This window comes from Watersipora subatra, chromosome 8 (assembly GCF_963576615.1).
Source record: "Watersipora subatra chromosome 8, tzWatSuba1.1, whole genome shotgun sequence".
NCBI classification, from domain to species: domain Eukaryota; kingdom Metazoa; phylum Bryozoa; class Gymnolaemata; order Cheilostomatida; family Watersiporidae; genus Watersipora; species Watersipora subatra.
Window position 1 is genome coordinate 55,239,034 of NC_088715.1, and position 144,179 is coordinate 55,383,212.

Here is a 144,179-nt window from a genome sequence, read left to right on the forward strand (position 1 = left end):
ATGAAACTGACAGTAACTGCAAAGAATAGAACAACTATTTTTATAACTAGAGCCCACATATACACATCATGCCTACCACGCTTTTTAAAGTAAGGAGTTATTCTACACTTGCCTAAAAAAAGATGTCTGCCAGAAAAATAACTTGAGAAGTTGGATGCAGTGAGAAAGGTGTAAGATCGATCGTGAAGCGCAGGAATGAGACCAAAAGCCTTGAAGTGCGTTCCAGATCCGGAAGACCTCGAAAATCATTTGATCGCTATGACAGAGCATTTGTCAGGCTGTCTCTTGCTGATTGTCATAAAACTAGTCAGAAATTGGTTAAGAACTGGAAAGATAGTACAGGTGTTGACCCTAGAACAGTCAGACTTTTGGTCAGTGTACTTAGGGGATGTAAAGCAAAGAGAAAACCTCCGCTGAATCGAAACCATCAAAAAAGAGGTTGGAGTGTGCTAAGTTGCATTAGTTCTGACTACATGCTCAGTGGGAGACAGTTTTGTTTTCTGATGATTCAACTTCCACCACACAGTACCATGCTGGTAACAACTTTGTGCGCCGAAGACCAGGAGAAAAGTATCGACCAGAAGGTATCCTTTTAACAGTCAAGCACCCAACTTCAGTGGGGGGATGCATGAGTGCATCAGGAATAGGACGGTTGAAAATCTGTGATGGTATGTTGAATGGAGCAGTATAAATTTCAGAGTTGAAAGATAGCATACTAAAAGGTGCTCGAGAAATCTTTACCGAGGGGAAACTGTGGTGGTTCTAAGGTGACAATGCACCCATTTATTGAGCAAAAAAGTCAAATATTGGTCAGAAAAGAACAGAGGTCTCTTATCAACTGGCCTGCACAGAGTCCAGATTTAAACATAAAAAATCGATGGCAGAGGATTGGGACAGTAAAAAAAAACCCTCAAGTAAAAGAGCTGATAGAAAAAACAGTGAGAACCTGGAACCATGTCATCACTGTAGAGGAATTGAACAAACTTGTTAGATGCATGCCAAAACTATTTCAAATGTTTATCAAAACCAAGGGCGGTGCTACTAAATACTAATTTTTTTCAAAACAACCCCAATGGCTTTTTTCAGGCCACCAATCTAAAGATGAGTTCGTGTTTAACCTTATTTTTGTCACATACAAAGTTTTTGATCAAAATTAGTGTTGCAAAAACAAAAGTCAAAATAGACATTTTTTTATTGGCGACATCATGATTGCGGAAATCCCTCCTATTCACCTTTTATATGTTCAAAATGAACATTAAATTTATTTTATTGTGTAGCCAGCATGGTTTCGAACAGTTTGACATATAATTCGCCATGGTTTGATGAAAATCGAAGCCAATAATCTCTAATACATTTGCAAAATAGTCAATAATGCATGACAAGTCCAAACTTTGGTCCAGCACCATGTACTAAAGCATATAAGTGAATTCTATTAAACTCGAGCAAAAAATATAACTTTTGCTTTTTTGAAAAGTTTATGATCATCTGCAAGCCAGACCAATGCATATCAAATAAAATACATGGATTTGCATCATCATGCAGGCATGCTAGGAATTTGCTGCTCAACCATTTTTAGTAGGAAACCACTTAGGTGGTTCTAATCGGTTGATGGTGGTAACCCATCAACCAATTAGATGTGTTTGGTGAGTTATTTTCACATTCGCTAGTAGCCATCTTGTAATCCATATTTTCAAAAAAATCACCTGATGAGAACAGACCTATGTCTGCTCCTATCAGATTTGTTGTGATTAACCAACAGCTAGGCACTTTTCGTCATATATATTTTACTAAAAAGATTAAGCCTGGGTATTAAAAATCAGCTTATAAACAATGAGAAGTGATGAGATCTGCTTACCACTTGCTGGTAGGCAACTATCCAGAAAGTGGCAGGCCATTGCCAAATGGCCTGGCATATTGCCAATGGAAAATTCCACTAACCTATTTAGTAAGTTCCAAATGCCGGTAGGCAATGACATTGCGTCAGTATAGTTGCCCAGCTGGGCTACTCTAATAATAGCTATAGCCGGAATGCAGACAAACATACAGGCTTAAAACATACTTTGAGAATATATATATATATATATATATATATATATATATATATATATATATATATATATATATATATATATATATATATATATATTTACTCTGTGCAAAGTCTATTGAGTGCTTTTTCTTTATTATTTTTAACAAAACTAGTCTTTCGAGTAATAATAAATAATAACACTTTAGCTTTTTTACTTGCTAATAATAGGTAATAGTTATTTACACTTCTAGTTATTTGGTTAGTTGTCAAGTGTTTGAAAGAATGAAAAGATGTTTTAGTCACTTAACTTCAGACATTCCACCAAAATATTTTTTATCTTCAAGTCTGTAAATTTTATCAAGAACAACAAAGAATTGATTGAGCACTTAATCAGGCTGATGAGGTGGCATACTTCTACGTAAACTCCACTGTGAGAACAGAAATAGAAAACTTGGATTTAGGAACAAAAAACCTAGCCGACATGTAAAAAAGATAAAGCATTTTTTTAAAATATATGCTCGCAATGACGCAACCTAGAATTCACTATCGTTTTCAAACCAAACTACGCACTGACAAGAAATAATGAAACTAAGAAATGAAAACATGCTATCAGTAAAAGCTAAAAAACTAATAACTTTTACAAACTGAAAAATGACTACTAAATTGACTTGCTGCACAAAAACATAACTAAAAATGACACTGAAGCACTAAAAGAAGTACCAAGAAAATTACTGCTACTGGCCAAACAGTTGTTAGGATCCTAGACCTGGAAAACTGAATTCAACAAATTGTTAAGAAATAATCATTCATTACCGTAAAAGAATCCAAGTAGCCTTTTCTGTATGTTACTCACTCACAAATTTTTTTGTTCTTAGTTGATTAAAAAATTGTTGTATTTATGTCTAAGGCGCCACAAGAGTTGCTTCGGCATGTTATGTGTTCGACCTACTGTGCTGGTAGTTTGGCAGCAGAGTGAGGCTGTCTTTGGTGGCTGATCCAAGCAGTAGTTAATTGGTTCAAAAATATGCTCAACAAAACTCAAAGCTCCAGCATATTAATTAATGTGGTCAACTTTTTTCTCTAACTCAAGACCAACCGACTAAAGAACTATACTATGCAGGAAAAAATATGCACATCTTAAATGCAAACAGAAATAATTGCATGCACTAAGAAATCATTGTCATTTCATGACCACAAACCAAGCAACATTTTATTAACAATAGGCGGTTATGACAGAGCTAAGACTAGCACTTAGTAGGCACATACCTACTGCAATTACTATCCTAAAACATCAAACAAAATATGAAACTTTACAGAGACGGTAGATTAGCAGCACGAAAAGCAATGCCAAAAATAACTGAAACTGAAAAAGAAATCTGCTCCGTATTCCAGAAGCAGATCTTGAAGATTACAATTGAAGCAAACAAAAGACCATTAACTTCTTAGATGTAACCTTTGACCTCAGATCTAGTGACTACTCGCCATACTACATGTCCATAACAAAAACAATCATCTACCCAACATGCTAAAACGTTCCTGAAAATATAAACAAAAGACTGACTAGCATATCCTCGAATAAAGCAAAAATTGAAAGACAATTTAAAGACACAAGCCCCCATCAAAGAGCACTAAGAGATAGTAGCTACAAATATCAAATTGACTACAAACCTGAAAAACCAAACAGAGAAAACTGACATCGACACAGACAGGCTGTCTTGTGCAATCTTTCATACAACGCAAGTGTGAAAACTAATGTTGGCAAAAGCTTTATAAATATCACTAAATATTGCTTCCTCAATAACCACAAACTCCATCAAATATTTAATACACACACTTCAAGACTTGACCATTTTTTAATGTCAAACATGCGTAGTGAACGCCGCCTTATTTCATACATAATCTCATAATATCCGCATATAATCACTCATATATTTTTAATTACTGCTTGCATATCATTTTTGTCGCTATAATCTGTTTATATTGCTAACACTTTTCAACGCTTACAGTTTGGCCATAACTAAACCTCAATGTTATCAACCTAGCATTTCAATTATCTTTTTAATACGGTTTTCCATTAGTTCCATTATACGGTATGAGGAAAATACATGCATATATATATATATATATACATATATATTGGAGTTGAAGTTTGCAGTCTGAAGAACGCACTAGCAGGAAACTGACAGTAGCTGAAAGATAAGTGAACCATTTAAATTTCCAATTTATACTGCTCCATCCTATGTTGAGCAATCTGATTTTAGTTCTTAATAGGATACATTTTTAATATATATACATATATATATATATATACATATACATATATATATATATATATATACATATACATATATATATATATATACATATACATATATATATATATACATCAAGTGCAGAGTGCAGCGTATGAAGAACTGGGCACCACCTGGCCATGACATGATTCAAGCCTTCTGGTTGAAGAAATTTACATCACTTCACACCAGAATGGCTAAGCAGATGGAATGCCTAATAGAAGAAGGCGACCATCCGGAATGGCTGATCAAAGGACGAACTGTACTTCTGATAAAAGATCCAAAGCAGGGGCCGATTTCCAAGAACTATCGGCCAATAACGTACTTGCCCACCACCTGGAAACTGCTTTCAGGAATAGTTGCAGACAAACTGGAAGAGCACATGAGTCACTATAAGACCGGTGCTCAGAAAGGACTTGGGCGCAACATTTGAGGAGTCAAACATCAGTTACTGGTGGATCGGACAGTCTGTCAAGACAGCAAGAGAAAGCATACTAATCTTGCCATGGCTTGGATCAACTACAAAAAGGCCTATGACTCAACTCCCCATAGTTGGATACATGAGTGCCTCAATATGTACAAGTTCACGCTGCTGTTGTGGCATTCATCAAGATGTCAATGACCAAATGGAAAACGGAACTGGAGGCTAATGGCAAAAAGCTGGCGAGTGTAAAAATTAAGCGAGGCATCTATCAAGGTGACTCCTTATCACCGCTGCTCTTCTGCATATGCCTAAACCCTCCAAGCAATATGCTGGAGAAGACTCAAAATGGGTACCAGTTTAGGAGTGGCACCAAGATAAACCACCTCTTCTACATGGATGACATCAAGCAAAAATGACTTCTACATCCAGAGTGACAAGCATGTCCTGGCAAACGAACCAGATATAGTGGTGGTGGACAAGGAAACAAGAGAGCTACTATAATAGATACAGCAGTACCCAATGACTACAATATAGCCAGCAAAGAAAAAGAAAAGGTAGAGACATATCTCTCTCTTGGAGAAGAGATTGAAAAATGCTGAGATGTAAGAACAACTGTAATCCCAGTAGTCATTGGGGCCCTGGGCGCAATAACACCAGCGCATAAAATGTGGCTTGCCCAAATACCGACAGCATTCAACTCAGGTGAGTTGCAGAAAAGTGCGCTATTGGGAACAGCTAAGATCTTGAGACGAGTGCTCGAACTCCCAGGTCTCCGGTAGGAGACCCGAGTTAGAGCAGAAACTACTACCCATGCGGGTTAACTGGGGTGAGGAAACAATTTTTTTTCATATATGACACTTTTGTTATGAGGGCAGGGTAGTCTTGGCTACGCTACTAATGGGAATTACTTCAAATAAAAGAAACGAAACCATTCACACTTCTTACATTCTATTCAGCATTTTTTTGCATTCTAGATTGTGTCCGAGTAAAGGCCAGCAAAACCCTTTACCCTTTAAAGCTAAGGTCGATACACACAACAAAAACATTCTCAGAGTTGAAAAACGAAACAACTACAACAGAGAATACTTGCAAATGTAGACAAAAAAGATATTCACTTAGTAGCAATTGCAGGACAAAAAGCATAGTTTACTAAGCCACCTTGACTATAGCAGACAGCAAAACCAATAAAATATATATACAAAATTTGTGAAACTAACTTTAAAGCTAGGTACAAAAACCACAAAGTGTCATTTGACCATGCAGGTAAAAGAAACCAGACTGAACTTGGCAAATAAATTTGAGGAGTAAAAGACCAAATGGTAGCGTACACTGTTAAATGGAAAAAGCTAGGCAACCAATGTAAAGCCTACTCAAGTACAAGCAAAAGGCAATCTTTGACTATTTGAAACTTTTATGATTATATGCAAGCCAGAAAAAGGCACATTAAACAAAACGAATAAACTTTCATCATGCACGCATGCTAGGAGTTATCTGCTCAGCCAATTCAAATGGTTCTCAGGTTCTCATGGTAAACTTTTTAAGTTTTTAGACATAAATCTCTAATGCAACTATAGCATTCTACAAAATTTAACACAAACCCAATGCAAATCCACAGTATGTACCCGCTAAGCTTAACCATCTACTGACAGTAATAAACAACTTATCACTAGGTACTAATAGTAGACTTGGCAGCTTATCATTAGACCACTCCACATTTGACGCTGAAACTGACATATGCCAACAGGCACTCTACTGAAGTAGACAACTATAAAATTGTTTCAACCAGACCAGAAGATTAATGCATGAAATAACGGCAAAAAAAATTTGACGAAGAGAAATCCTATGACATTCCTCCTTTTCACAAGACTTTAGCAATCAACAGCAGTAAGGTATTCCTTTATATTCTTGATATAGAGTTTCCAAAATTATAAAACCCCACCTCTACAAATCCCTATATTACTAGTTTTAGCGTAGTTTACATGAACTATTAGTTTTGACTTGTATTATTATCATCACCCAAACCTTAACACAGAGTTAGATATCTCCTAATCATTAATCCGTCTTTAAACACCTGTTCCCCACCAAGAGAAGATGAACATGAGTGGAAAAGGATACTATCCATGTCAAGATTGGTTGCATTTTTACAATGAATCAAATTACTGTTTGATATTTGTAAAATTGCAGATGTATAAGAAATAATGGTCAATGAGCTTTTAGGCTATTGTAAATCTTGGTTAGATATTAATATTGTTACTTGCTTAGTTGTAAAATATTCGCTTTATGTAGGGTGGTTATAAAATTCTTCATCTTTGTTTTACAGAGCCACTTGTTCCACACAAGGCATACTCAAGGAGGGACCATTAATTTTTTCATCACAAATATTAAGAGAGCTATGGTGCTGATGAAGAAAAAGAGCAGGCGTGGATACTCTGCCACCCAGAAACGCAAAACTGTCAACTGGTATCTTCCATGAATTCAAATTTTTTGTGGAATATGCAAGTTGTTTGCTTCACTCAATTAGCCTATCATACATAGGCATGTATTCATTATTTCTTCCGGATTGCACATTTGCATGTAGCTCATTGAAACACGCATTGATATTGGATTAATACCAACACAGAAAATCACAATAACTTGAGAAATATAGATTTCAGCAGCAACAAACATGAAAGATCTGGATTCACTTAATGAAGAAAGCAAGAAGCTACTGGGGGAAACATTTACCAAGAGAAGAACTCTACTTCTAAAAGAGAACATGCACATAACCAAATTCGTTGAGGCATGGCCGCACCTGACAAGAGGCTTTGCAATAGTTGTACTGTAGGTTTTTGTCATATGTCAGAGTCTGTTTGAATGAACTAAAGATTGCCTTCCTCGGACTGCCCATTGTTTCTAATGTGTACTGCTGGATGGTACAATGAGGAGGCAATTCCCACTCTTTTCAAAAGGACTCAATCTGATGCACCAACTTTCTGATTGTTTTATGGGTGCAATTGTAGTATCCATACTATGATAGATACAATCAATTCAAAGACAGATTCACCATGGTGCAGCCACAGCAGCATAGTTGCACCATACAAACCAACCCAACTATTTGCCAGTACCTTCGAATTAATAATTGTCATTTGATTACACAGATCGAGTATGAATTCAGACTAATAATTGGTTTGGAGACTGATGTTGCCAATGCAGATGGCTCTACTGATATGGTTATGATCATGACAGAGAAGAAATCTATGTTGAGAATCATGGCATCCATGGTTACAACTCTATACTCACTCCTACAGGTGATATTTCAAATTAGTTTTAATCAGTTACATCAATTATAATCATCACCTAATCCTCCCTATCCACATCACTATATTATTAGTTATAGCATAGTTCAGTTATGACTTGTATTATTATCTCCCACACCTTAAAACAGAGTTAGATAACTCCTAACCATTAACACAGAGTCAGATAACTCCTAATCATTAACCCTACCCACATAACTATAATACTAGTTGTAGTTTAGTTCACATAAGCTAGAGGTTTACATCATCTCCCATCATCATGTTTGATGACTTCAACAGCACATATCAAAACTAGCTTTTTTATTAATAAAACTAGAAATTTACCTTTGGGATTTCTTAAGTGACAAGCTTGATGATATAAAGAAATGTGTTTCTAGGGGCAAGTTGGCAGCCACCAGTTTGTTTATGGAGAGATTTCCGCAAAGTATTTTGGATGATACCAGCATAGGAGCAATTGTACTGACAAAGGCACAGGGATGCATCTACCTTGTTCTGCCAACAGGAGCAGTGTTACCGATGGCAACTGAGGTAGTGCATTTCTGGCCTATATTAAGTGTTTTTTGTGTTTAACCAGAGGTACCACACCCAAGCCCATTCATCAGTTGGGGTTCTGGTGGAACGTCTGTCCTCCTCATCATTGATAACAACAACCTTTGCATTGCAGAGGAGACTTCTTCAAATGATGCGGGATAGTCAGTAACAGCTTTTCTAGAACTCCAACTGATGGTGTCTTGATTGGTATTGCTAGTACTCGATTAATAGAGTTTTTATTTTTGATTCATAAAAATTCACACGTACATACATCATCGCAAACAGTTCATTTTTAAACCTTTTTTATTCATATTATATAGATTTAATGCTACCATACTGCATTATGCTTATGTTTATTTAACATCAGTATTTCATGGAAATAAAAATAGAAATTCACAGTAACTAACTCACCCAAGTGTGTAATGGTCATGTGTAATTGTCACATACCTGTACAACAACTCAACTATCAATCATATGATTTAATAGCCACAGTATGCGTTGGAATTGGTAAATCATTATTAAATCAATTTTGAGTACATTTTTGTCACCCTGAATTTAGATTTACTAATGATTTAAAATCCAATCAAAATTTCTGTGTAAAAATGATATTTATCGACTGATAGATTATCTTTTAATAATATTCTTATGACAATATCTGGTTTTTTCCAATGTATTAAACTTAAACATAACCGTCACAGCAAAATTGCTAAAAAACTTATCGGCTGTTTTATTTTGCATCTAGGCAGCCGCCTAAAGCAAATTCAGTCTGCACAGGTTTGCATGCAATCAGCTAGACAATCAATAATAATCTATAAACAGACAATGACCAGGAATCAATGAATCAATAAAGTAATAAATGATGAAATCATCGAACAAATTTTAATAGCCACTTTCATAAGACGATGTGCCGTCAGCCATTTAACATGGTCAGAAAGTACACTTCAAGAAAATTAAAAACAGAGATTTGGCAAGAACCTGTGATAAAGAGAAGTCAATTGTACCATGTAAACTGCCATTTTGAATGCTCAGGTAAACATTCTTTTAAGAATGAAACTTGGCTAAGCTTTGTATGAGAGAGCAGTGATTTTGCTTTAGAGTTGGTCACTGAAGTGCGCAGAAAACAGCTTGTTAGGCAAAAATGAATGCACTAAACTTGACTTCAGCTTTTAGGTTGAGTAGAAGACTAAAACTGTACAGGAAATAATAGGAAGTGAACATAAGTGTTTTTACAATCTGCTTGTAAGACCTAGTAGTATTTGCTGTAGTATAATCTCTAGCAATGATAAGAACATGCCCTCAAATTCCAGCTTCTGCCAATCAAAAGAAAGTAAAAGAATATTCGAACGTCTGTAAGGTTATCCAATCACTGATTTTGCAATTATCGATCTAACCTATTTCAATTTCCGCACATATTATATCATGTCCCATTTGCAAAATTGCTCATTGAAAAATCCTGCCAATTTCCAAAACTAAATAAAGAGCCAAAATATAGCAAATAAAAACTCAACTTTCAGAATGCTGCACAACGAAAAATAGTATTGTAAAAAATGCGAACCTATAATAGACTGTGAAGTTTGGACCAATATAAGCCGAGCTTTGTGAGAAACAGTAATGAGCTAAGCAAATCTTCATAAGACAAAATACAAGAAATGGAATCAATAGCGCTGTAAAAATGCAACAACATACCCACAAGAACAGTAACAAAAGCCTGTAACATTTAGGAACAACGTCAATTCAGTTTAGCATTGTACTTGTTGACTATCTCAATTATGCGTAACTGCTTTCAAATATGGGGAAATTAGACAGTAACAGACAGAATAATTGAGGATATGAAAGTTACTAAAAAGATTTACATTGCGCAGAAAATGCGACATGAAAATATCTCTTTTTAAGAGAGTAATATAAGAAGGGCATCACACATAAAACAATAGTTAGCATGCAAAAACATACAGAAATATTGCGCAGATGGATAATTGGTTTTTAGCTGCAACTATACTTTGAGAGCAGGTTTTGCTGCTTGTAAATATGCAAAAACCTAAAACCAAATTTAAAACTGCAATTTTATGTGTATGATTAATACCATTGCAAGCACACCAAAAATTGCAAATATCTGTCAGTGTGTCTTACCTGCTAAACATGGTTTTGGCCTACCAGCTTCAAGGAAGTTTTTTCTCCGTAGAACCCAGCTGATTCAATTTTCTAGTGGTTCATCAGCAACGTGGTTCAGCTGTTTGTAGAATGATTCCAGATCTGCATGCCTGCTTTCTGGAGGCCAGTAATCAGCGGCTTGAATAAAGTTTCCTGACTGAGCTAGGGGTCAAGCTTGGTTCCTGTAATATTTGTAATTGTCAACAGACCCAAATATATGGTGGCTGATTGCGGCCATTTCAAAACTTCGTAATCTCGACTCGAGATGTTCTTAATCTCCTGTCGTTAATTTACCGAGGAGGGGTGTGGCTTAATCTGGAAGTGCAAAGGTTTAGTTTGTGAAAAATTGAGCCAGTAATATTTTTGCTTTGTTTAACTAAATAAAACATGTGCATTTTTAAAACAAATCTTTAATTAAAAATATGAAATTTTTTCTGTTGCCTCTCTTTTCACAATCAATGCCTCACGAAACGGTAACATAAATAGTTACAATGAATGAAACTCTCAGGATGGTAACAAAGTGGACAACCGTTTATTGTGCATTTTATGTGTTCAGATCATAATCATAATGAGTCAATATTTCATGTAATACCACGTTACAAAAGTGCAATCACATTACAACGTATGTAGGATATTTATCATATATAAATGAATACAGAAGAATTAATGGTGTATTTTTGAGAAGATTTTTTCTGTTTCGTGAACATGTTACCATTTCTGCTTAACGCAAAAAAACTATGATAAACAGATATGTAAATACATTGTTATTTTGATGAAAGATCTCATAGTTCTAATTAAAGATTTTCCTTGAAAAATGCTAATGTTTTGTTTTGTTAAACAAAGCAAAAAGATTACTGACTCAATTTCTCACTAACTAAACCTTGCACTTTTGGATTAAGCCCCACCCTTTCTGCCTCCTCGGTAAATTCTCGACCCAAGATTATGAACATCTCGGGTCAAGAGTACAATATTTCTAAATGGCCGCGATCAGTCACCATACAAATCTGTGCAGCAAAAGATTTTTTCTCAAATATCAGGTTACATACCAGGTTTAATCCACAGCTTCTCCAGTAAGTGGTAGTCACACATGTGGTGGTCTCTCATCTCTCATGTGGAGGGAGTAGCTGGTGCCATCATGCTTCACGATCATCTGGCACATGGTTGGTCAATCGAATATCATAAATGGTTTGTGATGGCCTTCATGGCTTCTTATTGCCCAGTTCAGCCAAAAGTTGAAAGGCAGCAGGCTTTGCCTAATTGTAAAGCTTTTTTAGCCCTGCAGCAGTTGAGGCTTTATTTTATTTTGCAGTGCATAGTTGCTGTGTTTTTATTATGATTAAGTAGTTTTTATGTTCTAATATTAATCATTATTACCTTTCATGATGTTCCATGCATCATAATAGTGACAAACAGCAACCTACTCCTTTCCTATGTCTTTTCCCACACTCAGGTGCGGGCCAGTTGTAATTGACCTCACTCGCAGGTCGTGGAAAATCAGATCTGACTGGCATCGCTTGAAGCCTTCCAGTTCTATGGGATTAGAGCTGGTGGTCTCCATTGACTGCAAAGTAGAGCAAGTTATAACCAACAATAATAATCAATTTCACGTCTTTTGCATTAATTATTTAGCTAAATCAGTAACTTCATGTCTAAGTATTGAAAACCACTAAAAGATTTTAGACTTCGGTCAGGCTTTGAAGCAAAAACTGTCAAAGTTTCACCTTGACAAGATGGCTGCTGTTTATTAAACTGCAGCTGTGATCCATCAGAGTGTAGGCTCCAAATAGCATACAATGCCTGGAACTGTCGCATCTGCAGTCATCCGCCAAATCGAGATTCCAATCTAATGCTGCCATCAATTGCTCGTTATGCAGGATGTACTGCTTAGTAATACAGTGTAAAAGTTTGTAAAACTTCACTCTACAAGATTCATTTGTATCATTATCATTAGTCCAAGAATGTATAACCCTTTTCCATCTTTTTGTGCTATACTACGAGAATGAATCAAGATTTTAAATTATCATATTTTTTGCTGGTGAAGGATGAAATTTTTATTTTAAGGATAAACCTATTTTCTAGGTTCATGGTTAAATATTAATACTCACACCATGTAGGTACTCTCTTTGCAAGAAAAAGCAAGCGCTGTGGCTTGGTATACCGCAATGTTCAGCAGTGACAGAAAATGATGGTTCTGTATGAGGGATCCACCAGCAAAGAGTGACGCAGCTGTCAGCAGGGGGTTGATGAGGTTAGCGCTGTTTACACAGGCAATTGATTCCCAAATGTAGGATTGGTGACAGGAGGCACAGGTAACCCGAAGAAGCTCTACCCATCCACTTTTTTCGCATCGTCGTGAATGATCGGGGAGGGCACAGCGTAACGTCGGAATAGTTGCTGGAGAGCCGAAACATTAACGATTAGTTTTTACTCTTTAAAGGAGGATTCAGGTCTGAAATCACAAAACAAAATTTGACTTGCAATAAGATTTGTACAACAAAATTTAATTTTATGTTATGCTATATCATGTTTGCTCTATCACTAGAAGAATGAAAATATCGCCGCGAAATTTTGCCAGATTTTATTGTAAACATAAAAATCTGAGTAATAACTTTATGGATATTCCTTATATTTTGTCAAGTTTGGTTCAGCTCAGTTCTATCTTACAAGTAATTGGAGAGCGTTTGACGCTGGTCAAGATAGCACTCAAACTTTTCCCAGTCCTCAGTAGTTGACACAAAATTGTAGATTAGTGTTTGTTACAGACCAATACTAACATTTTTGAAAGGAGACTTGTGGACAAAAATATTTAAACACCATTTTTTCAGAGCTAAATGTTAATAATCTATTCTTTAACTTCATTTCTTTGACAGATTTGCTAGATCTGAAGGCTCTATTATTTAAAATCAACTATTATCTAAGGGACATAGCATATGACAAGATCATCATTTTTGGAGATTGAAGAAATAAAGATTTTACCTTTTCCAGGAATTCTTCCACCAACGCTTCATCGTCCTTGTCAGCAGACTCGGTAGATGGCAAACTCATACACCACTGTTTTGTGCATTCTTAGCTATTGTTAAAAAATAAATGCAACAATTAAGTAATACTTACTGTAGAATCATACACGCGAGTTAACTACAATAAAACTTTAAAAGTCAAACAGACGTTTAAAATTCATCAGAGATCACTAAAATTTCGTACACCACTTTTCTAATCACAAAACAAGCCTGGGGTACAATAGTTTATATCACCCTTAAAGCTAAGGGCCAGGATAGTCTGCTTGCACACCGTTACTTCAATAGTGAAGGAAATCCTCCTGATGTGTGTCAGTACCAGAGTCTAAGATCTAAGAATTGGAAACTCCATTGCTGATACAATAAATAACACCATGAGCCAATCAAATTATCATTGTCAAATAGCACAATAGAACAAACACCAATTACTCCTCGATAGCCATCAAACAACCAGCAGAATAAAAACTGCAACAAAACAATTGGTGTGTCACAGCAACAATGAGGCTCATGAATGACACAGCTGTGAATTTTAAATGTCTAAACAAAAAACCAACAGCAAAAGCAGCCAACAATACCAATGTAATCAACAACCAACTCGGTCTATCACCCATTAAACTCACTTTGGGGCACTGTGATCAACCACAATCTGCAACTGCAAAGGGGTCTCTCTGGCTGGTAGAAGAAATGACTGGTATGGTTGGTCAGCATTGGCAGCAGGTCTGCAAACACACAAATAACATTAGCGAGAGAGCTCTGAACATGTCTCGTGTATTGTATTGTATGAAAGGATGAAAATTAAATGGAGAGGTTCAAGAAATTTAACAAAGCACGACGAACAGATCAGATTCCCTGCTAACTGACAACTGAGGAATATCATGGCAAAAACTGGTGTCAGGAATATGAATATTTGAATAAGTCAATAGTGAACTTTCAGTGTTAATAACATATGGATATAAGTAATATCATACTTTCTGTACTCAAACAGTAGCTGGCACAGCACAGGGCGGCGTTCTCTCTTAGTTGTTGCACCATCCTCTAACTATCTCTTCAGAGGTGTCAGGATGACACGGAAGCTATCATCGCTTCAGAAACGAATGAATACTACTGCTTTAGTTTGATTGCGCTTCAAGCTAAATAAATTTAGGTGACAACCAATGTGACATTTGTAAATGATAATAATGTTAATATGCTATGAATGATCATATTAGAAAAATACAATACCATTTTCACATAATATATCAATAGGTGGGTAGGAGATTAAAAAAATTGGCAAAATAAATGGTGAAACTGATAACATTAATTTATCTATTATCAACTAAAATATGATGGTATACAGATATATACTCAGGGTAAGAAAGTCTTCATTATAATCAAAATAATATATATATATATATAAAACCAAATATAAAATATTAATAATAACATATTACAATCAAAGTACATTAATAATATAATATAAAAGATAGATTAGCGCAGTATTATTAGAAAAATACTAGAAAATGACCAGAGTTACTACTAATACATGTAGTTTATATAATAGATTACTTACATGCTTTAGGGATATCTGGAGTATGCAAACAGGTTATAAAGCATGTCATCCTTGGAATGAAGAAAACCAAAGCAAGAGTTACGGGGCAAATAACTAAGTTTTTCAAGCACAGCTTCATCCAGTTGTTCCATGCCTGGTGAAGGTTTGGCCTCTTCTTTGCACTTGGTCAAGAAAAAGTTGCTTCTAGGCATTGCGGCTAGCAGCTGCACTAGCAAAAGATTGTGTTGGGCATTATAATGAATTAAAATTAACAAAATTACTAAGAGAGAGCGTGTCTGCTATTAGCAATAGATAAAACCTAAACTGAAACTAACATAATCTGATCATGTGACCCATATTTCCTACAAATAGCGCAAACGAATTCTGTAGTATTTTTTGACCATCACAGATGACTACCAGGCTCATCATGTTCATCAGATGATATGCAGAGCTAAGGTTAAAAAATTAAACTGATTTTTAGTCTATGTTTTGAGATCGGAGTGCTCATGCTCAAAGTGACAGCATTACAATGATAATAAAACAGTAAAGACAGTAGACATGGTTTTGTTGAATGTGTGAAGTTTATTTGTGAATATACTTCGACTAATGATATCGCATGAAAGCGTGAACAGAAGGACATTGTGCTCAACTACATCACATTTGAGCCGTTTTGGGAGGGGTCCCAACCTACAGCCATTTTCGTGATGGTTGTGACTGTTTGTTTTTGAGCTGTCAAGAGCTTGTAATCACATTTCCACATATTTTAAACCTACAGCACAGTAAGACATGGTGAACTTTTTGATACCAGATACCTAACGTAAATTTTGTTTCAAGTCAACGTTGAAGTCTCATAGAATAGTATGATGTAGAATTATCAGCACACAATCTAAAGACATGCAGCTGCATGGCCAGTGATTTCAACAACCAAAAATCTAAAAAGCATTTGAATTTTAGGTTATGTTAGCACTTCACTTGATATCAGTTTTCTACAGTCTAGAAGTAGTCATATCAAAATGATACATTAAATATAGCTCAATTACAATGTAAAAAAAAATTCTTGAAAAACGCTAATTACATACATCATTATGGCTTCCCTGGTTTAGTGAAGTTTAGGAAATAAAGCAAGTTACATTTTATATTTGTCACAAACCACAGCAGAAAACCAGTATGTAATCTTTGTAATATAAATATTCCTAATGACGGGAGAGCTCTAATGCTATCAACAACTGCCTAATATTAGAAGTATGCTGAAATATGTTACCAGTCTGTTGAATAAACCCGAGTTGCTAGGAGTTGTTAACATTAGCTCTGCCAGTTTCCGTGTCTAGTAATTGGTATGTGATCAGCAGCAACAGTCTAATATTAGAAGTATGCTGAAATATGTTACCAGTCTGCTGAATAAACCCGAGTTGCTAGTTTTTAACATTAGCTCTGCCAGTTTCCGTGTCCAGTAATTGGTATGTGATCAGCAGCAACAGCCTAATATTAGAAGTATGCTGAAATATGTTACCAGTCTGTTGAATAAACCCGAGTTGCTAGGAGTTGTTAACATTAGCTCTGCCAGTTTCCGTGTCCAGTAATTGGTATGTGATCAGCAGCAACAGTCTAATATTAGAAGTATGCTGAAATATGTTACCAGTCTGTTGAATAAACCCAAGTTGCTAGGAGTTGTTAACATTAGCTCTGCCAGTTTTCGTGCCCAGTAATTGATATGTGATCAGCAGCAACAGTCTAATATTAGAAGTATGCTGAAATATGTTACCAGTCTGTTGAATAAACCCGAGTTGCTAGGAGTTGTTAACATTAGCTCTGCCAGTTTCCGTGTCCAGTAATTGGTATGTGATCAGCAGCAACAGCCTAATATTAGAGGTATGCTGAAATATGTTACCAGTCTGTTGAATAAACCCGAGTTGCTAGTTGTTAACATTAGCTCTACCAGTTTGTGTGTTCAGTAAATGGTATATGTGAGTAGCAGCAACAGACGTGACTTGGTGAGAAGAGAGAGAGAGAGAGTGACCTTGTGATTAGCTATTTTAGTATGAGCTACAGAGTTGGAGCATGTTTTTTATTATTGCTCTACACTAACTTGAATATCAGGTCATAGAGTAAATAGTTAACTATTTTCCACATACTCCACATAATGCTACTATATTTTATAATAAGCTATGCTTATAATATGCTTTTTGTCTTACCTTCACAAGCGCATGAGCTCCACTAGTTTCACTACTGCATCTACCTTTCTCCTGAAGCTCCTAGCGTGTACTACCATATGCTGTATTCTTAATAGCTCCACGAATTACAAAGCTGCTTTAATAGCAGTGGTGACCAAGCTATACAATAAAGATTAGCTTTATGTTTGACTGACAATACATTTCTTTCAGCTATTGCATAACAGCCACAACTTATGACAATCCTATTACAACTAACCTTTAGTTGTTCAGAGTCTAGTTCAAATCACAGGCTGATATTATTGCACTGAAGTTAAGGTCTAAATGCACTAGGCAATTTTATCACTTGTGTCATGAGGAGTGAGGAGATATTGCTGACGTGTGCCTAAACACACTTGAGCGAAACCCCAGCAAATCATAACTTGGGCACGCTCACAAACTGCCAATAAAATTCCGTATCATTAGTCTTTTCATTGTTGTTAATAAATTTAAGTCAATATGGCGTCTTCTAGGCAAAATGTTTTTGTTGAAATGTTTTTTTTGAAATATTTTGTTCTTATGCCTATACCACTTTTATGGATTGTTCACTATAAGAAAAAATCAACAAAAATGATTATTGTATTTTTAACAGTATATTCTACAATTTTTATATTTAGTTAACTTTATAATAGATTGTTATTTGTTATAATAAATATTTCCTATTCTTAAGATGGTCAACCTGCGCAACAATTGACTCCCAAATGTCGGTTTTCAATTAGGTTTCATTATAATTTTGTGTGTGGCGTCATACAGGACTGGGTGTGCTTTTATTAAATCTATGAACAATTCAGTGTTTGTTTTGATAATGTTTCAATCATAAAACAATAGCAAAATTTTGTTGCTGAACGTTGATGAACATCGATACGAAAAAATTTTCAGCCATGGAATTGCATTCTGGGAAAAACCAGCCAATCGAAATGCATCTCGCACGCAATAAAGTTGTGATAGAGAATGTCTAGCATTATCACTTTGCATGAGCATGTGGAGCATGTGGAGCAAGTTCTAGCGCAGATTAGCGCCACGCAGTGTGATATCGCACTAAATATCGGCTAGTGTGTTTGAACCTTTATAGTAGTTTATTATCCAAAAATTATGTTACCGTACAAGCATGTACAAAATTTTTTTTCCTGAATGCTTTCTTTGCAGGCTCTTCCATTAGGTTTATTATAATTAAACAATTCTCACGATAACTTTTATTTCAACTTTCATCCATGTTTTATGGATTAATAAGAGTTAGTTTTCTGAAAAAAACTTGTTTCACATACATGGCATATTCATAAAATTGAATTGTAAGGTTTCTTTGCATTTTGAATACTATGCTGCATTCCAACTGCTCACTTAATTATTTCTCAAATTGCAAAAGTTAGAGAAAGACAAAAAGCTTACTTCTTGGCTCTCCAACTCGTTTTGAAACATAACCAATTTTTAAAAACATTCTATTTAACACTAACCAAACACGCAGACTAATGTACACTCAAACCCAACAAGCTCAAGGTCAAGCTCAACAATAAATCTACCTGAAGGTACTCTGGCATATTATAAATATCTATAGGAAAGTAAGATGTCAGATCATATATATTTTCATTGTCAGTTTAATTAGACTTTTTAACAGGATTTCTAGTATTTTAAAGTCATGAGATAACACTTATAAAACATTCTTATTATTAGAACAACTGAAATACACCATTTAAACAATATGTATAGTTGTTTACTTTCTCATCAAAGTTTGTACATAAAAACTGTATATCAGCTTTTGAAGAGCCCTTTTGAAAACAATTAAAATTTTTGTTGAACACAAGCTAGAGTTGTTAGTGATTGAATTTATATTTCTGCATGTTCTAATAATTTTAAATTTAAAAGTAATGAGCTTGCTTCATTAGTTGATAATTTGTGTGATGAACTTAGGTAAAATTTTTAGAAAATTTCATCATAAGATATTGGTATTTTTCTATCATTTTTTATTGTTTTTGATGTTTGAAGTGGTTTGATTGCAGGAATGTTTTAAGGTGAAAAATGACAAAATGGGATCTCCTTTAAATTGCACAGATCATTCAGTCTAACGTTTACTGTGTTAGTCTAACGTTAACTGTGTTAGTCTAACGTTAACTGTGTTAGTCTAACGTCAACTGTGTTAGTCTAACGTTAACTGTGTTAGTCTAACGTCAACTGTGTTAGTCTAACGTTAACTGTGTTAGTCTAACGTTAACTGTGTTAGTCTAACGTTAACTGTGTTAGTCTAACGTTAACTGTGTTAGTCTAACGTCAACTGTGTTAGTCTAACGTTAACTGTGTTAGTCTAACGTTAACTGTGTTAGTCTATCGCTAACTGTGTTAGTCTATCGCTAACTGTGTTAGTCTAACGTTAACTGTGTTAGTCTAACGCTAACTGTGTTAGTCTAACGCTAACTGTGTTAGGCTAATGCTAACTGTGTTAGTCTAACGTTAACTGATCATATTCTGCTTTTAATTATTATACTTTATAGGTTATCACTAATTAAAAGACAACTCTTGAAACATAATCTTTGCCTAAACTTTCTCTAGCAGTTTCGGACACCATTCTTTGTAATTTTTTGCAAAACTTACTCTATTCATGCAGTTTTTTGGATTAGGCGCTGATTTTTTTCTTGTCTTTGATTAGTCAGATTGCCTGTTTGGAATCGTGATGACTCCAAAATACTCTATGAAACCTATGGTGGGCCTCATGCTAGATGGCTACTAGCCGCATGCAAGTGGGTGACTGGATTATTAAATTCATCATATCTGATTAATGATATCCTACTGCCAATTGGAGCTTTACCATTTTTATTTTCTATACGGGCTACATTTCTAACTTGCAAGAGTTGTGATTTTATATGTAGTTGGTTGTGAGATTAGCTACTGAATGAAACCAAAACTGCTGTTCATCTAAGCTCAGTAATAAAACATTTTTAGATGTCATATCTACATGTATTTTCAATTACAAATTACTTTTATTAAACTCAGAGCTACTGGATTGCCTTGAAAATTCTCATCTGTGAATTTGTGAATATTATTATTTTTATGATTATTAAATTAACAGACTGAGTAGGCTAGGCAGGCCAAAGTAACTGTTTTCTTATTAATTGGGGCAGGGAAGAAAATGCCAGGAAGGTTACACAATGCTTTGGCTACCTTTATTATTTCATTAGACTCAAGGTATAAGCTATCTATTTGTAAGACTACTGTTTTTGATACATTTAATAAACGTTTCAATCTCAAAAATATTTTGATATGTTTTTTCTTTCTTTTTTGTGCAAAAAGTTTTTGTGTAGGTCTACATCTTTTTAACATCTGGAATGGTTTCACTTTGCCTTTATAGCTGGAATGGTTTCACTTTGCCTTTACATCTGGAATGGTTTCACTTTGCCTTTATTAGCTTGAACATAAAATGGAAACAACCTCTGATCATAGTGGTTAGTTTCTTTGTAACTTTCACAAAAATCTCTAGAAGTTATTCATCTAGCTTGATTTTAAATCACCCAATTTGTGATATAAATTACTATCTAGTGCAAACATTCGCTTTTGAGGTTAAACTTCTAATTTTGGAGTGAGTAGGGTGAAGCGAGTATGTAATAGCAATATGTAATATTGTTCCATTATTGATAAAATGACGCCATTGCACTGCTATAAAATGTTTAAAATAAGTTGTATATAAATGCAACTATGAAGTTAGCTTAAAATATAGTATTAATTTACTAAAATATTTTATAAAAAAATTAGTAAAATATCATGCACAATATTTTACTATTATAATATATTTTAATTTTTTTAAATATTTTTGCACAGCTTTTTAAATATTTATTAATACATCATGCACATCTTGTTCAAAAACAGTTGTACAGTATATAATAATAGTAAATTTGTGTGATGTGGTGTGGCGTTCAGAACGGAATCGTTTATGCAGAATAGTTGTGATAGGTGAATTACTTAAGTTTGTAATTATTTGAGCATAAGTTCGGAACTAACATTTTATTAAACTTTATAGAAGCCACTTTTAATCAATCAAAAAATCTGGTTGTTCTTTCTTGGTTATTTTTTTCTATCATTAATTTACATGCTACAAAATCAAATTAAAAATGTGAAAACTTGACAGTCTGCATAGTAATGATAACAACAAATATTGTGAATTTGGTCAAAATAATGTGTCTGGGCTTTGTTCAGCATCAGATACAAAAAACTTTCAGTCATGATCAAAACTAAAGTAGACATGTGTTTTGCAGTTCCCCCTTTCAGGCTCTTGAGTGTTCAATGTTGTGAAATATACGAAATGGTTGTCATGGAAATCCAATTAATTGACTCATAATCTTAAAAGCATAACTCAAAGTTGTTTTCACAACCTAGCTTAATTTGATTCTGTTAAAGCATGTCATTTCACGCATCAATTATGTTTTTAATCTGCAAAAAAAATTTGGAAATTCAAAAGATTTGTAATGAAAAATGGACTCATGAAGCCAATAAATCTAGAATATCTGTCAATACAAAAGTCAAAGAAAACTAGACATTCTAGTTAATTCGAATTGACTGGAAAGCTACAGCGGACTGGAGAATCATCAAGCTATTTGCGGCAGTTCACATGGCGACTGACACTAGCATACTTTCGTGTCACCTAGCATACATACACATACTAGCATCCTCACCGTCTGCTTTGTTATGATTAGCTTGCCAATTTTCATAAATTACATAAGTTTTACAAAAAATGTTGTTTGATCTTACGAAAAATGTTTTTAGATACGAATAGCTTTTTGTATTTTGGCCCATCTGTACATTTCCATTGTTTTGCCCATTTGCTTCTCATGGGTACAACATACAATGTATTTCACTGAGTTTTATTTGATAGCAAAAAATAGCAAATAGCTTGTGTTTTGCTGTTGTTTGTTTTATAATTTTGAGTTATCATATATTACACACAGAGAAAACAGCCTCCGTTTCTTGTAATTCAAGGTCTGTGTTTCCTGTATAATGATGTGGCTTTACAGTTTGTGCTGGTCTAAATAATCTTTTCTAATTAAAATATTTAAAACATTAATTTTTAGCAAAAAAAACTTAAAACCACAATGCAACACAAACCTTCTCTGTTCTCCCCATCTTGGTGGTCTTTGATTTGCAATGTCTACCCAGCCAATGAAAAAGTTAGACAACAAACATACCATTCGTAGTATTCATTGGTAATTTCTGCATTTTTTCTTTTCATGAATGCATATTATATTTGTTATATTATTTATTTAGTAACATAATTCGGTTACTACATAAATAATTGTAGTAACCTACAAACCAATCCAAACCCCACCCACAGTTTGGTGGGGGTTGGATTGGATTAGGGCATATCTGTTAAAATTGGTTTCAACTTAATACAGTTTCTATATTCAAAACAGCTTCACAATGAATGTATTTCCTAAGTAGAGGTTGCATTGTGTTTCTATAAAACATACTTGAGTAAACTGTAGGTTTGTTAGGATGTTCATCGTATGCTTGCAGCTTGTGGTTCATCTTCACTCAGTCCATCAGCATTAGCAAACCGTAAATAAATATTTATTCTAATTTTAGTCAATGTGTTTGTGGTAAGAGTCTGATAAGAATATTGCGAGCTTTAGGTTACCTTCCCTTCCACCTCATAAATTTTGCATTATTTGTAAAGCCAGTGTATCATTGGTTTAAATAGCATTGATCTCATTGCAGGTTGCTCATGTATTTAATTTCACCAAAATTAAATGCCGATTATTTTGTTTTATTTAAATTTTGTCATACCATTGATCGTTTTTGGTAAATTCAACTCTTTCGCTTAAACACAGCCTATTTTTTGGAAATAAAGCTTCTTAGAATTTGTGTTGTTGCTTTTTGATTTTGGTGCAATTAGATACACAGCTCAAAACAATTTAATTTACTGGCAAACTCTATTAATGGGAACCAAAATAATGGCATTCAATGCTTACGCAGCAGAGAGTGGCTCTGCGATTTACTGGACCATTTTTCCTAATCGACCTGTAGCTCGAGGCTGGCATATTTGACACAACTGCTCTAGAACATTTCTCTGGTTCTTTGACAGTTAGCTTTTTGAAGTTATCCCATCACAAATGTATCCAATGCTCTACATCTATCCAATTACCCAGCTTACACATGTCTAATGCTGTAGAAAACATAAATGAGTCATGATTTTTCCCTTGGTAAGTTATTTTAAGAAGTTGAAGCGTGGTAATGTTTTATTATTGAACAATTATATGATGAGCGAATAGAATTTAACAACAATTGCTCAATATAAAACTTTTCTAGCCATCGTAATGTCCAAAATGCATATACGCATGTATGTCACTTATAGTGTTTATAACAGAGTAGCTTGTTTATCCTTATATCCATTGTTACATTTACTGAAAGTAAGTGTATATTGCTGCATTTAAAAAAGGGTAACTCATTTCCCCAACAATAATCTCATTAGTGTGGTTGTCATAAGAAAACTGCCAAGTAATATCGATAAAGCTGTAGCCTGAACCCGATACTGTTGGGAAAGCATAGGCAGAGCTAAAATTTCCTGAGAGCACAAAATAATTGAAAGTCGTCGTACCATTGCTTATAGGAAAGTCAAGGCAAGAGCTTTTAGATTCATTCTTGCAGGTTTGTAGTAAACATACTTCCAAGTATGGTGAACTAGAATAGGATTGGTGGGCAGCTAGTACAATGTAGTCTTCAGTTAAATTCATTCTGTATGACACACTGCAGCAGAGAGTGCCATGACAGACTTTAATATCATCTGCTAAGTTTTTGAGTTGCGCTACCTGATAAGTTACCCCACCCTCATGTTCCAACTCTGACCATTCTACTGCTCTGGCTGGCTCAGGAGATGATAAGTCATTACTCACAACTTGATGTCTACTGGATTTGTTTAGATTGGCCACCAAGAGTTGGCCAGATGTCAAGTGTGGCTGATAATAAACATCAACAATATCTTCAGGAGAAGATATAACACTACCAAAACTGTGTTGTTTCAAGTCTCGAATGTTTGCTGCCAAAAAATTAACATTCATTCTCCTCGACCAACCTGAAGCATACTCGACAATATTCTCGTACAATGCGGTACTTCGATAGACTAAGGTCCAATATGTCGACAGAATCAATGTATCGACCTGATATGTGTTAATAAGGCTCAAAGCAGGCTCTTCAAATGTTAGGTCATAACAGATTAAAGTTCCCATTCTACCGAAAGGTGTGTCGGTATATGAATATTCAACATGATCTGGTTGGTCGAGTAACTTAGACTCATCTCCATATAGATGGTACTTGTGGTACTTGCTGACAATGCATCCAGAACTGTTGATTATAATGTTTGTGTTGTATAACTTCAGGTTGCTTCCGTTGACTGTTAGTTGCTTCTCGATCAAGTTTGCCACCAGGTACATCTGATTAGTTTGCGCTAAACAACACAAATGGTTGACTGTCCAGTCATCAGAGTTAGATGGGTAAGGACCGCAAGCCATGCAGGCTTCTGAAGAACTCGGCTCTGGTGCCTTCTCTGCATACAAATAGGCAGAAGACCTTAGAACTGGGTTATACTTTGTTATACTGCCAGTTAGACCATATTCTGGAAAGGCAAGAATATCCACACCCTACAACAAGTGCAGTAAAACGCTAACCATTTTGAAAATTTATTAAATATACTACCATTTTGCTAGGCTTTTATTGTTAAAAGTTGGAATATGACGTAATGTAAAAAAATAATAACAAGTTGCTTAAAAGCTTTGAAGCAAATCATTTTAAATTAGTCTAAGTGTGTTCAGAAATTAATTCTTATTAGCATAACAATTCATTCATGCTAAAGTTCATATTTTTCATAAGTTCTTTAATTCAGAGAGTCCTATAAACTTTAAAACAACAACCGTGATTGGGTTTCGATGGTGTAATATTACATAATTGAAAACTTTAGCTGTTGTATGTGGCTGGCAAGCAGCAAAAATCAGTATAAAAAAATTAGCTACCTTTGAGTTAAAAAATTATCATATTAATTTGTGTAAAAAATAAGTTGATTGAAACATTATCAGCTTTTGTGATTTGGGTAGCTTTGAATAAAATCAAATGGAGGAAAAGAAGCGATGGCGTTGAGGATGAGAAAATGGTGCTTTGAAGATGACAAACACCAGAGGTAGGAGCAAAATGACCAACTTAAAATTTTTCCTATAATTCACAGGCCACAACTTCAGCATTGAAGAGGCTCCAAATACAGTAGCCTTGTTGTTTCTTCGATGTTTTATTTTTTTAACAAACTGAAATTGTTCAATATAACTTGTGATACATTGCGCTACATTGGCAAATACAAAAGTTCCAGTGCTTATCGATAGCAAACCATTTTAAACGATTTTCTTTGGTCATAATAACAGCTCTACAGCTTGATTGAATTGACTGTATTTTCCTTTGTGTAATTCTGTATCACTGACAAGTATCGGCACAATGACTCAAGAACAAATGAATAACATAATACAAAATAACCATTGCGAGCCAGAAGCTCACCTCCTGCAAAAGCCTAGCTATTACACCTATCTTTATAGATTACATAATTAAAAAAGCACTAATACAAAAGTTACCTTTGATTTAAAGCCTATTACTCCTTGATTTACAAATCAACATATAAACATAACAATACGCAAAGTCAAATTAATAATAATGCATAATGATACACAGCAAAAAATGAGTAAATAAGTAAATATTATTAAAAACTAATAAATTTATCACCGCAAAAAATTAAAAAATGACACTTATAGTGATCATATGACTCTCCATAACACTGAGGTAGGCACCTATCTCTCACAGGCCTGGAACCTCTGGTAGCACTATTAACTGATTGCTCTGCATTACGGTTCAAAACATTATTTTAATTTTTACTTTCATTCTCAACAATATCATATCTCAAGAAGCGGATTAAAACAAAATCAAGTTTAAAACATTGTCACCTGATACTTGATCACTACTGGTAGCCCCATCATCATAACTTGATAACTGTATGTCACCAATGTGCCTGGTCATGTCATCAACTTTAACCACAGTATTAGATACTATGACAGTGACTAACATTTTGGTTCATATGATTGTACATTGAGCATGCACTGGCTTCACATAAACTACATGCACATTGCCTACTGTATAATATTATGGGTTTCTATCAATGCTGTTAGGATGCACTCCTACACCAGGCCATGGCTGTTCTGGATATTGTTGTACCAGAAAACAATAACTTCGATACCATTACCAGAGTATGTGACCTTTCATGTTTTAGTTCTGTGATTGCTCTTTTTGAGTCCTTTTTCAAATGGTCTATATGCAAAACTTACCGCGTGGTGTACATTCCACGCTGTTAGAAAATCAAAAAACCATACGTTTTTAAAACATTGTCCATTGTTGAATATTAGCTTTACTGGAGGTCTGTGTTTACTAAACACACTTGATAAGTGGGCTATCACATAGTCTGTCGCTTCATCTTTCATATCTGGTCATCTAGCAAACTTGCTGGGGCCACAATCCATAATGGTCAAGTAAGGTACATGACCAGCATGCGTTATGTCTATGGCCAGCCTATCTCACACCTTGTCTACTTTCAAAATGCCTTTTTCCAGGTTGTCAGTGAGGAACCGATTTGCTTGAAAACCAGACATCTCTTTACAACTGTAACTGCTTCCTTTGATGCCTTATTTCCAAATCTGCACTTTATAAAATATGACATTTTGTCAAGTCCAACATGATGAACTGAGCGCAATTCATTTATTTCTCGGTTCCCGTACCCGCTACATTTACATGTGTCTCAAGTGGTTTAAACAAGTTCTGGTTCACCCTAATTAAAGTACCAGCTCGATTGCAAATGTAGCGGATTAGAGATATATGCAGGGTGACAATATATTCATTCGATAACTATGACATCACCCCTAGCCAGTGTGTCACTTTCATTTTGGAAAATCCATTGTTTTTGGTCTGTGACTTTTAGTAATAATGGAGTTCACCCAGTTATATATGTTAATGAGTCCGTCATAATAGTTGCTCTGCTTATTTTTACTCTATGGCTGAGGCTTCGAGCTCAGCAACGGTGATGTGTACGCTGGTGTCAATCTTCTGCAGCCATGATGCAGTTTGCCACGCACGCATAGAAAATAAATCTATCTTTGTTCCTCTATACATTGAGACAAACGTGATAGTAATGAGAAAGGCAAACAGATTGGAACTTCCCAGAGTGCAAGGCAAGCCATCACCAACATGAGCTACTGCTGTAACAAGTCTACCACAATGTTACCATCAATCTCTATACTGGTGCCATAGGCTATACTGCTAGCATCACCACAAACTTTGCAATTCATTGAGTTACCTACAGACCACTTCCCTGCACCGGGTCATCATCTAATACACTATTTAATGCTTCATTTAACATTATTGTTACATTGGGTATGACATCATCCCATGTTCCATATGATGCCAGCCTTATCATGTAGCTGCATGCCACACGTAACCACCCAGATACAGGATAATGACCAAACAGTTTGCCACACACAGAGAAGATAAGTCTCAGTTTGTGGCTGCAGTTTTTTGGTAGGAAGACTGGCATTCTGATTCAAAAGCTGGCTTTGACATAGGCCTATAGCACAATTTTTTTTCGGTTTGCTGTTACAAAATCATCAAATGAATGACGGCTTTTTATCACCCTATCATATTTGGTTCTGGTTCTATACACTGGTTCTTATAATTATTCAGTTTTTGGAAAACTACATGAAAATGTATACTCTCTGGTGATCAATCATACAGCTTGCTCAGATAATGTTTCATAAACCGCAAGCTTATTAGCGGAGTTGAAATGTGAAAAATTATATGAAGTGGTGAACTTTAATAACAATGTTTTGTTATTACTGGCTAGTTATGTCACCTAGATCAAAGCAGAAGCTCAGTTTAATTTTGCTTAAGCCTATCAGCTGTTTTGGAAAAAGCTTCGAATTATTTGTTCAACACCAGATAAAAAACTACTTTTTACCAAAGTACTTGAGCAGCACCCCATTTTTGTCAGTGTCCCGGCAATCAGATGCAATGTTCTCAATCTCCAAACTTATAAAACATGTTTATATGCGATTGACTCTTACCTGCATTTTTGCTGCAGCAACCTGCTGAGTAAAAACCATTAGGTTCTTATTAATGATCCGTAAAGCATCAGACCTCGATTCTACTTTACCACTTCGAATGGCATGCTCATAGACAGCAGCGGTGAATGTATTGGTAGCAAGGCAGAAAGACACGATGGAACACACTAGCCCTATCTGTAGCACTAAATCATACATGCTAGCAACCAGCTCTTTGGTCTTACTAATTACAGTATAACCCCTCCTACTCCACAACTACTAGCTACTTCTCTGCAACTATCTTATCTAGGCTCGTATCATAATCATTGAGATGAACAAAATCAACCAAGCAGAAAATTGTAAAGTACGTCAGGAGAATAAAACTTCTAAAGCGTATCCTTGAAGATCCACAATATTTCTAGTTTATTGAAAAACCACCTACAGGTAGAAAGTGAGCCATGCTTTTTGGAATAGTTCTTGCTTGAACAAGCAATTGAATTTTAAAGAATTCCACTGTAAATATTAACTCTTACAAATTTTCAATATTTTATTAACCTGCAGATCAAGCTTATCATTAAAACAAGTCATAAAAGTTGACCAGTGGCTCATGTTGTAAAAATATACTTTCAAAGGTATACAAAGTCAGTTTGTTGGCATACCGTATTATTTAACAATTTCGGCATATTGCACTTTCACCCTCTCAGCAGGCAAATCTTTGAGTTGTTGGACAACAGTTGAATATGAGAGAGCTGGCAGAGGTGCAAAGATGACAATGATAGAGTATGATAACAACAGCTTTGAAGAGTGAGCTAAATGTAGAAAGACTTGTACGTCTGCAGCTGAAAAGCCTGTGAACCGATGTGAAAAGAACTAGCTTATTTTAGCTCATCAATTGCACCAAACACCTTTCATTTAATACTATTTTAAATACAGTGGTGCACAAAATAAGCTGGACCCATTTGTTGTTAAACCACAATTCCCATTTATAACATTGTTGCTCATTAAGTTATTAGACCTAAATTATATATTATATTAATCCTCATTTTGTCCTGATTTTGAACCAAACCAAACAACTGTAAAGCTGTTTTGAACTGATTATTTAGGCTAAAGTAGGAATACTTCGTTTTTTTTATAGTGGATGATAACAAATAAACTAATAAAACCGTATGTGGTGTAATTATAACTGTACAAATTGGTATATTCAACCATTATATAAATGAAAGATGAATCTTGATGAAATTTGTAGAGTGATCATGGCACTAAAAGTGATCTTTGATTGGTTGATAATCTAACTTGTAATAGTCAGCAGTCTGACCTCGTATTACTCAGTGCACCCGCAGCAGCATAAAATAAGAGCAGTTCAATAATATTAATTTGGTTAACACTAATTGACATATAAGGTTGGTTGTCATTCTAAAATAATTATATCTAAACATTCCTTAAAAGTAACATTCTGAATTATTTAGAATTAATGGATGAAGGCAATATTTCACATTATGACTGGACTTTTACGCTTGAAAAAGTTTTTTTATAATAAATGCTGAGAGAAAGTTTTGTACACAGTGCGATTTTTACAAAATTGAACTTTAAGCAACTTTTTGACTTTAACTTTGACTTTTGATTTTTGACAGCTATGCAAAAGATTAAAACTTCCATACAAGCTGAACTGCAATCATAATTATTATAAAGCAGTATGCTTTTTATTTCAACAAGGAATAGCACAAAGGTACAAATGTAAGAAGACAGGAGACACTAATTTCGTGTCTGCAACAAGCATCGAGCAACGTAACGTAATATGGGGTCCAGCATCATATCAAGCAAGTAAAAGTACAGGGTAAACAGAAGATTCTCCCCTCCCCAATGGAGAGGCCCTCTCACTCATTGCCCACAGTTAATCCTTTGCCTTTGAAGAACTTTTTAGCTTCCTGTATCTGGGCTTGAAGCTCCAGAGATGCTTCATTGCAATTGTTGAATGTAAAAGTTCTATAGAGAACAATGGCGGCTGAGATTAAACCAAAACCGGCAATCGAGTATACAGGTAGTAGCTCTATGTGTACCATCGGGACATCGTCAAAGAGAGGAACCATTCGTGTAAGCAGAGCATACCTAAAAAGAATAAAGGGTGTAAAGAGATAGTAATGCCCCAATTGTCACCTGCAGTATCCGTTCAGCTGCAGTTACCATCACACTAACCAAAATCGGTTGCAAGACGACCAACGATTAAAACATCAACAGATTTAAGACCCAACACAAAAAATTCTAGCACAATGGGACATCCCAGGCCAAGACTCGTACTAGTAATAAATAATCAAAGCAAAATTCATAAACTTTAAAGGTTGACTTGCAACAAAATTCACATTACAGTTATTTGGTATAAAAAGATTCACCATGTCTCACTCAGTTGTGTTGTGGGTGCCAAATATGTGGAAATGTGATTACAAGCTCTTAAAAGCTCAAAAACAAAAAGCCACCGTAGATTGGAATCTGTTTATTTCTCTGACGTAGTCATTACATTTAGTTATTTTCTTGTCACGTGATGTTCTCACGTGCATTGAAAGGCCATTAAAAAGCTCAATATACATGTAAAACTTATCGTAGCACTAGTTTATGACAAACACTCAGGGTTTTACCGAAGACCCTGTATCAAATATAGATGCTCGCTACTTTACAATTTTGTTTCGGCATTATTCAATCGTCAAGTCGTAATCTGATCACGTGACCCAATACTTCGCAAATAATTTCTGCAGCACTTTTCGATTATCACAGGTGACCAACAGGCTCGTCATGATTATCAGACAATGATATGTTCTCCTTCGAGCTAAGGTTAAAAAACTAAACGAATTTTTACCGTAAGTTATAAGATATCAGTGCTAAAAGTGACAGCATTACAATGACAATAAAACAGATGGGTAAGAACAATAGACACAGTTTTATTGAATGCGTGAAGTATATTTGTGAAAATATTTCGACGAATGAGGTTGCATGAAAGTGTAAACAGAAGCCATTTCCTACAACTACGTCCCATTTGAGCTGTTTTGGAAAGAGAATCCCAACTACGGCGGCCTCGTGAGGCTGCGACTAACTGTTTGTTTTTGAGCTTTTAAGAGCTTGTAATCACATTTCCACATATTTTGCACCTACAACACAACAGAGAAAGACATCGTGAATCTTTTGATACCAAATAACTGTAAATGTGAATTTTGTTGCAAGTCAACCTTTAAACCATAACTGTCACGAACAACTTTTATCGTATTTACTAGGTAAATCAGACACGCTGATTCCGATTTTGTACTCAAAATAAAGATTAGTCCACTAACCTTCAAAGTCATTTAGGCTTTTTTAAAGCGTTTCAATATCCGTTTCGAAAACAACACAATCGGCATTACAAGCTCCGCCCATAAATATGTGACGAAACCTAGCTTTTTCAGAAACGGAAGTTAGGAATGTTTAGTCCGATTTAGAATAATAGAGATGGGTGTCTTAAAACCCATTATTATCTAAATCCAGCCTGTAAAATAGTTTCAGTTTTTTTATGAAAGGGATATAAACTATTTAAAATTGCTCGCAGCTTGTTACATGATGTTTAAATGGGCTGGACGCCGAGAAAAATGAGCTCAAAAAGCGCGGTTTTATCACGAACTAGCGTTGTTATCGCGCTTTTTAAATATGCAATGCTAAATAGCTTATCTACCTTTCAGAAAATACTGATATTATTTTTAAGGCTGAATTTAGATATTAATGGATTTTAAAACACCCATCTCTATTATTCTAAATCGGTCTAAACATCCCTACGTAACTTCTGTTCCTAAAAAGCTAGGTTACGTCAAGTATTTATGGGCGGAGCTTGTTATGCCGATCGTGTTGTTTTCGAGACCGATATTACAACGCTATAAAAAATCCTTCATTACTCTGAAAGTTAGTGGCCTAATCTTTATTTTGATTACAAAATCGGAATCAGCGTGTCTGATTTACCTAGTAAATACGATAAAAGTTGTTCGTGGCAGTTATGGTTTAACCTTTGTATTATAGTAATCCCTCACTACTTCGTGGTTCAATGTTTGTAGCTTCAGTATGTCGAAGGGTAAAAATATTCATTAAAGGTAAAAAAATAAATGAAACCAAATTGAAATATATAAAAAAATTTCATTATGTGGATGAGTTCGACTGATTTGCAAGCATCATGGCGATGACAGTCTCCATGGTAACTTGTACATAAATAAAGAACTTAACAAATTTTCTTTTTTCTAACATTTATAACACTTCCTTTCGCTATAGCCATGCAAATCTGCAATCACACCTCCACTACAATCGGTGCAGTGGCAATCTCATCGTTTAAGCATGCGCGTTTTGTTTGTCCTGAGCATACGCATGTCGCACAGAGTCAGATTATAAAATGTAGTTTTAATATCAAACAGCTTGAAAAAGTCAACCAAAAATCTTTCTGCAGAGTGTACCCTCAGGATATGATTTTGATCCATTCTAGGGTTGGAATCGTACAGTGAAAAAACCGTATGGAGGGACGTAGAAACCATAGTAATTATGGGTAAAGTCACAGTATTTCCGTTATCATACAAGGGACATCCTGAAGCACTTAAACTAGAATTGTGCTTTGAGTTTTTGGATTTTGGTAAACAATTTTCTCATGCTGAAGCAGTTTAGTAGGATGAACAGTTTAAGACAAAAAACTTTAAAATTGCTCAAGTCAATCCATAATTATAAGGTAATTAAGGCCCATCATACAAGGGACGCAGAAAAATCGCTAAAAACGAAACTTCAATTTTAGGCTGAAAACTCTGTGAAGTATATGATCACATTTTAAATTCCTTTTAGCTGATGTTTGCTATGTATGTTTCAATGTTCAGTGTGAAAGAACTAACAGATTCCATTAATGGTTCTCATTAAACCACAGATTATTTACCACTAAGTTTGATCATACAAGGGACATCATACAAGGGACATTTCGGATCACTTGATTTTTCCACATATTTTATTGATAGACAGTAAAGTATCTAGCTAAAAGAAACTACAACCATTTTAATGGAATACTACATCTAAAACTAGCATGCACTGAAACCAAAACTAAACTATGGAGCTAAAAAATGTTGAGTTTACAGGAAGTGACCAGACATGTCAAAAAACGATAAATAATTAATATCTTAGATAAATATTGGAAATTAGATAAAGAAATGACAAATAAGATCACAAGGACATGCACCTTGCAAATTTACATGTATTTACGTTTATATTGACTGTAAGCAGCTTTGACTGCCTCAGCATTCAGCAGCCAATAGGCTCGACAATTGTCGCATGGAATGAGCTCTGGGTTAATATCGAGGATAAAGTTGGGTGGGTGACTTCGATATTTCTTGGGGTGGGCCACATCCATTTCTCTCCATTTCTATTTCTACAGAACTATTGCTCGCTTAGTAGGGGATTTTGGCAATGTCTTCTGTACCTTCCGTGATGCTTTTCCTGTAAAAAATTAGAGCACTTGGTTATTAACCTTTGATACTTGTACTTGCTACAAAGTGATCGAAGTCAAAATTTTATAACACAATTCTTATTAATTAAAACCAATGCAATTGAACTGATTGATTTTGTTATAACTTACCAAATGCTTGAGTAGTTGTGTATACTGGTGTTGACTGATTACTGGTGCTTGCTTTCAGCTCACGAGCCTTCTGACGCTGAGCAGCCTTCTTGAGCCGTTCCTTCTCTCTTCGAGTAGCCCTTTGCTCCTCTGTAAGGCTGGCTGTTACTTTTGCCCATGCCTCGCGTACTTGTTGCGAATTCTTAGCCTTGTACAGCTCTGGATTTTCCGATTTCTTTTTAGCTATATATTTCCTTTGCGCGGCACAATGAGCTGCAGGCCTGTCTTTGACAACCTTTACCGTCGACATTCTGGTTGAGACTGGCAGCTTGTGAAAAGTAATTGTTCTATTGCATTGACCAGCAGCAGTGTCTTGACGGGATTATTTATTAAGGTAGCCAGTCAGGCAATCACAAGCCGACAATGCTTTGAGAAAATATTTAGAGACAGGTACATTAATTGTATTGGAACTAATTAACTCAACTAGTTATGTTTAGTTGCCTACAATGCCAACTCATGAAGCCATCACTATTCAGATCGCGAGAAACTAAATTTTGACATAATGGGATTAAGTGCAATTAGGCTGGGAATATGTTGGGTACAGAAAAGATTATGGCCTTCCTCCACCAACAATGGTTAAGAAACCACTAACCATTTAAAATTAAGTTACGGACTGCCGAGTATAATAACTTTCGTATGTATGTTAACTATACCTCATGAAAATTGTCTAAAATAACATGGCCATCTTTTCAACGCTACTATTGTGTCATGAATATTCATGACATAATAGTAGCGTTGAAAAGATGGCCATGTTATTTTAGACAATTTTCATGAGGTATAGTAAGGGAATGAAAGAGTAGATGTCCCTTGTATGATAAAATTGTCCCTTGTTTGATAATTTATTTTCTTAATTTTTCTCAAGTAATTAAATTATTTAAAAAAACTAAACATGCCATCATGAACCTCTCATGGTACTATCGGAAAATCCTAACTAGAAATTTTTTCACATTATTTGTTTTCAAAAAAACCAAAAAATGGTGCCCAAATTATCATACAAGGGACACGCATGTATTTGGAACGCCTCTTAAGCAAGATTTATTAAGGTTAGAACTTTGGAAACTTTTCCAGTCATAGAAACTTAATTGGATTAAGAGGTTCCTGGTGACACAATTTGCAATTTAAAATATGCATCTAAAAAATCCAAAAAAATCAATGTCCCCTGTATGATCACATAATCGTCTCTTGCTGCTTAATTTTCTCAATTTCATGGAAATCGTTCATTATTTTTAAAAATCATTATTAATTATGGAAAGTTTGGACTTTTAGCTTTCCAATGATGTGTAAAACTTGGTTCTATAATAAAATTTAAAAATCACATCTTTGGTTTCACAATACTGTGATTTGACCCTTATATAATGCTAACATCCCTGGAAGAAATTATCAAAACTTTATACAAGTACTGTACATATTAAAAACTAAAAACAAAACAGTATGTTAACCTTAGTAACTGTTATAGTTACCCGCAGTAACGTTAGCATATTTATTGTATTTATTGGTTATGATCTGCATTAAAATGTAACGTTCCAATGTGCTATGTGCAGTGCATATCGTAGAGAATTCTTACCTTCAGTATAGACCTGCGTATGACGTGAACTTTGATTTGACTTTAAATATTTAGCTTACTAAACACACACCTAAAGCTAAGTTCTGGTATGTATTTTCAACTATTTCAATTTCAAATTTTATTACTTATTAGCTTCTGGCTTCGTTTTCAATATAATGTTAGCCGATTTCATTAAAACCTTTTTCAACCTAATTCGGTAAGAAAGCTCGAATGATGCTGTAATTGTAATGAAGCAGATGTTTGTTAACAGGTTATAAAAAGTTGTCTGACCACTGAATTTCTGTTGGAAGGGATCGCGAATTGAACTTTACTAGTGGTTTTAAAGGGAAAATATTACCATTTTACACACAATAATTGCTGAACTGAGAGAAATCGGTCATCGTGTCTCTGTCAACCGTTGTGAAAACGTTTTCGGCAAACAGCATTTCGGCGTCTTTGTTAGTTTTAAGTCGGTGATAATTAAGCACAGCGACTGCCAAATTTGGACTCAATTGAAAATTTTGTTGAATTCATATGGTGAAATAAGATTCACATGGTGAGTTGGAAAAATCATCATGTTCCAATTCGTAAGATGAAAGAATCATATACCAGGGTAATCGTATCCTGAGGGTGCATCGTAGTTTAATTGAGGATTTAATTTCATTCTAACTTCAGACACACGACTTAGATATACTCTAAACCTTCAATGTTATAGTTAATAAAGTAATTCTTTGTTGCAAGTTGGTCCATACTTCTTTTTCGTTCACTTTAGCGTTAAAAAATTTCAGTGTTATGCAAAGCTGTACTTATAATAAATTTATAGACAAATAATACTATTTATAGTCATGGCAGGAGGTGTCGAGATGTGGTTTTTTTCTTACTAGAAGAGCGTGAAATAAAATACTTGAGAGCAGCTCTGCTCTAAAGGTAACTATAAAGACCTCTTTTTAGTGATTAGTATAATTTAATTTTCAAGACATAATTGAAGGTTTTACATAAAACTTTTTCCATTTTGGTACCTAATGGATTCATGTCAATATTAGATACAAATAAATATAACTAGTCATTCGCGTAATTTAGCGGCTAAAAAAATGAAACAGAATACTATGCACGTATTCTTACAAGTTTTGCTCAAAGATAAGATTTTCAAATAATAAAATAAATATCAGAATTAATCAATCAATTTTGTCTGTCAAGTTGTAACTGTATACTATTAGTATAACATAGACAAATGATTAACGAGTCAATGGTCACCAAGGGACCATTGATTTTGATGACTTTACAAGACTTGAAAATACTAAAGCTAGGCGGTATGTCGGTATTACCGTTTTTTTTGCGGTACTTGCTTTTAAAACCGAGCGGTATAAATGTCACAATGGAACCGCGCGGTGCGGTTCGGTCGTTCACGAACCGAGAATACCGAACAATTATGTGAACATTCATGCGGTATCGGTACGCACTCAGGTAGACTGAGCAACCGTTGTCACATGGTAAAAGTGGCGCCAAAATAGAGCAGATTGATTAGTGGATGGAGATGATGTTTCGTCGCAGGGGGCCATCCTTTGCAGGAAGAAGAGTCGTCATGCTAGAATTTACGGCGAGAGTATCGCAGAAGGTAAATGCTTTCATTGTTTCTTATTATACTTGATGTTAGGCCATGAGTGGTCACACTTAAGGTTTGTGTCGGGACTTGGTGCATTAGTTGGTATGGCTGGGAGGCATTTGATTTTTTATTCTAATCTCTAAGTCTAAATCTATCGTATGCATGGATGCGGATCATCATTTTTTTTATTTTCGATTCAATAAAGATCGGTGCTAATCAGATGGACAGCCGTGAACATTGAATTGCCAGTTATTGCAGTTTTAGTGTCCGTACTATTTTTTTATAAATCTAAATGGAGAGGAAATACTAGCTAGGCAGCAGAATTAATGAGAATATTATTTATTCAAGACTCGAACTCAAAATTTTCGTGTTTGTTATGACTGTCAATGATAATTTCCAAACCATACACTTTGTCAGTTGCATTATCTTTTCAATTGTAATAATTAATTCCTTATCATTAGGAGTTTTGTTTCCAGTCTGCACTTAACTAACCGCCTGAACCTAAATAAAATCTATTATTTCAATAATGTGCGTTATTTCTTTGAAGCTCTCAAGAACAGAATTTTATAATATAGAAATTGTTCAAAGCTTTTAGAATGACAATTACTGATATAGACATTGTTGCTTGCAAAATTTTACTCTTCGCTGTTCACTCTCCTCACGTTCGCGGACTGCTCTATATTTTGTTTTTGTTTACTTTGTAGTTCGTACTCTAATTGATTTTTGTCATCATTGGTAGGTGAAGACACCGAAGATGCTGATTTGGGGTTTTTACCACCGACATAATCATCATTGAAATCTACGGAAAATGCAGATTTGGAAGCTTTAACACCGACATCATCGAAATCCGATGTTTGACAATGCTTTGATACACTACATTAGATGTAGAAACCACGCTGCTTACTTCTTCCATGTTAGTTATTAATAAGCACACAATTTATTTGTAGATGTATGTAGGATTGCAGTAAACGCTGTCAAGTTGAATGTTGTTTTATATACGGTATTTGTAATTACACATATAAATAAAATAAATTGTCGTTCATTGCTGAAGAGCTGGGTTTGTTCTCAACAAACATGGTACATGATTTTATGTGTGTCTGTGATTCTGTATTCTATGCTCGCTTTCTACACGCTCGCCTAAAATAAGGAATACACAATATCCAACTTTAAAGTTAAGAGTGGTGGAATGAACCAACAGGTGGATTGTGCAATCCAAATGCCATCCCTTGTACAAAGGGACCCTGTACTCAAGTAGAGCTGGCTAGTGCTGCGTAGCAATGGTAGGTAGAACACAACTCCCAAAAATTCACGTGGTTTTGTCTCATTTTGCGGTATTTGTCGGTGTGTAAACCGAACCATATGATTTTGGGAGTTGTTCTCTCAATGTCGGTATGCGGTACGGTATCGGTGTAAACAGGTGCGGTCTCGGTATACAGTTGGTGCCCAAAACCGCCCAGCCTTAGAAAATACAGTCTCCTTAAATCTTCAGATGAACTTGATCCGCCATTAGAAAAAGATTTGCGCTCGAGCATTTCAACGATCTACTGTAGTATAGACTGGAACAGCGTTAGAATTTCCTCTATACTATGAGCCAATTGTGATACTAATGAGAATGGAAAAACAGATTGAAACTTACCAGAATGCAAGAAAAGCCATCGCCAACATAAGCCACTGCTGAAGTTTGGTCATTGTGATAACCTTTAAAATAGCAAACAAAAGTGAAAACCAAATAATATTGGCAAAAGCAAGCTTGTCCTGAGCTTTGGATGCCTGTTATCGAAAAAATGTCCACTAATTATTTTATGGATGTTTCAAGTTAAACATCTACAAAATTTAATAAAAAAATGTATTGGCTTGCGTAGGGGTTTGTAAAAAATATTGCATTTATCATATCTTTTGAACTTCATGAGATCATCAAGAATGTGGCTGCCAGAGTCAGCACAGTCTCTAATCGCTTTTGATTGAAATAATGCTAGGGTGAATGTAGCAATAAAAAAAGAAAGAACAATACTACATAGAAAAAACATTGTTAAAGGCTGCTAGTCTGAAAAAAAAATATTATTAGGAAAACCTTAACAATATAAACAATCAACAAAACGATTGTACCAGTTGTGCCAATTGACACAGCATTATGAATCTACAGCTCGGGTAACTAAAATGACGTCTGGTTTCTTAAAAGCAAATGTAGATAAGCATTAGCTGTAGCTTAGAAGCTAAATAAAAATGTCTATTGGTACCATCTAACAAAACAGTTAACGTCCTTTTATCTTCGTCTAGAATTAACCTAAATTATATCGTTTTTTAAAGAGATACTCATGTTTAAAGCACATAAATTATATCAGTACTGTTTCTTATATCAGTTCTTCAATATCTTGGCTTTCAAATGAGCCATTGTTTGACATGGTGAGACAGACACTGGTTGGTGTTTATAGGATTTCCCCAGAGCTCTATCACATAAATGTTCAATAGTATAGGCTCGCAAATTATGACGTCACAATTTTCATATTCGGTGTTGTGTGCTCTTACCGTTTATTTTTATTGCTAACCGCTTATATGTATCAACTACGATAATGACAGGTGAAAGTCAAACAACTCCTGAGAACCAATGAAGATGACAAAGGAATCAGTGTCATTAGCTCTCCATGTACAGATTATTTGTATGATAAATAGCTCAGATTCCAAGCCCCATACTATTTTCCCGATGATATTATGCATTAGCCCTTTCTTTTTATTGTGATGTGGAGGGGCACGACTGAGGCTAATTAATTTAAAGCATTGCGTGATCTCGCTAGTGTGCAATTTACATATAGTCCTAGGGCCATGCCACTGCAGGTCACAATTTAACCGATGTGAATTCATTACCTTTATCAACGAAAGTAAATTTATTGAAGCATAATCATATTTAGAAAGCAACATGAAAAGCGATATAAAAAGAAGGGATAATAATTATTATAAATGTTTAAAATGAATGAAAGGATGAAAAACCAAACTCTAACAATCCCCCGAAATCTGTTAATCCAGAACATGTGTTTGCATTGGTCGGGCGTTAGCACGATCCCCGAGCATTGTTGATTATCTAGAATCCTAGTTTATTATTAGCGCTCTCTGGGTTTAAGAGCACCGATTGTCACAGAGCCTCAATGGCAGCAAAAGGGATCGATGATCTAAGGCTAAATGATAATTATGGCATCACATTGTGGGAACCACAACCAAGTGTTTTTTTATTGCAGGACATACTTTTGACACCCTGTTTTTCATAGTTTTATTATTCTTTGTGTATTATATATAAACTCATTCGAAAGCCAAGACTCTGAAGTACTGAAATATATGATAGAAATACTGATATAATTGATGTGCTTTAAAGAAGAATGCACAATTACATCGTCTTTAAAGAAAACACTAATATTCAATAAAAGAAAGTAATATATTCAAAGTGAGATGATAGAATAATATTGACAACCGCTCGCACATAGCAATTGCAAATATTGATACTAACTTTTTCAGGTGCACCTGCCGCTTCATGTCATTTTATATGCTAGCAAAACTGCAATAGTATTTTATTATTTTAGAATTATTAGCTTCCTGATATCACCTTTTAACCGTCATTGCTTGTTAAAAACTCCACAACAATTTATGGGTCATTTATTGTACAATGTCTAAAAAAAAACAGTGTAGAATTGCTGAGGCACGTAGTTAGCCAAAATCAAATTACTATCGAATAACTTAAACTATCAGGGTAGTGAAAATAAAGTTATGTTCATTTTATTTGTCATATGGAGGGAAACCACCCGCTTAAGCATATCCTATATTAACGAAAAAATATTTTGGCAGTAGTCTAAAGTTTGTCATGAAGTGACCCAGTAGGGCTATTAAAAGGCCTGTTCTTTCAATAAATCATACGAACATAGGCAAGTGGAGAAGTGAACCATAAGAGACAGCCAAAATGTGTTAAGCATAAATTTAGAGGTAGCGCATCTAGCATTTAAATAGTAATGCATGGCTAAGTGTATTGTTAGAATTGCGTTAGATGACGCAAAAGAACAATTTGCATACCTTTTCCAAAATATATAATTTATAGTACCCTTTATGAAGCTCTTTCTATCTGTTTCCCTCTAATTACAATTCAGTGACAAACTGTTGCCTTTTTTTCTTTTTTGTTTCAAGATTCTTGTATGGCATAATCTGGAAGACTTTGGTTTGAAATGAAATTATTGCTAATACAGTAATATATAGCTTATAAATTTAGGTGATAGTATTACATGTATATTCTGTTTCTGATAAACTACAATTAATATAATTTTGCTGCCTTTTTTTATAGTCTTCAATAAATTATTAGGTTACTACTCCATCAATTTGTTTTGGCATTTGGATTTGGCGCCCTGTTTGCCTGCAACTTGCATGTCCTCTACCAAACTTTGAAAGTCATAACATATACAACTTGTTTCCTCACAAAGTTTTTTTGCAAAAGGACTATGACACATGAAAATGTAGATATGCATTTTAAAGCTGAAGCATTGCAAATAAGCTTTCAAAATGGTGGCACTATTACACTATGATAGTATTCAGCTTTGAAGTGATAATATTATATGGGTGTTAGGTGCTTTAGTAGAAAATTGTTTCATTATTAATGAACACCACGAAAGTTACTGTTACATTCAGACATTGGTACTCGATAGATTCCGTTGCTGTTATCTTACATGGAATATGTTAAATAAAAAGAAACTCTTAACGGAACAAATGCTATGAAATTAGTGGTGGCCAACAAAACTTCTCTCTGCTTTGTTTAATATAGAATGTTTTATTACTGTGTCAAATTTAGTGCCCTGCGCTAATTTTATTAGAACTGAGAGCCAGGCCTAGTCTTAGCAAGTTGTAACATGAGTGGTGTTGGGTTCAGAGTAGTCTAAAGCTGTTAGCAAAAACTAATAGTTCAGTTTCAGGTAGGCCCACCACAATAATTAAGAAGTCCTTCAAATTGAGATATGGAGTTTGGAAACGCAAAAAACTGAGTACACATTTTCCTTTGCTACATAAAAAATTTGGTTCTCATAGATTAATTGTTGCTGCAGTACATAGGCCTATCACTTTTCATATAGTGATGACAATTGCAATAGATATCATGGACCAATTTAAATAAGAATGAGATCGTTTATTGAATAACAAAACCATAGACCTATGACCTATACTATAATTATACCCAATAACTACACTATACCTATTAAATATAGTTAATACAGTAGGTCTATGATCAAAACAAATAATGTTTCACAACGCATTGTCTCTTCTGACAAACTAGAACAAGGTAAGATAGGCAAACGCCAAGCTGGTATAAAAATAATCGCGCAATTATTTAAATGCAGCGTATAAATAGCTAGTCGAAACAAAATATCGGATGCTGCTACAACTTTCGGTAGATTTACATTCAATTATGGCATCGATTTCTTTTCTGAGATTCGATACCTATTCCCATTGTACTGTACATCGCTTTCGTCAAAATACACATTGTACCCAGATTCTAGCGGAAGCATACACAGCACGTTTGTCATAATGGAATACTAGTTGAAACTAATGCTACCGACGCGTGTAATATTTGCGCTAATAAAGACTGTGGTTTTAGTATAAGTCACAACCGAATAGACTGTTTTCTTTACAAACTCAATTTTATAACCCGTTAAGTCGTTCTATGCTGAACCGTTGTCGATATTAATTACCAGTATGTATTCGCATGCCTGAGTGTTTTTACCATTGAACTTAAAACCTTGGAGTTTCGAGTTCAATGGTTTTTACAGGGCTGCGCTCTTTAAATCCTTCAGAAATGTCGTGACAAAATTGGTTCACAGCGATGGCACTAAACGTCTGTGTAAGAAAACTTCTGAAAGTTCCATTTCTAATGTTTTATTCCAGTCGCGGTTAATGCTTTGAGTAGTGAATTTCCTCTGGCCTACTCGAGAACCTGCCAGCGTTCGCTGCGATATGACGCAGAATTACTCCTTCAGCAACATATTCAGCTCAAATGTTTTTGTTTATGTTCAGAGCTGTGAGTATTTTAGTGGCTGATGGTTTGTAGATGGCAATGAGACTACGTTTGATGTTGTTGTAAAGTGACGTATTAATAAAGTTTGCCTTTGAAACAGTTCGGTATAATTAACATTCAAAGGTTTGCATCGAAATAGTGAAATATCTTTTACTCAAACGATCTCGTATTAATTCTATTGAAAATTAGGTAGCTGGCTTACAATTGTTTGAGAATAATCAGACTGGGTCGTAAGCATCTAGGGTACATAGCATTATTCAATATTTGGAGCAACAGAGTAGGTTTAAGGGTCAGGAAGAATCTATAACGTAAATTTATGCACCACTTTTTTGTTCCTCGTTTGATATACTCACTAATAATTCTTTCTTATCAACAGTAGCAGTTTGTAGTCTCCAAATTATAACAAAGTTCATCCAGATCTTCAAGCATTGGTTAAAGAACCAGCTCGTGCTCAATCAGAAAGCGTTATTAGCGTTGTTTCACATATGAATTAGTGGCTTTTAACACAAGTTAAATGAATCATTTAAATATATTTCAAATTCTAGTTAGTGCTTTATTTCAACTTACAATGATCCTTCTTGATTATGGATAATAACTGAGCTCATCTATTTCAGTCTGGATACATAAATTGGTTTACTTCATTGTTTTACAAACTAATTCACCTGTGCCTGAAGTATGCTTCCAGTAACTGGATGACTATAATCAAGCTGAAATTGCTAACTACTGATGGAGGCTTAGTGACAAGATCCATTCTTTTCCTTGTGATACATCAGTAGCGCCTAGTAGCTTGTTTCAATTTACTTATTAGAATACCCATTTAATTTTTTCTTTGCAGATTTTCTGACAATTGGCTTTCTTTTGGGGACTGGAGTTCTTGGTATGCCTTTATCATTGTACCTTTTTAATGTTTGTTCACAAGGTTACAACATCTGCAGTTTATAATCTCAAACACATCGAGGCTCTATCGAATATTAATTTATAAATTGATTTAGTACTATTTTTGTTACAGCAATAATAGTTTTTGTTATATTAGACACAAAGATTTAGAGATTTGTGTCTTCAGATAGGTTCGACTGAACATGTTTATAATAACTTAAATATGCTAGTCTTCTAAATGAAGTATAAAAAATGGGTTTTTATATGGAAGTTTTATGAGTTTAACAATTGACTATATTTTAGAGTTTGATTTGCGTGTAGAAATTGTCACCTTTTAATGTTAGCCTGTTGTTTGTATAAAATTAAGCATATTTGTTATTTATAAATCCAAGTATACTGTCAAATTCCGTCTCGGATGTTTATGCGCAAAAAGAGACTCGTTAGACTACATTCAATGTATGCGATGAGATGTAGATTTGAGGTTGTATCAGGGGTCGCCCAGTTTGAAGAGAATATCACACGAGAATTTTTCAAATTGTACGTAATGCCAACTATATATATATTTTTTAATTAATGTTTAGCCCAATTTTATAATTGTCCCATCATCTCGATCTGCCATTTATGAGCAACGTATTCTAAAGCTGCTGGCTACACTTTTCAATATATAAAAATTATCAACAATTTAGCTATGACTATGTTCCTAAAAAAGAACCTGTGATACCTCTCCACTCAAAGTTTTTTGTGGTCGAACTCGTTTTAGCGATGAATATCACCTTTTTTCCTACAGAAAGCCTTTATATCAGCTTGTGTATATTAATCATTCTGCCAGAAAGCCTTTATAATGGCTACAAGAAAATTGATCACAGAGTTGACACATCCCAAGTTTTGCCACAATAAATTTATGGTATCAACTTGTTTTGCAAAAAAACCTTTTTCTTTTTACTCAAGAGTTCACAGCATAATAAAACAGTTTTTAAGTTTTTTTTTTTCAGGCAAGGATAAATGAAAAGAAAAGTTGTAAGCATTAACCTGATCATTTTTAGGAAAATACTTTAGGCCTCAGATTGTTTATTGATAGTATATTTACATTTTTATATTAGAGAATGAAGTCTGTGTTTTGGTCAAACTGCGGAAACCATAGCATTTTTCCTTTTGTAGCTTGTTTCACTAAACAAAAAATATTACACATGTATAGCTTTGGTTTGTCAAATACAACTTTTCTTGTGGATACTTTTTGTCGGTTTCAAAGAGTTTGAATTGAAGCTTTATGGTCCAAACTCCAATGTTTGCCGCGAAAATGCGGGGTGTATATCAGCAATAACCTTTTGGTATTTAATTTTGGTAGTTAATAGTAGTGATACCTTTTGGTAGTTAATTTCATCAACACAAATAAAAGATTCTATCGTATAAGAGTTAAGCCATCTTTAATGGAGGTCCACAAAATCCGTGAACAGAAAGTTATGTTGCAGTCATATCGTTTTGCTCAAGTTTCTTTAATTAGCTATTGGCTAATTGGTTGCATAACTATATTGATGGGTGATGGATGGTTCAAAATTGCTCCATAAGAAGGTTAACCCAGGTTAAAAAGTTTTCTGCCCTGTACTGAAAATTTTGTTAATTTCACATCGACTCATAGTTGCAAGAATTCCTGCCAAAACTTTCTGCCATTTATTGTGGCTAACGCGAGCGCAGAGTATGATAACTTATTTAGTGGTTGTTGGTGCTGTTACTCACTATTGTTTGATTTTATTTATATTAAATTGGTCTCATTCTGTTGTTATTTTCCCGTTTCCAGTATACCAATTTTCTATGCGGTTGTCTAACCATCACTGATATTTAAATTTTTTAGGTCTTCCTGTTACCTTAGCCAAGTCTGGTCTTACTCCCTTCTTATTGTCATTTACAGTTGTGTTTGCAGTTCAGGTAAGTTGTTCACAAATATACATACTGGTACAACTAACTAGTAAATACAGAACACCCTCTTACAGCGTAAATTATCTTAAATTATGGATTTTATGTTATACAAATTGTAAAATATATGTAAATTGCATAATCTGTTTCAATATTGTCACAATTTCACCTTTTTGACTTAAAAAATAAGCCTAATCTCTTCATTGAATGATGTTACATATTGGTGGTGTAAACAGAGTAAAACTAAAATTTATATCTGCTAAGTAAGAGCGATGTTTGTTCATTTGTTCAAAGTCAGGTTAGAAGTTAGGATAAAATATCGTTTTCAATGACACATTAATTAGTGACATTTGGCTTCGTAGATCAACACTGTAACACCTGCACCAATCGACCATCTTAATCGACCACCTTTGGGTGTACATTTTGAATAATAGTTCAGCTATATATTTCCTTAGCTTTATCAGCTCACTTGATGATCTCTCTAGACACACTAGATTTTTAGGGTCTTACTATTATATACATAATAAATATACCCTAGGATATACATAACAGAGATACCCTATGCATCATCTTCTCTCCCAAGTGTGACAAGAGGGAAAAGGATATTTTTAAGGCCAACTATGGGCCTCTCGTTTCAAATCAATTATGATAATTTGCTCTCACCTGAGACTTGTAATTGTTTACATAGTATAAAGCAAAAACTACATAAATCTCATAAACAAGTTGAATTTACATAAAATGTGCTTTTTGTTATAGTAGCGTCTGCTGTAGTTACCTAAAGCCCGGTTCCTATATACGCCGTAAGCACCGGCGACAGCACCGCAGGCCATTAGCGGTGTAATGTGAACCTACTCGCCGAGTATCGCCGGTAGTTTCTGGCGGTCAACGCAATAGTTTAACGCTGTTCAAAGTTCGCAAAGAGCCGCATGCAAAACCTTCCGAAATGCACTGTACAAGTGAAGGTCAGCATTATCGAAATGGCATTGCGAGTGAACATTTTTATGCGATTATTAGCGATGCAGTTTCATGTGAACAGAATCTGGCTCGCGTCGCAAGTGTTTTGTTGCGCAAGATTGCTGCCATGGTCTCGCAACCGATATGGCAAACAGGCTTTATTTTGAGAAAAACAACCTTGTCTGGTTACCTTTTGGATGCTCATATGTTATAATCGAGCTAACCAAATAAAATACTACCGCTACAATACTAGTTCAATAGTTAGCTGAATCCGCAACACGGTTCGTTAGGAATTTACATGTATATGCCTAAAATGCTTACCTTTCAGTGTCACCATATTAACTTTCTTCTTATTTGCATTATTTTTTCTACTGTTTTATATCTAGTCTCTCTCTTTGTATTCCCATATCCACTCTCTGCTCTCTTCAGTCATGCGATTTGCTGGGTTTCAATGTTTAACTGAGACATAACAGTGCGCTTTGTTATTTTGTCAAAAGAGACTGCTTTATGTTTTACCTTATGCCACAACGTAATGCCATCATTCAGCTAACTATAACGCCGATATACCCACAATACAGTGTAGTTATAGTATATCTATTCCAACCAGAGTGCAGAAGAAAATTCGAATTAAGTACAGTATAAATTTTTGAGAGTTAACTTTAACTGGCTGTTTGATTCTTTCTAGGTATGAAGGAGGCTTCTTAAACCAACCGTAATACTTATTGATGAACTAAAAATCGAATTGCATTGGTTAGTTTTTAACACATGAGTTTTGTCACATCTGCAACGAAATACAAACACTCCAAAAAGCTGTATGCCTGTATTGAGATCCTTGAATTTATCAGTTTCTTACATTGCTGAGGACCTTGCCTATAATATCGAGTTCTGTTGCAAGAGGTCTCGAGTCATAATAACTTCCAGATATCATCTTATTAAGTTGATATCTGGAAATTAAATAAGGGGTATCTGGAAGTTATTATGACTCAAGACCTTGTTAAGGTGATAAAGAGATTTTGTTAAGATGTCACCTTGTTGAGGTGATAAGATGTTGGAGAATTTTAATGAGAATATGAAACCTTTTTCATTTTAAAGGATGGTAAATACGATCAATGGTAAACACTTGATTAAAAAGAAATAATACAGGGTTAATATGTATTTCCAGCGTCATTAGCATTCTGCTCAAGTCACATAGATCTGTAACTACACTTTGGTAAAAGTAAAACTTTTGTACTTAATCATCATATCTGATGGAGTGAAATTCAAGAAGTGTCACTTAGCTAGAAAGGTTTTCCCTATTAATACAGTATCAATTTGTCAATAATGGAATTGGAATCTTGTTAATGTCTGTCACAGAATATGTGGATTTACCCAAATGTATATCATACAGATATATTTTGACACTGCCACATGGTTGTTATATATATGGACCAGCCTTTTTACACGGGTATTAAAAAGGCTTACAAACAGTGGCAGGTAATGTAGTTGCCTGCCATTTGCCTGGCACATTGCCAATGGCTAATTTGAGTGAGCTAGTATCCTTATTGCTAAACTTACTAATAAAGGGCTGTGAGAGCAAGCTTTAATACTATTGTGTAACACAGAGCGCTATGAGTATTTTCACCCAGATTTCTACTCATATCACCCAATGAATCCATCAATCTCGCCGTAGCTCAATGAATTAGCATATCACCTGTTGGAATGGGAGGTTCCGCGATCAAATCTTCTGTTTTAAGGGTTCTTCATTCCAACATTTTAATAGCTATAGCTTGACAGACTAAAAACACACAAACTTTGAGATTGATATATATAATGTGTGTATATATATATATATATATATATATATATATATATATATATATATATATATATATATATAGATGTACTACACCTGTGTGACCTACTGAAGGTATACCCTGCATTTCTAAGCTTGTTTACACCAATGTAGGTGTATAAGCTGAAGCTTTGTACATACAAGTGTTTATATTATACAGATGTATAAACTCAATATGTACTCATCCTAGATATCAGCAGGTCTTTTTCTTACCGCTTGATATGTTTTTATTACGGCAGCTGTTCTTCAGTCACTATTATTACTATCATCAGCGTGTCTTCATTCAGTTCTTATCATTCTCACTATTAATTCAGCTACTTTCTAATAGTTTACTTTGTGGAGACATCTATTTCTATTTCTTTATTTATTTCTATGTGTCTGTTTAACAAGTTACCCTCGATTGTGGAAGTATTTTCTGTTGAAGTTTCCGGCTGTATATCTTGCTGTGGATGTCCTACAAAAATGTTCAGCCATTCAAGTGCAGGGAGATGGAAAACTCAAGGTAGGTCCATCTGTGCTTCTTAGTTGAAAAATACATTTACTATTTTTATGAAACTCAATGCATTGCAATTTTGAGGAATTGTTGACACAACATCTATTGCTTACCTATAGCATCAACCTGAGTTGTCATGACTTCAAGGGATGGCTACACACACAAACGTACACACAAACGCACACAAACACACACACACACACACACTAGATTTTTCCTAAATCTGCTCAAATATTTAGGAAACAACAAAAATTCATGTTGAAATAGTTGGTATGTATGTTTATTTAAAATGAAAGTGAAGGGAGATAACTTCATATTAATCAGGAGACAAAGCATGTTTCGGAAAGTTTTGTAAAGCACTTTTCGACACATTCAACTCCTTCCTTTCTGCTGCTAGACACTCTTGTTACGATGTTTTTGACTGGTTGACTAAATATGACAGTGGCTTCCAGATATCATTACCATACTTTTCGGACTATTAGCCGCTACTTTTTTCTGATGATTTGAGCCATGCGGCTTATATAAGGGTGCGGCTATTCTGTGGCTTTTTCTTTCACCGCTAGGGCGCATTAACCAGAATCTCCGGTTAGTGTGCCTCTAGCGGTGAAAGAAAAAAACGAAACAATGCCTAACGGTACTGTTCCATTAGGCACTAGGTTAAAAAGCATCGGTTAGTACGAAACAGTGCCGTTAGGCACTGTTCCGTTTTAAACAGCAAAGTTGCTGCCGCGTTACAAAGCACCGTCCTGAGTTATGTGGCCTATACAAAGGTGCGGCTTATGTATTGTTTTATTATCGTTTTTTGGAAAATAAAGCAGATGCGGCTTATATCGGGTTGCGTGCGGTTTATGGTCCGAAAAGTATGGTAGTTTTAAACATATAAGTCCATTAGTTTATAAGCTGTGTATGATCAGTGAGTGGTGTGATGAACGTATGGCCTTCATCCAGTTTAAGAATAGTGGTATCTCCCTTTGCTCTACATTCATAATCCTAATTAGCTAATCTGTACGGTTGACCTGGTTTAGCCAGTTGGTGTACCTGAGGATCTCACCACCTACAAGAGACGCTTAATAGAATGATTCACAGGATTAAAGCCGATCAACTGTTTATGCTCAGGGTTCATTTTTGGTTACTAGCTAGTCATTATAAAACATATCAACTAGCACTGTCTTCTGCCTCACCCTTTATACTGACCCAGACACTAACAATTAACTTGAGCAATTTCATGGTGCTGGCATTTCAGATATATTAAAAGTTGAGAATCTGTCATAAACACATATTCGCTAAGTGCTCTCTTGAAGGAATAATTTTATTTCACAGTCTTGTTGTGACGATGCTTTTTGAGGTTCTCATCCTTAATAATACTGACTACTAGAGCTGGATTATGATTGTAAGAAAAAAAACAATAAAATAGTGACAATTTTTTATTGCAATGGAAAACACTGGGCCGTGTCGCAGGTTTGCTTAAACTGGTTTGCATCCAGAGATCTTGTCAGGTAAATCACCTTTTGTAGGATGCTTCTTCACACATCACAGCCTTCTAGATGATACTGGGGTTTTTAGTAGGATATATTCTTCCTAGTTCCGAGCAGTAGGTGATATTTAGGACCTTGCTTTCAAAGGTCTGGCTTGAACATTTCAACAACATCATTTAGTAACTTCTTTATGCTTGAGTTCACATTGCAACTGATTCAACATTTTTCCCATGATCTGCCTTTTTGTACATGGTGCTGTTTAATTATTACCTCCTGCATAATTCAGTGTCTGAGCGAGCAGTATTTAATATGAGCCTTTATATCAAACTATTAAAAAGTTGGACAACTTTGTTAATTTTAGCGCAGATAAAATTGGAGGTTTATATTTGCTGTTTTTAATGCTTGCAGAAGTTTGATAAAAGCGAAACAAAAATTGAACTAAAAGGAAACTGCTCTGACTATCAAGTTAACTGCAGTAGAGCTCTGATATTGTTCATGTTACTAGATTGCAGAGCTCTTGCTTATGAAGCATTCTGGAAATCGCCGCATTTCATGTGACTACTGTATACAACTCATTATCTCACTAGGAATGCTTCATTAAAATCTTCTCTGCTACTAATATACATTTTACACTACTGATCGCTTTGATTAGACATGCCTTGTTCCTTGAGCTACTCTAGAAAATATAAATGATTAAAATAAAAATTAATAGGCCTAAGACTTGTTTCAAAAGCAAAGTTTTACTATAGTTGGGTACGTCGATATGTCAGTTGCAAGATTAAACTGGTTAATTTACTTAAAAGTTTGCTAGGTCTTTGAACACATCCTAAAGACAAACAATGGAGTGTTTTTCTTGTGAATATTGATTTCTCTAGAGTTTGTAGCTGCAAAAATCTGTCAGTTTCGACTTTGAAATAAAAAACACAAAAGTTTTGTTTTCATAGAAGATTAATCTTAATCAGAAAATACTAATTTTCCTGACAATAATTATAATGATCCCACGCTCAAGGCAGTTTCAGCTTTCATAAGCAGCCTACGAGTATTTACTGGTTTTTAACCTTTGTGGGTAATTTTTCAAGGAGGTTGACTGGGTAGTGCTGGAATTCAGATGATGCAAGTAGTGAATAGCTCCATTTTTTCTAGCTAGACAATGAATGCTGTGAACGCTTAGTTTCACATCTTATGATGCTGATATCATCCAAATTACAGAGTTGTCAGATGTTTTACTACTCTACCTTGAACAGATCTATGTTTTACTACTCTACCTTGAACAGATCTATGTTTTACTACTCTACCTTGAACAGATCTATGTTTTACTACTCTACCTTGAACAGATCTAAACAGTAAAAGTCACGAAGAATAATTGTGTGGCTCATTTATAATTTATGAGTGGTTTAAACTGGGCAAAATTTTTGCAATTTGTCTTTTCTGACTCGCCCGCTATAATTCTCCGCGACCACAGTATGTGACTAAAAGGGTAGGATTCTTTCAAAATATTTGTCACTCATTTGAAAGAAACGGACTCATGTAAAACAATCCTTTCTCATGCCATAATCAATGGCTCCCTCGACAATGAGTGAAACGATTATCGCTATTATTGAGGTCATAGCCTTTGTCCATCTGTTGCCAACTCTTGTGTAAGGTGATTGCCCACACTCCGCATACTGTATTGGTATTTAATTCATTTAAAAAAAGATAACTTCTTCAAATTTACTCTTTTATGTACTTCAAATCTTTCTATGGTTATGCCAGTTTTAAGTTTCCATGGCAATACAGATATAGCACATTCATTCTACTAATTCAATTAAATACAAAGATTTTGACTTCAGTCCTGCAATTCGATAAAATATAGATGTAGTAGCTTCATTCCTACATAGTTCCATATTCTGTACAAACCACATTTATTTGACAATGCTCTTAAACACTAGCGATGTTTAAATAAGTAAATTTAATTATATGCATAAAATTTATTATTATTTTTTTTTAGGATTCAAAGCTTTGTACGGAACGTGGTTACAATTTTTTTAATCAAAAATTTAAAACATCTCAGTTTTAGTTGATAGTAACTGTCATAAGCTGTAGCATACTGTTTTAAGGGAGAGGATTTGTTTTCTCATTTTGACATCGAAGTAAAAGTTATACCCTAGGACACTTATGTATTCGCCTCATTTAACTTTCGCGTTTTCGTGGAGTCATCCTCTCGCGAAAATTTCATGAGCGAAACTAAACTATCATAACCAATGAGCGAAAACGCGGAGTAAAATAGCTTTGTTCATTGATAGTCCAAGAAATAAATGGCAGCAAGCGATCAAATTGCATTATCGATCTTGACTACACAATTCTACCTGCGATTCACAATTACAAACTACATGTAGTCCCAAATTGAAAATTTTTTTTTTAACAATGAACCGAACCTGAGGAATCTAATTATGTTTGTTCCACAGCATTTATTTTCTCATCACTATATTTTCGCACTCATCATAGCTGCGAAATTAAGTTGCAGCGAAATTTTACTCTGTATGCTACTCACGAAACTAAATACTAGCGAAATATAAGTGTCCTAGGGTAGCATGAAGAATTGATCAAGCACAGGGCAACATGAGGCCCATAGGACAGCGTGGAAAGTGTAATTCAACTAGAAATAATATCAGCTTGACTTCTATATTTGCATCGGTAAATGCGTTTTACTGTATTGCAACGATATAAGCTACGACTAAAACACTCAGGCTAATAAATGCTCGGTTGTCAAAAAGATTGACCAATAAGCATTAGCATTAGTTAGGTGAAGTTCCTGACATTCTTGCTGGACGTCTCATTGTCATTCCCTGCCTTGTCAGCGTATCAATGAAATTTTGTGGATCATCAACCACTTCTGATGGCAGCTTTTGGTGCTGCTGTATTTGTGCTCAAGAAAAAGATGGCGTATGTTAACTCTGAAAACTGGACAATTACGAAACAGAATATTTGTCAAATAAATCGTCAAATAAATTAAAGTGAAGATTTGAATCGAAGTGAAAATGTGCTATTGATCTAATTAGTTAAATGTTGACTTGCAATAAAATTTACATTACAGTTATTTGGTATCAAAAGATTCACCATGTCTTACTCTGTTGTGTTGTAGGTGCCAAATATGTGGAAATGTGATTACAAGCTCTTAAAAGCTCAAAAACGAAAAGCCACCGTAGATTGGAATCTCTTTATTTCTCTGACATAGTCATTACATTTGGTTAATGTTTTGTCACGGGATGTTCTCACGTGAATTGAAAGGCCAATAAAAAGCTCAATATAAAACTTATCATTGCACTAGTTTATGACAAACAATTCGGGTTTTACTAAAGACCCCATATCAAATATAGATGCTCGCTACTTTACAGTTTTGTTTCGGCTTGTTCTAATCGTCAAGTCGTAATCTGATCATGTGACCCAATACTTCGCAAATAATTTCTGCAGCACTTTTCGATTATCACAGGTGACCAACAGGCTCGTCATGATTATTAGACAATGATATGTACTCCTTCGAGCTAAAGTTAAAAAATTAAACGAATTTTTACGGTAACATATAAGATATCAGTGCTAAAATTGTCAGCATTTTAATGACGATAAAATAGATGCGTAAGAACAATAAACATGGTTTTATTGAATTCGTGAAGTATATTTGTGAAAATATTTCAACGAATGAGGTTGCATGAAAGTGTAAACAGAAACCAACTTGTAACAACTACGTCCCATTTAAGCACTTTTGGAAAGAGAATCCAAACTACGGCTGTCTCGTGTGGCTGCGATTAACTGTTCGTTTTTTAGCTTTTAAGAGCTTGCAATCACATTCCCACATATTTTGCACCTACAACACAACAGAGTAAGACATGGTGAATCTTTTGATACCAAATAGCTTTAATGTGAATTTTGTTGCAAGTCAACCTTTAAACGAATGTCCTAAAATGTTTTGGAAATGGTTTTATTGCTAGAGATGGCTTTTGCATATTTCCCACAGGTGTAAGTAACCACCAAAGTAACTACCTTTGTAAGAATAGATTTTCTTCTGTTAAGCCCAACAGTCATCGTTCAAAATCGAATCTCAAATAAACTCGACTCTTTCAGCTAATTACCAAGAACCAACATTTGGCCCGATTCTGTGGATCCACTCAGCATTGAACACTGGTGCTAGGTTGCTAGGTATTATCTTGGGCTGTACCCAATGAGGTGTGTGTAATAAAAACTTAAAGACAAGTTAGCGCATGCTAGAAAACATCTGGGCCATGCTAGTCGCTCAAACCAAACTAAAAATATGCATTCTATCTGTTTTTTTTTGAAGAAATGGGAGTAAATTTGTTGCTCTGTTAAGCAATTTAATATAAGTCTTGATTCATAGCATGATGCAATAAAAGTAACCAAACTTTCTTTTCCCTCTGCTTTTAACTTCACTTAAGTTCTGTCTTTGCTGTTACAGAGGAGGAGCAAGCCAAACGTGGTGGATGAAGACAGGATACCCCTAAACTCAACTCCAACTGATGATGGCACTAGCAGCGATGAAGACATACCCCATATAATTCCAGGTGAGACAGAAAGTCTGACCGCTACTATCACTTGATAGAAACTCTTGTGAAAATCATATTTGGGTGCTTGCTATGTTAACCGTATATTTTTAATGGTTTGGCTCCTAAAACAGTTTTATGCCAAACGTTGTTTTATTGTAAAGCGACTGAGAGTATATTAATATAAGTCGACGAGCTGTCTCTTGGTGTACTTCGGGTTTTGTTATAAGGCAGCGTCTCCAGTGTTAGGCTGAACCAGATGGAAGTATAAATCATTACATATGCATGCAAATACTCAAGGATTTACTGTCAGTGTCAACTGCGGCATAGGCTCTTGTGAACTCGGCCACAGATTCACCCGGTTTTCAGTTCTTCTATTTCTTTGATAAAAAGTGAAATGAGTTACCAAATTAGTTTTAGTGACTTTGATATTTTACACGACAAAACTTGGGCTCAGTATATCTGAACCCAGGATAAGGCGATATCTCAATTATTAACTTGTTTGGCTTTGGCTTTCTAGCCTTTGGTACTATTGTTACAATGGCCACCCCATTACACACATCATCAATTGCTAGCCGATGTCTACTATTATAATTTTTAGAACAGCCTAAACCAAGAGCTCCTGACTTTCATTTGATCGGAGAGCAGTTTCTGCCTAATCGTTTTGTGAGCTTCCTGTTTGACGCCATACTTGTGGGAATGCTGTTGGTGTTGGATATTAGCTATGCCTTAGCTGGTAGTCAAGCGTATGCAGAGCTTTTCGGCACTAGGTTTGTACATACATGTCTCTTTCGACCTCCAAATGTAATTGTATACGTATTATATTATTATTATATTGTATGCGTATTATCAATCATGGAATCATAAATGGTTGGCTACTTTGGTGTCTTGAAGCTTTTCACTAAATACGCATAGCTGCCAATGTAGACTCTCGTTTGTCCCACCATGCCTGTCGCTTGATACATACTGCGTGTGACATATACAGTAGGGGCTATAACGTAAATGATCTGTTCCGGGAGCGTTTACGTTATAGGCATTTTACGTTATGAGAACAGCAAAATATATGTAAATTGCTTAATCCGATCCAAGATCTTTCCAAACTCACTCATTTGGCCATGCAAAAAAAACTTGACTCAACTCTTTTAATTTGTGGGCTGTACAGTAACTGCAGTATTATTGGTTTGCATCAACAACTTTTCTCCTTTTTATGATCAATCTCACTGGTTTTATAGACCATGATTGCGATAATTTTACAATAATTTGATGGGGGGCACACATTTTCGACGTTCATTTACAACTATTTACTTTTTTTCTAAGCGACAAACTCTATTCTACAAAGTAAAACTAATAACATATATTTAATACGTCTACAATAAAGCAAAACAAAAATGTATTTATACTATATATATAAAGATCAGTGTCTACTTTATCATTGTCTATCTGCATTCAGATTGGTAGACCTACGCTGTAACACCTGCACCAATTGAGCACCTTTAACTACATATTTATCAACGATTGCGCAGCTACCCTATTTTCTGTTTTGTCGGCACATCTGATGATGTCACGAAGGTTGTACATATTTCATGTACATATATAATGCTATAAGCGCATCGTTTTTTTTTTTGCAAATGCCATGAGATAGACTTACATTCAAATAGAATCTTAAAACTTGCCTGACTTCACACTTTACACTGTATGGAATCTTTTACGTAATACGAAGCAAAAAATTCACATAAATTCTTTACGTTATTTTGAATTTACAGTACGTTATAGAAGCATCTGCTTTATTTAGTACTGCGTATTGGTTGGCATAATTGTACAGGTGGATGGTCTATGGCGTTTGACGTACATTGCATGAGGTACATTGTATGGTATACATTTGATGGTATATTTAGCAGTGTACATTTCATGGTGTATATTCCATTAGAGATGCCCCGATTCTAAATTCATCAGCCGATTCAGATTTCCATCTGATATACCGGTTCTTATTGAAAAATAATCCGATACAAATACCGATTCAGATCTTTTGTGTTGTATAGATAGTTGTTCATTTTATTATGCAAATATATACATAATGCAAAGAAATATAAATATTAATGTATTTATTTGTATTTATGGTAAAACAATATATATACATATTCACATAATGGCATACCGCGCATGTAGTAACAAAACAGTCATGTTTCTTGTAATTTGTAAATAAAGGTAATTACTGTTAGTGGTACAGTTCTCTCTGTGATAACGAAGTCTCTCTTCTATTGCTGGATGAACTGCTGCGCCTGTACAAGTTAAGAGCAAATCAATGTTTCTTTTAATTACCGTTAGTGATTCAATTTTCTCATTAAGAAGTCTCTTTCTTCTATTACTATCTATGTAGCCAGTCGTACTGAAAGGGGGACTCACTTGCCACAGATGACGGAGGACAGGCTAAATACCGATAAGCCGCTGGGGTTACCCTATTTTGTACGATACAAATGATACATAGTATTGTCAGAATCAAGAGAGTGATAGATAACTTTATGCGTCGACTGTTTAAATTTCTTATTAAACCATCATTATTAAAACTTATTAAATTACTATTAAAACACTCAGAAATAAATTACATGTGAAATGGCATCACTAGTTTTTATCATTGCTATAGTTGATATCCTCTATTGTGTTCAAGTTGCAACGTTTCGCATTACTATCCTGTCGATCTCTTTGCAACTATAGACATCATAATCGCACTCTCGCTTGATCTGAGCATTTTAACAGGGATCCAGTTTTGTCAATTTTAATCCAGAACCATCCTGGCAAACATCATCTCAAACATAAAAAAATTGTAAGTGCTAGAGAAATGTCGATACTTTCTGATCAAATCAACGAAAACTTGGTACAAGTTCATCTTTAAATAGGAAGTTACTGTTTTGCTTTCTCTTTTAGTTTTTGTGAAGGTTATATTTTTTGCAGCGTTTAAAAAATTTTCCATTCACCAATGGACACTGTACACATCATAATGGTATACATACATGTACATAGTTTTTTAATTAATGGTAAACACAAGATTGAACTATAGTGCAGCATGTTTTAACACTTTGCAATGGGCATGCTAAACTTTCACAATAAGGCTACTTTAAATATACAATTGTTTTCTTTTCATTGGCAATCTGAAATTTAGTTTTTTATATTATTATGCTCTATAATGACATTCAATTGTTGCTGAGGCTGGCTGTCTCTATAATGCCTCTTTTGTTGACATTAAAATGAAAGAAGTTGTCTCCTTTTTAGCACGGTCCCATCATCAAGAGGTAATGTTGTTTATTGTTGCACGATTGTGAGATATTGTTATCTTATGGTTCGTTATTGGCGAGAAGAGCATTGCACCTAGGCTCAGTATGATTGTGTGATATGTTGAATAGCCCTTATTAAACTATCACAATTATTTCACTGTCTGCAGCTTGGGGATAAGACTGGGTTAATTATAAAACTTCTATTCCTAGTCGTATGCAGACCAAACTAACAGTACGCAACCTGCCCTTTCCTTCGACTACTCGGAGTGTTTGTTATGTCACAGACGAGGTTACCAGAAGCGTATTCAGTCGCTGTCATATGCGATATAAAGAATTTCTTTCAATATGTCAACAGTTATCTGTTAATATTAGTTACAAGTGCTGTTCTGTGGAAATTTCTCTAACAGGTTTTAGTTTGTTTGTCAACTGGGGGCTCAGGTGTTTAAAAGAAAACTTACCTGCCACTCATAGGACAGTTTGGTTCTTCAATCTTAGGTAACTCTGCAGCGGAAATGTTTTATATCTAGGTCACTTGAGCAGTAGCATTCCTAAATAAATGGTGATAAGTCTAATATATATATATGGGTCTTTCCATAGAACTCGCCCACAAAGTGTGATTAAACAAATCAAATGTTTCACGTTTAAATTATCACAAAGTAAAAACAGTATCATAATGGATCAGTGTTTGCTTGGATAGCACCAGTCCTAACATCAATTGGCACAATGTATGACGTCCAGCGACCAACACTTATTGATATAAAAGGCATTATTATGTGGTGTCCCCGACAGTTTTTGTTGCAAAATGTGGGACATGAAAGCATCGGGGTCTGAAATGTAAGATAATGTACTCAAAGGAAGCTTTATTTTATTTTGCAAATTCGTTTTCTTGTCATCTGCGAAGTTGAATTCACTCTGCCGATGGTACCAATGTAACAGGAACTCCGCATCACTTGATGTCCCTGTTACATCGGCAACCTGTATTAGGATAACTAACCTAAATCAAAACCGGAATCAAAAGATATAAACATGTATGATCACTGTTATTTTATGTGGGAAGTAACATTACTTCAAATTAATGACATAGTGTTATCATTTGGCAATATTACCAGTGTAACCGGGAAATGGTGTCCCCTTGTGTACATCGGCAACCTGTATGTATGGTAAGACAGGCAATTGTTTTATGTAAAGTATATTGTTTGCACTCCATAGTTAACTGTTCTTATGGCATTGTAACCTTATCACCCAATTATTAAAGCAGGTGAAAGATGATTAAGCTTGTGTCTTTTTGTTTGATAAAAAAATATGATATGCTGTCCCCTGTTACATTGGCAACTGTTCCCCGACCTGTTGTAAAAACACCAATATACTGCGAAATTTAAAAAACAAAACAGCAAATAACTGTTTTGTTTACAAAATGTGAATAGCTAGGCTTCCTAAAAGCAATGCTAAATTTAGTGTAGGGGTGATTTGAGATTTTGACCTCTGTCACACTTTGTGGGCGAGTTCTATGGAAAGACCCATATGCGTTCGAGTATATATCTCCATGCAGGTATATCTATGCGTACAAGTATATATATGCATACAGTTATATATATATGCATACAGGTATATACAGTCAAACATGGATAACTCGCCCTTGGATAGCTCGAACACATGGTTAGCCCGAACGGTTTCTTAATGATAAATTGCTTTGGATAACTCGACCTCAACTTTGTTAACTGGAACAGTTTTTTTGCCCAACGGCTACCGAGACGGTTGTTATCGCTTTAGAAAATTACTTTCTTCTAAGCCATAGAGGTGAACCTCATCTTTTCGTAATTCACAGGCGTCGTTATTACCACCATTGGCAAAATATTTTTGTTAACGACTTTTCTAAAGGTTTGGTGAAATTTGGCGATGGTCCTTCGGAAGCAAGGAAAAGTGAGGTAACTTTCGCATAAACTTCAAGAAAAGTCGGCAAATCTGATCTTGGTTAAAACGCTCTAAAGTAAAAGATGTTTTTTTCTTCTGAGCATTTCAACAACGATCAAGTTTTGCCAATTTTAATCTAAAAACGTCCTGGCAATAACATCACCTCAAACAACAAACCAATCTCAAGTGATAGAAAAATTTCTATACTTTTTGATAAAAAAGTTTTAAACTTTACATTAGAAGCATTCAATTTGAAACAAGCCATTTATGCTTTTGATTTATATTATAGTTTGTATATGTTCATGTATCTACTAATAAATAAATACATGGACTTGTGACAGTGCTCTGATAACTTGAACTCTCTGATAACTCGAACACTTTTGCTCGGTCCCGTGAAGTTCGAGTTATCCATGTTTGACTTGTATATATATGCATACAGGCATATATATGCATACAGGTATATATATATATGCATACAGGTATATATATATGTGCATACAGGTATATATATATACATGTATATATATATATATATATGCATAGATATATATATATATATATATATATATATATATATATATGCATAGATATATATATATGCATATAGGTATAGATACTAGATACTGAATATATATATCTGCATACAGGTATGTATATCTATATACCACAGCCATGGCGCTTTTAAAGCGCCATGGTGTGCAAATAAAGTTATGATAAACTAAAAACTACATTAGTTTTTAACCTTTTCACTATAATGGTTGTCAAATAAAGGTGACATTCAAATAGAGGTTTTACGATATGTATATTTTAATGGGAACCTTGAGTATTATCCACTCAAGAATACTTATATACATTTGTTAGATGCATTGAACATGGGCCACCAGCATAGATGTCAAGAATGCATAAAACTAAGTTCGAAGTATTTCAGCAAAAATTTGATGAAAATTGAAGCTTTCCTGTTTAATGGTTTTAGAGTTTTCCGGGAAAATCTTTGGTTTTGAGTCAATGTTGGCACTTTACTAAAGTGGTTTCTGTGTATGATTTTTCAAAATCCAAACTAGTTCTCAGATGAGTTATTCTTTTTCTCGCCTTTCAGAGGTTTCTAAGTTTATTTGAAGAGGTTGACAGCAGGTTGGGTAATATTGTAAGGTGCCTCATATCCACCGCTAGTTGCTGTGTTAGCCATAAATCTACCCAATGGTAATGTAGTTTCATCAAGGTCTTGTGTTTGAGTCTTATGATGTTTGCTTTACAAAAGTGTTATACTTTCTGATGTGAGTGCTTTGCCTTCTCTTTTGGCCTGGAAGATAATGTCATGAGCTGATCTTACTGCACTCGTTGCTTCACTTTTGTTTGCCACTTTTGTGCTGATCAACTGCAATTCATGCAAGGATTAGCTTTGTTAGTGAATTTTCTTGGATTTGTCATCTATTAAAGATCCCTTTCTCAAGGTTGTAATATATGATGTATGTTGGTGGTTTTCTCAAAGTTATATGCTCAAACTTTTCTGCTAATGAAGTTGTCTGTTCCATCAAATATTGTGCATGCTGCATAAATGCCTTTTAAGGCCGGCAGTTATAAGCACAGTACAGCCAAGCCTCTACCAGTGGTTTGCTCGAAATACAAATATTTCAGCTTTTAATTAAATTCTAATGATTATCAGGTTCTGCACCCGAAATCATTTCCCAAATAACTGATATGGCCTTTGAACTTTCATAAAACGTTGTTGTTTTATAAGTCGAAGCAAAAATTAAAAATTCTAACTCAACAAATATCTTAAATACTATGCTAGGCAACTTGTTTGTGAAATTTTTTTCTGATATATCTGCCTCTCAGTCTACATTTTACTGAGTCTGCACGTCCAATTGTATTTCTCTAGTATGAAACGGGATAAAAAAATTTATTGTAACTCTATTGCTTCAGTTTCTTGCGTATGATAAAGTTTCTTACACATGTTTGCTGTGAGTTAGTTTTGATCCTATGTGTAGTTATCTGCAGTTTTTATCATTAATTTTTTGGTCCTGAATGAAATCAACAAGTCGTTGCATGTTAGGAAAATACTTATGTAATCTGGAGATATTAAAATGAATTAACTTCCCTAGTAAAGATTTGGCTGTATAAGCTAGTCGTGAAGAGGAGTAAAGATCATGGATGGCTGTTGCTATAACAGATCATCTACCATAAAACCTTTATTTGAATGCCATGGCGCTCTTTTTTTCAACTCATCCTTCAGAAGTGATGTTTCTTAAAAGTGACATTTGAATAAAGGTGGCTTTTAAATACAAGTTTTACGGTATGTTATATTGTACGCATATCCTACTCTATCTGTCTGTTTTGTCTCACACAGTGTCGCTTACACAATCATCCCATTCTGCTGGCTCCTCAACCTCTTCGCTCTTTTCGGGAAGAATTTGATAACCCCCACTGTCAGCATCGCGACCTTTTTCAAGGCCATTATTCTCACGATTACGGTGAGTTATTTCAATACTATCATCAATACATCTATACTGTCTATTTCCTGAAGACAAGGTGCTTTGTTTAGAGCGGAGATAGTCCGATAAAATTGGCTTTGCTACACTGCCCAAATATTTGAAGATTTTAATATCCTAAGTGATGAAAACCGCCAACATTTTACTTTTATATTTTGCCATCATCTACATGTTTTCAAAACAAAGCTTTGATTTTTTTAAATAGTTAACTAATTTGAGTGAAAATACACCTGGGAGAAAAAGTTGTGCTTTATCAGTCGGCGCTTTACTCTGGTCAAAATATATCTACTTTAGTGTAAGTGAAAACCTCAGAGTTCTGTGGATTAACAGTACCAGACAAAATTGTTCGGAACAGTTCAAGATTTTTCATGAATAACTTTCAAGTTTTCACGGATAGATCTGCAAGACTAAATACAGTCGTGGCCTAAAGTATTAACACCCCTCATCATTTTATGATCAAACAGTTTTTTTTAAATTTACCACCACTCTGCACTACCCAGACCAAATAATATACATACATGTACATATCAAATGATTCCTCAGAACATTTTGTATTCTTTAAATCATTATAAATCTAAAACAAAAACTATCCCAGCGGTCTCTGAAGGCAGGTAAAACTGGAGTTTTTTGGAGCAAAATTTGGAGTCAATCTCTGAGGCTAATTCCTTAGGGAAAATGGTCTTGTTGTTGTAAATGTTAATCCTATTAGAAAGATTTGATTCTCAACATTCTAATGATGTGCAATACGCATGGCTTAAATAGAATATGCAGTAAGCAAAGTCCATTTAAAGTTAGTTCAATTTTTACTAAATAGACGAGGCAACTAAGGCACTATTGTTAATACTTTTGGCATTTTCTTATTCCATATACTGCTAATAATCTAACGAGTTTAACTTGAGGTGTCCTAAGAGCTCGGTATATATAATAAATATTTGCTTGAACATGTGGTTGCGTCAAATTTGAGTTGATTTTAAAAGAAAGTATTTTTCTTTGTCTATCAGTTGATATGTTGTTCGTTGTGTTAGGCGATCTCATCGTCAAGATATTTGAAGATTAAAATCGAAAAAATTTGATCGCGGTAAAAATGCTCAGGCCCAAAAAACGTGCCCAGACTTGCCCAAAATGATGTAACGCGTGATACAACCTGTCTCTATCTCTCGTATTCACGTCGGCTATTGTGATAAAAGTCTAGTCCTACGCGGCTCTGTTGGCATATATTTTATCTTGTATTTGCTCGTTTTCGCTAGAATAAAATTTTAAATCCAGCTACAAATACATTATTACCAATGTCTCAAACAAGAAAAATTAAACACTTGTCATATTAGCTTCTTCTAAATGCTGTATAAACATCTTACTACCGACTACCAATTCTACCGGTCTACGGTAATTTTTTCAAGCAAACTATGTAGAATAAGGTCTTTGTATTGGCACAGTTCCGTCGCTACCCACATTAATGATATACAGCCTCCCAAAAGCCCCGCCCACATTATGCCCGTCGCCCATCCTGGGGTGGGGCTGTATATCATTGCCCACAACGAAAACTAGTTTCTTACTACCGTAAGTAAAATTGTATAGTCGACTGTCAACATTATTAATATCGATGTGTAGAAAAAAATCACTGGTCACATTTGGTTAGTTGATTCAAGTACCATGCAAATGGTCGAGCTATGCAAAAGGGCCATCCATGCAGCTCTGATATCACTTCATAAATCCATCTATCAGAAGAGATTTCAGCACAGGTGTATTTCATCTCAGCATAAAGATTTTGTTTAAAAATATCTATCCATAATCCAAGTCGTGGCCACTCACATAGTTTCAGCTCATACAATAAGACAAAATCATTTACTGCAGCAAACTCAAACAAAACATGCAGCATGATTTGTAAATATGCATACAAAAATATGGAGCACACATTCATGTCTCTCTTTCCCATTTATGGCAGTGTCCACACTGACAAAGCTGCTTCGGCTGGTGGAACCACATAAACATCCTGTAATCAATAAAACAAATGCAATAAATATATGTCATTCATAGATATGTCATTCTAACGCGTACCTACTGAAAGCTTTCAAATTGGGAGTTAGATAAATTGCGAGTGTAATTTTAAAAATGAATAAATGTTTAACAAAAGCATAAGTACGCCAAGCCAACAATTCGAAGCTTTGGTTCTGGAAGTTAAAGATTTACATTGATCAATCGATTTTCTTCACTTTCTACAAGTGAGAAGTGAACATTTAAAGTCAAATCATAAATCTAATTTACTAGATAAAACTGCCAAAGAAACTTTGAAGCAATTATAGCTAGTTGAAACGATAAAAAATTATAAAACGATGATTGGTGATAGCAAAAAGTTATAATGTTATTAATTAGTACATGTATTAATGAGTAATAAAAGTATAACCTTTAGTATACTCATCAATCTAAGCAATTGTATTGCTAGATGCTATGGATTAAAAAGAAGCCGTCAAGAACTCACTGTACATACCTATCTCGCACACGCAGGAAATTACGTTATAACCTCAAACAGGGAAATATAATCTAAATGTAAACTCAACAGTATATCTATAGGAGACTCAAAGTAAAAGTTAAATTTACTTTCATTCTCCTATCTTCCTCTGTAACACTTTAACCACCTGATGCTCAGAAAACTCGGAGTCACCTTCGCAGTAACTTTACAGCAATTTTTACAATTTTGCTGTTCATCAATAAAACGTGTCGATCAAGTAATTCATTAAAGTAACGATGTTAATTGATTTAGTAAATATTGATGTCCATGCGATTTACTAATAGAGTAAAATCCCTAAATTTGAGATCACAGACAAAGCGTTTTACGAGTGATAACATTTATTACGACCTATATAAAAATTTAGTGCTGACGATTGGCTAATGAAGTGATCCTATATTTATCGCTCGTGGACTCTTTTCAGGTGTATCACTAGTTATGTCACGAATGAAGCACCCGCTGGAATGTGAGCTTTTTAAAAGATGGTCTCTTTCAAACGCATATATCTCTGGACAGGGTTGGTTTACAAAGACAAAATTGACATCAAGTTGTAGCTGATGTTTTAGACTTTTATTGGTCTTAATTTCATTAACTAGACCTTTTTGACGCAACCATGCACATCTTTCATTATTCTTTTAATCGGCAAAGAGGTGGAGTAGTGCAATTAGTAGTGTGCCTGGCAACAAAGTGGAACATCAGAGTTCCATTCCCGTGCGATGCAATGTTTTTTTTCGAGTTTTTAACCGTGACTTCGGATAGACGGATGGACACGGCTCTTATTATAGTAAAGATTTGATCAAGTTAAGAAACCAATTAAAAGAGCATATCTACAGACATCACCATTCCTTCGTTTTTTCGTGACGTCATTCTATCGTTGTCTGCCATCTTTATGGACAACTTTTATTGTTAAAAACACGAAGCTTCTGCAATTAATTATTGCAAACAATGCTTTTGTTTGCAAATTTTTTATTTTGGTATCAAAGCAACACCGAAAAATACTATTAATCAAGAGAATGACGATCGTTTTCTACAAAGATGGCGACTTTTTCGTGAGCGATCACATGTGCAAACAGGGTGTTGGCGTCAAAAAAACGATGGATTGTGGTATTTTTAATAAAAAGAGTTATTGTGTCGACGCTGTTGGAATTACCTTTGCACCCCACACTTTTGTTTAACAAAACTTTTCGGAAAAATTGCGCAACCATTGTAGGTGTAACAGTATATTTCTGGAATATGTTATGAGTGGCCAAGCATTTTCTCTGGTTACTTTTCCTTCGCCCTAAATAGCCTTAGGATCAGCATGAAGCAATGGTTTTGTTTAGTCAACTCGGGCTAGTGACAGTACATGAGTTAATTTTATTGTGAGAACAATTTGCCATCAAATTGTAAGGATAACACACTTCTATTTGAAATGTTTATGAAATAATCATGTCAGTGAGGTTTTAACATTTGGCATGTCACTTTATAAGAATGAGACCACTGATTTTTGCCTAATGCCAATTTCCGATTTCTTCACTTTGTGCTATTTAATTGATATATTATTGATCTCTGAAGGTGGTTGTGGCATTTATTGTGGGCTCGACAATACACAGAGAAGTATCGACTGACTTCCAATATATAGGAAAAACTGTTCTACTCTCAAATACTGCCTTGTTCGGTGCGATCATCGTCATGCCGTTAACCTTTGGAAAGCTAAAAAATCCTGGAAAGTCTCAGGTAGGAAGCAATGCATTCTGGTCACTTTGCCGATTTACTTTCCTAGACAATTACATAGGTTATTTTGGCAGGTAATTTTAAAACTGGAATACACATGATTTATACTGCTAGTTAAGCAGTCTCTTATTCGTTGTTGTCTTTACCTCACCACTCACTACCAGACTATTGTATTGTTAATATACAGTGACCCGTTTAACCCTTATCTCTACTGATTTTGTCATATTTCCTATAACTTTTAGTTAAAATGGGTGGAAAACTCGTACGTATAGTTCTACCAAAAAGTGTAATTACGATGTGGAATTCAAATATGAGACATAGATCTTGACCTCATAGTAGCAGTTCCCACTACTTTTTGGTTGTTTGATGCAATCTACACTGCATTTGTAATCGTTAAAGGTTGACTTGCAATAAAATTCACATTACAGTTATTTGGTATACAACCTAAATCACAACAGAGTAAGACATGATGAATTTTTTGATACCAAATAACTGTAATGTGAATTTTATTGCAAGTCAAGCTTTAACCAACAATTTTTTTTTGGTTAGACAATTAAGATAGGTTAATTGGATAATTGGTTAATAGGTTAAACAATCAGATAATTAAGAAGCAATCAAATTTAATTTTACTTCTAGTTTATTGTAATTACATTGTAAAATATTTTTATTGTCATCATATATTTTATTATAATTCTACATTAGCATTGTATTTCTGATTATGACTCCCAAACTAAAAAGGTCATTATGTGTTCTATGGATAGGAAGGAGTTTTAGGTAATCAGCTTTTGTACGTGGTATTAACTGGTGCGAAATTGTTAGCACCAACTAGGTGTCTCTTTTCTATTTAGGTAATTTTTATGTTGTGGTGTCTTTTACCACAGCTGTAGGTGTTTTCAACCAGGAAAATTACACGGCCAATTTTTGTGTTAGGATTATTAGTTTTACACCAGGTAATATCTATAAATTGCCAAGATCGCAACATTAACAAAGCTTATCATTAACGGAACATTGAAACAAAAACTATTTTTGACACATTGATCTGGAAAAGCACTCATATAATTTTTAGAAAACATTTTATTAATGTTAATGTATTAATGTGCTTGTGTTCTATCTATTAATGTGCTTGTGTTCTATCTATTTTTTCTGACATATAAAACATATTGTATGTTGAGGCAGAAGGAGACACAACTCTTAATTTTGTAAACAGTAATAATAATTGCCTGCCGATTGGATTCTTAAATTTTCCAAAATGTGTTTATCCAATCTTTATGTTGAGTCTTTACTAGTCTTTGAAATCTAAATAATGTGTTTTTGACAAGCATTTATCGGACAGGTTACAATCTATCATTTTATCCGTTGTTAATGCTTTGCTTTTCGTTGGATTAACAAATAAGATAGCTGGTTAGTAAATAAGCCGTCATGCCTAATCTGGATGACTATGTTGAAGAAGTGTATAGAATTTCCAACAGCTTGTTAAGGAGAAGCAACAGTAATGTTAAATGTTAGAATTATTTGAAGTCTACGATGTCAATACATGGCCTGTGAAGCAGAGTGATACTGTCGTTACTCCTGCTTCAGATTGCCTCCTATCGGCTAGCTGTCAATCTCGGACTTTGCACTACTTATCTTATTGATATCCTCTGGACCTTCGGAGTGCTCTACGTTGTCCCACAGTCTAATGAATGTCATCATCATATTCTAGAAGATTCTACTGAGGAAATATGTCCTCAGACCAACTTCACCTTAGAATGGTAGTTAATGGTTTGATTTCTTCTTCTTGATTGTTTAAAAGGAGCAGATAAATCCTTAGCCGTTTTATAGTCTGTGTATGTTGTTGGCCCGTTTTGGGGAAACAAATGCACAATCTTTTGCTTTCCCCAAACACCTATCACCTTAATTTCTTGCCATTATTGTCATGCGGATTGACGCTATTATTTGGGTACTAAGGCTGTGCACTCTCATTGCTTCCGTTCAAATTCTGCATTAAGTTTTGTTTCAGGGCTGCTGAAAATGGACAGATATCAACAGTTCCTTTCACAAAGGTAACCACTGCTTTACTAAATGTAGTTTACCAATTATTAGTCAATTTGTTGACTCACAAAAGTTGATAGTCAAATTGGCTTGGTTGGCGCTCTGCTTTCTGGAAATCGATTTTATTTATGTGACTTACCAGCTTCACGCAAACTGATGTTTCTATACGATAGAGGGTGATTTTATATTCTTAACTTTGAGGGCTATACAATTTGGGGACATTTGAGAAACTCAAATTGTAATCGTGGACTTTTTGCAATTTAAAAATTTTTGGTCTTGATATGCACGCAATAGTACTCAATAACCGAGTCAGGTAAGTCTATTAACATAGACAAGCGTATCCACGGTGATGCGTCATCAAAAATACATAGTCTAAGATCTTCCCACGACCGAACAAGAGTGAAACGATTGATTGGGAGAATTATGATAAATGCACATGTGCACACAACTCCTGAAAAATTATCCGTTAACGGCCGTCACCAAACCCTTGTAACGAAATCCTATCAACAAATTTAACTATTTTTCAGTAAAGTCGTTCAAGTATAATAATGATACAAAACGCATATAAACCTATTTAAATATGTTACCAAGTCTTTGAAAGGTTACCGCAAATTCCTAAAACTAACCCATCTGATCGGATTCTACACAAATAGACAGATTTTTTTGGACGAAAGTCGCCACAAAACGCTTGAAAAGCTTGGATTAATAAAAGTTAAGACCGGAAATTGAAACGCCGGGCGACAGAGAATAAAACGATAAAGTCTTGCGCGTTTCACGAAAAAAAAACGTGCACTTTTCACCAGTCTATAGCATTGTCGAATTGCCGAAGGTTTCGGCAATTAACATAGGAGTACAGAAATCGTTTCATTCTTGCCGATTTCAATTTTTTCATTTTCAATTTCATTTGCCGACATATTTGAATACTTTCGCATTCTAACTGATGTCCAACGCAGTGTCAGTAAAGCAAATGACGATGATATTTTTTTAATGTTTCTTATGAGATTATTACAATAATTAATTGTAAGTTTGGATGACTACGGAACAATGACTACGTAGTACAGATTTTCTAAAAATCTATATAAATATCACAACTTCGTGATATTGTTAGCTATGCCGTTTTGAAATGTAAAAAAAATTGTGCTTTGGTTTTATATTATTACTATATAAATAATATTGTTTATTCTAATAATATCAGTGCATTTTACTTCTAATATTGGCCAATATTGCATTTCTCTTTTTGCAGGAGAGATATAAACATATAATCTTTTCCTTTTATTATTGCTATTTGTTGTATATAATAACACCCACACCCAGTACATTACAGCTACCATTGCAGTTATCCTATTTGACTGCTAATATTGCATTTGTCAACCATCAGTACCCTTTCTTTTTCCAATATCACTTGGTCGTGGGCTGTATGACAGTGGAATTTCTAGTTATAAATATGATTATGTTTTAAGGTTATGATAACCAAAGGCGTGGTTTATGACAAACAAATTCAGTGTATGCTAGAACTCTTTTATTGGACTCATTTGCATGATGTAATTAGTAGAGTAATTAGTAGAGTGCTCTGTTGTTTTCTGAAAGCAGCATATAGAAGACAACTCCAATTTTATTTGGTGCGTCAAGCATTTAACAACATTTCCAGTCCTTAACATATATTTGAAGGTGTGTAGAGAAGCCGAAAGTGTCCAGAATGCAATATATTTTGCGCATCAAATTATAAGACGGCTCCAGAATATTATAAATCAGCCAGATATGTCACTTTCAAGTATCTTAAGTATCTTCAAATGTCCTAGCATTCCCATAGCTCACCCTTTATTGATAGTTACATCATAATGATGAGCATAGAATGACTTGTCATTTTTATGCTTGTCATAACATTTTTATTTACATACAATCTGCTGGTTTTTGTGCTGCTACTCTAGACGTCATCTGGCAGTGATTTGTAGTTATTTGCTGTTGCTCGCAATGTCATGAAATAATGTCAGGTCATCATAGGCAGCATTCTTTATTAATGGAAAACTCTCGAGTATGCATTGTTTAGTAGTTAATTTACGTGTCATAGTCCTTTGGAATATCAATAAACTCCAGTTGATAAGTTGATCAAATTTATCAGCTAAATATAAAAGCCAAGAGAGTTGGGGCATATGTGGTAGAACACTCACAAGCTTGCACATTGCAACTAATGATAAACAAAATTCTAGAACCAAAGCTAAGCTTCAGTAAATAGACATCTCTTGTACCATCTCTGAAGTGCCTCCAATTGTAGAGGACGTTACTGCATAACTGAACTTTTTGTGTCTTCATCGTAGAAAGTTGTCTAAAGATGATATTGTCTTTAATTAAACTCTGCTAGCAAATGAGGTTCAAATATGTTTTTTCACTTGAGGCTGGTTCGCACTATACCGGCGTATCTTGTCGTTGATACCACAGTACTTTGGTGATCGGCGATGATAACAATACAATGTTCACACTGTCACAAACCCATCCGCATTTGCATCAGCGAATATTCATCACCGATGTGGTGTTCTCATTTTTTTAATGTTTCTTGAAGGAACAAAAGCAAAGAACCTCTTTGTCTTTGCATGCTCAAATCAAGTACTAGTCTCGCAACCTCTCATAAACAGAAATAAATAGATTACGCTTTCAGCAACAGCGAATCACCATCATCGAGATGGTGCACATTGTCGACGCTCGGCGAACTATTGGAAAGGTTTGACAGCTACCAACTTTTCCGACATATTCACGTTGCTTCGTCAATGCCATCGGTTTACGGTGTGCAGTCGACGATGAATGCTGAGAGGACAACTCCAACATACAGCGATATTGTGTAAACCAGCCTCTAGCAGCTAGACATGTCTGCCTGTGTTTATTGGTAGCCCAGTGTTAACCTGATTGCAGGTAATAAAGGAAGACTATTCACAATTCAGCTGGGTCGCCTGGCTCATAACTGTGTTCATTGTCGTCAGCATAACAGTTTCCTATACCATTGCTATAACATCTATATGCCAAACTGGTGAGTGGTCACGCATATCATCTTTTACTTCTTGTCATGGAAAGACTGTGGTTAAATTACCAATATTTACATGAGATCAGTAAACTTTAACTTGTGGGTTTTCACTCATTTGCATCATTTCTGCAGAATATCTAAAGGTCCTAGATTTTAGGCAACTGTTCATGTTGCTATACAAAATGGCAGCACGCTTTTATCCGCATCGGCAGCAATCACTATGGTCACAAACAAATATTAAGTTTCTATACAGCGATAGCGGAGCGCAACACCCTTATATGGCGCTGCAATTCTATCAAGGAAACAGCTGTGTCGCTATCATTCTGTTGTGCTTCGATGTCCTTGTTTGGCAGCAAGACAAGCATGTGATTCGCCTTTTTTGTCGTCCTTAGGTCTTCCTTTTCTATCGCTTCACATGCAGAGATTTTTGTTGACAACGCTTCACGTCAACATGGCTCTATGATAGTACCCTGTGGAAACAATATTTGCTGGTTGTCCCAGCTTAGTGATTCAGCACTGGCTTACCTAGGTGCTGTTACACTGTCGCTGTATGGAACCTTAGTAATAGAGTTTAAATGGTGACACGCAACATTGAAGCAGTTTAGATATTTGCAAAAAAAGACTTCACACTGTAGCTACTAGCCTGTCTTGACAAACTGTTGTTTTTGCGGAATTGTTCCCCCGTCAAGCGGGCGAGCAACACAACAGCTTGTCACAAGACGTATTGCACCTGATGCATCAACTGCACTGAAAGGGGGTTGTTCTCTTCCGTCTATGCGGCGTGGCTGCGATGTTAATGGCCGTCGCTCCATTGGCAATCATAACGGATTTCGCGCAAAAGTTTATGTAGAAAAAAATAAGATTACAACGTTTAACCAAAGACCAGTTTCTGTTGTAAACGTTAGTAGAATTTAAGAATAAAATAAGTTGAAAGTAAAATCCATAAGAACAAATAAAACTGACTGATACAAAAATAGAAATAAAACTGACTGAGCGCACAAATAACGACATGTTTGGTCGCTGTTGTTGCCTAAGTTCTCAGGTTCTACCACAGTTTACTGCAGAGACTGGTCGCTGGTTAAACATTGTAATCTTATTTTTTCTACATAAATTTTTGCGCGAAATTCGTTATGATTACCAATGGATCGACCGACGTTACATCGCAACCAAGCCGCATAGACGGAAGAGAACAACTCCCTATAAGTGCAGCTGATGCATCAGGTACAGTTCGTCTTGTGACAAGCTGTTGTGTTGCTCGCCCGCTCGACGGGGGAACAACTCCGCAAAAACAACAGTTTGTCAAGACAGGCTATGTACCTACGTATGAACATATTCCCTATGGCTAGCTTTCATTCTAACAAATTCTGTGGGAAAGAGTATAGTTTTTATTAGTTATTAGTGTTCTTTATCATCTTATTTATTGCAAAGACGTTGACTTGTGCTATATGTAAAAGCAATTGTAAAATCATAAATCTGATTTAGTGATAAACTAATAAAAACACTTAGTAAACAACAGTAATAGCAATTAATAGATGGCATGCTTTAAGTTTTTGGCACTGTGCGCTTTACCTTTCAGAGTTGCCTACTCGTGCTTTGTTTGGTTGTATCCCACGATGCATTGTCCTTTTTTTTGTTCTTTAAGTTGGCTGGGCATGTGTGTAAGTAAATTAAATACAGTCTATGCATATCATACAAGATACAAATACAAATCGTTGCATATGATCAGGTGTATATCAATGTTGTAGGTTGTACTTTAAGACTTTCGAAAGGCTAAGTGATATCGTCTAGAAACTTAAAACGATGCAAAAAAACAGCTTACCGTAATTATGCATACCCTAAGACACTTATATTTCGCTAGTATTTAGTTTCGTGAATAGCATACAGAGTAAAATTTCGCTGCAACTTAATTTCGCATCTTTGATGAGTGCGAAAATATAGTGATGTGAAAATAAATGCAGTGGAACAAGCATAATTAGATTCCTCAGGTTTGGTTCACCGGTAATAAAATAATTTTCAATTTGGAACTAGTTTGTAATTGTGAATCGCAGGTAGAATTGTGTGGACGAGATTGATAATACAATTTGGTCGCTTGCTGCCATTTGTTTCTTGGACTATCAATAAACAAAACTATTTAATTTCGCGTTTTCGCTCGTTCGTTATGATAGTTTAGTTTCGCTCATGAAATTTTCGCGAGAGGATGACTTCGCGAAAGTTAGATGAGGCGAATACATAAGTGTCCTAGGGTAATTCGCTATGTTTTATTTCGCAATAGTAATAACAATCATCCATATGTAGACACTGATCGAAATGGTTGGTTTGTATAATAAACTATCCGTGAGTTGTAACAAATAGTTTTTACAAATTAATGACAACATTGAAAGTCATGTTTTTAACTGTCCACAACCCTGTTGCTGCGGTGTCGTCTATCGGAGGCTCATGCCTTGGTGAATATATTCAACAATGTTATTTGACATTGCAAGATGGCTTATCGGAAACATGCCTTTGAAGCATCTGATTCGCACGATCTGTTTTATTGTGTATATGTAGTGGAAGGGTTCGTGGCGTCAAAATGGCCAAAGGAGAGATGGAACTGTATGAACGTTGGAGAACATCTGACTCTACAATTCTTTGTTTACCTCCTCATCTGCTTGGTTGCCATGACAACCATATTCTGTGTTGCATATTCAAACCCGAAGGTTAGTTGATGTTGACATTGACAGGCGGATCATTTCTTAAAGGTGAACTTACATGAAATTTTAGTAGATTCCTTCAGAAAGTATTTGGTATTTTTCTATCATTTACAATTGTTTTGATGTTTGAAGGAATCTGACAGTCCGGATGCTTCAAAATGAAAATCGGCAAAACTTGATTGCAATTAAACCATTCGGAAGAAAGGTAGACATCGCTAGTTGCTATAAGTGATATCCGTTGCTGCATTCAAGTAGCAATGTTCCGGAACACTATTCTGTTCATCTCTTTGCAACTAAAGGTGTCATAATCACACTTTTGAGTGTTTTCACCTCGATCAAGTTTGGTCGATTTTAATCTTGAAACATCCTGGCAGTCACAAAACCTCAAACATCAAAAGCAATCGCAAATAACTTAAAAATACTGATATTCAAATATTAAAATTTAATGTACGTTCATCTTTAACCCTTTAATCGCCAGGTTTCAATTTTTGGTTTTTACCAAATTCTATATACGCTAGTAAAAAATCATTTAAAACTGGGTTTACGCCCCTATACTTTTGGTAATTGGTTACCTTTAGTTAGTTATGGACTGTATATGTGAATCGCTAATACCTCTAAACCGCAAGTAGGTCTCACCCCTATCTACATGCATCCCCAGCCCTGAGTCCTATACCACAGCCTGGGGAGCTCTCCTACCACTACCCTTTATTTAAACAGTATCATTCAAATTATCAATATCAGTTATTATTTTTCTGGCAAGTTTGTATTAGAATTTTTTGTAATGTGACAAATAAATTGTCAACGGTGAAGGTGAAAGAATAAAGTTCTTAGACTGTGATTCAACAAATACAAAACAACGTCGTGTGATAACAAAAGCTCACTTTAGTGATTAAATTGCGCCTAATCAGCAAAACACTACTATTGCTAGGCATTTTAGTAAAGAGCAGACAATTCCAACTTTCAATGCAAATTGTGTGAGACATCAAAAAAGTTGAAGATGGGTTTCGTTGCTTTGACCATGTTAGTCGATGCATCAAAATTTTAACTTATGTTTATTCCAATGCCTTTTACAATGAAATGATTAGCAGGTTCTTTTGAAATTTCATGCACTATGCACTCACTATCCGCAAATTAAATACAATTGCTCACTATTGATTGGTCAGCTATGATTCTCAGCCAATGATATGTAAATGAATAATCTTTACAAGCGATCATAAAAACGAAAGCAAGCTTGCGTCTTGCTGTTAACTGTTGGTGTTGCTTGGGAGCACAGCAATTACCAGATCTCTGGTGATCCATGAAATTAGTAAAATCTTCTATAGGTCACCCAACATGAATGCTAGCTTTTCATGCATTTAGTAATAAAACTATTCTCATCATATATGTTGCAGCTCGGTTGTAGATTGGTACACTTGAGACTGAAATCTATACACAATTAAAATCTTGTTGCCGATTCTACCATTTTTGAAACATTGAAATACTGCCCAACCACGAACACGCAAACTCATTTAAACATCGGCGATTCATGTCGAGTCTCCATGAAATTTATATCTGACGATTGCCCGGGTATTTCTATTTATCAGAGCCGGTTTGCACTGAGTTATTCAATTTCTTTCTTTTAGTTTTCAGAGTTTTCTATGCTACACACAATTGTTCGTAGTCAGAGTTCAAATTGCAGATTAAATTGAAATTTGATCTGCAATTTGAAGATCGAATTGCAGATCGAATTTGATCTTATATTTGATCAGGTTATAAGATCAAATATATTATATATTTACAAGTATATATTTATTTTATATCAAATATACAAAATTTACAAGATCAAAATCACAAAATACATGATTTGTAATTTTTTGTATTTAGTTTGGCGTGTAAACTTATGTCAAGTGTTGATTAGGTATTCTGAAGAGAGAATATTTAATTTATATTTACATGAGTGAATATTGAGTAAGATATTTAATTTTTATTGCTATGTGTAATCTCCTGTACTCTGTCATAAGCAGATTAAAATGTGTTATCTTTTGCCCTTATCCAATAAGAAAAGTTTATGCCAACCTCTGTTCTAGTGTTTATAGTAGATACAATATTTTAAAATTTGTATGACTAGGCTTTTCATTACAAAATATTGGCAGTTACATATTGCAAACACAATAATCATTGATACCCTAGAACACTTATGTATTCGCCTCATCTAATTTTCGCGGAGTCATCCTCTCATGAAGATTTCATGAGCGAAACTAAACTATCATAACGAATGAGCGAAAACGGGGAATTAAATAGCTTCGTTCATTGATAGTCCAAGAAACAAATGGCAGCAAGCGATCAAATTGCATCATCGATCTCGCCCACACAATTCTACCCGCTGTTCACAATTACAAACTAGTCCCAAATTGTAAATTCTTTTTTATGGTGAACTGAACCTGAGGAATCTAATTATGTTTGTTCCACTGCATTTATTTTCACATCACTATATTTTCGCACTCATCAGGGCTGCGAAATTAAGTTGCAGCGAAACTTTACTCTATGCTACTCACGAAACTAAATACTAGCGAAATATAAGTGTCCTAGGGTAGTAAGCTTTCACAGAATATAGTTTTAGCATTGCCAACAATTGGTATTTGTAGATTAATAAAATGGTCATAGGAATGAGATAATATTCAGCTCTGATTTGATAACAAAATCTCCATCATAAACTAAAGATTAGCAGGTGTTCTATTTTTCATTTCTCACACTGGGTATCCGCTCAGAATAATCCATGTATTTGGCTTAGAAAAAGCAAATAAAAACATGTGATGTGATCATATCTGTACAGATTGTTATCTTCACTCATTAAAAAAATGAAATGTTCAGAATTTAGCCTACATAATCATTCAAAAACATCATTTTACTGCTTTTTGGCTTAAATATTTGAAATCGTAACAAATTGAGGATCAATTTAATCTATAATTCAAGGCTGGTTCACGCTATCGAATGATAACGATGTTCACACTATCACAACCCCATCCGGGTTTGCATCAGGAAATACTCCTTGACGTAGTGTTCTCATTTCTCTCTTTAAATTTTTACAAAGAAACTTCTTTGTTTTTGCGTGCTGGAATCAAAATCTAGTCCCGCAGCGACTATCGTAAACGGATGTGGATAATTCACACCATCCGCAACCGCGAATTACCATCGCCGAAATGGTTCACATTTAAAGGGCGGTCGTCGATGCTCGGCGAACTATCGGGAAACTTTGACAGCTGCAAAGTTTCCTAACTGTCCGCTATGCTTTGTCGATGCCATCGGTTCACATATTCGACGATGACCGCCGAAAGAAAAACGCTGACTAACGGCGATATATTGTGAACCAGCCTTTATGGCTATTGACTAAATTCACCATGAGTAACAATGTCATGTATGAAAATTTTACTTTTAAAACAAAGTACTCCAGTTTATTTCGAACAGAACTGTATATGTTGTTAACTGACTGGGTGGAACTATCATGAACGTGTTTGTTGCTCCAGCCAGTCTCTTCTCTATTAGTATCAATATTCATTTGTCTTGGTATTCTACTAGCATGTATTCTTGACCAATGAAGGTCTTTCTGGAAACTTAAACCATAACTGTCACGTACAACTTTTATCGTATTTTCCAAATAAACCAGACAAGCTGATTCCGATTTTGTACTCAAAATAAAGATTGGTCCACTAACTTTCAGAGTATTGAAGGTTTTTTTCAGGGTTAGTTTGATATATATCGCTTGATATCTATCATCGATATATATCGCTTGATATCTATCATCGATATATATCGCTTGATATCTATCATCGATATATATCGCTGATAGAAAAAGTCAATTTTATCATTCCGTTTTCACCTTACAACTATTGCTAACAATCTCAAAATGCTAAATAACACCTAAAATCATCAAATACTTGCATAGGGACCTATTAGGTTTACCCAACGCCGACAAACAAAGACAGCCAGACCAAGGAGGTGACATTGGCTAGACCAATTAATTAGTGTTTGAGTTCAGAAGAGTTTTTCAGATCTAAATCGTATTCCTTCATCTTAGTACTATCTCCCTAACCTGATTATCTCATCTCATGTTAAACTGTTATATTTTATTGCCTTATTGGAAGACCAGCCTACTGAAAACCCTTTCAACTTCATAATCCATGATTTTGAATTGAACAATCTGACACCCAGAAACAGAATTGTAAGCACATTACACTGGCTCACTGAGATGAGAGAGTATCTCATCATTTTCTGTAAAAATCTTTCAATGAATAGCTTCAAAGGATTCTGGCTCAGTATAAATTCTATAAATAAGAGGATATAACTCTGACTGCTAGTGTTGAGTGTGTGTTTTCATCATGTGGACTGGTTCACAGCAAGTTGAGAAGTTGTCTCGGTGTGGTGAAGGCTGGCAAGCTGGTGTTTGTTTACCAATACCTAAACTAGACAAGAGTAGGACATAAGAACATACTTGGACTACCATACGGTATGTTTCCATGGTGCGCAGTACTGCGAAGCAGCCCTCTCCGAAGTCGAGGGGATTGTACGTTTCCATACTGCGCAGTGGTTTTCAGCAAATTAGCCAGAAAAGAGAAATTGTATAAGTCGAGTCGCTGGATGGATACATGGAATCGATCATGCATACCGAACGTCAGAAAAGGTCTTTTTATGCTTTTGTCATCATTATACTTTTATTTACAATACACATTCACAATGTTTTACAAACCTTAACACAATTTTTACAAATAATATATTTTTAACAAATATTTATATAAGTAATAGATTATTGAAATGTTACTTTAGGGCTTGCCACCTATTTTTCGAAAAGTGTTGGTATCGATAACAAAGTCCAGGAAAGTAATCACTTCATCATCTTCGTAGGAGCAGACCATAATTAAATTTAAGGGAAAAAATATCGGAAGAATAGCAAAAACAAAGATAAGCAGGATAACTTTTGTACTAGTCTATGGCGCTCGAAGAATCTGTTTCCACGGCATGAGAGCTATGCGCAGCCACTGCGCAACTGCCGTTTCCTTGCTGCGAATTTGCACTGGCTTCGCACTGACCAGTGCGCAGTGATTTCAGGGCGAAGACACCGTTTCCATGATTCGGAGAGGGCGCAACTCCGAAGCACTGCGCATCATGGAAACATAGTGATAGTGTGTATTTACTAATTTGCACTATTTTGTTTGCACTTTGCATCCATGTCATGATTTCCAATCCAATGTTTGATGAACATTTTCATATTTATAAATATTATCATTATACTAGGCCTACAATAAATCAAGTGTTTGGTATTTTGGTATTAAACATTGCTGACTGGTCCCGTACAACCTATAAAATACATCAATCACAACGTAAACACCTTACAAGTTCAACCTAGTTTCAAATTTTTATCAGAAGTACCATAAATATCAATAAACATCATGATATATATATATATATATATCAGTGATATGATATTTTTAGTACGAAGATAGGTTAACAATATAGCTGGAATTTGTTTCTTTTTAGGGATTCCTCGTGATTATTGAATATCTTGTATCGCTGACAGCTGGTATGCTATGTGCGTGGTTTCTACCTGTCATATTCTGGAATGCAACCAAAGAGGACCGCATGTAAGTTGAGTAGATCAATCTCTACAGACAAATATAACACACATTGAATAGATCCCTTCGTTACGGCTGATCACCTTCATTTGTATATATATATATATATATATATATATATATATATATTTTGAAAGGTTCTGCAAAGATTGCTTGACATAGATAAATTTATGCTAATTCTCTTGAATAGCTTTTCTCATTGACTCACTCCTTAGCTATTGCTAGCTTGAGCTTAATTAGCAGAATTTGTTTTTGTAGACATTTTGCTCTACTTCTAGAGCAGGTGTCGATGGAAAGTTCTATTTGTAGCGCAACTGTCGCCACCTTCAAAGGTTACGGCAGCTGTTAATATATGGTATGCGATAACCACCCCTGGCTCACATTGCAAAAAGACAATTAGAGTGTCATAAACAATGCTATAACCATTTGGTTGTGTAAATGGGTATGTATTATGACTATGTTGGTAACTAACGGGCAGACAGGTTCAGCGTTATAATTAAAAAATGGAGAAAAACAATACAAAAGAGGGATGTGATCTCTGGCGTGATCCTCTGAGGTATACGCAGTTTTTGTTGTCTGAAACTTTATGTATGATTCCCTTTGGGAAGTTATACACGTCAAACAATATACGTCAAACCATTTATTTGATTTTAGTGGGCAACTGTTTGCCTTTTTCGGTTTATAATTTTTGCATGGCATAATTGGAAAAAAAATTTCGGGTTGCAATGAAATTATTGCCCATGAAGTAATATATATATATATATATATATATATATATATATTACTTCATACACGTAATCTCTAAGGTAGCATTAGACTTAAAAAACACGGAAATGGCAAAACCCTCATCGTTTTGGTCTCTTATCCACATTATTTCCTCCATGGTCATTTTTATCACTACATCTATTTTTACTGTTTCATAAGTTGAAATTAGATTAAATCAAATTTAAATTAGATGGACCAGTAGCTATATAAAATTTGAAACGTTACTTGGTTTTCTTTATGGACATTTTGCTAACTGGTGTGATGCTTACGATATTTCATCTACAATTTTTAAAATATTTGTGATCCTTATGGAGCTTGAGTAATGAAAAACTACAACGTTTTTTTACAAAACTTTTATTTTTAACAAATTTAAGTGTACATAGTTGAAGCTGATGAACTTAGTAATTGATTTTTAGTTGTCAAAGCATCTATTTAAGAGTTATAAAGAAGAATTGAGTGTCAAACTAGTTGAACTGATCGGGTATTAATAAGGAATGTCTAACCATCTGTACAACTTTTCAATTGGCCAACTTAACTGTTTTATAAATTGAAGATTTAAGTTAAGTTTCTGTGAAGTCTCGGTTAAGTCTCTGTTAAGTTTCTGTTAAGTCTCTGTTAAGTTTCTGTTAAGTCTCTGTTAAGTTTCTGTTGAGCAAAATTGTGTTAAGCTTTTGTCATTGTTCCGGAAACAATTTTTAAACTAAAGCAGGGAAGTTTCTAGCTTCTTTCATGCTGGCAGAGCTTCTTCCATGTAGCTAAAATTGCATTAATTATTTAAAGGTTGAGAACTTATTTGGAATTGTGTTCTCTTATTTTGAAGAAGATAATTCCAAATGAAAATAAACAAAACATCTTTAGCAGTTTTCCTCTCCTTAATTAGGCTAGTTGACAATGATGATTTCCAAATTTTTTGCGTTTAAACTTTTTTAGTTTTGGCAAAAAGTGATTCTAAGTTATATGCTTCTGATGTCTATGAACAATAAACTATCCTCCGTTTCACAGACATGCCACCTTTTTTCACCAAGTATGTAACTTCAGATTTGATACTGCTGCAACTGCAAGGGAAGCCTGGGTGCACGTTTTAAACATGAAAATTAAGGTAGTTGTTATGAGGTGGTGTATGTTCAGTTATATTTAAGTGCTTGTCACCTTATTAGGAGGCTCAATTAGGAGGCGCTGATTTATGTTGGTTGCCTTTATTGGCGATTTATTTGCTGGTAATTAGCATATTGTTATTAGTGAAATGAACAAGAATAGACAAGCTTTGTGTCATTCAGCAATGCAGTTAATAGCTTTTATCTCTCTATTTATAGCTACCTGAACATTCCGGCACCCCTGTCCAAGCTGCAAGTATGGTCCCAGTACAGCATTATCTTGTTTTACAATCTCTTCCTCATCTATACTGTCGTTGTTATGTGCTTAGCAATCGCAGGAATAGAAAACTACTAGGTAAGTAATGACAACTCTCAACTGATATTTTATCATGTTCCTCCCACATCTTTGGCTCAGTGCCATGCTGGATTGTCCACCACCACCAAATGGCTCTCTATGCTAATGCAATTCCCGCTCTACCGCATCGTTCTTAATTTAGACTGCCAGACGAGTCATCATATTTCACTCTTATGGATGTCCGTTGGCATTAGAATTCATTCCTAGTTGCGTACGTGTTTGAACCGCAGGTGGGCAATAATAACACCTGTAAAAAAAACTGAGCGTTTTATAGAAACTGTTAGATTTGTCTTATCAATCATTCAACATGAGCCGTTAACTCTATTAACAAAACTTAATAAAAATCCAATACCAAAAATTCTCAGCGAAAATTTACCGTACATTTGTAGTAATATATTTTAATACACAGTATTTACATGTATAATATATATGTGACCTCTCATGTGAAAATCAACCAAAATGAGGGATTTTCAGATTTTGAGTTAGTAACACAGCCAGATGCAGAATTTTGTGGAGCATTTAAAGCATTTTGAATTTGTGAGTTAGCTTAAGTAGTTCATGAGATATTGCGACTTTTTGGCAGGCACGTCAGCCAAAACTCCCAAAATCTGAAATGGAGAAAATCGCGAATAAAGACGCGACGCACAGAAATAGGTTGTTTACGTTAGGTTCTCCTTGGATACAGCCATTTGTATTTCACTGACTGAGGTGAAACTTGGTCTATAGGGTAAGTAAGCATGCTGAAACAGCTGGTGTATATCATTTTAAGGTCAGGACAACAGAAGACTGGTAAACCCTGCTCTCAAATTGAAAAAAAATTGTCATTTTTACGCATCCGTACGTTACACTAACCGCACATTAGGAATAAGATGAGAAGCTCCTAGGTATATCACCACTAACTGATAGGCTTCAGGATTTAACATCACATCTGAAATCCATACTGAGGTTTATTTTGCCAAAACACTGAGTGTAAAAAAACACAAGGGGTATCAGACCCAAAACCACGATTACATTCCTACTCATATCTGACTCAGAAAAAGGCTAAAATTCATGCTATGGTCACGTTCTACGTCTTTTACCATGAGGCTTCAGGCAAACTAAACCCTCAGTGCCAAGACGGCAACATTCTCGAATGTTAGTATGCAAGTATTCTTGGCGGTCATAGTCTAAACCTTCTGGTTTTATCACATTCGGCAGTCCATTGATACCTTCGAGTCTTACATCATACATCATGGCAGGGGAGTCTAGATACGTCTGAACTTTTACTTTTCCTAAACAAAACAAAAACATGGCTGTGCATCAAAGTGACCCTGGTATCATGGTTAGCAAACAGTACACACAACAATCTATGAGAATAACCTGTCATCGTACCGGGGTAAGCTTGGCTGATAGAAAACTTGTGAAAGCTCTTAATTCCTTTAATTTAGAATTAAATCCTTAAATTCCTTTAAATTAAAATTAAACTCCTTTAATTTAGAATTTCCTTTAATTCATAATTAATTTAGAAAAAATCTAAAGAATGAGCTAATGAGGTGATTGGCAACGGATTCTGACTCTGACACACTTCTACGAGTAATAGACTTAGTGGCCTAGTGATCGTGTGACGGAGGGATTGGTTGCTCATGCCATAGGATTAATGTCAGCAGGCAAAAAAGTGAACACACAGGCATTGACCCATTGAATAAGTCATGTGGCAACTGGCAATCAATTATGAGTGAAAACACACCTAACTCAGGCCAGTGAGTACGACTGATCACTGAGTCATGTATTGTATGATGTAATTTTATGTGACTCAGGGAGGCATACACTGGGCCAGCAACTAGTAGGCTACTACACCTATACTATTACTACCAAAAATGAACAGGGTTGATCAGAAAAAATTCAATAAGGCCGACCATGATTATTTAAAGTTGCATCTAGGCTTTTTTCTGATCTTCTCCTTATGCTGGAAAGGTTTTATGGTGTTTCCATCATCCACACAAGTAGAAATTCGGCCCGCGATAATCAAATCTAACTCTGTCTTTGAAATTCCTTTATTGTAAGTCAGCTGACTGAAAATCAGAGTTCTATCAAATTTGTTGATGCAGTCACACTTGCAACTGAAGCTAATAGGTTCATCAGGCACCATAGGATGAGTTGGTAAGCTGGCAGCAGGTGATTCTGAGTCATTAACCGGAGTACTATACGAGTGAATAACAGTTAATCCTTCGGTAGGTTCAACATCGTCTTCTTCATCATTAATAAATTCGGGCATCCGAGCTTGCAGGTCATCAGTAACATGAAAATCCGTATCTCTAGACATTGTTTCTTTATATTCAGCATCAATATCATCGAGCAATGTGCCAATTTCTTCAGATTCATCAGATTAAAAAAAATTCGAAGTTTTAGAATCTTCACGAGTCGCCATTTTGATGACGTCACGATCGCATAGCAACGACTTTGATCGCAAAATTTCGGCATAAGGAGCCAATGAAATCACTTTTTGACTTCAGAAATGAATTCCTCACACTCTGATTGGTCTAGGGTAAAATAATAAACAAAGTAGCCATGTGCTCCCCAATAAACCTAATTCAAACTTCGAAGCTACATTACTAACGATAGTGAATGCCGACTTTTGGTCGATTTTCACGCGAGAGGTCACATATGTTTTATATGTTTATAATATATTGTGGTGAAGTCTAAGAGGGCAATGAGTAAGCCTTGATTCTCCATACTTCGTAGGCGCTCCCAAATTTTGTGAATGCCTTGTGACTAGAGCATTCGATGGCAATACATGGCTATCTTCATTGATCTTAGGCTTGAGGGTTTTCCTCTCACTCAAGCAACCAATTTATATCTTACTGATTCCACTGACATGTTACCCCACATTTTACTGTGTTACCAATAATTATGGTTGGTGGTGCTAAAGAAATTTAATCAGAGTCTTAGCTGTGACCAACCTGTTCAGAGCGAAGGTAAAAAGGGAAGTTGTCGAGTCTCTCGGTGAATAGCGCTTACATTTATTAAAAGCGTCAGCTGAGCTTTGCATAGAACATTACGTGCAACGTTCAAAATAGACTGTGTGGGATTTAGACTTGACATGTTTTTTTTGCATGATTTATCGTTGCTGCAAACAGATATGGGCTTGAGATGTTCCTTACTCAAAATTTGAATTTTTCTAGCCAGGGATAAATGCATGTCTTGTGTCAGCATTGAATGGGTACCCATGTTTTGTAGGCTGTGATGTAGGAATCAAGTCCAGCAGGTAGGCAACAATAAAATCTATAAATCAACACTATAATAATTGCATTGCGTTTCGCAAATCTGATGCAGATTGAAATATTTTACTTTTAGAAGTAATAAAAGTATGTTTGGTTACAGCAATCTGTTTTACTTGGTCCTACATACTATTATAGTATGTTTTAAATCTTGTTAATTTATTGCTAGTATCGTACATATATTGAACAGTTAAGTCATTGTGATTTGGCGAGCAAACAACTCCTATGTGTGTTCTAAACTAAATGTGAATGTTCAACAGTATTTCAGTTAAATGCTACAAAACGCTAGATATAACTTCTTTGTAAAACTTGTGTTGAACATTATGATAACCAGATATCTTTTCAGTAGTATAATTGAGTTGCGCTGCTTAGATTGAAAGTAGTAGATATCCCTACATTTTTATGTATTGTCGTTTTCTCGCATCATTTTGTTTTTCCAACCAACTCTACATGTTTGCCTTTCCAAATTCTACTATTCGTAGGCCGTAGTAAGTACGCATCCGGTAATGTCGGTATTAGACCAACATTTTAATGGGCGTCTAATAAATTTTTGTTTTCATTTTAACACAAGTTTTTGGGATGAAAGACAAGTTAGTCGAAATCTTATATTTGCTCTGATGTTTCAAGACTCCAGCAAAATAGACTACATGCTTTCTTGCTTAATTCAACCAAGTCTTCAATCTAATTTTTTTTTGAATTTTTTTAACTTTTACTTATTTTTTTAGTGCTTGTTTCTATTCCTTAAATTATTGCGCCTTTGTGATATTATCTTATATGATTTAGGTGTCCAATGGTCTCCTCTACATTCCCTTCTCTCTAGAACGCAATACTAACCCTCAACGGTAGTTCCAGCTCCGTTCCATCCGCTAGTTTGTTAGTATTATTCATGTTTTTTGACATTGATTCCACTTCATTACGTATAACTTTATACAGAGCATCACAAATTTTCACTATATGGCCTGATCTGGCATGAGACTGTCGTAGCCATATCATTTCTGATTCCATAACATATCTATTTTCTGATGTTTCTTACCATGTAATTGACCATTATTATGCTCTCACGTTTTCTATGGAGTAGGATGCTGTTAGCTTGCTACTTTTGGAGTAAGTCCAAAACGTGTTTCTATTTTGTGTCCAGGTCATGAGAATGGTCCAGTAAAATACTTGTTTCTTCGTTAGCTTCTGTTTAGCGGGCTTCTTGTAGGCTATGGTGCTCTAAGCAGATAGTTTTATAATTTTTGTCATGGAATATACATGTATTTTTCACTTAAATTTGCTCATTTTTCATATTATATCTGTGTAATAGTAGTTTATGTGTTCCACGTTTATGAGTATTATTTTGGTATAGTATTTTTGATAAATTGAGAAATTATATGTCTCTGTGAATTTTAATATTTTATCCGTTGTCTTCACCAGTCAAATATAGTCTTTCCAGCTTGTTTTCTAAGCACTACAGTGTAGTATGGCCTGTATCAATTGCTATGACACATGGTCCTGTGAATTTATTATAAAGAAATACATCCTGGTTGGAATTTGTCATTGTTTTATTTCCAGGTTATTTGTGCTCACCGGGTTGCTATAAATAAAAATAGCAAAAATAAAAGTTATTTAAACAGCTAGCTATATCAAAGCATCTGATATAGAATGCAGAGTGTTTGCGACCTCGGATTGTTGTGTCAAACAACACTCGAGTCTGGTGCTAAGGTCTTTTACCATCGCCATGGAGTACAGCAAGTCGTCATATCTCGTCTCACCACCCTCACGCCCATGACTATCTATGCACAACCGCCTCAGGCTTGTTCTGAAACTTGTTCGCATTTCCTGAAGCAAATCTTTATGCTTAATGTTTTCTTCCATCATCGAGTCTGTGTTGGTGAACATCATGAGTTTCAATATTTCGAGCTCCAATCGTGTTGCATTAAGGCGCTTGTAATGTGTGGCGATCTTTGTCATGCTGTTGAATGTGTCGGCAGCCAGTGACTTGAGAGGGGCTAGTGTAGCCTTTGTAATGGCTTCTTTCCTGTCAAATAAAATGTTGCTGTTAGTTTTTCCAAGGCAAGTTGCAAGCGCATTGAATTCTAAGTAATTTCAGCATTAATTATAAAGAGACCATTTGAGTTTTTGAGGCAACACCTTTGGTCGCTCACTCATACATGGTAAGATGGCTGGAGAGCCTATAGCATAGAAACATACTAGTGCTCTAGAACTTTGATATAGCTGGGACCTATATTAAAGTTACATATATTTCCAAATATCTATTTCTATATACGTACATTATATATAGAAATAAATATATTTCTATATATAACGTTCTAAATATATATATTTAGAACTTGGATATACTGCTTGAGTCAACTGGTGATGACTACACAATCCAAGTGTCATGTTAATGTTCTTTCTAAAGATTTTATCACACACTAATTTAACAGGGGCTGTCATTAGTATATTGGTAATTGGAGTTATCCGCTCCCTATATTATTGAGCACTGTTTAATACAGAAGCCTTTACTTGAAATGATTGGGAGATGTCTTCGACCTGATCCAACCCCTGAGTGAACCCAGTTTTGTAGTTTTGCTTTGTTTTACTGTACTTTCGGTGCAAGATCTATAACAAAACTTTTTGGCCGGTCTGTGTGGTAATCGTTTTTAGTTTTATTCTGAAGTTTTGAGTCAATTAGACCATTAGTTGCTGAGACAATGTCGAAATACAGAGGGCACGTCTAACTGACTAAGAAATGAAAAATAACAACTGACAGCGCATTAGTTCCTTTCGAATTTCCGTACTTCAGGTTTGCGTACGGTTTCGAAATTTTGATCGCTGTTTAAGGTATACCTATACATTTTCAGTATAATTTCAAGTTGATCGGACTCAAGTTCTTGAGCTATTTCCAAATTATCGAGGGAACTTCCAAATGACCGATGCATAAAAAATGGCTGCCGACAGAACATTACTTTCAAGCTATTAGTATCTTAATAGCCTCGCTGCTATTCAGCATATAGCGATTAGCTATACCAGTTTCTAAAACATAGGCATAGGTTTTCATTAAAGTGATTACAAAATTCACAGCTAGTAATATGGTTTTGCCTATTCCTCGCAAAAACACACTCAAACCCAACAGAATTTGCAGCTTGAATGCGGATCCCTTAATCTCTACCAGCATTCATCATAATTATTTGAATTTTTTGTCGATAAAAAGTTGCACAATAGTGCAATAGGCAAATAGCTAGTATCGCTTCTTTCTGTCCTACAGGATTTAGCTTAAAAAGGCTTTTGACATCGAATGTCTGGTCGCAAAAGTTGATGACGTCTTTTTGACTGAACTACTATGATTTATTCAGTTTATGCATAGTTTAACCACGAATATTTCCTATTGGACTGCATTCCTTAGGCAAGTAGAAATAACTTAGGCATGGTTTAGAGGCCTATTCTGATTCCTTACAGAATGCTGGTTGGTGTCTGTGGTTGCTTATTCTCTCTTTCCCTCATCATATCCTTGTACTGTTCACTCGTCAGGGAAAAGTGGAGAGCGCTGACACCTGCTGTAACGTTATTTAGACAGCTCTGAGCGATAACCGACATGGTTAAGATGTCAATGCATCTACTTCTTGTCAAATATATCTGATCTTCGATGGGAAGTGACTTATACTCTGAAAGAGAATCAAAATAATTATAACTCAGTAACTTAATAAGCCATTTACATAGACATCAAACAAAAGACATGTACCAAAAGCAGTTGTCGATTTACCTTTATTTTGTAGATGTCTATGGAAACAACTGCTTTTTGTGTGTTTAAGATAGCACGACTTCTACCCATTACAAAAGTTAGCAATAGAGTTAAATCATAAAACTACACAAAATTCAGGACATAGAAACATAAGCATTACATATAGTCTTTGTAAATGTGGATTGTTTCTGTCTGTTAGTTCATATCAGGTGCATGGCATTGTGCTGAAAATTAAAGGGATGATTTAGCTTACCTGGGATGGTCTTGGCCCATTGAACCACGCTTGGTATTTCATGTTGGAATATCTGGCTCAGAGCTGTACTAGACGTAAAATTCTTTTCAGCTTCGGCGTAGTCATCATTGTCTAGAGCTGAAAAAATCCTCAGAAGTTAGCGAAGTGCGATCAAGCAAAATGCCTAACTTTTTTTAGTTGGAAGTTTAGTTTCTACTCTGATGCCGGTTTCCAACTATGTCAAATTGACCACTGAAAACACACCAATTATGTACGAAACTGGTCAAATGGTAATTCGAAGTCTAGCAATTCTGTTTTTTTTTACAATAGTATTTCTTTGAGTCATTTTAATTGTTTTGGGCAACATTTTACATCTAAAATACATCTGCAAGATATTTCAGACTTTAGTGTTGGTTGTTTTATTGTTGTTAAAGCTAATCGATTGGTCCGACCAATCATGATTGGTGATTATGATCATGCCAATTATGATTGGTGCATGGGGCTGATCTTTGTTTCTATGTTTATATTTTAACTTCAAAACAATATTTCCTAGTTTCATTGACATACGAAATCAACATTTTGTAATTTTTTTGCATAGATTACCGTGATATAAATTTTCAATATTATCAAATAATAGGCTTATAATGTTTGCTTTTTGTAAAAATATAAAATATTTAAAAACAACAACATGATGATTGCTTTATGGGTAATGTAATACTGGTTTGTGTAAGTATCAGGCAAAATAGAACACTTGATTTTTATAATCACTAGCATATGTTTAATGTATTTTTGTTATGGCTTTGTGTTTTTTAAGTTATACCAAAATAAAAAGTTTTTTTCAAATGAGTATAATATGTGAAAGAGCAAGCGGTAATGCTATTTTTAGAGCTGCTTTTACGTGTAAACATGCAAATGCTCTTTACTATAAGCCTCTGCACCGTATGTACTAGACTCATTCTATTGCCTTGTGTAGCTCTATGGTTGTAAAAGCCGCGCATCCAAGCTACATCACAAGGATATTTGGTTAGTTGGACGTTTTTCTTAGTAATCGTGGATTAGTTAAATAACTAATATATCCTTCTTGCTGCCTACCATCACAGATTAGTGGACAGAAGTGCTCGTAGTTTGTATGTTTGAAGCAATGTTTGACTTCAATCTTATTCTCACGCAAAAAACCTGTTTAACGGTTGAGAGAAATCTATCACTTTAGACTGATATTAACTAGCTTGGAAATGTGCCTATGACCATACAGTATTATAGATTATTAGCTTGAACTCTTTGAATATCTTGTTTTAAAATTATTTTATAAATTATCTCTGTATAGGTTTTTTCGCTAACTATTGTCTGTTTGCGTTTTACTTACCAATAGTCGCTGTTCTGGCAGCTGACTGCGCGAGCCATTGGCTGAGGCTGCTCAGTACATGACTACTGCTAGCTCTGTGATGAGCTGCTGCCGGACTCCGAGAGGGCCCGTAGGTATCAGGGCTAGAAGGGGGTGAAACGAGTGAGTCCGGGCTTAAGGGAAGTTGGTGCTGATGATTTGGAGTACATGGCGCTAGATCAGGATGGTTTGCTAAGGAGTTTCGCAACTCCAACTGTTTAGTGACAGAATCTAGCTTGCTTGTCTTACTTGTTGTCTGGTCATTCTTTTCCAATTTCCTTTTACGCACTGAAACAAAATAAGTATAAAGAGCATCCAGGTTTGGTACAGCTGTATTAGCTTCAGTTACTATTATGCGATAGAGGTAAAATTTTTTATCTATAATTTATGTTTGTTTTCCTACATTCCGATCTAGGTAAACCATTATAGTCATCCTTACGCACTTTCAACTTTACATTAGGTCAATGTTTTTAAACTAAAACGATACATACCCAGACAGAGTGTCACTCTACGCTCTCTATTAGCCAGTAACTTTTTGGTTAGTTGTTTTCAGATTTTTCAAATGTGCCATTGTTCTTTCAGTGATATTTGCTTACAATCGTTTAACATGTTTTATTAAGTTCCATTACAATTCTCAACAAAAAGTTTAGAATTGACTGAAATTCTTTGTAAAAGTAATATGGCATTACTTTTCAGTTCATGTATGCTCTCGGTAGGGATTGCTAAAGATGCATTTACATTTTGACTAGATAAAAAGAACATTTTATTACAAAATGAAAATTTTCCACTTGGTGTAGTTTGTTATTGACATGAAGGTTTTATGTATTTTTACATCTCTAATTATTTATTACTCATTGTGAAAATATTTTTTCTAATATTAATGAAACTAATTAAAATATCAAAACTAATTTTTTATGATATTCACCTGGGAATGTCTTCAGCCATGAAGGGTTTCTGGTAAGACTTCAAGCTATAAATTAAAATCTGACAATTTTTTGCAAACCTGTCAACTTACCACCGTTGCTTTTCATTCCAACTTGATGGCAGACTCTCAATCTGCACGCTGCACAGTTCCGTCTCAGTCTTTTGTCAACCTGACACTTATTGTCCGCCGCACACGCAAATGATTGGCCTTTTCCTATATCACCAACCAATAGAAAGCATGAAATAAACAAGATGCTACTACATCCTAGAAGCTTCTGCATGTTATTAATCAGCCAGAACTAGTTCTGGTACAAATGAAGGTTGTCATCGACGATTCTGCAAATACTGACAAGCTGGTAAAGCACCTCTCATCTTCTTATTCAAGATTATGGACTTCTTTGCATTATATAGTAATTTTAAGCAAACAGTTTATAAAAAAATCCACGTTCCATCTGTACTAACCTTGTAGACTTCTTTTGAAAAAGGACTTGCAGCCTTCACAAGTTTGGACTCCGTAGTGAACGCCGGAGGCAGAGTCACCACAAACCTGACAGAAATGACGATTTGTGGAATTTTGAGTCGATCTGTCTGAACCTGTCAAAACAAATTCTTTTAAACATATTGTAAATTTTCTTAAAATAAATTATTTTAATATATTGTAAATTGCAATTGAAGTAAATCTTCTGTACAAAAACTTTTTTATTACTTGTGCAATGCCGGGCACCCAGTTAGTACGTAATATTGTAAAGGAAACTGCCGGTTCCCTTGACCCTCCACAAGGCAGTCAGATAAAAAACACCAAGTATTAAGTGCCTGTGAAATATATATTTAGTAAATAAATAAGTTTACATGCATAAAAAGCAATTAACCACATTCAGAGTATGCAGAGGGTACGCAAATTGCTATGCCAAAACAGTCGAATCTTCTTCATTTTATACTTTTACTTTCGTTTTGGGCCAAGCCCCCTTCCCTTACTTTCATTCTCAGTGTCTCTTTCACGGTTTTTTCAGTTCCTTTTCAGTCTCTCGGTTCCTTTTCAGTCTCTCGGTCTCTTCTCAGTAGCTCGAGTGCCCTAACGATGGCTGAGCCTTCTTCAGTGTCTTGAATGCTCGGCCCTACAACCGTAGTGACCAGAAGGCCGATCGCTACGGCCTGCTCACAGCACTCTGCCATAATCTTTACTGATCATACCTTATTTCATTGAGTTAAAGCTTGTTGTTGATGGTGGAGCTCATTGTAAAAAGGAAAAATAAGAGTTTTGTCTATCTTTTTTGTCTGAAGAGACGATCAGAGATTTGAGAAAAGGTTACAGTGTTTGGGGTTTAAAACCACGCCATATAGTTTTGCACTGCAACACTCTGAGACTTCCACCAATCAATTACCTTCAAGCAACTTGCAATAGTAGTTCGCTGTTATTCTCTTTGCTTTATCAACACATCTGATGTTCTCTTATGGTGCAATGAACTGGTAGGCCATAAATAGCATAAAGTAGTTCAAAGCTTCAGTAAGTTTTACACACAAATCTTTGTAAATAATATCTTTAAATGATGTTCTCCTGGTTTCTCACAATTCTATTAGTCAAACAAAAGAGCTCTAAAAACCTGACCTGCTATGCCATAGAACTGCGCATATTCACTCTGTTTATCTGAGCGTGTGTCTCACAAAAACCCTACTGAACAAAACTTCAAGTGTCAACTGAACCTGGGTGAATTATAGCTAATATTCATGAACCATTAGGAAATACTTCTATGTTTTGTTGCCATCTATTTTTACAATAAAGACTTCAGATAAGTATTTTCCTGTAAATTTTACTTTAGAATAAAGCTTTTTTTAAGATTAAACACCATCAATAAGAATTACATATGAAAGACTTTTTATTGAAGAATACCCAGTACATTCAAGACATAGTCCAATGTTGTCTATATTCACAGAGTGCCAGCCTATAGAAACTCACTGCATCAAGGCTTGTCCTGTTAGTTACTAGTAAAACAAACCAATGTGTAATGACATCATATGACCTATATGGTGTTTCACATATATTAAAAACTTTATTCATTACTTAGTTGTCCACTCATATATTAAAGGAAATTGTTGGAGATAATGCTTTTATTACCTTTGTTTATGTTCATGTTATAGACATGCAAAGACTTTTTTGTATTCCGGCTGTCGTGAAAAATCCCAACAAAAATTTTGATGTCTAGTTTTAGCATCTGAACATCCCAAATCTTCGAATTTGTTGTTAAATGTAGTACGAAAGAATAGCTGAGCAGCATGTAGTTAAAAAGTTGTGAATTTTTATGTTCTAAATATACCGTAATTGTTGTTGGAGAAATTATTTTAACTATTTATGAAAATGACTAATTAGAATAAAGTAATGTTCAAAACGTTTGTCAATCTCTAACTTTCCTTTAAGAAATGAATTTACCCGCCAAGATATTTGCTCCTTTCAAACTTTACTGCATGTTGGATTTTGCTTTTTTGAATAACGCCGTAAAAATGGTTATTTTTCAAAAATACTTGCAGGTGAATATTGGCCAATGCTGTTGCTTGACCAAAGTTATTTTTAAAAAGTTGGGTGTGAAAGGTCTTTACATCCTGGTAAGTGTGAGAGTTACTTATAGCATTAACCAAAAAGGTGCAAGCGATGCAAACTATTTGAATTTAAAGTCAAGACATTAACCAATCGCAACAGTTCTTGCATCTTATTGGTTAATCGATTACATACCAGTGTAATTTTATATCTTTTTAGTCCTGCTAGATGCAGCACTGCTTTGTGTTATTGACAAAAACACAAAGAATTATTTTATTTATATTTAAAAATAATCAGATTCATTATACTTTCACCAGCACTTCAACGTGAGAGATAAAAAACTTAAGCAAGTGTGAAACTGCCAATCAGCTGAATAGTTGCAGATAATTCAGCCATATTTGCTTTCAATATAAAATGCCTGAGATGCCTCAGAAACTCTCAAACTGAATGTTTTTGAAATATTAACTCGGAACACATTAGTGCAAGTTTGGTGAGGTATGACAGAATATGACACAAAGAGTTTTCATTTTTGTTTCATGCCTGCTGCTATATGCAAAAAGATAATCCTCTAATTTATGTTTTACCTCATAGCAAACAGTTGTTGCTGATCCATTCATAGACATTTCACTGATAAGCTAAAAATACTCAAGTATTGGAAGAACTGTTTATTGTCTAGCATAATCTAATAGTACTTAAGACCAAACTCTGCCAAAAAATGATAAAAATGGTTGCAAATTGTAAATTGGATTTTACATAAATATACCTCCACACCTCTCCACCTACGTATATGTATAGATTATTTTGAATGCTGACTTTGAAGCTAAATTAAAAGTGCTATAATTAAAATGCAGTGTAATTAACTACTAGTTGCATGCAGAAAGTCTCAAAAATCCTATGGTATAAAGTGACATTTTGTAAATAAAATTATTTCCACCTAATACTGCCATTGTTAAATAGAAGAATTAAAAAAACTGAAGCCTTAACTCAAGGCAGAAGCCTTGAGGTGCTCCCAGAGAGTCTAAGGTAGAAGAAAGTATGATACAACAAAAATTTTTGAATTTAAGCCTCAAAGTAAATTCATTGGCTCATGATATGATATGCTGGAAGGCACTCATAAAGTTTTTGTTCAGGGATATGAATGATGGTTTCTCTTTACCAGTTTCATTTATCTACAGAGAAGTTTGATGCAATTTTAAACTTTTGAATATTTACCTAGCATGACTTATGTTTCTCATCAATAGCTGATAGCTATGCTCACTGAGTAGAGATAAATCTTTAGATTGAAAATCAGGAACATTAGTTTTTGTACTAATGTACTAATATACTAATGTAAGAACACTGTCATTTTAATTAGAAATGTAGCAACTAGTTGATGTCTAAGGCAAGCTTTCAGTTTTTTTCTAAAAGCTGGTTTCCAAATTGGTACAGCCATCAGGCTCACCTACCTTCCACAGAGCTGCATCTGTATGTTGGTATCAGTGGTGATATTTCTTTCTTCAAGCTTGCTGTAGGTGTGCGAACGACAGCAGGTGGAAATTCTTTGGTCGGTGCGGCTAGATACGGAATATATGGCGAGTGTTGGTATAGCATGCCACTAGGAGGCACGGTCTTGATTTTCGGTAGATATCCTTGTCTCGCGTGACCTATCATTTCTCTAGTAGTAGGGTAGGCCTGTGCATTAGATAAGATATTCCTGTATTGTTCCCAATTCATAGTGATATGAACGAAGTTCCTTTCTTTTGAATAACATATTTCGTATCCCCTATTGCTTATATATTCACAGATTTGTAACTCAAACCATAACTCTGGCATTTGAATGATTGGACAAATAAATTGGTTCTCTGCAAGTCTTATTGGCTCTTTGTTGTACTCTTCTAATAACAATTGCCTCTTCTGTTGCTAGGTAACCGGTTATTATGCCAACCCGGATACAGACACAGGTTTAAGGTGAATTTCAAGGATCACTAGGCACTCGAGGTCACGGTAATATCAGAGTGATGTGGCTAGCTTCTCTCTCATATCAACATGACTAATTTTCAGTAATCTGTTTCTGAGGTGATGGCTTTTCAGCGCAATGAGGTCTTGAGAAATGCGATCACTACAGCCAATATTCATATATATATCTTTGAGTTCAGAACTTATTGATTTCATGGTGTAGGTGTGTGTGCGTGCCTGTGTGTGGATGTGTTAATGCTAAAGATCGTTTTTTATTAGAAGTTATACCAGAAGCTAAATTAATGAAAATAAATTTTTCTCTATTCCAAATCTATAATTGGTAAACTTTTCTGCTTCAGCAATGTGAAATAAGTTTTAACTGTTTTTGAAAGCATTATTTAAAGGTGAAAGTGTGCTTTTGCACTCACGCATTGACTATTAAGAATAAGATAGAATATCGCACTCAAATGACCCACTCTCTCTCTACATATCAATATTGCAGAATGACATTGCAGATTTGTAATAAATTGCAGTCTCTTTTTAAAATAATTAGATAGTTGAAAACTCATCATATTCCTTGAGCAAAACCATACTTTGTGAAAAAGATTCAGGATTCAATCATAGCGGCCAGATATAACGAATATGGATATGAGTTTACCATGCCTTTCTATGTCAGAGCGCATTTTATCTACACATTATGACTTGCATTGATTGGAAAGATAATTCACTGTAAGTGTACTCTATGGTGAAACTAGTATCCTAGAGGTCATACACGTACATGATATCTACTAAAGTAAGCAATGGTATGGCTGTTATAAAATGACGACAAAGTCTACATGTCCTTACTAGTTTTATGTGATGAAAGAGTTCAGTTTCCAGAGATTAAGCAGAGATTAAGAGTTAACCTGTCAAGTTATCTGTAGATTAGATACCAAACAAGTTTATTGTTTCAACTGTCCTACAGATATGGCTTAAATCTCCAAAGAACGGTTCCAATAAGTTACGTATCAGATTTTAAAACCATCTGAACTATTGATTCAGTGTTGTTGTATGTCATACTCAATGGAAACTCAGCAAGCTTTATCACCATCTAGCTTGCTAGTTCTATTTTGCTATAAATTAAATATTTTAGATTTGAAGACGGAAAGGATATCATACCTCAGCAGTATTGGTAAAAGATGCAAGTTACAGGTATTTAGTTATCCCTTTAAAGGTTTACTTGCAACAAAATTCACATTACAGGTATTTGGTATCAAAAGGTTCACTATGTCTTACTCTGCTATTTTGTTGGTGCAAAATATGTGGAAATGTGATTGCAAGCTCTTAAAAGCTCAAAACCGAACAGTTAATCGCAGCCATCACAAAAACGCCGTAGTTGGGAATCACTTTATTTGGCTGGTGTACTTCAACAGTTTGGTTATTGTTTTGACATGTGATGTTTTCCCATGAAATTAAAGGCCAATAAAAGGCTCGATATAAAATGTCTCGTAGCACTAGTTTATGACAAATACTTCGATTTCTACCAGAAAGCCTGTATCAAATATAAATGTTCGCTACTTCACAGTATCTTTTCAGCCTGGTCTCATCATCTATTTGTAATCTGATCATGTGACCCATACTTTTTGCCAAATCGCCCGGACAGTTTCTGCAGCATTTTTCGACTATCGCAAGTGACCAACAGGCTCCTCATGTTTGTCAGAAGATGATACACACTCCTTCGAGCTAATGTTAAAAATTTAAGAACTTTTTACGGTAGGTTTTGAGATATCAGTGCTCAAATGACAGGTTTACAGTAACAATGAAATAGACGCATAAGAACAATAGACATGGTTTTATTGAATGCGTGAAGTATATTTGCGAAAATATTTTGATGAATGAGCTTGCATGAAAGTGTAAATAGAAGCCATCTTGTTCAGCTGGATCCTATTTGAACCGTTTTGGAAAGTGATTCCAGTCTATGGCAATTTCATGATGGTTGCGATTAACTGTTCGTTTTTTAGCTTTTAAGAGCTTGTAATCACATTACAACATATTTTGCACCTTCAACACAGCAGAGTAAGACATAGTGGATCTTTTGATATCAAATATAAAATAATGATCAAGATAAGGCAAAAATATAGTGCTTAGTTTGTTATGAGATTCATTCTGGGCAATTAGAAAGGCAATGACTCGCTTATTTTTTATGTGAAACTAAAAATCAGTTAATTCAATGAACAAACCAATGCGACGATCAATTAAAATATACCTAATATAAAGACATCCAATGATAGTTAGTTACCCTGTTGTGAATTGATATTGTAATGTGTGTTTTTTGCTGGAACTAGTGCCACTGAGTTGTCATGCATCAACAATACCAACCTGCCACTTGAAAAATTTCAGACCAATAGGTGTTCCAACATAAAAGAGATCTGGCTATGGCAGAAATTGAGTGAGCTACAAATGTTTATGATAGAACTGTGAACGGAGAGGATACAATGACTGCAACTATCCTCAACCATACCATCACAAGTTACCAGTCTCATGTTTGGCTAAAACAAGGGTTTAAAACCAAAATCTCTACGTGTAAAATTAGACCAAAAAATACAAGTGAGCCTGACAATTTGTTGATGTTTCCTGTTTTTAGATTCATCGTAGACAGGATTTTGAGGTAAGTATTCATAACAGCACAAAACTTGCCAATGTTTTGACTTGATTATTACCACTTCTTTAGTAAAGCACTCAAGCTTTCATTATGCTTTATTGATACTTTTTATTCTTTGTGCAAATCCCACACTGTTATGGTTATGATAGATTATGATAGTTATGATCTATGATGGATCATAGAAACATGGAAAGGAAGCATTTTACCCTGCTATACAAGTGTATAGCTTAAACCAAATCATCTGTCTAATAACACCTCTTGAGCATACCGTATACGATAACAAAGTCTAATCTTTGGTCCTTGGCTTTCTGTTGTTGTCACAAAGACCTTGCTTAACCAAGCAGTAGCGGAATTTTGAAAAGTTTTGCAAGGATTGCTTGACATAGATAAATTTATGCTAATTCTCTTAAATAGCTTTTCTCATTGACTCACTCCTTAGGTATTGCTTGCTTGAGCTTAATTAGCAGAATTTGTTTTTGTAGACCTTTTGCTCTACTTCTAGAGCAGGTGTCGATGAAAAGTTCTATTTGTAGCGCAACTGTCTCCACCTTCAAAGGTTACGGCAGCTGTTAATATATGGTATGCGATAACCACCCCTGGCTCACATTGCAAAAAGACAATTAGAGTGTCATAAACAATGCTATAACCATTTGGTTGTAAAAATGGGTATGTATTATGACTATGTTGGTAACTAACGGGCAGACAGGCTCAGCGTTATAATTAAAAAAATGGAGAAAAACAATACAAAAGAGGGAGTTGATCTCTGGCGTGATCCTCTGAGGTATACGCAGTTTTTGTTGTCTGAAACTTTATGTATGATTCCCTTTGGGAAGTTGATAAAAAAAGTTAAGAAATACATTGTAAATGCACAGGGTTGGGAAGATAAATAACCTATGAGGGGATGAAGAGACTTACTATGACAGGTTACTCAACCAATAACCATATTTCCATCATAAATTACCTGGTTTAATTCAATAACACATATATTTAGAAATTGATGTCTAAAAAATACATATTATGATGTAACAAATTATTTGAAACGTTCATTATTAAGCAATACAAAAACTCTGCTTTGGTGAGTACAGTGTGTTACAATTCTCAGAGAGGCAAACCAAAATAGTTGGGTATTAGAATACGAGTTGGTTTCACAACAATTATCTTTAAATATGAACTTCAAGGTTTATAAAGAACCAAAAGGCTAGTCTCAAAATACTTTCATATAACCTTATGATGCATCCCATCTCTTTTAGATGTCAAATAAGGGACCTGGTTTACAGATTTTAGAAAGAATTTGTGTTACTTTTGGCTTTTGAAAACCAATACCAGCTTCATAATTAAGTGACTACATAATAATTTTTTTGCTTATGTGAGTTTAGTGTTCAGATTATTCTTCTGCTATTTAAAAGAGATTTAAATGTTTTCATATCGCAGTTGTTAGATTTTTTAACTTTGCCGCTTACCGCTTATTAATCATATCTGACTATTTACTGTTTTGAAAAGCTAACACTTTTGTCTCTATCTACTCTAGTGTATGTAAGACCCTTCCAGATTTCCTGACTATGTTATGTTAACTTGTATAGGTAAGTAAAATGTGCGCTATGTACATAGCTTGTGACTCTCATTTACGTAACCTGTTACTTCTTAGTGAACAGCAGCCACCAGCTTTCTTATTAAAAAATGAATTACTGTAAGTCCTCATGCTCAAGCCGCGTGGCTTGTGCTCAAAAACAGGTATCTCATGAAAGAAAAAATCATCCTCCAACAAGCCGCGTATGCCCACAGACCGTGGCTAATGACTGAGGTTTTGTCATCCTTGACCCCCTTCGGTAGCGAGAGTGTTAAGAGGGGTTTCGCTATACCCCCGTTCTCTTGAATAAGAAACCAGGCTACATCAGTACATGTGAAAAGAATTTTCTTTTACTTCCAAGTTCGAATTAAAATTCCTAAACCCTTGCATCAATAACCTATTTGCCATGTCTCAGCTAGATTTTTATTGCACTGTTAGAGGGCTTCACGTTTATGGAAAGATGCCGGTCAAGAATGAAAAGGTGTTAATTACCTATGACTGTGGTGAGTTAAACATGAGCGATAAACTCTTTTTTATTCTAAAGTATTCCATAAACATGACCTTGAAAATAAACGAGTAGGTCGCCAAAACCCCGTACATAAAAGTGTATCATGACTGCGATTCTATGGTTATAGCGCGGAACTGAGCAGAGACCGCATTTATCGAGAAGCCGCCCTGAGCCTCATGTAAGTATTAAAAACTTGGCTTTAGCCGCGGCTTATGACCTTGAACCAGAAGTTGCGCCCAACGACAGGCCGCGTGGCTTGAGCATAAGGACTTACGGTATGCTGATTTATTGGCAGTATTTAGGTGAAGCTTTGTTCATTACTACTCTCTAGCTTTTCAACAGAGTCAGGTGATGACACAGGGGGTAGGTGATTGTGTACATCTACCAGAGTCAGGTTATGACACAGGGGTAGGTGATTGTGTACATCTACCAGATAAAGGTGGTTACTAGTCATGACATCTGAATAGGTCCTTAAAGACTTGTTTTACAGTGCTAATGAACATGGTACCGAGTTTGGGTAGCAAAGTAAGGATGTGTTTAGTAGGCAATAACGCATTTAGTTTTATTAGCTACCAAGCAAAAATTCATGTAGTGATGTAATTGCGAGGTGAGTTTGGAATGTTGTTTCAAAGGAGTATTGTATGGTAAGTAAAATTGTCTTGAGTTTGAGTTAACATGCAACTTTTTTGTAGATTGACTATATTTGAACGTATTTGGAGATGCCTGTCTGATGGCATACTCAAGGCAGTTTTCAAAGACTCTTTTCTGTTCTAGTCATAAAAAGAATTATTGCTATTATGCCTTGTCATTCCAGTAAATTAAAACATTTTAAAGCCTGTGTTTGACAATGCAGAACAAACAACTAGACTAAAACAGCCATGCGGTGGTTTATTGTTACAACTGGACAATATACTGGTTCATACACCTACATGTACGTTTGAAACTTAATGTGAATGCATCAACTGTTCTTACACCATAGTTCAAGATATTGATTGATAAACATGAGGTCAGAACAACCGTTAGAACAATATTCGCACAGAAACAGATGGTGACATCATGAATACAGAAACTGACTCTCCTAGACTTGATGAAGTATAGCATAGCAAGCTTTTGTGAAAGGATGATCTTACACAAAGGTTTTGTAGATTTTGTCCAAAAGTATCAGTATTTTGTATCATTTGCGAATGTTTTTGATGTTTCAGGAGATCTGACTGCCAGGATGTTTCAAGGTTAAAACTAATATAGCTTGATCATAATTTAAACGCCCAGATTAATCTGATGTCCCGATTAATCAAGATTAATCCGATGTCCACTTATGACGTCTCTAACTGCAAAAAGACTGACTAAATAGAGACGTATAATGCTTCAAGTTGAACGTAATCGATGTCATCAATTATTGCAGCGACAACAACTAGTGACATCATTTTGTACATATTTGTCTTATAGCACTTTAATCTTTAATACTTCATGTAAGGACCTCAAGAGCGATACTAAAATAACAAAACGATTCTAAAGCCTCTCTCATAATCAACAGTATATATTTCATCTTCTGCAGCTCTATAATTGATAAATTATTAGCTAATACAGTAAACATACTGTAAAACCTCAATTTGAACTCCACCTTTATTTGAACGCTACCTCTAATAGAACGGCATCATAGGGAAGAGTTGAAAATTACAACACAATAAATTTATTGAATGCCACCTCTGATTATCTAGTGGTCCTTACAAACTCACAATAGAAACTGATCAGGGGAAAACTGTCCACAAAATATTACTAATAAAGACTCGGTTACATGAATAATAATTAATTATTTGGCTGTCGCCGTGGTGACTGCCATGAGTTTAGTGAGGGTGTACCTTAGAAGATCGAGCGACACACTCAACAGAAGTACACTCTGATTTAAAGCTAGCAAGGTCTAAATCATATCCATTGTTTTAAAATTTGTGCATAATGTGGTTTATAATCTTACCTCAAAACTTTAAAGCGTTTTGATGAACGGTAAGAATAATTGTAAGACTTCTGTATGGCGTAATGGCAGCCATCGTTATGGCATATTATAACTTTGGAACGTTAAAAAGGGGTTTTAAAGTTAAAAACGTAATGTCTGTCTTCTAACTCCGAAGCTTTACATTTTGTTTTTTAAAACTTTGAAACTGATGCTTACAAAATAATTAATAACAGCACCACTTTTATATTTTATAATCAAAGTAGTTCCTTGTTTAACTCAGACTGATACCTCGCCATAAATAAAAAACGATTTAGCAAAACTGTTGAGGCCAATGACTTAAAAGTCGATTCGCTCGAAGGAGAGTGTAAAATGTAGGCTACATTAGCATCGCTTTACCAGTAAAAAGATTAAATTTATATTCACAAAGTTTCGCTGAGCTATTAAAAAAATGCAGTGCCACCTTTTATTTGAACCCCACCTCTAATTAAACGGCAATATAGAAAAAAGGTTGAAAAATAGAGCGCCATGTCATTCAAATTGGTGTTTTACGGTAATTACTAAAAGATTTCCTGCCAGCCTTTTGCACTTAATAAACCTAATGCGCTACTCATTTGCACTCTTTTTTACACCGCTTAATATCCAGACCTTAAACCAGTCAGAACTACGGACCCAGGTCACCAAAAGAACTTTACCACCCTTTTGCTTAGCTTATTAAAATTAGTACTTTATGTCCCACCCCAAGATTATGGCTTTTTATAAGTGCAACCTTACATTTAGCCGTCTAGTCAAAGAAAACTCTGACAAGGGATGGTGATTGCTTGCCAAAACATATCGGTTTAGTGTCAAAAGTTGCTTTCAGTAAATGCATAATTTGTGGTACAGAACGAGTTTGAGATAAACTTTTCTCATATAATGACGGTTAATGGGGTTTTGTTTAGGGATATTGGCTGAGTGATAGGCATAGCCTAGTTTCTATGAAAGTAATATATGGTTTTGTGGTTACCTCAGAACAGATAATGCTCTAACACAAATCCACTGCAACCTATGTTTTTTTGTAATTTAGAGTATTTTTTGCCTACACTCAGTTCAATAAATGTGGAGCAAAAATTGGGAAATGTTGAAAGACTAGGTGATAGTCACTTTTATTGTTTTAAGTAGAGCACATCTTCCTAAGGTTGGTGAGGGATTAACACGGGGACACTTAAACCTTTGATATCTAAAGAACAGAGAGGCAATTTAACTTATGCACTCAGTAACAGGCTTTCTTAAGCCTTTTGCCCATTACTGGAATGTCAAGCGACCTTAACGTAACCTCCAGAAGTTCAGTCAAACCTGGTAGACAGTAAAGAATACTGCTATTCAATTTTTGTTCAGTCTCCCATCACAAGTTGGCATTATTAAAATGTTTTATATTTTGCTCTGTGTTTGCTTCTAAATATATACATACTGTCTAAGCAAGTGAAAAACATTTTCGTGGAACATACGTATTTACAACGTGCCAAGTATGACTTAAAGATTGTTTTCATTTAGCTACTGTTCATGATCAGAATTAAAAACATAAAATGTTGGAAATTATGATATTTTTTGGCTCCACGTTCAATGTTCAAAATAGCATAATATCACAAATCGATTTAACAATGTAATATGTTTTCAATATTTTTTTTAGTATATGGAGGTAAACTTCATTGAGGCCATTAAATGAGGCCATGGTGTTTTATCTCATATATTGGTAACAGAGGAGGTCATTGATAACTGCATGTGTCAAGGTCAATAACATGGCTTTTAAAGCTTCAAAATTGTGCTTTTTTGTTTTCCAATTATAGCATTTAGACTTATCAGCTATATAAATTGAACCTTATTATTCCTGATCCTAATTGGTACATTTTTTGCTTTGTGATGCTTAGACCATCTTTTGGCATTTATCAGATGAATATTTCAAGGCTGTCTTTTGTAATAAGTATTTATTACAAAAGATGGCAGAAAGTTTTTAAAGTTGTATTGCAACACTCAAATTGATCTAATCCTTATCGGTTTTTGCTTGCACAATATTTGCCACTTTGTATATATTTTTATACATATCGCCATGTAGCAAAGTTCTGTTCATTTTATTTTTTTAAAGTGTTTCTTTGAGGCAGGTGGTTAGTAATCTTGGTTATTTGCTACAGTAGTGGTTATTTTTATATAAATTAACACATTTCACCATAAATATTACTGTACAATTTATAAGAACATAGCAAACAACTTTTATCTGTTTATGTCAATTCTATTCATAATAATCAATGACAATGGTTGAATCTAATTGCTAATCAAACTGTGGAATAAATGGCTCTTTTCATATTTAGCACAGCTAATATTACTGAGCATGAAAAATTTCTATATTTCATGATTTTTAGCCTTTTGAGTCTTCAGTTTTGACCAGATGATTTGCACTCGGTGTAGTTTTAGAAGCATGTGGTGTGCACACCAAGTTTTGCTCATTTTTAAAGCTTCACGATAATCAGCCAATTTGGTTTTTTTGAAGCAAAATGAACTTTTTTTTCTGTATAGAGCTTTGTTGGATCAAAAGAGTCACAATTTTTGTCTTAAAAAGATATATTGTGTAAATGATTATGAACATTTTAATTTGTGTTCAAGCTAGTGCTGTAAGTTGAAGAAAAAAAAGACCCGAAACATGGCTGCCAAAATATATACTAGTTTTTAAAAATAAAAAGATAGTGTAAAAAACCTAAATTTTCTTAGAATATAAAAGTGGGTAAGAATACTCCTTAAGCTCATCACATACATTTTCTGCTATTTCTATGACCACCACATCTCAATTTGCAAGATGAATGTGATATTCTGGCTAGACAGAATCTAGTCAGTTTCTAATTAAATACAAAAATTGATTCAATAAGCTATTAGGTCATTCGCAATCATAAATTTTCTTGCCATTTCTAATGAGACAGCGTGCCCTATTGGTCTAGACCGCATGACCCGCAAACAACAAGGTGAAGCTCAAATCTTAAACAAGGCCAATCGCGGTGACAAGAATGTCATCTAACCTTATTTTGCTCTCTGAAACTGGAAATGTCTGAGTTGTTGTGGTTTGCTTGTCACTGAAGTCAGACGTGTCTAGCTATTTGTTTGTGCAATATGGCTTTTAAAAACACACGCAGTTTCTGCTTGCAGTAAGTTTAGCAGACATCATACTTGATTTTCAAGAGATCGTTACACGATGAGACAAAACTTTTTAAAACCTGGTTTTATGACTGTACATGATCACTGACGACAAATTTCCAATAGATTTTGAAGCTAGTAGAGAGGATTTTTATTTCTAAAGAACTAATATAGAGTTTTTATGGTTCCTTTAAAACAGAAACATATGCCAACAATTTGTATGTTTCTGCGCAGTAATTGGTTCATTCTTTGTAATTAGCTGTCATAATTCTTAGGAGATGTCAGAAGCTTTGCTTATGTTACCAGAAAGTGCTGATGTTATCAGAAAGTGCTGATGTTACCAGAAAGTGCTGATGTTACCAGAAAGTGCTGATGTTACCAGAAAGTGCTGATGTTACCAGAAAGTGCTGATGTTATCAGTAAAAAAGACATATCTTCAACACACTTTACCTCCTATTGAACCTGTGACCTCACATCTTCACGTTATGTGTAACTAGGCTGCATAGCGGCAACCCCTAGAGGCATGTTCTACAAGCTGAAAATAATATCCTATCAAGTACAGATACCTTGCAAAAAGCATGAAATGTTATAACTGTTATTTCCATCATGAATTTTTAAACATCGTTGAGTCAAGTTCATTTGAAAAACTGAATATTAAATAAAACTCAACAGATGTTTTTACATGTTTCACAAACCATTATTATTATTTTTGATTTTGACATGCCTTGATTCTTAAGCATTCACAGATTACATCTCAAACATTCAAACAGTTTTAAGTTTGTTGTTATGAGCAATAGATGATGCAATCTTATTCAGAAAAGAAATTTTAACTAGGAACTAACATGTACGCTTTCAAGTAGTTTCTACTTAGTTGTAAATGTATCAGCTGCAGAAACTAATAATAACAGTATTGCCTTACTTTTTGTGGTAGTGTGATATGTTTGGTTGTTGTACATATTTTGCTTTTAGATTTATTGACGGTTAGATTAATTTGGTGGATATTTAATCTAGTTTGTGCTGAACTGATCAATCCTCTAGTAAGAGAGGGAAATCTGCTTGTCTGTAGTCACTGAGCTTCCATTTCATCTACTATAAAAAGTGGCCTGCATTATGTAAATGGTTGTTAATGATAAACTTGTTAGCAAAAGTTGTGGCTAGTAATTTATTTGAGACAAACATGTACCTAAACATTTTTATGGTCATACTTGACTGAAGGAAGGAATTCTCATCTTATATCAACTTTATTACTAAGCATGCTATAATTCTATAATCAGGCATGTCATATGTAATAGATAGGAGTTACTTAAAAGGTCACAGTCAAGTCTTTATGACCCTTTCCTAAGCATCAATAACAAGCAAAACATAAAAAACAGATTTGGTGCCGCTAAGTCTCTTTCATTTGTATTAATAATAGTCACTGCCCAGAGGCTTAGAAAGAGAAGCGTTTTGGAATTGGTGAGCTAATCTTTTCTTTAAAGCCTTCTAAGAGTTTTTGTAATAAAAATGTTTAGCTTGTGAGGAAAATGCTAGTCTGAGAGAAAGACTGAACTGAGAATGCTCTATATGAAAAACCACACATTTTTTTTATTATGTTCGCAGCACTTAAATGTTTTGCAGATAACTTCAACTGTTAAAACTAGTTGAAATATTTAACTAATATACAAAATAAAATTACTTTTTTATCTAGGAATTTTATTGGTGCACAATATATTATAATCGAGTCTACTAAAAACGTAGCATAAGAAATTTAGTACACAAAATTTGCTAGTGCGAAAACATTTACTAAAATGTTTCAAGAAGTAAAAGCAGAAAAAATTATCAGAATTGTACTTTTCCATGCCAGTATACAAAGTTAAAAAAGACACCGATTATAGTTGAATATTTCTACACTCAAGCATTAAACCCAAAATTCAACGCAAAGATAATAGATCTACAATATTGGTATGAAAATGTGTCATGTTCGGCCAGGCTAAAAATCTTCAATCTTCTTTTTTTTTCTAATTTTAACGCTGTGTGGGTAAGAATGATGAAAATTTATTTGTCTAAGCTTCTTATTGGTACTAACAAAACTGTTATATATTATTAATTAATGCATCAATAAGCTAGAACTGGCAGCATTTCAGAACATAAACAGACTGTTGTAAGCTTAATGCTTTTGTTTTTTTGTATTTTATGTAAAATGGTGTACTTTGACTAATAAAAATTGTGCTATTACTGCTAAAGTGATGGTTTTTGGCACTAATAATATTATTAGGCAAATCATCATTCTGAATTAATAAAATTGGTTGCTATAAAACCTGAATGAACATAACTAATTTGACAATAATATTATTGTGCTTACTATCTATAATAATTATCATAAACATTGCATTGTAACTTGTTATTTTCATGTTATTATTATTGAGGCGCTTTATAGTTAAGCACCTTTTACTGGTTTCACGAAAAAAATTTGGTTTACTACTAAATTGAACTTTCTTTTTTGTTCCTTAATGCTAGAAAAAACAATAGCTTCACTAAAGCATTGAAGTACAAGAGTAACAGATCGCATTGAGAAGTTAAACAAATTCAAAGAATTTTCAAAGTTTGACTTTTTAATCATGCTACTCTTTTTAAAATGTTCAAATTACATCTATTTCAAATGACAATTTTGTCAGCACTATTATTTGAGTTTTTTAAATAGTATTAAAATTAATGTTTAATTTCTACAATAACAGTATTTTTCATTTAAACTAAAACAAGGGCAGTGGACTGACCTAGGATTGAAGCAATTAAAATAAAAACCAAGCTACCTGAAGTGTCTTGTACTTACAAATTGTGCAAAAACCTCACATACATAATACCTATACTTGTTTGTCGGTTTGTGAGTTGAATCAATTCTTAACCCACACAGTCTTTTGATTGGTGTTGTGCTCAAAATGTGGATTAACATTCAATTAGAGCAAAAAACTTTGGTTAACAAAGGCTTCATTCCTGTATGATAACGCAAACCAAAATTTGTCATGTATTGATATCTAAAGACCATTAGTTTAGAAACAATGATGCATCAGCATTTTGCTTTACCTTGCAAGCATGTTATTAATTGACACCAATTTCAATTTTTTGCTACCTTCTAAACCAAGTTTAGCCTATCGGTTTTTTCTTGATAATGACATGCTAATCCTGAAGGGGTGATAAAAAGTTTGCTTTAGTGTGACTGATGCACTTACTTGACCTTATGTACAAGGAAAATGTGTTTATGGTAGCTCTGTGGTTAGGTACTCAGTTAGAAATGCCAATGGTTTAAAACAGGGACGGCGTCTGTAAATTTGTTAAATAGAGGCCCTAGAAAGTTGTCAACATGTGGCTACAGTGGTCCATAGCGTTGAGAGGCAACGTTGATGCCAGCATTTTCTTTAGACAAAATTGATATGTTCCAATTAGGATCGAGCTGTTTATATATTGATCCTAAAAGTAATTATCAATTATTACACTGGTTAGTTCCTTGGTTTAGGCAACTTGTTAACATACAAATACAAAAGGTTTACTCGCGTGAGTTTAAATGCTCAATAAGTCTCAAAGAATATAAAATACTTAATTATCAAAACGTTAGACCTATAGTTGGCCAATCCGGAATAACCACAAAAGTTTTCTGACCCCCTTCTGCACAAAATACTTGTTATTGCTATCACCTTGTACAAGACCTGATCCTTATATTGGAGAGACGTTTCTCCAATATAAAGATTAATCACATTCAGCAAAAATTTGAAGTTAAGTTGAGTGATAACTTTTTAAGAACAAGTAACAAGAGTTAATTTATCTTGAATTTTTCATAAAAGCTAACCATCTGTTGATAACTATCACATTCCAGAGATGTCCTTGGAGCAAAGGTCATTATGCCAAAGCGTTGCTTGCAGACTAATCAATTATTAAAGAATGCTACTCTTTCACTAAGTGTTCAAGCGCATCTGGAAGGTTCTGTTTCAAACCCAGTCACCTTTATCAGAACTTTGCTAAGACTATAGTTGAAAGCACTGACACTTGGTTTCATTCTGTCGAGTTGCCAGCTTTTCAAACTTTTACCTTTGTTTCTCATCGAATAATTGATGGTCATAAACTGTCACTCATTTATAGTCTAATATTTTGAAGCTAAGGATTTTGTGATGTCTCAGACACTAACGTCCTTTGTGTTGCATCGTCTGAGAAGCTAGCCCTATCTTAGTTTCATTTAATGAGTGCAGCATTGAATGGTGGATGTACTTAAAGCTTTGGGCAAAGGAAATCAATTCTACCTGAAAAACTTATACATGACATCATTAACAGATAAAAAATATGTAACAATACCATATATTTATATTCAAAGAAGTATTTATGGATTGTATTATCCCATTTCAGAACAACTAATGTATGATCTATGATTGCATTTGTTTATAGTTCTAGCTCTTTTCATCATAAGGCCATTGTTTTTGCTGTGCAGATAACAATTTTAAGAAGTCTCCGGTGTTGATATCTACATATATCTGTAAATCCAGTTTTTTCTTCTCTACAAGTCTGTTTCACAGATTTGCTCATTATGTCAAATTCATTGCACGCTATAGACACCTGACTAGTTGCTCCGCAAAATGAGATTGCAGGAAACTAAAAATGGACTGCAATTTTATAAAACCGAGCAAAAGACCTACTTCAAAAGCTTTTGTGCTACACTACAGCTCTGCACCAACCAGCAAAGCTTGTTACCTGTTGCTTGTTGTGCAGAGTTAAATTTGGTTTTGTGAGATGATAGAGTTGTTGGCCATGTTGCAGGATAGCTAAAGTCACTAACAGGTTGTTCTATGTACAGTTTAGCTAATGTGGAGTTGTAAAAACAAGTCAGCCATAACATATTTGGCTAATATTAAAGTATTTTACAAAACTCTTCAAAAAGCCAGATTAAAAGTATAGCCTTGAACTCTGAGAAATCTGACATTTAGAGAACAGACTATAAACTAACTAAACTCCATTAGCTTAATGTAGAAGCTTTAGCTTGCGAAGTTAAATGTACTCAGTTTCGATATAAATCAAATTAGGTGACGGTAATGTCAAGCTAGTCAATTTGGGACATGATTCTCACTTGTAAATCTACAGAAACCCAACACAATAACCACAAAACTGTCATGAAACATCTGGAGCAATTCTACTAAAAGTATAAATTAAAGCATTATCTCATAGAAAGTAGGCCAAACGGTACATAACATCAACCCGGTGCTTCTAACAGTGTTGAATAACTATAAATGTACTTGCGAAGCTAAAGAAGTGTGAAAGATATGTTGGCTTGCTAGATTGTATTTGGCCAACATTTCATTAAAAAAAGTGTAAAGGCTGATTTGTGTTAATTTTCAGTTAATACTATTATCTAAAATATTTGTTTCAATGAAAATATACTTACTCAAAGAGATTCCAGTCTTGATAAAAGTTTTTGGAACAATAGCAAAAGACCTTGACATCTTAAGCATGTTATCTTATTCAACTAGTAAAGGCTTAGATTTGTGATACATATATTATTTAAAAGATAATGTGCGCTCTATTACTATCCATCTGTAAAAATGCATAGTTACTAGAAAACTTGTATTAGAACACCACCTTTATTTGAAAGCTACCTCTATTTGAACATCACCTCTATTTGAACACCACAATAGGAGAAGGGTTGAACAATAGAGTGCCACCGATCATTGGAAGGCAACCTTTATTTGAAGGCCACCTATATTTGAGTGACACTTTGACATTCATCGGCGCTAACTAATAATCAAAGATACCTACTTGAGCATATTGTACTAAACAACCAGTGCGATTTTGACAGACTTTGAGTTTTGTGGGCCAATATTAATTGCATTGATCAAACACCTGAATAAACACACTTAGATCATAGTGCCTGAAAATTTAGCCTACTACATTGAGGCTTTGGCATTCAATTAAAATGCTCCTTCCAGCATAAGTTGTGTTTCAAATTTCCTCAGAGCCCTACGAGAAAATACTTATAAACTTTGGTAGGCATGTCAAGTAGGCACGAATTCGAAGATGCTAATTGTCAAATCGCTTAAGGGATGTAGGCTGACCAATGCTCTAGGTGGCTCTGAAAATAACAAAATTCATTGTTTTAGGTCAACCAACTCGATTAAAACTGGACCAGAATGTCTCCAGCAAGCACGGGCTAATGTTGGCATTACCAATAAAAATGCCATTCAACTATTTGACGCAGATGAGCAATCTCTAAAGATTTGTGAGAACTGTTGCAATAGCAATGCATCATTTTATTTTCTTCATTAAAAATTTTATTACTTATCAGTAATCACCACGTTATTCTGTATTATATATGTTGTATCATATTTCTTGTATTACAATTGTATGATAGTTATTTTATCCCTCATTAATCGTTAAATAAAATTTAACTTTCCAAAATCCTGAGCAGCTGGTTGAACAATTAAACGCTGCCCTTTTATTAAACGCCACCCTTTTATTGAACGTCACCTCTGATTAAACGCCACCATAAAAGAAGGTTTGAAAAAAAGAACACTGCGGCACTCAAATAAAGGTTGTAAAGTATATAAAAACGGATAGTGGATTCGTCTTACGAAGGTTTTATGAAGAAACCTACAAAAATGCAAGTTTTCTTACTAAAGTTTGTGCTGGCTGTTTACCAAATAAAACCTGCACTTGCCAAAAAGCATTCAAATTTAATAACTCACCCAGATCTCTAATGCCTAGTCTTTTTTGCCTGAAACGAATCGCTGCTTGAAATAGCTTTAAAAAAATTACTTTCATGGTTCATCACTAAGGTGGAAATGTGACAACGTCAATGAAGATGTTGTCACATTTTCATGTAAGTGTAACAACCTCTAGTTGTAAATGTAAAAGTTTGTTGAACATTAGCTTTTATAAATTCGGTTGTTTTGCTTATTTAAACTCATCTGTACTTCCTGTAAATTAATTTATTTAGTAGCTGCTTCAATTCATTTCTTTAAAAGGAGTTTTTTGTAGACCAGCATATTTTCACTAGTAATTCTCAAATAATTTAAGCATTATGTTTTCCTTTTCGTTATAAAGAAATTAGTTGTAGAAAACTTGTGTGCAGGTTGTTGTAATTTGTTTTATGCTGATGTGAGAAGCACCAGAACTCATGTTTAATGGGTACAAAAGATAATGAAACTTTGAAATGTGACAAAAGTAGAAGGCTTTTACACTCACAAGATATCCACAGACATGATGTTTTATCCAAAATCTGTATAGTTCTAAAATTAGTGGGGCATCAAAGAGTCACTGCATATTTATTGTGTTTCTACACAGTGATAGCACAAAGGCACACCGCGATGTGGGGCACCAATACCATAGCGAAAACAGTTTCGCTGTTTGAAAGGGAAACACTCGTTTGATGTGACATGTTCGTGTTATTGAAATGGCATTAGTGACTAGCGATGTTGTACTTTTGCTTGTGCATAGGCCTTGCTTGACCTTGACTCGGGGTGTCGCATTTCATTCACCCTACTATAGTGCTGTATTAAAACATTATCTGCTTGTCAGACAAGTGCATCTGTTAAGACCTGGTGCACGCATGTGTTGCAACACTAACATTATGCAGAAACTTTGTAACAGCTATACTAAAAATTATTTGTTTTTGTTGCTTCTAGCAGAGTTGATCACCAATTACTTATCCCCTTTAAACTTAGCAATATCAAAGTTTCCTAAACTAAATTCCTTAAATTTAAGTTTTTTGCATTTTTGGCACTGCAAGGTAGTACCTAGTTATGCATTGACTTTTTGTTGTACTATATTTAAAACTTTTTTTGTAAAAATGATTATGGGCTGTCCTATCTATATATATACCTGTATATACATTTTATAATACTGCAAATGTTACTTAATTGCTTGTCTCTATCAAAGCGTTATTTTATGAGCTATTACTTTAATTTTTTACCTTAAGATGAAATTACACAAATTCTAGTATATCTTATCAGAAAATACCTTTTTTAATAAAACTATTTATTTAGTTTTTTATAATTTATAAAAATAAACTTTATCAAAAAAAAACAAAAAACAAAATTTCAAGATTAAAATCAGTAAAACTTGATCGCGATTAAAACCATCAAAAGAAAAATGACGTCGTTAGTTGTTATCATAGCAATAGTTGATGTTGGCTGTTGAGTCCAAGCTAAAGCTTGACCTTTATTATGTCACTCTCTTTGTTATTAATTGCTCGTTTTCCTGATCTAAGCGTTTTTTTTATTGCAATCAAAATTCATCGAGTTTAATCCTGAAACACTCGTACACAAAAGCAATCGCAAATAAGTAAAAAATTGTGTTACTTTCTGATAATACCTAAAAACGTTTGTGTAGGTTTATTTTGAATCCTATGGGCCTGCATGTGATTATTTTTAATCTCCTTTAGGTAAACAATGTTTCTTATACATTGTTTACTTTGGTCACCCTATTTGCTTAATAAATGTGGTACAGAAACATAAACATAAGTTTTGACAATGTAATGTTTGAGAAACCATTCCAGCACCATGAGACAAACGTATTGAAGGTTTCTTTACGCATGACAACTTGCAGGGCCAAAAATAAAGTGAGAATTTGGTACATCTCTCAGTACTCAATGATTAACTAAAATCTTGAAAAAAGTTCAATTTTTTCGTCAATAGCAGTTATGTTTAAGATCTGCTTTTAGCGTCCTTTTTATAGATAAGCAAGTTTAATACAATGTACCTTTTTATTCAAACTAAAAGCAAAACATAACCATGATAACATGCATTTTATAGAATAGTTTGACTCTCTGATGGTTGGAAACTTAAAATGTTCCTGATGCACAGCTTTTGCTTTTAACAAAGATGATTGACTGTTGTATCACTCTCTACTTGTCTTACTGCTTGTTGATTACTAAAGTTCAATTTCTGAAAGCTATTCAGCCTTTTACATAAAGTTTACGGCTTGTTTAGCATAAAACTTACTTTTGTTGGTGTAGCGCGTGACATTTGCAACACTGATAGCAAAAATATGTGTATCTGGTGTTTGCTAATAATTCTTTACTGATTACTAACAAACTTAAAACAATCACATGCTTACATAAATTAAGGTCAAGAAATGTTAACGTACGACAATCATTGACAATTCTGGGTGTGACCCATTATGAGAGTTGAGAGAATCACACTAATGTTTGTTAATAGTCTTTGTCATTGTAGCAACTAGCAGTAAGACAGGCAATGCTTGAAATTTTTTTAAGTTTCAATCAGATAGTCTGCAGGTGGGTGCTTAAGAGTCTGGTTTAAAACAAACCGAGTTTTAAAACCGAATAGTTTAGCGACTAAGTGGAAGGTCCGGTGCACATGCATATGAAGTCTGAATGAAATTGGTTAGAAAATATGAAATGCCATTTTAGTCACTGAAAGGCGCGCAATGACTAAGTAGAATTTATTAATTTAGACATAGATTTTGTTTTGACTATTAATAAATATCTGACACAAAATCCTATAACCAAATTTCTTTTTTAAATGGCCACATTTTTTGCTGTCAAATATTTAGTTTTCTATTATAGATAGAAACTTCCAACTTTAAACTATATGATGAGATTATTCTTTAGAAACAATCTTATTTTTATTATTAGTTATATTATTTAACAAAAATAGATTTTAACAAAAATAGATTTAATACTAATATTAAACTATTAAAATTTATCATCAATGTTTTACAACTGATTTCAATTGTTTTGGCAGCTTGGAATGTTTTTGTTGTTCATGTTTTGCATAACCGAATAGCTATAAGTGACCTCTTAAACATATTTTATATTTACATTGAGTATGAGACACTATATATACACTGGTCTGATGTGCTAAAAAATTATAGATTTGCTATTTTGTTTCCTTTTGTGACAAAATCTTTTTGAAAAATAATAAAACTACAGATGTTTCAATTCATTTTCTTTTGGATAATATAAAAGTAATTTGATGAATGTAGAAATAAACAGGCGAACACCTGAAAGGTAATTGTCTTGTCATTATTTGTATAATAGTCTGTTATATTAATTGTAAAATAGACTCTTTATCTGTGCACAGTTATATGTCAAAATAAAGAAAGAAAAGTTAAGTCAGCCATTTCAGCAGCTATTAGAATAACAATACTTTTTCCATGTCGTGATATCGATGGCTGCAAAATATTTCTGTTTAAACTATCATTGTGTGGCTACTTGAAGCTTATGAAAACTAGATTAAGCTTTTTGCTTTTTATTAAAGTGAAATTTTAAACAACTGGTTGTTCTTTAAAACATATATTTAGATATTTCCTTGTCTAAAATGGTGTTAGTGTGATGCAAGTAAGAGTGATGCTTGTTTTTATTTCTGCGGAGATTTTTATACAAAAAAGGAGATAGAGACAACTTTAAATATAGTAAACCTGTTGTTGAATGTTACATGTAACCCTCTAAATAAGTATAAATTTTTTATCTACTGAAACAAATCATCCAGATGCTTCAATGCTTTTAAAACACCTGCAATGATTATCAGAATGTTGAGAGCCATCTGTAACAGTTGTATCTCCGCTGGCTTTCATCCAAAAAACAGATTTGATCCGAATTTAGATAAAAATAGAATTTAGTATACTTTCAAACAGGAATATTGAGCCTAAAAGGGCATTTGCGTGAAAAAACAGATTTCAATTAAAGTGATATTGCTTTGTTAAGATTAAAACTGAATAGAAATTGAACATTCTTACTTTATACGTTGAGAGTTTACTCAAAGTATGATCAGATTATTTGTTTATTACGTAAAATACAGGAATTTAGGGCTTTTCCCTTCTTTTCAAAGCATTTAAATCAATCCAATCTTAAGTATCACTTATAAGATTTTATTGGCACTATCAAGAAAGTTGTCAATATAATAGAGCTTTGTCAACATTGCTTTATTCCTACCATACTTGGTGGGTTTTTAAGTTTCTCTGTCACTTTTGAGCGTGACAATCTTGATCTAGCTATGCTGGTTGCGCGCCGTCTGAAATCTGTCACTGAGTTTTGCCAGTCTATGAACTAATAATAATATTTCAATCTCTCAACTAACATAACGCATGTTCATAGTCAGACGACAAAGTCACAAAACCAAACGATCAATCAAATTTTGGTACATTTGCATTTTTGTTAACCACTTATCTATTTAATCAGTTAAACTTCACTCTGAACCGTTGTCGGTTGTAGAGACTTGTTTCTATTTACTTAAGGTAAAACCTCATTGGAAAGGTCGATACATATAACTCATACATGGTTTGTTGCAATATGCCACTGAATTACCAAAAAAGACCAAATGTGAAGCAGGCTGAGCTTGGTAAAACAACCATTCAGGGTCAAGTAATACGGATTCTGAGTTGATTGCTAATTCACTATACGCAAAGGAATCTCATGATCTTAGAATAAGTAGCAATATGACTTAATAAAAATCAGGCGACTCACTTGTTTGTTGTATGGCGATGATCAAACTTGCAGGATTTAAAACTGTGACTATGAGATGAATAGCAACAAAGGAGATGCACGTGTATAATATCGTAGGGTAAGTTAAGATTTGAATCCAGTGAAAGTGCCAGATATTTAATCTTCATGTGAAAAGTATGAGGCAGGTAGTCACTGATCATAGTCCATGTGATCAAAGTAACTACACAAAGCTCAGCCATTAGCAGACTGTCAAACTGCGAAAGTGAACCAATTTTCCTTGACACTAGAGCTTTTGATTAATCAAAGGATGTTGTAGGTTTTGGTTCCAAAATATCACACGACTTTGTTATGCCTATTTTAACCGCTGTAATAGAAATGAGTAAAATTGTTCTGTTAAATCAAAAGTTTTTTGTGTGGCTTAGTGTGTTAGCTCGTCTGTCTCCAGAAAGAGAGGTGCCGAGTTAAAACCTAGTGCAAAACAATTTTCTTGTTCTTAAAACTCATCGCTAAAACTAGACACACCAACGACAAACAGGCAGACAAATATTGAGATTCATATAGATATGGATTGGGTTATCACAAGTAAATAAATTCTAAACAGGCATAACTTAAAATTCTAAATATGAATTCTTTGGATTTCCAATTTAGCATTCTAAGGCAAAGAATTTCAGCTAATTTGCTGCCCTGAACCTGATGATTCCTTGAGGAATGGTTGTTCATTGTTGAGTTGTGATTGAATCAGATTATGCATAACCAGCGAAATAGATTTGATTTTTTTCTAAAATAGATTTATTAAGCTATTGATGCTGCAGATCACTTAAGGATTTTTTGTAAAATAATTTTCAATTACCATACCAAAAAGAGCATCTCTAAAAATAATGCTGCCCAAATTTGGTATGGGATAGAATTACATTAGCAACCAGTCATTTACATTCTTTCCACAAGCAGCACTGCTTTTTTCAGCCAGTTAGAGTAATTTTAGTCAAGTAATTTAGAAATTTATTGGATGCTCTGTTGGAATAACAAAACGTATAAAAACAGTTTTTCAAACTAAGCCACTGGAGCTGTGATAATGATCACTTTTGAATATTTAAACAATTGTTCCTCTTTTTTCTGGTCATATCGATCTAAAACATTTGATTTAAAAACAGCTTGCTAGTTGTAATAAACATTTTCAGATGCATGCTGTATGAAAGAAAAATTTAAACATAAAAATATTTCACCTCATTAAAGTAGCAAGAATCTGTGGTAAATTAGGAATTATGGAATTATGCACAGACAAGAGCTTTTTTATCATCCCGTATTGTCTGAAGAAATCTATAGTTATGTAACAATGTAAAGAGGATTTGTTTAATTAAAATGTGAGGATTAAAGCTAAAAAAATAACCGGTTTAAAGTATTTTAAAATGTGTTTTGACTGCAAACCATGCCACTAAACTAACTGAACAACACCTAGTAGTTGTTTAAGTAGTTTTCATTTTAAAAATATTAAACCAGCAAAGTAAAAAAATATTAACGCTCTTGACTTTTTAAAGAGCTTTTACATCTTTTACATATACTGCAGATAGTTATAGACAGTATTAAAACAAAGTCTAAAAAGCCAGAAAAACCACGCTAATATAAAAAAATTATATAAAACAAATTAGCAATGCATTAATGAGTGAAACAGGAGTGTCTGTGCTTATTCACCTTAGAGAATTGTGAGCAAATGTGTTGGTTGAGCAGTTCATAGGTGTGGCAGTGGATATCGTGATAGAAAGGTACTTCATAATTTGCTCTAACTTAGCCTAGGTAAAGTTAAAACTAACGTTCCTTATATGTTTTGTAACTTTTATGTTATTATATTTTCATTATTATTAGATCTTTATCAACCTTTTTAGTTATAAAACTAATGTTCTTCAAAAAATTTTAAGCATCACATTATAAACAGACTACCGCTTTACTAAAATGAAACCTAACCTTGTTGATAATAGTTAGCATTTCCCTATGTCTCTTCTTGCACTTAAAACTAGTAAAAATCTAGGCACATCAACTGCTAACTTTATTACCACATCAGAAAAAAACACAGGCCTGCAACTGTTCTGTTTTTTGCTATGGTGTAAGTAATTGATTTTCTTGCAACTGTTATTCTGTCTAGCAAACTGTCTACATGACTCATGTCTAATTTGTTCTTCCCAGAATTTAGACAGCTTTTAGCAATTTGTCCAAAACTTTTTCTAATTACATTTGTTAAGATTTTGAATTTTTATACACTTTAAAAAAATGCTTATATTTGAATTTACCCTACATTTATTGACTAAGCAATTGTCACCAAAGTTCTAAAATATGAAGCTTGCAACAGTTTAGCTTTTCAACAGCAAACCTTTTTAAATTATTTCAAACAACATATGTGGTAGGACTTCTATTTATATATATATATATATTTCTCAAAGTTTGACGTATGTAGGTTAGTAGGATTGATTGCCCGGCTATAGATCTTAAAATCTTGGAGTAAATATTCCGTAACAAAAATATTTGATCTCGGACACGCCCGATCCTCAGCCTGACGCCTTACCCACTAGGCTACAGAAATCAAATTGCTAGTGTGTCAATATAGGTCATTATATGAGAGCAAATACCTAACTGCTTTGCGTATGATGCGGGTCATAGCATAACATCACGAGAAACTGTTCGCTCACATTATTACACTGGCTAATAGCGAGCAACTCTCACTACTTCTCATTGTTTATAAGACAAAAAACTTTTCTCACGATATGTAGTTTGAAAGCTAGAATGGCAAATGTTGTTGTATGTTAAATACAAATCAACTTTCTGTCCAAAGACTTTTCTATCAACCAGGCAACGCCGGGTGGCACAGCTAGTACATTATAAAATTTGATCACCAGATACTATTGAGTTTGCAACTAGTGTTTCTAAAAATCAAATTAGGCATTTTGAATCACTTGAAATGTGTTTATGTGACTTACAATAACTGGAAGCGAACAGACTAAAACACACTAAATTCTTTTTACTGCAACCTGTGACTTCTATGACGCGACTTCTTAGCCATTTTGTTTGCTGGCCAGTATTTTTCTGTTAGTAGTAAGTAGTAAATTTTCAAGCTCATCGAAAAAAGGCCCTTCGACACCAGAATTCTCAAATTCTCTTCTGTTTACTTGTGCATTAATGAGAAATATTCAAATACAGGGTTATAGCAGCTGACAGTCCACTGAACACAAATTTAGTAGTTTTAGTTCAGCCACATCTTTGAATACTTATTGGAACAAGTAGGAAAACATATTATGAGTACCCTCTAGTTGATCTTTTGTAAAGATTTCAGTTAACAACTTTTGAGATGATTGTTCCGCAAGCTGAGTTGATGAAAAGAGAACTTTTTCATCAGAAGGCTATTCTTAAAAACCAAATCTGCTAGTTCAAAGCAAATATATCAAATTCGGTTAATGAACTCCCTTTGATAATGATGTAATAGGTCATTGTGAAATTTAATTATCTGTCTGAAGATTAGATGATTTTCCAATAATCCGACCATAACACAAAGTATTGGTATTGTGATGTCTTAGATAATAAATCAGTACAGAGACAAAGGGTTTAAAAACATTTTCACATCGGTAGATTAGGCTTTTTTGCATAAGAAGATTATCTTTATGCATATGAAATAATCTGTTACGTAACATAATTAAAAGAACTCAAATGTTGCTAAGAACTCTCTGAGCCTTTTTAATGTACTTGCTTGAAAATATAAGCTTGAAACAATTCTATTCATGAACATCAGAAAGAAAGAAAATGTAAGTCAAACTTTGGAGCAGCAGCTACAGGCTTACAGGCTAGCTCACGGCTCTCACCGTAGTTTCAGAGTTATCATTTCTTGCTTAGATGATGAATGGCGTCAATCTGCTCTAAAAAAAGAACTACATGTGTGAGTCACCAGCCCTAATAAAATAGAACCCTTGATTGTAATTATTATAAATACTTTATGAGTAGCTAGAAAGTAATATAATGTTTCAATAGTAAGAATTTCATTATACATTATAACTATAATAACTGTATAAAAAAGCTCTTTACAGATGAAGTTTCGGGTTGTAGGAAAAAAAGTAGATAGAAGTATCATTTACCAAGTAGAAACTTAGACACAAGAAATAAATTTGTATATTAAAGAGCGGCTGTAGCCTAGCAGTCTAGTACGCTTGATTAGCAACAGGTTAGGCTTAAAGCCCTAAAAACTACTGGTGTTGACAGGAATGACATGCAACCATAAATTATTTCTTGCAATATAGCATGTTTCCAGTAATTGAGGTTCTCTCGCTACTGGACTCAAACATGACCGGCTAAGATCACAGAGTCTTGTTTGTGCAATGACGCTCTTTATGTCATGCACAGCCTTCGCATAACAGAAAGCTAAGCAGAGATCACATTCGACCTTCGTCGCGATTGCTCACACATCAGACAGGTGAATTTAGTTGAAGTTATAATACATCTTCTAACATATTCTTCACCAATATAAAAGCCCTGTTCATACTTCCGTCTGTTTGGAGCCATGATTGGGTTAAAAGAATGCTACAAACAAGCCTCCAACCAGCAATATTCAATTTTACAGCCGAACACTCCAACACCAGGGCTAATCATTCGCCTTCCTGCATTTCAGAATACTGTTGTACATGTATATAAGTTGTACACATACTTATGTTCTGTGCTTTACTGGTAAAATTGACAATCTTTCATGGCAAAGTCGACTGCTAGAGTACCAGTCTCTATAATTGAGTTTATAGCTTTATCCAGCGTCAACAGTGTTAACACTATGAAATACTCAAAATACCGTATGAGATTAGTTAAGAAACGAATTTTTGATAAGCCTCAAATGTTTCTTCAGTTTATTCTAAAAGAAGACTCAGAAAACTGATTTACTCTGTCAAAATATATAAGTTTGCTTTAGAAACATCTTTATTATCATGACCATAGTCTAACATGAAATTGAGTAGATTTGTTGAACTTTAACCTTTTAAGATTCTAAACTGTGTTAACCAACCTCTTTAAATTTTATCGTCTTTTTACCAATGTTACATACTTTTTTACTTTGAGCAAATCAACTTTTTTTCACTGACTCAAAATAAAGAGCAGCACTTAACCGTGTAAAAAGCTTCCCTCTCTCCATTAGCTACTGAGTGCATTATAAGTTATCGAGATTACCGTTGTTCTCACAGTCCTTAATCTCAAAGCTTACTAGAATAATTTGACATGTCTATATGTTCTCATCCTTCTTACATACATTAGAGCAACAGAGGAATGTTGAGGAATGACTCACTTTCCACCTAACATGAGTGACCCAGATATAGCTTTTTAGAACAGTGTACAGATTGAAGATAAATGTGTTATCTGTTGTGCATCACACTAGCTTTTAGTCATGTTGTGTATACTCGGGTCTCATCTACAAAATGTTTGTGGTCTGTTTTTGTGAAATAGATTGTAAAACCTAAAACACAACAGAAGGTGTCATTAGTTAACTTTTCTTACCTATAGCCTTATTTTAGTCCGTTCTGTAATGAGCTTGTTTGTATTGAATATTGAATGCCTGCAGCACACCGGCAGCCTTATTTATTGCTTAAATCAACAATCAAATGTGATCGTATCTAAGAAGTGCATTTGTGTACCACGTTTTTTTTATTAGAATCAGTTTAGAAAGTATTTTGTGTTTCTACATTACAACGAAAGTTTTAGGTACAGCTATCTAGCTGAAACTAGCTTTCATGATATTATTTGTTGTGGTGTTGTAGTTAGTTTGTCCGCCAGTGTTTTTTGTTGTGCATAACCATTTTTTAAAACAAAAAAAGTTAATGCAAAAAAGTTAATGTTTCAAGATTTTTCATGGTTTGTGTCCTCGTTTTTTACATGACAATTACAGGTTCTTAACTCATTTCAACTTACGTGATATGAACAAATTGCATACAATCACTAACAATCATTTTGAAAATGTCATTGCCAGCTGCTTTAACAATTTTCCACCAAATATCCGTTCTCGTAGCAGAGAAAGGCATTTTAAACACTATTTGTCAGACTATTTATTCAATTTTAATGGCTAACTGTTGCTTTTTTCCCTTTTTTTTGTTTTACTATTGCTGTATGGCCTAATTTGAAAAACATTTCTATTTGTGAAATGAAATTATTGCCAATAAAGTACTATATATATATATATATATATATAATGTAAATATCTTCCCTATTGTTTTAAGTTCTTATGTTCAGTTAAACATATTTACAAGTCTCCAAGTATTAGTTTGTTAGTTTGTAAGCTACTCTTGACTATTTTATTACAAAATATTTCTTCATCTATTCTGAAGTACCTTGAAAGTTGTCATGCGATGATGTCATCTTCCACAAGTTTAAATCTTTTCCTCCTTGGTGTTTTGCAAGCTAATCTATGTACATCAACTCGTGGGCGCTAGACTTGGTTCTTACTCATAATTAATAGTTTTTGCTTCATTTCAATCAGTTTTCGTGTTTTTTCAACTTTTTGGTGTACGATTCCTATTAAAAATCAAAGCTGTGGTATATTTATTACATGATAGGATGCTCTTCATAAATACACAAACACATTACTAGCTCTCTTTCATCTAATCTGTATCCTGGTGTATTTATTAAAATTTTATAATGAGAAAAGCTTTACTTCTACAGATTGTTTCACGCAAGTTCTCTTTACGGCATCTCTTGTTCTACTCATCAGTAAAACAATATACAATATTATAAGATAATATTATAATATATATTATATTTATATATAATATTATAATATAATATAATATTATATATTATAATATATATTAAATTTATATATGATATATATTATAATATTATATATTGTATTATTTTATAATATTTACCAAATTTTTATATATTATTAAAAATATTATATTATATATTATGTTATAATATTATAATACATACATGTATACATAAATATAATAGTCAACAGCATAATATATAAAACAATATAACTATTATAATGAATGAACAGATTATCAAAAGATAGTGTTCCAAAACACTCACCAAACATCAGCGCTACTGTTAGTTTACAGCAATGCACCACCAAGATGGGTAGTACGTTAAAAATCACATTACTGGTGATTGTGAGTGAGCAATCTCTAGCAGATTGAGTATGATTTCTGCTTAGCAGAGGCTGTACGAGTCTTTTTAAGAGCATTAGTGCATAAGCAATGCTAATTTGATCTTGGCTGTACACGTTTGAGTTCAGAGACAAGAGAACCTTGATGACTGGAGACATGCCCAGTTCTAGAAAGCTATTTGATGTTAGATGTTACTTTAGTCACCAGCTGTGACCTTGTTTAAGAATTGAACTCTCAACTTTTTGTTTGCAGATCATGGGTTCTAGACCACTAGGTCATGTTTGGTAGCCATTAGTCATGAAATAATAGATAAGGAATTACAATTTTTACTAGCTTGGTAAATAAAATAATCGGTAATAGTTCTACTAAACTACAATTTGTATTCTCTGAATACTGTCTTACTAATATCATATATAGGGGAAAGTATATTCCCACTTATTCTCATTACAAACAATGGCTCTAAAATCTTGTAGTGGTTGGCTTTTCAAAACAAGTTCAAAATGGCATGGTCTCAGTTGATTAACAATTTAAGTAATTTGTAGCATTTTTCAATAATTTTAAATTAGGTTGTATACCGCAATATGTATTTAAAATTATTTTGTTGAAGTAAGGTTAAAGTGATATTAAACTTGCAAACAAGGGGTTTATCAGTATTAACCAAAGAGGTAAAAACTTAAGTTTTGCTACAGTCAGTACAAAGTGAATAAAACAAACACTATTGTGCTGACTATATCAGCCTTATAATTCTAAATAAATATTTATCGACATTTCATACAATTTACTACGGTATTAGTAAAAATTAATAAAACTTCTGTATTCTGAAAGCCCATTGTAATTGGATTTAAACTGATTCTCAGATTTTTGCTGCACTCAGTTGTTACTCATGGTTCTACTTATATTTTTACTGAAAACACTGTATTACATTCATGTTAATCAACTTGCCACAGCAGTGAAATATATTTGTTGAATGTCCTGTCCATTCAATTCTGTTCATTGGCCATGCTTAAGTGAAACAATCTAATAAACACTATGTTGTTAAGAAAAGTCTTTTATGTAGAATCCCCAAACTCCAGGTCATTCAAAGTACGTGTACTAGTTTTTCTGTAGCTAACTAAAGCTTACAAGCATAGTTGGACCCAAATTTGGAAGACAGCACCAATCTTCATCAGTCATTTGATAAAGTATAGCAAAAATTCTGCATTATCGCGTACAAAATGCTAGTCTGCTTTCCTAGATGCTTCAGCAAGTTGTGATCCAGTTATGGAGTAAAGATATATTGCTTGTCATATGTGCCTAACATTTCAGTGAAACATTTGGACGGCAGTCACTGATAACCTTTAGGGAAACTCGGACAAAGTTAAACCTTCAATGACAATCTCTGCCCAAAAATGGGAAAAAGTGATCACAAGTTTTTTACATTTTAGATGTCTACAATGTTTTAAAAGAACATTATTAATAGAATTGCTCAAAGATAAACTTACAAAAAAATTTAGTAGATTTTATCAAAAATTATTAGTATTTTTCTATCATTTGTAACCGTTTTTGATGTTTGAGATGATCTGACAGCCAGGATGCTTTAAGATTAAAATCAGCAAAAACTTGATTACAAATGAAATGACGAAAAGAAGAAAACACATGCCAAAATGGTTTCACTAGTTTTTTCAACGACCCGTCTCTCTCGTTTTTCATATAGGCTATTGCATTCAAGTTACAGCGTTATACGTCCTTATTCTATTGGTCTCCTTTGTTGAAGTGCAATACAGCTGTCATAATTGCACTTTTACTTTAATCTGATCGCTTTAACGGCAAGAAAGTTTTGTCTCCTTTAATCTTAAAGCATCCTGACTGTCAGTGTAAGGTTCTGCTTGTCTCTGTTAAATTTCTTAATTTGAAATAGCTCACTTCACAATCTAGACACCCCCTATGATTCACTTCTCCTGTCCAGAATGAATGCCAGTTGATCTGTTGATTTTGGGTGGTCTGTGGATCTTGTGTGGTCTGTATGACTTGCCATAATGTTATAGATTTGATTAGGTGTGGTTAAAGTCATTTTTCTGTCAGCCTTTGAGCCAACAACATGTAGTTTTTCAGCTCTGTTTTTCAATGCTGGTACTTTCTTTTATTTGTATTACGTTTCATCATTACGCCAATGTCATATACATATACATACACGTATACATACACATATACGTATACGTATACATATACGTATACATATACGTATACATATACAATCAAGAATTAACCAGAAGGAGAATCACATACTATTTAGCAATCTCCTGGATGTGCTATTAAGGTAAATGTTATATCTTTCATTTTATGCGTTTCAATTTATATGTTACCGATGGCTTCACAGATGACCAACTGTATAATTAACACACTTTCAATAACCATTTATCAGCCGTCAAGTTATTGTTTTATTGTAGTTTAGCGGTGTTGACAAGCATAAATAATAAATTTGAGTAGAATATACACTATGCCTCATCACCCGTATGTGACAATATAACTATGAACCAGGGAATCCGCTAAAGCCAGATCATCTCAAACACCAAAACAGCTGCAAATGATAAAAAATGCCAATAGTTTTTGATAAAACCTACAAATATTGAGCGTAAGTTCTTCTTTGAATAGATTTGATATGAAGGTAGGCCTTTATAGCAATTATTTAGCTTCATTCATCAAAACAACTGAAAAATTCAGGTATCAGCTTTTAAACAACTGCTCTAAATTTATTCTTACTTTTAATTTACTGATTGACTGCCCTGAAAATATTGGTTAATTATCAACTACATCATCAAATGACTGATCAATAATATATTTGTTTTTCAAGTCATTGCCTAATGTAGAGTTTACTCGGTTACAAGGAAACTGATGCTTCAAATGACCTGAAATGTCGTGAATTTATATAAAAGGCTCTGTCTAACATTACCGTGTTAACAGATGAACAGTGTTAACAGATTGTTTCACCCAAACAGTACCAAACGGTTTCTTTAACTTTGTCGGTGAAACAATATTTGTGTTTTTAGTAGTGATTTACCTCTACATACAAACATACGTATATACGTACATACGTACATATGTGCATTTGTACATACGTGTTGAATATGTACTAGTTGTTGACATTGACCACTGTCATTATCTTGTATTTGTATATAGCTGTTGTCATACTCTTTGTTCATATTGACTCACTCATTTCTTATGTAATAATCCTTTTACTCTCTTGTCTCACTTATGTAGTAAGTCATTTGCTGCTTAGCTTTCAAATATACAAGTAACAATACGTACATACGTACGTACATATTTAGGTACGTACATAAGTATGTAAATATGTATGTACGTATGTACATACGTACGCACCTACATACGTGCATACATACCATACATACATGTCACAAAATGACCTGCAAACTATTATGCTACTTATTTTATCTTGACGATGAGGTTACATTATAATCAATCTTTGACCTTCTGTTTACACCCGTGCTTGTAATTTTACTGATGACCTGAAATATGAATCACAAAGTTTTGAAGTTGCTTATAAAAAATAACTTGATACGTGCCCAACCATTTGACTCTCTTTTGCCGATAATTCACTTTTCGCCTTTAGTTTTGTCGCACATAATATGACTAATGTTGGTCTTTTTGTCCCTTTATCGTATAGTCATCTTTTACCTTTTTTGTTTTAGATATATAGATGAGTCGAATGCACTTCCAGATGTAAAGCACTGCAATCTTTTAGTGGTACTGGTGTTCTTCTCAGTGCATCTTGTTGTAGCGCCTAATTTAGTATACATTTTTATATCACATCAACAAAAACTTAATTAAAACAAAAACCTACACATTTCTTGTCTTCATAAAATTTTTAAGCTCAACTTTTACTTCATATTTTATTAATCTGTTGCTGCGGTCTTTTCTAATATTTATTGCTGTGTGAAACATTTTTAAAGATATTGTGGAATCTAAAGTTGTGAACAATTTAATGTTTGCACCTGATGCCAACCTGTGTACACATTGCCAAATTATTGGGCAGCCTTTACATAAATCTTCATTGTCCAACAAAGTTTGACAAACTTTATCTTTTGGCAAATTAGAAATGTTAAAAATATTTGTTGAGCAGGAGTTTAAACTTTGTCAATTTTCACACCGTTGTACGGTTTCTACAACCAATCAAGCAGATCAATTCAATATAGTTTTATGTTCTCATATAAAACAAGCAAGTGTTTGTTAAAAAACAATCATTACAAATTTATCTGATTGCGTGATATTTACCGGATGCTTATAAGCAAGTAGTTAATCACAAAAGTTAGCTGAAACCCAAGAAAAGATTGTTAGTTAAAGTTGACATGGCATCGGTGTAAGCGCATTGTTATCCTGATTGGTGGATGTCTTTTTGGGCCTGTCATTGAATCACCATCTTCAGTATTGTATGCTACACCCAATGCCACCATTAAGCGTGCTAACTTCTGTCTGGGTTTTTCATAATCTCATTTTGGGTTTTCTTAAGTGGGTGATTTTTCTCGTGTCTTGTTCTTATTAATAGTCTCTCTGGCTTTTTATTTAGGCGGCATCAGTTATATAAGAATGAGATCTCCTAGAACACTTTTCAGTTTTTCATGAAGCCTTTAATTAGGCTAATTTTTCTAAATCCATGTCCAAAGATTTGCAAGTTCATGCATGAGACACCATTATAGCCTGGTATGTTTTTAAACCATTTTAATCTAGTACAATGTTGAGAAAAAGTTTGGTCATCATTAATTGCAAGATCCTTAATCTTAGGCTGTGAATCCACAGTATTCTGCTTATGGTAAAACTCCTGTTTCCCTAGTCATTTTAGATAGTGGAACCTTACTCTTCATCACATCAACCATCAGTAGAGAGTTTATGAAGTGATGTAAGCATCAATACTTTATGGTCTTTAAAATTATCAGAATCTGTCTTATCATGGTCTCAGGTGTCTGCAAGCTAAATCAACAAAGTGCAAGTTTGGCTGACTGTCTTTCAGTTAGATTGGTTGATATTTTTGATATCTTAAACTCACAGTTTTCCTATAATTCATTTTCCAAGTTACCTTTGTTTGTGTTTATCAATATTTTGGGATGATTTTTGAAAATACTGCAGTTGTTTCTTCAAAAAATGTTTCTGATAAATTGTTTTAAAAAATTTTAAAGTATCTTAAGACTTTTGTTATTATAATTACATTATATTTTAATTCCAGGTAGACCTTCTGACTGACTTTACTTTCAAGTATGGTTTAACTTGATTTTAATACTTAAACTTTTAATTATTTATTATCAATTTAATAATCAATAATAAACAATTAAACAAGGTTTTACAATATGAAATTGTTTAAATCTTGTCACAAACCAAAATATACAAAATATCGCTTTTCGTCTGATCTATGCTACTGAATAGCACCAAGTTAGCCTAACGAAGCAACAAAGAACTGGGCACGTACCATGATAAAATACATCGTACGCACAGAAAAAGTTAAAATTCCAAATCCCAAAGTGCATGCCTCCAACTTCTCTTGACTTTTGAGTAGCCAATATCGCGACTCACTGAAGCACTTGCTAACCTTTCATAATAATCTTATATTTTTTCTTCAACATATTCCAGCTTGAAAATATTATTTATCTGACCTACATGTAGTTTTTTAGCTTTCTCATCCAGATATTTGTCTGTTACTCTTTTACCTTTCCATTTTTTATCCAACTGCATGAGGGCAAACGTCTTGATGTGTTAGTTATAGTGTCTCCTTCATGTGGTAGACTTCATGTGCTAAAATTGCTGCTTATGATAAAACACGCACCGAGCTGCTTATACCATTTGGTCTACATATTTTTAGGATAACTAATTAGAAGATTAAAAATGTAAAATGCGGTAGTACATTGATGAAAAAAGGCTTATAACGTTCAAGGTTTGATTTAGATTTCAGGCTTTTGCTTTTCTGTTTTAATGTTTTTTAGGTTGATCAACACAACTTTCACATATTTTTTAGAAAACTTGCTTATGATCTTTAGCCGGTTTTCTAGTTGGTGTCTTTCACCTCAGAACTCTATTTTTCTGACCTGTTGCTTGTTTTCCAACACCTTTAAATGAGTCCCATGCTTTCTTGAAGGTTATTGCTTTACTAGGCCTATCCTTGATGTAGGTTCTGAGAAAGGTCTTTTCCGGTTGCTTTTTAATAAATTCTCTTTTTATGCAGTCCTACCTCTTGATTTTTGAGCTAACTTTGTTGTCTCTATGGTTTTATCAGTAAACAGGTGATAGTTTTAATTTTCCTGTTGAGCTTGTCTTTAGCTCTCTTTCTGAAGCTATTATCAACATTTTTTTTAGTTTGGCTGTTCGAATTTGACCTTGTCGCTGCTTGTCAAGCTTTTGTAGTTGTAAACTTCACACTCCCATTTCTATCCCATTATGTAGCTTTTTGAAGTTAGTTATAATTATTATACCACCCACTTTAGGACTTCTGTACACTGGCATATACAGTACTCATTTGCTACTTTGCAGTTCAACTTTTGCTTCTCTAGTACTTACCTGGGTAAAAACTAGTAACAAATTCAAATTCCAATTAGCCATGAAGGATGAGAGATTACAACATTCTTTACACTTAGTACACAACACTCTTTGCAATTTAGTAAAACTCTTCTATCATCATCCTCATCCTCTAGGAATGCATTCTTCAATGTTTCTCTTGTTGTGAAGGATCTATCGTGATGCTCCGCCTCCCTACCAGAACCAGCCACTTGGTTGAGAACTACATGAATATATTTATTTATAAACATGTAAGGTACAGATGAAACATTTGATAGAAAAGATAGCTTGCCTTGAAGGCTCTCATTGAACCATTTTGTCTTAGCTGGGCTGTATCATTATATGTTGTAGACCTCACCTAAGCCGACTTCGATGCCCCCGCCGCTGTCCAATCGGTTGCTCTTTCGTCCGAACCATGATTCTTTCCTACCGGTTTGGGGGACCAAACTACTTATTTCTCAGTCAGGCATAACTGAGACATTTTCTTCCATCTGAGTAAGGCCAGCCAGTGTCTCAGTGGCCCGGCTGAGATGGAGGTCAACTGGCTTCCGCCACCCCACCTTTTGTTGTTTTGCTATGTTGTTTATCTTATTCCTACCTATATGCTCCAAAATTGTATGGTTCTCAATAGTTTTTGTCGCAAGTGCATACCATCATTTTCTCACTTTTAATCTTTGCATACGAGTACTTTTTGTTGTTTCTCTTCTCCTAATGTTAATTCGTTTGGCAATAGCTGAGCATTTATACGTTATTTCTGTTTGGTAATAGTTATTTCTATATTAGATATAACGAAGGTACTCGAAGCAATCATACTAGACGCAACAGTACTTGTATGTACTTGGATAAATGGTTTCTTTTGTTCTATAGCAACATTTGATGTGTAACTTTTTTCAACTTTTAGCACAATAACGTACAGCCATTATCAGTCTTTGTATTTTCAGTAGTCAAATTTTATGACAGCTGACTGTTGAAAAGTGTGTGTAAGAATGGACAAACAACTTACCTATCTACAATCAGCTAAAATGTTTTTATTAAAAACTGGTCAATGTGAGCCTGTCTTCAAGTTGCGTCACACGAAAATAAATCACTGACCTAGTTTAGGTAGGCCTATCTTTTGGTAAAAGGTAAAAAACTAAGCATGTTGTTTGTGCCAACAACAAAATGGCACCTGCATCTATACAAAAACATTTCCTGCACTGCTTAAACTTGAGTGTTTTTGTCAATGTACTATACATCTGTGTAATTAATTGCTTACTGAAATGAAAAACATCGAATACCTGATCCCTCTCGAAAATTCTATTTTGCTAACCACCCTTGCTAGCTAGTAGCTACGGCAGAATGTTATATAAATTGCTGACTTGTATTTAATTATTGCTATTTGAGGTTAGATTGGTTTAAGTGGAATCTATCCAGCACTATTCAAACAAGCAGAAGAGTAAACTAAAACATGACACAATTGGAAAGATACTTGGTATAGCCATAATTTAAATTAGTATACACAATAACTTTAATCTAAACATTTTAGGTTTTTACATCTAACTTTTGTGAAACAGATTTTAGAAAAAACAATTTGACCAAACTTTTAACAAGAAGTCTAAATACAGTGAACCCCTGCCACGCGACATTAATTCATTTCGGTGTTGGCATCATAAGGAGAAAATGTTGTATAGAGGGGTATAGAAACCCATAGTAATTATCTAATGCAAACACTCCCTGGTAAAAATTATCATCAAAGTTTTATATACCTACTGTACATATTAAAAGTTAGTAACAAAGTAGTATGTTAACCTTAGCAACTATAGTTAGCTGCAGTAAATTTAGTGTATTTAGGTCTGCAACAAAATGTAACGCTGCAATGTGCTATGGGCAGTACTTACCGTACGGAGTTTTTCTTTTCTTGCGTTCTTGTATAACATAAGTGTTGAATTTAACTTACTAAACACATAGAGCTAATTTTTAGTGTGTATTTTACTAAACTTCAACTTTATCAATGTCTAACATTTCATAACTTACCTGCTTCTAGTTTTGTTTTTACTATAACTTATAAGGAATAATGCTGAACTTAGAGAGCACGCATCTCATCTCTTTCAGGTGTTGTGGAAGAAATTTCAGCAAATAGCATATCAACATTTTAAATTCTTCTGACCTATTTAGAACACCAACTGCCAAAATTGATTTTCGAAAGAAATTTTTGTTGATGTGGCATGACGAAAAATTTTTTGCATCGCGAGGACAACATAACATCATGTTCCCAGAACATGTTGAGACATGTTGGAACATGAAAACCCGAAAGTGCACTAGAATCTAAACATAATGTATGGTATCTATGTTTAATTCTTTCTATCCAACATTGCGACTATCAAATTATCTTTGCAATCACTAAGTGACTATAGCCCTATCAAAATGCTAAATGTTTGCGCAATACTAAGTCATTATTTAATTCAACCATAATTTTATTTCTACTCAGACTTTCAAATTTATTCAATCATATGTTTCTATTGCCAAAAATTTCATTTGCTGAAAGTTGATTAGCATATAACATGCACAGCATCCGTGCATGCATAGATGAACATGAATTTGCTCAAAAATTCTATAAAGTGACTGATATGAAAAGAATTACATTCATATCTTTTTTTGCATTTTTAGATGACAGTCAATGAGTATGTGTTCAGTGTTTATATTTAACTCTGGCCAGAATTATGATTCTTTCTCTACTTAAAATGGGTTAATATCATGAAGAAACAATGCAGATGTCTAAATGAACTTATTATATATATTTACCCAGAACATAGTTTCTAGTATTCTGTTTTGGCCACCAATTCTGTAAAGTTTCTATTATTCGAAACATGTAGAGTTGCCTTCCCTATATTGCACTTTCTTTATTATGCATATCATAGGTGTATAATCTTCAGCAACCAGACCAGTGTGACTTTGTGCTGCTTTAAAGCAGTACTTGCTGGGCTCTCTGGAATAGGTTTTTTCTGACTTCTTTTGCCTAAACAATTACATTTTCTTCATTAGCACTCTCATCGGTTAACTCAGGTTCTGCGCCTTAAATAGCCATTCTACTGTGCATATGGAACTTCATTGCACTTTAATTTTTTATCATTTAGTTAAGCTATGATTTAATGTAAATAAAACAAATAAACTTTATTAAATGATTAGCCAGATATTAGCTTAAGTTAGCATTGTATTTCTGAGTAGTTACTTGTACATGTAAGGGATTCTTTTTTGACATGTACGAATAGGCTTTTTAAGCTTCAAAATTTACATAAATATTTTGTTTAATAATGTTATATTAAATATTATATTAAATTTTATATTTAATTATGAAACTTTATTCTTCATAATTTTACTAGTTTTATAAAAACATTTCCAAGTAAAAATGATTAACGGTCATGAATTAAGCACCAGTAGATCTCGAGCAAAAATGGTGCTGCCTGGCTAGGGAGCGCTCCCCTCTGCGTTTCTGATGTAGTACTCCAATAATTTTTTGTTTGTCTAGTTACATTTGTGTGCCATTTTGTGTTTAAACCTTGTATGATAGGCTGGTTTTTAGTTCACCAACAGCTTCACTTTTGTAGAGAATTTGGTTTGGCTTGTACGTGCTTAAAACTTTCAATGTTGTTGGATATTTTCAGTAATACAGTTTCTGGCACTCAGATTTCAAGTGGTGAGTGTTAGTTTTACTTTTTCAAAAAGAAGTTTAAAAACTTCGGAGATGTTGCTAGTCAATTATTTCAGTTACTGGACAGCTATTAAATGCATCTTACTAATCTAGAGCATCTGATCTTGATGAAAATAAAGAACATCATCTTGTCTCAGATGAAAGGCAGTGAGAGGTGTATAGACTAGAAACCAATTTATATGTGAGAGTATGTAAATATAACCGCAACGATTCAAATTTGACACTATCGGTTTTTGCGTGCTTCAATTTCACATTCTGCTTGTACGAATCTCACATTGTTGTTTCTGTCATTCTATCTGACTGCAGCTTTTAACATATAATAGTTTTATGAGTATGAATTCATGATAAAAGCTTAAAAAGCTAAAAAACCAACAACAGCTGTAACAATGGGCTGTTGGTAATATTACTTATTAAACCTTTCATATAGCAAGTATTTATTGTTTTACGTATTCAAATCTATTCACATCTAAGATAGCTTTCTGTCATCATTATTTGATGACCGTGAAAAAGGCTAACCAAATGCAACAAAGGTTGTTTATGAAACAGTAGACAATTCAACATGGTATCGCAGGTCTAAATCTTTTTTGCTTGCATTAACTGTTCTGTAATGTACTAAAAATTTAATACTTTTAAGAGATCTAAAATTTCAATGCTTGCATTAACTTCAATTTAATCATTTTAATAACCTTAGGGACTGTCAGTTTGATATTGAATTCATTAAATAGATTAAATAATTAATTAAGTTTTTCTATGTTGCTACATAAATCTACAAGACTAATAAAACGTAATATGCTTCGATTCAAAAGCTCCACACAGTTGAAATGTTAGTGTATTTCAAATTTTACGCATTGCTAAAAAGTTTTTGATGCAGCTAACACAATTGATCAAAAGCAACCATCTGTATTGTTTTTGGCAATAGTTACTATTTGGTGTTGGCAGAGAACCCAGAGCCAACCAAGCTGATGTCGTACCTTGTGCGACCTACACTAAATTCATGTTTAACTGGCATTTAATGCATAGTTACCAACACCGTCTGCCTACTCAGACCTGCAACTGATAAACAATTGCATTGCATAATAGTCTTCATGAATTTATGTCATGCAAAATTATCTCCTTAATAAGTTGGAGGAAAAAAAATTGAAAATTTTACATAATGATTGGTTCAGTAAATGTGGCAAAAAATCAGAACAGGATACAGAAAGTGTCAAGACTTAGAATGCATGCCTATGTTTTCAAACAATAAATCATGAGAACGAGATTTGAAGCATACAGGGCATTCTAGCAGTGATATCTATAAGTGATTGCTTGATGGTTACCGAGGAAATCAAAATCTGAATAACATGCGATTTTGAGGCTTCATGACTCATGCATGTTGGCAGAAATTAATTCTTATTATTATGAAGTAATAGTTACTTGTATCCGTGACAAAGCTGAACAACACCGGTGTAGCGAATCCTCTGGCTCGTAGTTATATTGTCACATACGAGTGATGCGGCAAAGTTTATATTCTATTGAAAATTTATTATGTATGCTTGTCAACACCGTGAAACTACAATAAAACAATAACTTGATTGTCGATAAAGGTTATTGAAAGTATGCTAATTACACAGGTAGTCATCTGCAAAGCCCTTTGGTAACATATAAAATAAAACACATAAAATTAAAGATATAATATTTACCTTAATAACACATCCAGGAGATTGCTAAATAGTATGGGATTCTCCTTCTGGTTAATTCTTGATTATATATGTATATGACATTGGTGTAATGAAGAAACTTAATACAGATAAAAGAAAGTATCTGCATCAAAAAATAAAGCTGAAAAACTACATGTTGTTGGCTCAGAGGCTGACAAAACAATGACTTTAAGCACACCTAATTAAAGTATGGCACTATGGCAAGTCAGACAGACCACACAAGACCATTAGACCACCCAAGATCAACGGATCAACAGGCATTCATTCTGGGCAGGAGCAGTGAATCATACAGTGTGACAAGGTATTGCAGTGCACTATCAAATTAGGAAATTTAACAGAGACAGCAGAACTTTACAGCCGGTAACTGCCATAAGAGACTCTTTAAAAATATTGATTGAAAATGTGCTTTTTTGTTAGAAGGATGAACTTACGAAATGGTAATAATGTTGACAAAATGTTGGGCTCATGTATAAGCAGGCCACCAAAAGCAAAACCTATTACATAACTCATCAAATACCTAGCTCAGCAGAATAGGAAAATAGATAACACTCCTTCTCTGGCTTAGATGTCAAAGCCAACATGACAACCAGAAAACTAAATGCAGTACTTTGTACAAACCATCATATTCTGATGGTACCATTATATCTATCAGATCATATGACATTTGAAAAAAGAACATAGATTTAAAAATTTATAATCCAAAACTTCAAACAAAATTTTGTGGCTTTTGAATTAAAAGGAAGTTAAGCATTTGCTGGCAAACTTTGAACAGTTTGCTCAAACATATTTTATTCACTAGCCTCACAAAACTTTCTCAACTTATACCTGTCTACAGTAAGCTTTATATGTAGCCATTTATGTTGTCTGTAAACACTTCTCGCCTAACACGTGTTCATCTTTGTTTATTCTAATAGTCTTTCATTGTAAAAGATACTTTCACTAAAATATATAGTAGTTGTCACAGATTTCCCGATATAATATACATGTCACGAGTCTAATGAGAGTGCTCAAGATCTGTAAGTCAGTCTTTGGTTTTACATATAATAGATTTTTCTTGTAACTTTTGCTAGATATAAATAAACTGCAATTCTAGCTAGCTTACAGAATTCCACTATACAGGTTTCCTTAAGTTGCAAGCTTCAATTCAGAGTGTTTTATAGAGGCGTTCAACATTTTTAGTGACTCATTTAATAGCTTATTATAGATATTTCTAAGCTTTACTTTGGAAAAGTAAATAATTTTTGTCTTCTCTTACACTCACGTGTTAGATTTACTTTGCTAGTAACCATACATCTCAAGTTCATCACTGAGTCAAATTTTCTTAATATAAAGGTGCCATGCATAGAGATGTGAGTAAAATGTGTGAAATTGTTTTTTTAGAATAAATTAAAATCTATTTAGCTAATTAACATTGCAATAAATTCGTAGCCAAATGTTGCCAACAACTTAAAATGTAGTGTAAAAAACAGTTTTGTTAGAATACTTTCAGTTAAGTTAGAGTACTTTCATTTTAGTTAAAGCACTTTCAGTTTAGTTGCAGTACTTTCAGTTTAGTTGGAGTACTTTCAGTTTAGTTGGAGTACTTTCAGTTTAGTTGGATTACTGTACTTTCAGTTTAGTTGCAGTACTTACAGCTTAGTTAACATATCCAACCGCCGCAAAAGAAGATTCGAAAGTCAGATATATTGTTATAAAATCAAGTGAGTGGAATAACTGTTGTCAAATACAAGTAAAAATGTATATACATATATTTTAGCAGTGCATATCTGTCACTCGAATCTTATCAAATTATAAAATATATTTGTCAAAAAGTTTTCTGACTGCATAAAAATAGCTTATGAGCCCTAATCGTTCAATAATGATAGAAACGCATATTCTTGTCATAAATTGAAAGTTATGATATATACAAACATTGCAATAAGTACAACACATTAGAGCGCAGTTTTTTTATCATCTGCAATAAATAAATGTATCTATTCATTACAAAATCGGTTTTTATTGCTTTAAATTGATTTTAAATCAAAATATTACAACTTATTTAATCGATAAAAATTTTAGAAATTTTGTTTCATATTTAGCTATAATCATATATGTTACTGAACCATCATTCTCAAAGCTTATTAAACGTATGCTGCCTGTGAGACCAAGGTAGCTTATAAAATATAACCACCAAAGCTCCACTGTAATATCTAGTTGTTCAAGCAGTTTATTGGTACATCAAAGTAATTCTGGTTAGCAAAGAGACTAATATCTTTTAATATAAGGGAAACCGGAGTCATGATTTTTATCGCTTATTGAGTGAAATATCCGTCACCTGATTCTAACCAACATCCTGGTTTTTATTATGACCAAATGGTACGAGCTATTATGTCTGCCTACTTACTCCACTGTGAACAATCGCATCATAATTCAAATGAGATATTAATATCCTATTAGGCATTCAGCCCACATGAGCTTTAGGTGTCACCTTGTTACATCCGCATTGTCAAGAGTTGACGACTTCCACCAGTTATTCTCATAATTCGTTCTTCTCCTGGATGATTGCACCATTCTTTCAGATATTCATTTTAATTGTCCATTTACAACTGCTTTCGTAAAACTTTGTAAAACTTGAAAGTAAACTGCTGGCTTTTCGAAAGATAAATTTTGTTTTTTTTCACTAAACAAATCGAAAAATTCTTTTTAAAAAACTTCAATTTCTGTTGTGACCACCCAATTAAATACAGTCACAGAGAAGTATGCAGAATTTACATGTAAAACTTTTTTTATTGTCCTCATATGCTTATTTTGGGTAGGCTCCTTCATTTTTGACTTATATATCCAATTGATGTGGTAGTTTGTTAAAAGCTCTATATTTTACTTTTAATGCATTACTGTATTAAAAATACGCTGTAAACTCCATAAAAACCTAATATTTTTAACACTTATCAGATATTCTACCGTTTTCGGTGGTTTTTTCTGTCTTTAGACGTTATTCAAGCTATCAGAAATATAAGGTCAGACATTTTTGTGATATAAATCTTTGCAGAACTGTAACCTTAGACTGTCATTTGTCAGTCTAAGTGTTGGTAGCTAACCTCCTGTCTATGCTTAAACTTAGATGCATAATAAAACATAATTTGGACTTTGCAGGCTTGCATAATATCATTTTATTTGCGTTCACAAGATTTTATTGTTTATACTTATTTAGATTTATTCTACAAGCTGAAAATAGCATATTAAGAGCAAATCAATAACAGAAAAAGTAGAACTCTTAAATTGTTTACTGTCTTTTTAAACATAAAATGGTAACTAATGATTAAGCAGCTATAAAAAGTTCTGGGAGCAATTATTTCTGGGAACTTGTTCTGGGAACAAGTTACAATTATTTCAAGATAATAAGTAAAGTAAACCTATGTTTATATTAATGTAAAATAACTCATATTTGAAGTTGTACAGCTGAGTTTGAGATCAAAAACTTATTAAAAGATTCAGTTAAGAGAATTTCTGCGAACAATTGCAGCCTGTCTATACTTTTAACATCAAAACTAAAATTAACTTAAAGGTTGACTTGCAACAAAATTCACATTACAGTTATTTGGTATCAAAAGATTCACCACGTCGTACTTTGTTGTGTTGTAAGTGCCAAATATGTGGAAATGTGATTACAAGCTCTTTAAAGCTCAAAAACGAAAAGCCGCCGTAGTTTGGAATCTCTTTATTTCGATGACGTAACCATGAAATTTGGTTATCGTTTTGTCACGTATGTTCTCACGTGAGTTGAAAGGTCAATACAAAGCTCAATATAAAATTTATCGTAGTACTAGTTTATGACAAACACTTCGGGTTTTACTAAAGACCCCTTATCAAATATAGATGCTCGCTACTTTACAGTTTTGTTTCGGCATTATTCAATCGTCAAGTCGTAATCTGATCACGTGACCCAATACTTCGCAAATGTTTTCTGCAGCACTTTTCAATTATCACAGGTGACCAACTGGCTCGCCATGATTATCAGACAATGATATGTACTCCTTTGAGCTAAGGTTAAAAGGTTTAACGATTTTTTACAGTAAGTTATAAGATATCAGTGCTAAAAGTGACAGCATTACAATGACGATAAAATAGACGCGTAAGAACAATAGACAGGGTTTTATTGAATGCGTGAAGAATATTTGTGAAAACATTTTGACTAATAAGATTGCAAGAAAGTGTAAACAGAAACCATCTTTCACAACTACATCACATTTGAGCCGTTTTGGAAAGGGAATCCAAACTACGGGGGTCTCGTGTGGCTGCGATTTTCTGTTCGTTTTTGAGCTTTTAAGAGCTTGTAATCACCTTTCCACATATTTTGCATCTACAACACAACAGAGTAAGACACGGTGAATCTTTTCATATCAAATAACGGTAATGTGAATTTTGTTGCAAGTCAACCTTTAAGAGTAAACTTTCATAAGCATAGTTATACAGGAAATGCATCAAAAGTTTTGCATTTGTTTAACAGCGAACACTTATGCCTTCAATCAGAGATACATTTTACTCAGAGTGGGCAGTATGCCACTCTCAAATAGAAAAGTATGCTTTGGTAAAATACACTAACTATAAGCATCACTTTAGAAGAGAAAGAGATTTATTCGTTCAAGCTTTCTACTATTTGCTGATTGTAACAGACTGCTGATTAGTTTTACTCATAGCTGTGCTTCTTTTGTCTCATATTTGGACATAATACCACAATGCATAAAAATGAATCTTAACATAAATGACTTAAAAAAACCAACTGCATTGCTTTTAATGTTATGACAGCGTCCTATTATAATATAAACTGTACTAGTAGCAAATAACAATATCATTCTGGCTATATTCTACCAGAATTGGCTACAAGCAAGGTCAAGTATACAGACAAACAAGGACACAAATGTCAAGTTTTTTTAAGTTTACCCGGCAAAAAAAGGTACAAAAAATTTTATTCATTGCTTTTGACAGTGAAAAGCGTTTTCAATTATAAGTATAGCAAGTCACATCTTTCCTAAAGGCAAAAAACCTTTGATGAAGCCTTAATATATCAAACGTTTCTTCAGCTTGTTTTTAGCCAGACCTTTCACTTCAATTGTAACCTTGACGTTTTTTGAAACTAGGATATAAGAAAATCAAATTACTCAAAACACTTTATTGTACACAAATGAAATATTCTTAACTTTAATAGGTTTATTCTATCATTAATACTTTTTAGGAAAACTTGTAATAACCTGAAATGCTATAATTGTGTGCTGCTTCTTTTAATAGAATGAAAGGCCATATAAAGGTCATCTAAAAGTTCTAAAGGAAGGCCGCAGTCGGATTAAATTTTGCGTTACATCTATGTTAACTTATTCTTTATTTTGATTTTAGTCATTATAAGTTTTTAAACAATAGTTGGAACTAGGGAATCAAACAGAATGCTGGTGTAAGATATTGGTGTTTAAAAAACCAACGGAAAGTGATTTCAGAGCATCAGGTATACGTGCTACACCAACTCATAAGGTCAACTTGAAGATATTTTTCCGTTTGATTGACTTTTTATGAAAAATGCAACAAGTCCTATTAAATATGTCATCACCATCTTTCATGTATTTTGCAAATACTTTGCGATCAGTTTAATCTCAAATTCCATGTTGTAGTCATTAGTAATGCAAATCACATAGAGTGTACTAGTTAAATGCTGTCTTACTTCTTAGCTTGTTTACCCTCTTTGAGTATACAAAATCCAAGCAATCTGTAGCACGTTGATTAAAGCTTTTGACAGGATTAACAGACATTTTGGCAAAATGTCGTTGGCATTCCATTTTTCTCCTTCGCTGCCAAAACGTAAATCAAGCATATTTAAATTACCCGTCAGAATGACAACGTGAATGCCCATTGCGTTCCAAAGTTCATTTGACTTTGTACAGTGGTCACAAATTGCTGAAAAACTACTAACAAGCTGCTAAAAACTGTTAACAAACTGTTAACAAACTGCTAACAAAATGTTAACAAACTGCTAACTAACTTAAGAGCCTACATGACCACAGAATAGGCTTGTATCTTGCCAGATAAATGTTGCTTTCAGATGATAACCTAGTCAGTTGATTACAAAATATGATATGACGCATATTGCATGACCTGCTTTTGTGACATGTTTTACTGTGTATACATGTAGCATTTAAGGTTAAGAGATACAATTGGTCAAGACTATGTCTGGTGCATTGGTTAACATAGATAAAAGGTTATTTGTAACGTCAAAGGTTTAGATAAAATACTCAGGAAAAAGCTAGTGAGACTTTGGCAACTGTCAACTAAATGCATGATTGTAGAATTAGCTCTTTTACTGATTTGTAATCTAAAATCGAACTGAATAAAATTTATGGATAGCATTTAGTAAGGATAGACTTCTATGTGAGTGGAAAAATGTTGACAGCTGCCTGTAAAACATTAGTCATTACAAATATATTAAAATCTATATATGTGTATATTTCTCAAAAGTTTTTATCTGTCCTTTGGTATGTCCAGCAATAGTATTAATATGTTGGAATAAAGAATTCATGTCACAGAAGATTTGATCTCGGACTTTAGGGATCACTAGTCTGATGCCTTACCAATTTAACCACACAGGCTTGGTGGATTCCTTAGATGATATATGGCGCTATATGGCAGCAAATACGCTACCGCTCTCCATCCAGACGCAAAGTGATAGCATAAAGCCATAAGAAGCACTAGCTCTTATTAGTAAGCTTACTCAAATTATCCATTGGCAATATGCCAGGCTAATAGCAAGTGGCAAGCAACTCTCATTACCTCTCATTGCTTATAAGCTAATTTTTAATACCCGGGCAACGCTGGGTAGCACAGCTAGTTCCCATATAAAACTTGGCCACTAATATTTAGGAGATTGTCACATAAATAGCTTATCAGCTACCCAAAAGTTAAAAGAAAATTTTGTTTCAGCAAAACTTCAGCAAAGACTTTAAGATAAAGCTAAAGGAAGGGCTGCTGATTGTTTAGAAGCTGGATCCATATTGAGAGCTAAAGC

The 144,179-nt window shown here is 34.3% G+C and overlaps 3 protein-coding genes across 3 annotated transcripts; 1 reads left to right on the forward strand and 2 right to left on the reverse strand.

Annotated features, from left to right (window-relative positions):
• Positions 1 to 23,840: 23,840 nt before the first annotated feature.
• On the reverse strand, positions 23,841 to 28,774 carry LOC137402751 (vascular non-inflammatory molecule 3-like). The gene is made up of 2 exons (XM_068089256.1): positions 28,580 to 28,774; positions 23,841 to 25,078 (listed from the first exon to the last, which is right to left on the reverse strand). Exons 1-2 carry the CDS (start codon positions 28,772 to 28,774, stop codon positions 23,843 to 23,845), a joined length of 1,431 nt encoding a protein of 476 aa, XP_067945357.1. The 3' UTR covers positions 23,841 to 23,842.
• A 14,482-nt stretch (positions 28,775 to 43,256) lies between these two features.
• On the forward strand, positions 43,257 to 87,329 carry LOC137401627 (uncharacterized). Its single transcript, XM_068088068.1, has 16 exons — positions 43,257 to 43,388; positions 44,221 to 44,262; positions 46,111 to 46,184; positions 49,382 to 49,459; positions 55,373 to 55,478; positions 56,059 to 56,227; positions 62,985 to 63,108; positions 67,184 to 67,345; positions 68,921 to 69,093; positions 69,342 to 69,384; positions 72,278 to 72,392; positions 74,934 to 75,082; positions 80,588 to 80,691; positions 82,761 to 82,896; positions 86,113 to 86,140; positions 86,937 to 87,329. Exons 1-14 carry the CDS (start codon positions 43,325 to 43,327, stop codon positions 82,894 to 82,896), a joined length of 1,539 nt encoding a protein of 512 aa, XP_067944169.1. The 5' UTR covers positions 43,257 to 43,324; the 3' UTR covers positions 86,113 to 86,140; positions 86,937 to 87,329.
• A 380-nt stretch (positions 87,330 to 87,709) lies between these two features.
• Positions 87,710 to 96,667, reverse strand: LOC137401907 (steroid hormone receptor ERR2-like). Its single transcript, XM_068088381.1, has 7 exons — positions 96,390 to 96,667; positions 92,877 to 93,008; positions 92,506 to 92,628; positions 91,473 to 91,778; positions 90,131 to 90,247; positions 89,593 to 89,800; positions 87,710 to 88,173 (listed from the first exon to the last, which is right to left on the reverse strand). Exons 1-7 carry the CDS (start codon positions 96,655 to 96,657, stop codon positions 87,774 to 87,776), a joined length of 1,554 nt encoding a protein of 517 aa, XP_067944482.1. The 5' UTR covers positions 96,658 to 96,667; the 3' UTR covers positions 87,710 to 87,773.
• Between the last annotated feature and the right edge of the window lie 47,512 nt (positions 96,668 to 144,179).

Coding starts and splice junctions, on each gene's coding strand:
- LOC137402751 (XM_068089256.1), bottom strand. CDS start 28,774: ATGTATGATTTAGTGCTACAGATAGGGCTAGTGTGTTCCATCGTGTCT. Junction 25,079..28,579: donor TTGCTGCAGCAAAAATGCAG/GTAAGAGTCAAT, acceptor CACTTGTTGTAG/GGTGTGGATATTCTTGCCTT.
- LOC137401627 (XM_068088068.1), top strand. CDS start 43,325: ATGACGCAGAATTACTCCTTCAGCAACATATTCAGCTCAAATGTTTTT. Junction 67,346..68,920: donor AAAATCCTGGAAAGTCTCAG/GTAGGAAGCAAT, acceptor CTCCTGCTTCAG/ATTGCCTCCTATCGGCTAGC. Junction 69,385..72,277: donor CAACAGTTCCTTTCACAAAG/GTAACCACTGCT, acceptor ACCTGATTGCAG/GTAATAAAGGAAGACTATTC.
- LOC137401907 (XM_068088381.1), bottom strand. CDS start 96,657: ATGAATTGGGAACAATACAGGAATATCTTATCTAATGCACAGGCCTAC. Junction 93,009..96,389: donor CAGATGCAGCTCTGTGGAAG/GTAGGTGAGCCT, acceptor TTGTTTTGACAG/GTTCAGACAGATCGACTCAA. Junction 88,174..89,592: donor CAGACACCAACCAGCATTCT/GTAAGGAATCAG, acceptor TTTATTTGACAG/GAAAGAAGCCATTACAAAGG.